Raw genomic sequence first — 144179 nt, 5'->3', positions numbered from 1 at the left:
ATTGTATCTAACCCATTTCAGAATTCTGCGATAGAGGGGTAAAAATGGGTAATTTTCACTTTTTTGACTTTTCTCGACTGAAATACATATCTGGTTGCCAGACATAGAAACAATTTTTGCGTCACATTGAGTTGGTATAGAATTTGATCCCCATACATAGTATAATCAGAATCATGAATAATATTGTATCTAACCCATTTCAGAATTTTGCGATATTGGTGAAAAATGGGTAATTTTCAACATTAAACTTACCCGATAATCATGTAGCTGTCAACTCCGTTGCCCGACAGAATTCTACGGAAGGGATACGCCAGCGATCACTATACAAGAGGGGGGTGTACTCACAAGCGCCACCTGTGGCCAGGTACTGCAGTACTTCTTGTTGACACCACCTCAATTTTTCCTCTGTCGTGCTTCCGGCAAGACGTTCATGGATACGCTTATAATTTTGGAGTCTTGTTCACGGTTTTTGGTGAAGTATTGCTCTAAGATTTCAGCTTTCGCTATTCAGGAAGTTTTATTATTAGCTTAGCTAGCTTTTGGAATTAATTTGATTAATTATGGTGACGAAGAGAGTATGAACTCTCTTTCACCTTTAAATGGCCGACCCTTCCCTTAGACGGAAGTGTTGGTGTCTAAGAGAGTATAGACTCTCTTTCTTAATTTTGCTTAACAAAAGTTATAGATTTTTTTTTTTATCTCTCCGCCTTTTATAGGCCTCTTCGATTAACTTCCTTTTATTATAAACTTATTAAAATTAATTTTTATATTTGTTTATATTCGACCTTTCCTAATAGTAGGCGGTCTTTTCTTGGTACCGAAGTTAATTAACATTGAGCCCGTCATTTCGGTTTTACCTGTTAACATATTATGCTATTTTAATGTTTTTGAAAGAATTTCTTTGATAGTCTCGTACTGTTTTCAAAGTTGAACTAACGTTTTGTTTTGTCTCTGCAGTTGTTGACGTTCAGAACGTTCAACTTGCGCTCTATCGTTACGATAGAGAGAGAATTTTCACGGTGTCACGTTGCAGTAAGAGTAACCGTTTCTAGCGTTTTGTTCATTCTTTCTTAGCTTAATGGTTTTAATTCTAATAAAGGAACTTTTTATTTGGGAAATATTTCAGTTTTTTTCCTTTAACAATAATATGTTTTAACGATATATATGATTGGGCTCTTCTCTCAGGTTCTAAGTCAAGAGAGAGAGAGAGAGAGAGATAGAGACGGAGGGAGAGAGAGCTGGATAAACGTTTCGTTCAAGCGAGTAACGTTGTTATCGTTTTTGCTCTTCTCCCTAGTCTCTTTAGGGGAAGAAGGTAAACGTTTCTAGAGTTTTATTCTTGTTCTCAAGCTTTATGCGGTGAGAGATTTTAAACGTAGTTTATTTGATCTAGTGTTTAGTCTCTTTCCAGCCACTGAATTATTTATCTTTCATTAGATTTTTCTGTTACATTGTAATTCTGTTTTCGCAATTACTAACTTTTAAGGAAGGATAGAATTGCGTGTTTCAGATACAAACCACTTAAAGTTTCGAGTTCAGTGAAATAAGTGCAAACAGAAAATCAAAAGTGATAAGTGATTAGCGCAAAGTGTGTCAGTGTTGTGCGTGAGGGTACTTCTGTGCGTGCCAGTCGTCCTCCCAGTCCGGGACCTCTTGCAAGCTCCCAAGCCCAGGGGAGAAGCAATGTCGAAGGGCAAAAGGGTTCGGCAGGCCTTGATCGGCGCACAGAAGTATCCTCGGTGGTTGCGGGCGTGTCTTACAGAGACCGTCACTCCCACCCGCAGACGATTGAGCCCTTATTTTGCTCGTCTGCAGAAGAAATTTCGGGGAGAAAACGCTGGACTCAGGTCTCAAGACCTCTTAAACGTAAAGTCCAGACCTCTAGAGTTCAACAACCCGGATGCAGTCATTGGGTTAGCTCTGACTCTCCGCAGTCATCAGGTGACTGCACACCTCCTAAGAGAGGTAAGGCGATGCCTCAACAGACCTCATCTTCTGTTAAGGCTTTGCCTCAACAGACCTTATCGTCTGTTGATCCCAAGATGACTTTGCTGCAGTCCATGCAGTCGCAGCTTGCGGTCTTAATGCGTGAGTTTCAGGCTGAGAAGGTTACACCTCCTCCTGCGAGCGCTCCGCCTCACCGCAGTCCAGTCTGCCAGGCGTACGAAGTTGAGGTTCCTCAAGCTACCTTACCGCGTTCGGAGTTGCCAGTTACCAGCGTTGTGCAGCAACCTTAACCTTCCTTAAGGCAACCTCAACAATGGGAGCAGGAGTCTTATGCCTTGAGGCAAGATTTTCTTGCAGTTAGACCATCTTTGAGGCTACAACCTTTTGAGGTACGACAACCTCTACCATCCTTGAGGCAGCCACCTCAGCTCTCGCAGCTGCTACCTCAACTTTCCTCAAGGCGAGAGCCTCAACTCTTGAGGCTACCTCCTCAGGAACCTCAACTCGTGAGACAGGAACTGCGTTCTGCGCAGCTGCTACCTCAACTCTCGCAGCTCACACCTCAAGAACCTCAACTCGTGAGTCAAGAGCCTCTCTCTGCGCAGCCACCTCAACCCTTGAGGCAAGCGCAACTCTTGAGGCAGGAACCTCATGCTATGAGTCAGCCACCTCAACGCATGCATCTGCCACTTTCTCCTCAACTTGAGCCTCTTCCCATTCAACTTTGAAATAACAAATGACAATAATAACACCTCATTACTTTCATAACTTGCATTTGTAATCATATACATGTATGCCTACACAAACATTATGATAATGGAGGTTATTCGTATTACTTAAATAAAAAAATATATATGTATTCCTTGCAATATATTTTTAACAAATCGCAAATATGGCAAAATATCTTCAAAACAAAAATGAATCATGAGTTATGAATGTAATGTAAATATTATGTTGATATTAAAACCCCATGCAAGCATGCATGAAGTAATGCAGTGTTGCCAACAGGGCGAGTTTCCCTGTCCTGAGGTGAAGTAGATTATAGATCGTATATTTAGTGCAGCTTAATTCTACGATTATCATGCCGGCTATCAAATTCATCAACAAAACAGTCTAAATCAATTCCCTCGGCACGTGCACTTTCAATGGACAGTAATGCGATATCTCTCAATCTAGCATGGAATTTCTGAGAAATGTTACACGCCATGCAACATGCTCTGCTTCTCTTACAGCATGCTCTACATACAGCATGCTCTGCATACAGCATGCTCTACATACAGCATGCTCTGCATACCTTACCGCATGCTTCTCAGTCACACATCTTTGGTTGTTGCCAACTCACTAGACTGTCAAGCAGTTTCATAACGTTGCCTTCTAGTCTGCTGCTTTTGCACCAGTGAAACCCTCACTGAGAGAACTTAGCTTTTCTCGGACATGGTCCCTGTAGATGAGAAAGTGCTTTTTTCCCTCCTTCTGATATTCCCTTGAGGACTCTGTCATTTGGAGAGGAGCCTTTAGCTGCGTAGCCTCCTATGGACTTTTATTTAAGCATAACATGCTTCCAGGGAAGGTAATGGTTCCACTTCAGTCGCTAACCCCGTCTGTTACCACACCTGCTCCCATAGACCTTGAGCTGTGTTGCAAGACATGCAGTCCAAGCTTAGTCCTTGTTAGAGGATTTTTTGTTTACGGAGTCAGTGTGTCACTGGGAAGACGTTCAACAACCAGCAGAAGTGACTTGTTGTGACGCAGTGCGGCAACCTCAGCAACCCGATAAGGAGTTGTCTATATGACCCAGCTTCCCCATGGTTGACAGTTCACAGACTGTGCAGCAGTACCATGATCTTGTGTCCGGCTCCGTCAGACGACTGGCTTTTAAGAGCTCCCACAAGTCGTCGCTGTCTGGAGATTCTCAGATGGACTATGGATCTGACCAAGGAACTGGGCCTCCTGGTCAATTTTGAGGAGTCTCAGCTCGTCCCATCCCAGACCATTGTCTACCTGGGTATGGATCTTCAGAGTCGAGCTTTTCGGGCTTTTCCGTCGGCCCCAAGGATCTTCCAAGCCCTAGAATGCATCCAGAGCATGCTGAGAAGGAACCGATGCTCAGTCAGGTAGTGGATGAGTCTAACAGGGACACTTTCATCGCTGGCCCTGTTCATCGTGTTAGGGAGACTCCACCTCCCCCCCCTTCAGTATCATCTAGCTGCTCACTGGATAAAGGACATGACGCTAGAGACGGTCTCAGTTCCTGTTTCCGAAGAGAGGAGGTCTTCTCTCGCGTGGTGTAAGAACAGCTTTCTTCTCAAGGAAGTCTACATTTGGCTGTTCAGAAACCCGACCGCCGTCTCCTCTCGGACGCATCAGACACGGGCTGGGGTGCGACTTTGGACGGACAGGAATGCTCGGGAACATGGAATCAGGAGCAAAGGACACTTCACATCAATTGCAAGGAGTTGTTGGCGGTTCTTCTGGCCTTGATAAACTTCAAGTCCCTCCAGCTTAACAAGGTGGTGGAGGTGGACTCTGACAACACCACAGCCCTGGCTTACATCTTCAAGCAGGGAGGGACTCTTTCGTGGAAGTTGTTCTAGATCGCAAGGGACCTCCTCATCTGGTCAAAAGATCGAAAGCTCACGCTGGTAACGAGGTTCATTCAGGGCGGTATGAATGTCATGGCAGATCGCCTCAGCCGGAAGGGTCAGGTCATCCCCACAGAGTGGACCCTTCACAAGAGTGTTTGCAGCAGACTTTGGGCCCTGTGGGGTCAGCCAACCATAGATCTGTTCGCTACCTCGATAACCTAGAGACTCCTGTTGTATTGTTCTCCGATTCCAGACCCAGCAGCAGTTCACGTGGATGCTTTTCTGCTGGATTGGTCCCATCTCGACCTGTATGCATTCCCGCCGTTCAAGATTGTCAACAGGGTACTTCAGAAGTTCTCCTCTCGCAAAGGGACACGGCTGACGTGGATTGGCTCCGCTCTGGCCCGCGAGAGAATGGTTCATAGAGGTACTGCAATGGCTGGTCGACATTCCCAGGACTCTTCCTCTAGGAGTGAACCTTCTACGTCAACCTCACGTAAAGAAGGTACACCCAAACCTCCACGCTCTTCGTCTGACTGCCTTCAGACTTTCGAAAGACTCTCAAGAGCTAGGGGCTTTTCGAAGGAGGCAGCCAGAGCGTTTGCCAGAGCAAGGAGAACATCCACTCTCAGAATCTATCAGTCTCAAGGGGAAGTCTTCCGTAGCTGGTACAAGACCAATGCAGTTTCCTCAACCAGTACCACTGTAACCCAGATTGCTGACTTCCTGTTACATCTAAGGAAAGTAAGATCCCTTTCAGCTCCTACGATCAAGGGTTACAGAAGTATGTTGGCAGCGGTTTTCCGCCACAGAGGCTTGGATCTTTCCACCAACAAAGATCTACAGGACCTCCCTAGGTCTTTTGAGACCTCAAAGGAACGTCGGTTGTCCACTCCAGGCTGGAATCTAGACGTGGTCCTAAGGTTCCTTATGTCATCAAGATTTGAACCTCTCCAATCAGCCTCTTTTTAGGACCTCACATTAAAAACTCTTTTCCTCGTGTGCTTGACAACAGCTAAAAGAGTAAGTGAGATCCACGCCTTCAGCAGGATCATTGTTTTCACATCTGAAACGGCTACATGTTCCTTGCAGCTCGGTTTTTGCTAAACGAGCTTCCTTCACGTCCTTGGCCTAAGTCGTTCGAGATCCCAAGCCTGTCCAACTTGGTGGGGAATGAACTGGAGAGAGTACTTTGCCCAGTTAGAGCTCTTAGGTACTATCTAAAAAGGTCTTAACCTTTACGAGGACAATCAGAAGCCTTATGGTGTGCTATCAAGAAACCTTCTTTCCCAAGTTCTAAGAACTCAGTTTCTTACTATTCAGGCTTCTGATTAGGGAAGCACATTCTCATCTGAAGGAAGAAGACCTTGCTTTGCTGAAGGTAAGGACACATGAAGTGGGAGCTGTGGCTACTTCAGTGGCCTTCAAACAGAACCATTCTCTGCAGAGTGTTATGGATGCAACCTATTGGAGAAGCAAGTCAGTGTTCGCATCATTCTATCTCAAAGATGTCCAGTCTCTTTACGAGTACTGCTACACCCTGGGACCATTCGTAGCAACGAATGCAGTAGTAGGCGAGGGCTCAGCCACTACATTCCCATAATCCCATAACCTTTTAACCTTTCTCTTGAATACTTTTTATGGGTTGTACGGTCGGCTAAGAAGCCTTCCACATCCTTGTTGATTTGGCGGGTGGTCAATTCTTTCTTAAGAAGCGCCGAGGTTAAAGGTTGTGATGAGGTCCTTTAGTATGGGTTGCAGCCCTTGATACTTCAGCACCTTAGAGTTGTTCAGCCTCCTAAGAGGAACGCTGCGCTCAGTAAGGAAGACGAACTTATTTAAGGCAGAGTAATGGCTCAAGTCGACTTCCTTACCAGGTACTTGTAATTTCATTGTTATTTTGAATAACTGATAATATGAAATACGGGATACTTAGCTTCTTGATATACATGTACACTGGTTTTCACCCACCTCCCTGGGTGTGAATCAGCTACATGATTATCGGGTAAGTTTAATGTTGAAAAATGTTATTTTCATTAGTAAAATAAATTTTTGAATATACTTACCCGATAATCATGATTTAATTGACCCACCCTTCCTCCCCATAGAACCAGTGGACCGAGGAAAAATTGAGGTGGTGTCAACAAGAAGTACTGCAGTACCTGGCCACAGGTGGCGCTTGTGAGTACACCCCCCTCTTGTATAGCGATCGCTGGCGTATCCCTTCCGTAGAATTCTGTCGGGCAACGGAGTTGACAGCTACATGATTATCGGGTAAGTATATTCAAAAATTTATTTTACTAATGAAAATAACATATTTCACTTTTTTTTACTTTTCTCGGCTGAAATACATAGCTGGTTGCCAGACATAGAAACAATTTTTGCGTCACATTGAGTTGGTATAGAATTTGATCCCCATACATAGTATAATCAGAATCATGAATAATATTGTATCTAACCCATTTCAGAATTTTGCGATATTGGTGAAAAATGGGTAAATTTCACTTTTTTTTACTTTTCTGGGCTGAAATACATAGCTGGTTGCCAGACATAGAAACAATTTTTGCGTCACATTGAGTTGGTATAGAATTTGATCCCCATACATAGTATAATAAAAATCATGAATAATATTCTATCTAACCCATTTCAGAATTCTGCGATAGAGGGGTAAAAATGGGTAATTTTCACTTTTTTGACTTTTCTCGACTGAAATACATATCTGGTTGCCAGACATAGAAACAATTTTTGCGTCACATTGAGTTGGAATAGAATTTGATCCCCATACATAGTATAATCAGAATCATGAATAATATTGTATCTAACCCATTTCAGAATTTTGCGACATTGGTGAAAAATGGGTAAATTTCACTTTTTTTTACTTTTCTCGGCTGAAATACATAGCTGGTTGCCAGACATAGAAACAATTTTTGCGTCACATTGAGTTGGTATACAATTTGATCCCCATACATAGTATAATCAAAATCATGAATAATATTCTATCTAACCCATTTCAGAATTCTGCGATAGAGGGGTAAAAATGTGTAAATTTCACTTTTTTTACTTTTCTCGACTTAAATACATATCTGGTTGCCAGACGTAGAAACATTTTTTGCGTCACATTGAGTTGGTATACAATTTGATCCCCATACATAGTATAATCAAAATCATGAATAATATTGTATCTAACCCATTTCAGAATTCTGCGATAGAGGGGTAAAAATGGGTAATTTTCACTTTTTTGACTTTTCTCGACTGAAATACATATCTGGTTGCCAGACATAGAAACAATTTTTGCGTCACATTGAGTTGGTATACAATTCGAGCCCTATACATAGTATAATCAAAATCATGAATAATATTGTATCTAACCCATTTCAGAATTCTGCGATAGAGGGGTAAAAATGGGTAATTTTGACATTTTTGACTTTTCTCGACTGAAATACATAGCTGGTTGCCAGACATAGAAACAATTTTTGCGTCACATTGAGTTGGTATAGAATTCGATCCCCATACATAGTATAATCAAAATCATGAATAATATTGTATCTAACCCATTTCAGAATTCTGCGATAGAGGGGTAAAAATGGGTAATTTTGACTTTTTTGACTTTTCTCGACTGAAATACATAGCTGGTTGCCAGACGTAGAAACAATTTTTGCGTCGCATTCAGTTGGTATAGAATTTGAGCCCCATACATAGTATAATCAGAATCATGAATAATATTGTATCTAACCCATTCCAGAATTCTGCGATAGAGGGGTAAAAATGGGTAATTTTCTCTTTTCTTACTTTTCTCGACTGAAATACATATCTGGTTGCCAGACATAGAAACAATTTTTGCGTCACATTGAGTTGGTATAGAATTTGAGCCCCATACATAGTATAATCAGAATCATGAATAATATTCTATCTAACCCATTTCAGAAATCTGCGATAGAGGGGTAAAAATGGGTAAATTTAACTTTTTTTACTTTTCTCGACTGAAATACATATCTGGTTGCCAGACATAGAAACAATTTTTGCGTCACATTGAGTTGGTATGGAATTTGATCCCCATACATAGTATAATCAAAATCATTAATAATATTGTACCTAACAAATTTCAGAATTCCTCGATAGAGGGGTAAAAATGGGTAAATTTCACTTTTTTTACTTTTCTCGACTGAAATACATATCTGGTTGCCAGACATAGAAACAATTTTTGCGTCACATTGAGTTGGTATAGAATTTGATCCCCATACATAGTATAATCAAAATCATGAATAATATTGTATCTAACCCATTTCAGAATTCTGCGATAGAGGGGTATAAATGGGTAAATTTCACTTTTTTTACTTTTCTCGACTGAAATACATATCCGGTTGCCAGACATAGAAACAATTTTTGCGTCACATTGAGTTGGTATAGAATTTGATCCCCATACATAATATAATCAGAATCATGAATAATATTGTATCTAACCCATTTCAGAAATCTGCGATAGAGGGGTAAAAATGGGTAAATTTCACTTTTTTTACTTTTCTCGACTGAAATACATATCTGGTTGCCAGACATAGAAACAATTTTTGCATCACATTGAGTTGGTATAGAATTTGATCCCCATACATAGTATAATCAAAATCATGAATAATATTGTATCTAACCCATTTCAGAATTCTGCGATAGAGGGGTAAAAATGGGTAAATTTCACTTTTTTGACTTTTCTCGACTGAAATACATATCTGGTTGCCAGACATAGAAACAATTTTTGCGTCACATTGAGTTGGTATAGAATTTGATCCCCTAACATATTATAATCAGAATCATGAATAATATTGTATCTAACCCATTTCAGAATTCTACGATATTGGTGTAAAAATGGGTAAATTTCACTTTTTTGACTTTTCTCGACTGAAATACATATCTGGTTGCCAGACATAGAAACATTTTTTGCGTCACATTGAGTTGGTATAGAATTTGATCCCCATACATAGTATAATCAAAATCATGAATAATATTGTATCTAACCCATTTCAGAATTCTGCGATAGAGCGGTAAAAAGGGTTAATTTTCACTTTTTTTTACTTTTCTCAACTGAATTACATATCTGGTTGCCAGACATAGAAACAATTTTTGCGTCACATTGAGTTGGTATAGAATTTGAGCCCCATAAATAGTATAATTAGAATCATGAATAATATTGTATCTAACCCATTTCAGAATTCTGTGATAGAGGGGTAAAAACGGGTAATTTTCACTTTTTTTACTTTTCTCGATTGAAATACATATCCGGTTGCCAGACATTGAAACAATTTTTGCGTCACATTGAGTTGGTATACAATTTGAGCCCTATACATAGTATAATCAGAATCATGAATAATATTGTATCTAACCCATTTCAGAATTCTGCGATAGAGGGGTTAAAATGGGTCTTTTTCACTTTTTTGACTTTTCTCGACTGAAATACATGTGGTTGCCAGACATAGAAACAATTTTTGCGTCACATTGAGTTGGTATAGAATTTGAGCCCCATACATAGTATAATCAGAATCATGAATAATATTGTATATACCCCATTTCAGAGTTCCTCAGATTAAGGGGTAAAAACTGGTAATTTTCATTTGTTCCGTAACTGAAATACAAACCACGCTACTTACATAGGGTAATTACTTCAGCGTAGCCGAATGACGAGCCATTAGAATTTTAACGAGGGTTTACTACCCCACCGCTAGTTAGCAGGGGGTAGGGAAGGGTAGCTTGCTACCCCCCCCCCCCCTTACACACACTAGTGAGTGCTTCACTCTGCTTTTGGCTCGGGTGAATATCAGATGTGTCTCCTCTCACCCTCTCTTGACTGCCATTAATCTGTTTTGCTTTCTCATTTTCTACAGAGTGTGTATGAAGTTTGCCTCTATCAATTAATAATGCCTACGTGTCCTGGATTACCTGGCCGCCCTTGTGGGACCTTTATGTCGGCGGTCAACACTGATCCCCACACCTTGTGTCCTCATTGTAGGGGCCAACGGTGTGATAGTGGTAATGTATGCGGTGAGTGTAGGGAGTGGTCTACCTCCCAGTGGGAGAGGTTTGCCCGGCACCGGAAGAAAAAGTCCAAAAGGGATATTTCTCCTTCATAGGCTTTTTTTAAGAGAGAAAATTCCAAGGCTTCTTTTTCCGTAGCCCATTCCTCCTCCGTAGCTCCCACTCGATCGGTCTCTTCTGAGAGGCCGGCGAGTGGTAGCGTAGACCGTAGTTCTGTTGACCGATCCCAGGGTGCGGGAGAGGTAGTTGCCTCCCATAGCGAGGTAGCTGCCCCTCCTCCCCAGGAGGAGGATATTGATTTCTCTGTGAATAACAATGATTTATTACAGCTTTGGGCTTCCTTAGGGCTTCAGGGTTCGCCCTCCAGGGAAGCCCTGTTTGACATGATCAAAATGGGAGCAGCTGTTAAGCAATCGCTGACGATAGCAGACATAGATCCTCTGTCTATCATGGACGTTGTTGTAACGGAGGCCTCCGGTGTGTCTGATCAAACTCCTGCTCCTGTTGTCACTGAGGTAGCTGAAGGCTTAGCTTCCCCCTCTGAACATCCTTCGAAGGTGGAACTTAGTCCTACGGTTTTTCCTGCTAGTGATTCTCCCCCTCGGGGGAGGTCACTTACAGAGACTCCTCTGCGGAGGTCTTACGATGGTCAGCTTGCTGATCTCACGACCCGTATAGGGCGTATAAGGCAGGAAGGCTCGTCCACCCCTTCGTCGTAGAGGCCTTCCTTCTCCTCACAAGGGAGTTAGGAAGAGGTGGAGTTTCCCCCATTGATGCGATGGGGGAACGGACCGGCTCGTCCGACTCCCCTGAGGATGAGAAATCCTCATCTGCAGGGGAGGGAGAGAAAGTCTGGGGGGGGGGGGGGAAGGAGCCTTGCGCAAGGATCTGTGAGGAAACAGTTTAGCCCTAGGAGAAGTCACCACGGAGGGGACTCCTCTCTTCCTCTTCAGGGGAGAGGAAGCCGCCACTGATTTGTGACCTAGATCAGTGAACACAGGCTTCATAGCCTGCTTAAGAGCTCTGACTATGGTCCCAAACCAGGGCTGCTGGCTGACAGTCGCTCTGTCAGACACTCCCTCTGGAGGGAAGGGGATCGTTTAATCCCTTGGAGGAGTCGACAAACGAGGGTTCGCCTGAAACGAAGCTGAAACGAAAGAGTCCTTAGACCTGTCCGGAAACCTCCCCTCCTCCGGCGAGCGCGCTGTTCTGCGCTTGCGGGGAGGGGAACGAGACAATGACCTGTCCACCTGAAGCTCAGTAAAATCTCGTGCTGTGATCGCGCTGGCGATTGGGGCGCAAATTGCGCTGGTGGTCGCGCGATGAGCCCTGGCCTGGGTCGCGCGCGGAAGGATCGTGCGCAGCAGGAATTTCGCGCTCGCGCGAGGTTGATGGAGCACTGGACGAGGGCGCGATTGCGCAGCCTCGTGGTAGCGCGAGGGTGAGTTTGCGCGTTGGGGTGCAGGTGAGCGCTGCGCAGGTTGAGCAGGCATCTTCCCCTGAAGAGATCGTGGGCGTGCATCAGGGTGAGGGCGCACAGGTGTGCTCTGCGGCGATGGGTGCGCAGGGCGCGCAACAGTTTTCGGGCACACAGGTGTGCGCTGTTGAGTTGAGCGCGCATCGCGGGCAACTTTAAACGCGCGTACAGGATTGCGCAGTCTGGATGGAGAGTCCAGGGGTACCTGTGAGCGCCCGTGCGCTAACTTAGGAACCTCCTGGACTGCGCGCTGGATTGTAGAAGTGCGCTGGCGCGTTGGTCAGCGCTTGTGCGCTGTATCAGGAACAACTGTGCAAGGGCGCGCTTCGCGCTTAACTCCAGAAGAGCGCTGAGGGTCTAGAGGTACCTGTGAGCGCCTGTGCACTAACCTAGGTGCCTCTTGGACTGCGCGTGATGAAACAGGAACCAGTGAGTGCTGGCGCGCTATATCAGGAACTGCTGGTAGGCGCTGGCGCGCAGGGGAACCCTGGCGCAGAACAGGAACAGGTGCACGCACGCGCGCAGGTGAGCACTGTGGCGCTAAGTCGGGAACAGCAGCAGCGTGATGGTGCACAGGGTACACCTGGCGCTTAAGGGATTGAGGCGCAGTTTTGCGCTCAAGTCCTTGTGACCCGAAGGGATCGGTGCCTGCGCAATGACAGGTTTCGAAGGCGCGTAATGTGCGTTAGCATCCTTGAAGGGTGACGGCAGGTCAGCAGGTCTGGAGGGAGAGAGGTCACAGGATCCTGAAGGACGACCTTGCTCCGAAGGGGGTCGCGAACGATCTCCAGAGAGGTCTACGGTGGTAGCTGGCAGGAACGGTGAACGGTGAGTCTCCTCCGCAGAGGACTGCGGGGATGACGAGCTGAAGAGGCGCCTCCTAACTCCCTTGTGAGGAGAAGGAAGGCCTCTACGGCGAAGGGGAGGATAAACCTTCCGCCTTATACGCCCTCTAGGGGTCGTGGGATCAGCAAGCTGACCATCGTAAGGCCTCCGCAGAGGAGTCTTTGTAAGTAAACTCCCCCGAGGGGGAGAATCACTAGCAGGAGAGACCGTAGGACTAAGTTCCCCCTTCGAAGGATGTTCAGAGGGGGAAGCTAAGCCTTCAGCTACCTCAACAACAACAGGAGCAGGAGTTTGATCAGACACACTGGAGGCCTCCGTTACAACAACGTCGACGATAGACAGAGGATCTATGTCTGCTATCGTCTGCGATTGCTTAACAGCTGCTCCCAGTTTGATCATGTCAAACAGGGATTCCCTGGAGGGCAAACCCTGAAGCCCTAAGGAAGCCCAAAGCTGTAACAAATCATTGTTATTCACAGAGAAATCAATATCCTCCTCCTGGGGAGGAGGGGCAGCTACCTCGCTATGGGAGGCAACTACCTCTCCCGCACCCTGGGATCGGTCAACAGAACTACGGTCTACGCTACCACTCGCCGGCCTCTCAGAAGAGACCGATCGAGTGGGAGCTTCGGAGGAGGAATGGGCTACGGAATAAGAAGCCTTGGAATTTTCTCTCTTCAAAGAAGCCTTTGAAGGAGAAATATCCCTTTTGTACTTTTTCTTCCGGTGCCGGGCAAACCTCTCCCACTGTGAGGTAGACCACTCCCTACACTCACCGCATACATTACCACTATCACACCGTTGGCCCCTACAATGAAGACACAAGGTGTAGGGATCAGTGTTGACCGCCGACATAAAGGTCCCACAGGGGCGGCCAGGTAATCCAGGACACGTAGGCATTATTAATTGATAGAGGCAAACTTCATACACACTCTGTAGAAAATGAGAAAGCAAAACAGATTAATGGCAGTCAAGAGAGGGTGAGAGGAGACACGTCTGATATTCACCCGAGCCAAAAGCAAAGTGAAGCACTCACTAGTGTGTGTAAGGGGGGGGGGGGGGGGGTAAGCAAGCTACAATTCCTTACCCCCTGCTAACTAGCGGGGGTAGTAAACCCTCGTTAAAATTCTAATGGCTCGTCATTCGGCTACACCGAAGTAATTACCCTATGTAAGTAGCGTGGTTTGTATTTCAGTTACGGAACAAGTGAAAATTACCAGATTTTACCCCTTAATCTGAAGAACTCTGAAATGGGGTACGGGTATATACAATATTATTCATGATTCTGATTATACTATGTATGGGGCTCAAATTGTATACCAACTCAATGTGACGCAAAAATTGTTTCTATGTCTGGCAACCAGATATGTATTTCAGTCGAGAAAAGTCAAAAAAGTGAAAAAGACCCGTTTTTACCCTTCTATCGCAGAATTCTGAAATGGGTTAGATACAATATTATTCATGATTCTAATTATACTATGTATAGGGCTCGAATTCTATACCAACTCAATGTGACGCAAAAATTGTTTCTATGTCTGGCAACCAGCTATGTATTTCAGTCGAGAAAAGTCAAAAAAGTGAAATTTACCCATTTTTACCCCTCTATCGCAGATTTCTGAAATGGGTTAGATATAATATTATTCATGATTTTGATTATACTATGTATGGGGATCAAATTCTATACCAACTCAATGTGACACAAAAATTGTTTCTATGTCTGGCAACCAGATATGTATTTCAGTCGAGAAAAGTAAAAAAAGTGAATTTTCAATATTAAACTTACCCGATAATCATGTAGCTGTCAACTCCGTTGCCCGACAGAATTCTACGGGAGGGATACGCCAGCTATCACAATACTAGAAGGGGGTGTACTCACCAGCGCCACCTGTGGCCAGGTACTACAGTACTTCTTGTTGACACCTCCTCAATTTTTCCTCTGTCGTGCTTCCGGCAAGACGTTCTGGGATACGCTTATGATCTTGGAGTATTTTCACGGCTTTTGGTGAAGTATTTCTCTCAGATTTCGGCTGTCGCTTCACTGGAAAACTTCTATATTAGCTTAGATAGCTATTATTTAGTTCTGATTAATGGTTAACGATCTTTTTGCTTGATTTGGAATCCCCACTTGGCTAACTCTTTGATTCAAGATGTCTGACATTTCACAAGCCCCACCCCATAGACGATGTAGGTCTTGTAATAGGCGTATTCCGAAGGCCTCGGTAGATCCTCACACCGCTTGTTCTGACTGTAGGGAAAGACCCTGTCAGTTGGAAGATCGATGTGAGGAATGCGCCGGACTTTCGGAACTTGATTTGGTCCGATTTCTTAAGTATTCAACCAAGTTAGAGAGAGAGAGAGTTAGGAGGAGTTCTTCTCGCTCTTCACTTTTTTCCTCACCTCATGATCCCCTACCTTTTCCTCCCCCTGTAGTGGCTACCCCCGAACCTACTATTTGCCCTCAACCTGATATGTCTGTTGTTTTGCGTGCCATTCAGGCTTTAGGTGACAAAGTGGAGTCGGTGGTTAGTGATCATAAGTCTCTTATGGCCGAAGTCAAGGAACTTAAGGTCAAGAGTGCAGTGGGTGGTAATAGTGCCAGTGCTGTGACGAGTGCTAGTGTCAGTGCAGTGCCAAGTGCTAGTGTCAGTGTCAGTGTGGTGCGTGAGGGTACTTCTGTGCGTGCCAGTCGTCCTCCCAGTCCGGGACCTCTTGCAAGCTCCCAAGCCCAGGGGAGAAGCAATGTCGAAGGGCAAAAGGGTTCGGCAGGCCTTGATCGGCGCACAGAAGTATCCTCGGTGGTTGCGGGCGTGTCTTCCAGAGACCGTCACTCCCACCCGCAGACGATTGAGCCCGTCTTTTACTCGTCTGCTGAAGAATTGTCAGGGAGGAAACGTTGGACTCAGGTCTCAAGACCTCTCAAACGCAGAGTCCAGACCTCAAGAGCTCTACAACCTGGCTGCAGTCATTGGATCAGCTCTGACTCGCCGCAGTCATCAGTTGAATGCACACCTCCTAAGAGGAGTAAGGTGCTGCCGCAACAGATCTCTTCTGTTAAGGCTTTGCCTCAGCAGACCTTAGTGTCTGCCGACCCCAAGTTGACTCTACTGCAGTCCATGCAGTCACAACTTGCGGTCTTGATGCGTGAGTGTCAGGCTGAGAAGGTTACACCTCCTCCTGCGATCGCTCCGCCTAACCGCAGTCCTGTCTGCCAGGCGTACGATGTTGAGGCTCCTCAGGATACCTTACCACGTACTGAGTTGCCAGTTTCCAGCGGTGTGCAGCTACCTCCGCCTTCCTTAAGGCAACCTCAGCAATGGGAACAGGAAGCTTATACCTTACTTCCTCCGCTTCCACTTGCGGTTCCACCAGTGAGGCAACACTCTCTTGAGGTACAACAACCTCTCCCATCCATGAGGCAGACTCCTCAGCTCTCGCTGCAGCGACCTCAACCCTCCTCAAGGCGAGCGCCTCAACACCTTAGCCTTGCGCCTCAGGAACCTCAACTCGCGAGACAATTACTGCGTTCTGCGCAGCCACTACCTCAACGCTCGCAGCTCACACCTCAGGAACCTCAACTCGTTCCTCAGGAACCTGCTACTGCGCATCCACCAACCTTACAGCAAGCGCAACTCTTGAGTCAAGACACTCATGCCAGGAGTCAGCCTCCTCCACCCATGCGCCTACCTTCTGCTACTCCTTTTGACCAGCCTTTGCAGCCTGAGCCTCAGGTGTTGCCTCAACAGAGACTTGAGGATGAAACCACAAGCGTTTTTGCTCCCGCTCGTGCAGATTCTGCTGTTCAGCATACCTTACCTCTCACTTCGCTACACTCTGGTGATGAGGTTTCTGATGATGAGGCTGCACACCTGGATCCCTCATCAGACGTGGATGAATCCAAGTCTTCTCCGCCTCCTATTGACTTTCGTAAGGTCTTGGCTCTTTTCAGAGAGGTATACCCAGACCATTTTGTCTCTGCTACCCCCCGCTCTCCGCCATCTGAGTTTTCGCTGGGCATGCAGCCAGCCAAGTCAACTTATACTAAGCTCGTCTTTGCAAGGTCCTCTAAGAGAGCGTTAAGAATTTTAGGGGAGTGGTTGCAGTCTAAGCAGCAACTAGGAAAGACTTCCTTTATGTTTCCTCCGACTAAGCTCACTTCTAAAGCGGGCGTTTGGTATGCCACAGGAGAGGAACCAGGCTTGGGAGTACCTGCCTCTGCCCAGGCTGACTTCTCAAGTTTGGTAGACTCTCCTCGTAGAACAGCAATGAGGCGCTCTAAGGTTTGCTGGACCTTCTCCGATCTAGATCACTTCCTAAAGGGTGTATTTCGAGCCTTTGAGATGTTCAATTTCCTAGACTGGTGCCTGGGGGCCCTTAGCAAGAAGACCTCCCCTGCGGACAAGGACTCAGCCATGCTCTTAATGTCCTGCATGGATAAAGCTATTAGGGATGGATCTGGCGAGCTTGCTTCAATGTTTGTGTCAGGAGTGCTTAAGAAAAGGGAGCAGCTTTGTACCTTCCTTTCCTCCAGCATCACACCTTGTCAAAGGTCTCAACTCCTTTTCGCTCCGCTCTCTAAGTTCCTGTTTCCCGAAGAGCTTGTTAAGGACTTGTCTGCGGCCCTGATACAAAAGGACACCCATGATCTTGTGGCCTCATCAGCTCGTAAGTCTAAGGTTGCTACCTCAGTCCCCAGGACTTATCGCACCCCAGTGGCTGATACTCCTGCTACGAGGTTTATTCCGCCCTTTCGTGGTAGAGCCCCCAGCCGAGGAAGCTCCCGTCCAGACTCTTCCAGGAGCAAGTCTAGGAAAGGTTCCAAGGCTTCTAAAGGCAAAAACTGACTCTCCTCCTCTCCAGACAGCAGTAGGAGCCAGACTCAAGATCTTCTGGCAAGCCTGGGAAAAGAGAGGTGCAGACGCCCAGTCTGTCAGTTGGCTGAGGGAGGGTTACAGGATACCATTCTGCCGCAAACCCCCTCTGACCACATCTCCCATCAACCTCTCTCCCAACTACAAGGAAAAGGACAAGAGGCTAGCGTTGCACCAGGAGGTGTCGCTCCTGTTACAGAAGAAGGCAGTGGTTATAGTCCGGGACCATCAATCCCCGGGCTTCTACAACCGTCTCTTTCTGGTGGCCAAGAAGACAGGAGGTTGGAGACCGGTGCTGGACGTCAGCGCGCTCAATGCTTATGTCACCAAGCAGACGTTCACGATGGAGACGACGAAGTCGGTCCTAGCAGCGGTCAGGCAGGAGGACTGGATGGTCTCGTTGGACCTGAAAGATGCTTACTTTCACGTTCCTATTCATCCAGACTCCCAACCTTTCCTGAGATTCGTTTTTGGAAAGGTTGTCTACCAATTCCAAGCCCTGTGTTTTGGCCTAAGCACAGCTCCTATGGTGTTTACGCATCTGATGAGGAATATAGCAAAATTCCTCCACTTATCGGACATCAGAGCCTCCCTTTATTTAGACGACTGGCTGTTGAGAGCCTCCACGAGTCGTCGCTGTCTGGAGAGTCTCAACTGGACTTTGGACTTGATCAAAGAACTGGGTCTGTTAGTCAATCTAGAAAAGTCCCAGCTCATTCCCTCCCAATCCATTGTGTACCTGGGAATGGAGATTCGGAGTCAGGATTTTCGGGCTTTTCCATCGGCCCCAAGGATAAGCCAAGCCCTAGATTGCATCCTGAGCATGCTGAAGAGGAGCAGTTGCTCGGTGAGACAGTGGATGAGTCTCACAGGGACCCTTTCATCGTTGGCCCTGTTCGTCGAGCTAGGGAGACTCCACCTCCGCCCTCTTCAATTCCATCTAGCAGCTCATTGGGACAAGGGTTTGACTCTCGAAGCAGTCTCTATCCCAGTCACCAAAGAGATGAAGACCACTCTCTTGTGGTGGAAGACCAATCTCCTTCTCAGGGAGGGCCTATCGTTGGCGATTCAGACCCCCAATCTTCATCTCTTCTCGGATGCATCGGACTCGGGCTGGGGCGCGACCTTGAACGGACAGGAGTGCTCGGGAACGTGGAACGAGGAACAGGAAACGCTCCACATCAACTGCAAGGAGCTACTAGCAGTTCATTTAGCCCTATTGAACTTCAAGTCCCTCCTGCTAGGCAAGGTGGTGGAGGTGAACTCCGACAACACCACAGCCTTGGCTTACATCTCCAAGCAAGGAGGGACCCATTCGAGGAGCCTATACGAGATAGCAAGGGACCTCCTCATTTGGTCAAGAAGTCTAAACCTCACCCTAGTTACGAGGTTCATTCAGGGCAACATGAACGTCTCAGCAGATCGCCTAAGCAGAAGGGATCAGGTCATCCCCACGGAATGGACCCTCCACAAGAGCGTGTGCAACAGACTTTGGACCTTGTGGGGTCAGCCGACAATAGATCTGTTTGCCACCTCCATGACCAAGAGACTTCCTTTGTACTGTTCCCCAGTTCCAGACCCTGCAGCAGTTCATGTGGATGCTTTTCTGCTGAACTGGTCCCATCTCGACCTTTACGCATTCCCACCGTTCAAGATCATAAACAAAGTCCTTCAGAAGTTCATCTCGCACGAAGGGACTCGGCTGACGCTGGTTGCTCCCCTTTGGCCTGCAAGAGAATGGTTCACAGAGGTACTACAATGGCTGGTCGACGTCCCCAGGACTCTCCCTCTAAGAGTGGACCTTCTACGTCAACCTCACGTAGACAGGTTGCACCCAAACCTCCACGCTCTTCGGCTGACTGCCTTCAGACTGTCGAAAGATTCGCTAGAGCTAGAGGCTTTTCGAAGGAGGCAGCCAGTGCGATTGCCAGAGCAAGGAGGGTATCCACTCGTAGAGTCTACCAATCCAAGTGGGAAGTCTTCCGGAGCTGGTGTAGAGCCAATGCAGTTTCCTCTACCAATACCTCTGTGACCCAAATAGCTGACTTCCTATTACATCTTAGGAATGAGAGATCCCTTTCAGCTCCTACGATTAAAGGGTACAGGAGTATGTTGGCTTCAGTTCTCCGCCACAGAGGTTTGGACCTTTCTTCCAACAAGGACCTTCAAGACATCCTTAAGTCTTTTGAGACTTCTAAAGAACGTCGTCTACCCACTCCAGGCTGGAATCTAGACGTAGTCTTAAGGTTCCTTATGTCACCTAGGTTCGAACCTCTCCAGTCAGCTTCCTTCAAGGACCTTACCCTCAAGACTCTTTTTCTCGTCTGCCTTGCAACAGCTAAAAGAGTCAGTGAGGTTCATGCCTTCAGCAAGAACATTGGGTTCACATCCGAATCTGCAACATGTTCTTTACAGCTCGGATTCTTAGCTAAGAATGAACTTCCTTCACGTCCTTGGCCTAGATCGTTTGAAATTCCTAGCCTCTCCAACATGGTAGGTAACGAGCTAGAAAGAGTTCTTTGCCCTGTCAGAGCTCTGAAATATTATCTTAATAGGTCAAAACCTATTCGAGGACAGTCAGAAGCCTTATGGTGTGCAATCAAGAAACCTTCGAGGCCCATGTCCAAAAACGGGGTTTCGTATTATATAAGGCTTCTGATTAGAGAAGCCCATTCTCACTTGAAGGAGGAAGACCTTGCTTTGCTGAAGGTAAGGACCCACGAAGTGAGAGCCGTAGCTACTTCGATGGCCTTTAATAAAAACCGTTCTCTGCAGAGCATAATGGATGCAACCTATTGGAGGAGCAAGTCAGTGTTTGCATCATTTTATCTTAAAGATGTCCAGTCTCTTTACGAGAACTGCTACACCCTGGGACCATTCGTAGCAGCGAGTGCAGTAGTAGGTGAGGGCTCAGCCACTACATTCCCTTAATCCCATAACCTTTTTTAACCTTTCTCTTGAATGCTTTTATTGTTGTTTTTATGGTTGTTACGGTAGGCTAAGAAGCCTTCCGCATCCTTTTGATTTGGCGGGTGGTCAATTCATTCTTGAGAAGCGCCTGGGTTAGAGGTTGTGTAGAGGTCCTTTAGTAGGGGTTGCAGCCCTATATACTTTAGCACCTTAGAGTTGATTCAGCCTCCTAAGAGGAACGCTGCGCTCAGTAAGGAAGACGAACTTAAAAAAGGCAGAGTAACGGTTCAAGTCGACTTCCTTACCAGGTACTTATTATTTCATTGTTATTTTGAGATAACTGATTATATGAAATAAGGGATACTTAGCTATCCTTTAATCTTGTACACTGGTTTTCACCCACCCCCCTGGGTGTGAATCAGCTACATGATTATCGGGTAAGTTTAATATTGAAAAATGTTATTTTTATTAGTAAAATAAATTTTTGAATATACTTACCCGGTAATCATGATTTAATTGACCCTCCCTTCCTCCCCATAGAGAACCAGTGGACCGAGGAAAAATTGAGGAGGTGTCAACAAGAAGTACTGTAGTACCTGGCCACAGGTGGCGCTGGTGAGTACACCCCCTTCTAGTATTGTGATAGCTGGCGTATCCCTCCCGTAGAATTCTGTCGGGCAACGGAGTTGACAGCTACATGATTATCGGGTAAGTATATTCAAAAATTTATTTTACTAATAAAAATAACATAATTACCCATTTTTACCCCTCTATCGCAGAATTCTGAAATGGGTTAGATACAATATTATTCATGATTTTGATTATACTATGTATGGGGATCAAATTCTATACCAACTCAATGTGACGCAAAAATTGTTTCTATGTCTGGCAACCAGATATGTATTTCAGTCGAGAAAAATCAAAAAAGTGAAAATTACCCATTTTTACCCCTCTATCGCAGAATACTGAAATGGGTTAGATACAATATTATTCATGATTTTGATTATACTATGTATAGGGCTCGAATTCTATACCAACTGAATGTGACGCAAAAATTGTTTCTATGTCTGGCAACCAGATATGTATTTCAGTCGAGAAAAGTAAAAAAAGGGAAAATTACCCATTTTTACCCCTCTATCGCAGAATTCTGAAATGGGTTAGATACAATATTATTCATGATTTTGATTATACTATGTATAGGGCTCGAATTCTATACCAACTTAATGTGACGCAAAAATTGTTTCTATGTCTGGCAACCAGATATGTATTTCAGTCGAGAAAAGTAAAAAAAGTGAAAATTACCCATTTTTACCCTTCTATCGCAGAATTCTGAAATGGGTTAGATACAATATTATTCATGATTTTGATTATACTATGTATGGGGATCAAATTGCATACCAACTCAATGTGACGCAAAAATTGTTTCTATGTCTGGCAACCAGATGTGTATTTCAGTCGAGAAAAGTAAAAAAAGTGAAAATTACCCATTTTTACCCCTCTATCGCAGAATTCTGAAATGGGTTAGATACAATATTATTCATGATTTTGATTATACTATGTATGGGGATCAAATTCTATACCAACTCAATGTGACGCAAAAATTGTTTCTATGTCTGGCAACCAGCTATGTATTTCAGTCGAGAAAAGTCAAAAAAGTGAAATTTACCCATTTTTACCCCTCTATCGCAGATTTCTGAAATGGGTTAGATATAATATTATTCATGATTTTGATTATACTATGTATGGGGATCAAATTCTATACCAACTCAATGTGACACAAAAATTGTTTCTATGTCTGGCAACCAGATATGTATTTCAGTCGAGAAAAGTCAAAAAAGGGAAAATTACCCATTTTTACCCCTCTATCGCAGAATTCTGAAATGGGTTAGATACAATATTATTCATGATTTTGATTATACTATGTATGGGGATCAAATTGTATACCAACTCAATGTGACGCAAAAATTGTTTCTATGTCTGGCAACCAGATATGTATTTCAGTCGAGAAAAGTCAAAAAAGTGAAAATTACCCATTTTTACCCCTCTATCGCAGAATTCTGAAATGGGTTAGATACAATATTATTCATGATTTTGATTATACTATGTATAGGGCTCGAATTCTATACCAACTCAATGTGACGCAAAAATTGTTTCTATGTCTGGCAACCAGATATGTATTTCAGTCGAGAAAAGTCAAAAAAGTGAAAATTACCCATTTTTACCCCTCTATCGCAGAATTCTGAAATGGGTTAGATACAATATTATTCATGATTTTGATTATACTATGTATGGGGATCAAATTGTATACCAACTCAATGTGACGCAAAAATTGTTTCTATGTCTGGCAACCAGATATGTATTTCAGTTGAGAAAAGTCAAAAAAGTAAAAATTACCCATTTTTACCCCTCTATCGCAGAATTCTGAAATGGGTTAGATACAATATCATTCATGATTTTGATTATACTATGTATAGGGCTCGAATTCTATACCAACTCAATGTGACGCAAAAATTGTTTCTATGTCTAGCAACCAGATATGTATTTCAGTCGAGAAAAGTCAAAAAAGTGAAAATTACCCATTTTTACCCTTCTATCGCAGAATTCTGAAATGGGTTAGATACAATATTATTCATGATTTTGATTATACTATGTATGGGGATCAAATTGCATACCAACTCAATGTGACGCAAAAATTGTTTCTATATCTGGCAACCAGATGTGTATTTCAGTCGAGAAAAGTAAAAAAAGTGAAAATTACCCATTTTTACCCCTCTATCGCAGAATTCTGAAATGGGTTAGATACAATATTATTCATGATTTTGATTATACTATGTATGGGGATCAAATTCCATACCAACTCAATGTGACGCAAAAATTGTTTCTATGTCTGGCAACCAGCTATGTATTTCAGTCGAGAAAAGTCAAAAAAGTGAAATTTACCCATTTTTACCCCTTTATCGCAGAATTCTGAAATGGGTTAGATACAATATTATTCATGATTTTTATTATACTATGTATGGGGATCAAATTGTATACCAACTCAATGTGACGCAAAAATTGTTTCTATGTCTGGCAACCAGATATGTATTTCAGTCGAGAAAAGTCAAAAAAGTGAAAATTACCCATTTTTACCCCTCTATCGCAGAATTCTGAAATGGGTTAGATACAATATTATTCATGATTTTGATTATACTATGTATGGGGATCAAATTGTATACCAACTCAATGTGACGCAAAAATTGTTTCTATGTCTGGCAACCAGATATGTATTTCAGTTGAGAAAAGTCAAAAAAGTGAAAATTACCCATTTTTACCCCTCTATCGCAGAATTCTGAAATGGGTTAGATACAATATTATTCATGATTTTGATTATACTATGTATAGGGCTCGAATTCTATACCAACTCAATGTGACGCAAAAATTGTTTCTATGTCTGGCAACCAGATATGTATTTCAGTTGAGAAAAGTCAAAAAAGTGAAAATTACCCATTTTTACCCCTCTATCGCAGAATTCTGAAATGGGTTAGATACAATATTATTCATGATTTTGATTATACTATGTATGGGGATCAAATTGTATACCAACTCAATGTGACGCAAAAATTGTTGCTATGTCTGGCAACCAGATATGTATTTCAGTTGAGAAAAGTCAAAAAATGTTATTTTTATTAATAAAATAAATTTTTGAATATACTTACCCGATAATCATGTAGCTGTCAACTCCGTTGCCCGACAGAATTCTATGGAGGGATACGCCAGCTATCACAATACTAGAAGGGGGTGTATTTACCAGCGCCACCTGTGGCCAGGTACTCAAGTACTTCTTGTTGACACCTCCTCAATTATTCCTCGGTCCACTGGTTCTCTATGGGGAGGAAGGGAGGGTCGATTAAATCATGATTATCGGGTAAGTATATTCAAAAATTTATTTTATTAATAAAAATAACATTTTTCAATATTAAACTTACCCGATAATCATGTAGCTGATTCACACCCAGGGGGGTGGGTGAAAAACCAGTGTACAAGACTAAAGGATAGCTAAGTATCCCGTATTTCATATAATCAGTTATCCACAATAACAATGAAATAATAAGTACCTGGTAAGGAAGTCGACTTGAACCGTTACTCTGCCTTTAATAAGATCGTCTTCCTTACTGAGCGCAGCGTTCCTCTTGGGAGGCTGAATCAACTCAAAGGTGCTAAAGTATACAGGGCTGCAACCCATACTAAAGGACCTCATCACAACCTTTAACCTTGGCGCTTCTCAAGAAAGAATTGACCACCCGCCAAATCAACAAGGATGTGGAAGGCTTCTTAGCCGACCGTACAACCCATAAAAAGTATTCAAGAGAAAGGTTAAAAAGTTATGGGATTATGGGAATGTAGTGGCTGAGCCCTCGCCTACTACTGCATTCGTTGCTACGAATGGACCCAGGGTGTAGCAGTACTCGTAAAGAGACTGGACATCTTTGAGATAGAATGATGCGAACACTGACTTGCTTCTCCAATAGGTTGCATCCATAACACTCTGCAGAGAACGGTTCTGTTTGAAGGCCACTGAAGTAGCCACAGCTCTCACTTCATGTGTCCTTACCTTCAGCAAAGCAAGGTCTTCTTCCTTCAGATGAGAATTTGCTTCTCTAATCAGAAGCCTGATGTAGTAAGAAACTGAGTTCTTAGACATTGGTAGAGAAGGCTTCTTGATAGCACACCATAAGGCTTCTGATTGTCCTCGTAATGGTTTTGACCTTCTTAGATAGTACTTAAGAGCTCTAACTGGGCAAAGTACTCTCTCCAGTTCGTTCCCCACCATGTTGGACAGGCTTGGGATCTCGAACGACTTAGGCCAAGGACGGGAAGGAAGCTCGTTTTTAGCCAAAAAACCGAGCTGCAAGGAACATGTAGCCGTTTCAGATGTGAAACCTATGTTCCTGCTGAAGGCGTGGATCTCACTTACTCTTTTACCTGTTGCTAAGCACACGAGGAAAAGAGTTTTTAATGTGAGGTCCTTAAAAGAGGCTGATTGGAGCGGTTCAAATCCTGATGACATTAGGAACCTTAGGACCACGTCTAGATTCCAGCCTGGAGTGGACAACCGACGTTCCTTTGAGGTCTCAAAAGACCTAAGGAGGTCCTGTAGATCTTTGTTGGAGGAAAGATCCAAGCCTCTGTGGCGGAAAACCGCTGCCAACATACTTCTGTAACCCTTGATCGTAGGAGCTGATAGGGATCTTACGTTCCTTAGATGTAACAGGAAGTCAGCAATCTGGGTTACAGTGGTACTGGTTGAGGAAACTGCATTGGCCTTGCACCAGCTTCGGAAGACTTCCCATTAAGACTGATAGACTCTGAGAGTGGATGTCGTCCTTGCTCTGGCAATCGCTCTGGCTGCCTCCTTCGAAAAGCCTCTAGCTCTTGAGAGTCTTTCGATAGTCTGAAGGCAGTCAGACGAAGAGCGTGGAGGTTTGGGTGTACCTTCTTTACGTGAGGTTGACGCAGAAGGTCCACTCTAGGAGGAAGAGTCCTGGGAACGTCGACCAGCCATTGCAGTACCTCGGTGAACCATTCTCTCGCGGGCCAGAGGGGAGCAACCAACGTCAGCCGTGTCCCTTTGTGAGAGGCGAACTTCTGAAGTACCCTGTTGACAATCTTGAACGGCGGGAATGCATACAGGTCGAGATGGGACCAATCCAGCAGAAAGGCATCCACGCGAACTGCTGCTGGATCTGGAATCGGAGAACAATACAAGAGGAGCCTCTTGGTCATCGAGGTAGCGAATAGATCTATGGTTGGCTGACCCCACAGGGCCCAAAGTCTGCTGCAAACATTCTTGTGAAGGGTCCACTCTGTGGGGAAGACCTGACCCTTCCGGCTGAGGCGATCTGCCATGACATTCATATCGCCCTGAATGAGCCTCGTTACCAGCGTGAGCTTTCGATCTTTTGACCAAATGAGGAAGTCCCTTGCGATCTCGAACAACTTCCTCGAATGAGTCCCTCCCTGCTTGGAGATGTAAGCCAAGGCTGTGGTGTAGTCGGAGTTCACCTCCACCACCTTGTTAAGCTGGAGGGACTTGAAGTTTATCAAGGCCAGATGAACTGCCAACAACTCCTTGCAATAGATGTGAAGTGTCCTTTGCTCCTGATTCCATGTTCCCGAGCATTCCTGTCCGTCCAGTGTCGCACCCCAGCCCGTGTCCGATGCGTCCGAGAAGAGACGGTGGTCGGGGGTCTGAACAGCCAATGGTAGACCTTCCTTGAGAAGAATGCTGTTCTTCCACCACGTTAGAGTAGACCTCATCTCTTCGGAAACAGGAACTGAGCCCGTCTCTAGCGTCATGTCCTTTATCCAGTGAGCAGCTAGATGATACTGAAGGGGGCGGAGGTGGAGTCTCCCTAACTCGATGAACAGGGCCAGCGATGAAAGTGTCCCTGTTAGACTCATCCACTGCCTGACTAAGCATCGGTTCCTTCTCAGCATGCTCTGGATGCATTCTAGGGCTTGGAAGATCCTTGGGGCCGACGGACAAGTCCGAAAAGCTCGACTCTGAAGATCCATACCCAAGGAGACAATGGTCTGGGATGGAACGAGCTGAGACTCCTCAAAATTGACCAGGAGGCCCAGTTCCTTGGTCAGATCCATAGTCCATTTGAAAATCTCCAGACAGCGACGACTTGTGGGAGCTCTTCAAAGCCAGTCGTCTGACGGAGCCGGACACAAGATCATGATACTGCTGCACAGTCTGTAAACTGTCAATCATGGGCAAGCGAGGAAGTACAGTGACAACCCGAATCTGTCTAGACTGTCTGGGTCGTACAGACAACTCCTTAACGGGTTGCTGAGGTTGCCGCACTGCGTCACAACAAGTCCCTTCTGTTGGTTGTTGAACGTCTTCCCCGTGACACATTGACTCCGTAAACAAAAAATCCTCTAACAAGGACTAAGCTTGGACTGCATGTCATGCAACACAGCTCAAGGTCTATGGGAGCAGGTGTGGTAACAGACGGGATTAGCGGCTGAAGTGGAACCATTACCTTCCCTGTAAGCATGTTATGCTTAAATAAAAGTCCATAAGAGGTTATGCAGCTAAAGGCTCCCTCCAAATGACAGAGTCCTCAAGGGAATATCAGAAGGAGGGAGAAAAGAACTTTCTCATCTACAGGGACCTTATCCTAGAAAAGCTAAGTTCTCTGAGTGAGGGTTCACTGGTGCAAAAGCAGCAGACTAGAAGGCAACGTTATGAAACTGCTTGACAGTCTAGTGAGTTGGCAACAACCCAAGATGTGTTGAGAAGCATGCGGTAAGGTATGCAGAGCATGATGTATGCAGAGTATGCTGTATGCAGAGCATGCTGTATGTAGAGCATGTTGTATGCAGAGCATGCTGAATGCAGAGCATGCTGTATGCAGAGCATGTTGTATGCAGAGCATGCTGAATGCAGAGCATGCTGAATGCTGAGCATGTAGTAAGCAGAGCCTGCTGTAAGCAGAGCCTGCTGTAAGGAAAGCAGAGCGTGTGCATGGCGTTTAACATTTCTCAGAAATTCCATGACCAGTGCTAGAGTGCTTTATGCATGCTTGCATGGGGTTTAAACCATGGTATGAAAATGGAGGTAAGGTATGCTGAACAGCAGAGTCAGAACGAGCTGGAACAACAATAGTTGTGGTTTCCTCTTCAAGACTCCGATGAGGGAACACCTGAGGCTCAGTCTGCAAAGGCTGAATAAAAGACAAGCAGAAGGAAGGCGCATGGGTGGAGGAGGCTGACTCCTAGCATGAGTGGTTGAACCCAAGGGTTGCGCTTGCTGAGCGGTTGGCGGAAGCGGAGTAGCAAGTTCCAGTTCCTGTGGTGTGAGCGGAGCGCGATGAGGAAGAGGTTGCGCAGAACAAGGTAAATGTCTCGCAAGCTGAGGCTCCTGAGGCGCAAGGCTAAGGTGTTGTGGTGCTTGCCTTGTGGAGGGTTGAGCTCGCTGCAGCAAGAGCTGAGGAGACTGACTCATGGACGGGAGAGGTTGTTGTACCTCAACCGAGTGTTGCATCACTGGTGGAGCAGCAAGTGGAGGCGGAGGAAGAGAGGTATAATCCTCCTGATCCCAATGTAAAGGTTGCCTTAAGGAAGGCGGAGGCTGAACACCACAGGGAACAGCAAACTCAGCACGTGGCTCAACATCGTACGCCTGGCAGGTGGAACTGCTGGCAGGTGGTACTGCGATCAGGCGGAGCGAGTGTAGGTGGAGGGAGTGTAGGCGGAGGCGGAGGAGCAACACTCTCAACCCGACACTCACGCATCAAGTCCGAAAGCTGTGCTTGCATGGACTGTAGTAGAGTCCACAACATCGTACGCCTGGCAGATGGTACTGTGATCAGGCGGAGCGAGTGTAGGTGGAGGGAGTGTAGGCGGAGGCGGAGGAGCAACACTCTCAGCCCGACACTCACGCATCAAGTCCGAAAGCTGTGCTTGCATGGACTGTAGTAGAGTTCACAACATCGTACGCCTGGCAGGTGGTACTGTGATCAGGCGGAGCGATCATAGGCGGGGGTGAGTGTAGGCGGAGGCGGAGGCGGAGGCGCAACACTCTCAGCCCGACACTCACGCATCAAGACCGAAAGTTGTGACTGTATGGACTGCAGTAGAGTTAACTTGGGGTCGGCAGACACTAAGTTCTGCTGAGGTAAAGCCTTAACAGCAGAGATCTGTTGTGGCAGAACCTTACTCCTCTTAGGCGGAGTGTAATCAACTGATGACTGAGGAGAGTCAGAGCTAACCCAATGACTGCATTCGGGTTGTGAACTTTAACTTCGTACGTCTGGCATAGGTCTGGACTTAACGTTTAAGAGGTCTTGAGATCTGAGACCAGCGTTACTCTGCCTTTATTTTCTCCCCTAATCTCTTCTGCAGACGAGCAAAATAAGGGCTCAATCGTCTGCGGGTGGGAGTGACGGTCTCGGTAAGACACGCCCACAACCACCGAGAATACTTCTGTGCGCCGATCAAGGCCTGCTGAACCCTTATGCCCTTCGACATTGCTTCTCCCCTGGGCTTGGGAGCTTGCAAGAGGTCCCGGACTGGGAGGACGACTGGCGCGCACAAAAGTACCCTCACGCACTAATCACTTATCACTTTGATTTCTGTTTGCACTTATTTCACTGAACTCGAAACTTTAAGTGGTTTGTACCTGAAATACGCAATTCTATCCTTTCTCAAAGTTAGTAATTGCGAAAACAGAATTACAATGTAACAGAAAAATCTAATGAAAGATAATTCAGTGGTTGGAAAGAGACTAAACACTAGATCACTCTAGAAACGTTTAGTTTCTTCCCCTAAAGAGACTAGGGAGAAGAGCAAAAAACGATAACGACGTTACTCGTACGCCTGGCAGGCTTGAATGAAACGTTTATCCTCTTTCTCCCTCCGTCTCTATCTCTCTCTCTCTCTCTCTCTCTTGCTTAGAACCTGAGAGAAGAGCCCAATCATATATATCGTTAAAACATATTATTGTTAAAGGAAAAAAACTGAAAAGTTCCTTTATTAGGATCAAAACCATTAAGTTAAGAAAGAATGAACAAAACGCTAGACACGGTTACTCTTACTGCAACGTGAAACCGTGAACATTCTTTCTCTATCGTAACGATAGAGTGCAAGTTGAACGTTCTGAACGTCAACAACTGCAGAGACAAAACAAAACGTTAGTTCAACTTTGAAAACAGTACGAGACTGTCAAAGAAAATCTTTCAAACTCTGTGGCGGAAATAGCATAATATGTTAACAGGTAAAACCGAAATGACGGGCTCAAAGTTTATTAACTTCGGTAAAAGACCGCCTACTATTAGGAAGGTCGAATATAAACAAATATAAAAATTAATTTTAATGAGTTTATAATAAAAGGAAGTTAATCGAAGAGGCCTATAAGAGGCGGAGAGATATAAAATAAATCTATAACTTTTGTTAAGCAAAATTAAGAAAGAGAGTCTATACTCTCTTAGACACCAACACTTCCGTCTAAGGGAAGGGTCGGCCATTGAAAGGTGAACGAGAGTTCATACTCTCTCGTCACCATAATTAATCAAATTAATTCCAAAAGCTAACTAAGCTAATATAGAAGTTTCCAGTAAAGCGACAGCCGAAATCAAAGAGAAATACTTCACCAAAGTCGTGAAAATACTCCAAGAACATAAGCGTATCCCAGAACGTCTTGCCGGAAGCACGACAGAGGAATAATTGAGGAGGTGTCAACAAGAAGTACTTGAGTACCTGGCCACAGGTGGCGCTGGTAAATACACCCCCTTCTAGTATTGTGATAGCTGGCGTATCCCTCCATAGAATTCTGTCGGGCAACGGAGTTGACAGCTACATGATTATCGGGTAAGTTTAATATTGAAAAAGTGAAAATTACCCATTTTTACCCCTCTATCGCAGAATTCTGAAATGGGTTAGATACAATATTATTCATGATTTTGATTATACTATGTATAGGGCTCGAATTCTATACCAACTCAATGTGACACAAAAATTTTTTCTATGTCTGGCAACCAGATATGTATTTCAGTTGAGAAAAGTCAAAAAAGTGAAAATTACCCATTTTTACCCCTCTATCGCAGAATTCTGAAATGGGTTAGATACAATATTATTCATGATTTTTATTATACTATGTATGGGGATCAAATTGTATACCAACTCAATGTGACGCAAAAATTGTTTCTATGTCTGGCAACCAGATATGTATTTCAGTCGAGAAAAGTCAAAAAAGTGAAAATTACCCATTTTTACCCCTCTATCGCAGAATTCTGAAATGGGTTAGATACAATATTATTCATGATTTTGATTATACTATGTATGGGGATCAAATTGTATACCAACTCAATGTGACGCAAAAATTGTTTCTATGTCTGGCAACCAGATATGTATTTCAGTTGAGAAAAGTCAAAAAAGTGAAAATTACCCATTTTTACCCCTCTATCGCAGAATTCTGAAATGGGTTAGATACAATATTATTCATGATTTTGATTATACTATGTATGGGGATCAAATTCTATACCAACTCAATGTGACGCAAAAATTGTTTCTATGTCTGGCAACCAGCTATGTATTTCAGTCGAGAAAAGTCAAAAAAGTGAAAATTACCCATTTTTACCCCTCTATCGCAGAATTCTGAAATGGGTTAGATACAATATTATTCATGATTTTGATTATACTATGTATGGGGATCAAATTGTATACCAACTCAGTGTGACGCAAAAATTGTTTCTATGTCTGGCAACCAGATATGTATTTCAGTCGAGAAAAGTCAAAAAAGTGAAAATTACCCATTTTTACCCCTCTATCGCAGATTTCTGAAATGGGTTAGATACAATATTATTCATGATTTTGATTATACTATGTATGGGGATCAAATTGTATACCAACTCAATGTGACGCAAAAATTGTTTCTATGTCTGGCAACCAGATATGTATTTCAGTCGAGAAAAGTAAAAAAAGGGAAAATTACCCATTTTTCAATATTAAACTTACCCGATAATCATGTAGCTGTCAACTCCGTTGCCCGACAGAATTCTATGGAGGGATACGCCAGCTATCACAATACTAGAAGGGGGTGTACTTACCAGCGCCACCTGTGGCCAGGTACTCAATCATTTGTTGTTGACACCTCCTCAATTATTCCTCTGTCGTGCTTCCGGCTAGACGTTCTGGGATACGCTTATGGTCTTCGAGTTTATTCATGGATATTTGGTGAAGTATTCTCTTAGATTAACGGCTGTCGCATTACTGGAATCCTTTTTATATTAGCTAGATAGCTTTTATATAAATACTGGTTAACGGTTAATGAATTTTTGCTTGTTTTTGGATCACCCTTTGGCTAACTCTTTGAAACAAGATGTCTGACGTTTCGCAAGCTCCCTCCCATAGACGATGTAGGTCTTGCAATAGGCGTATTCCGAAGGCCTCGGTAGATCCTCACACCGCTTGTTCTGACTGTAGGGACAGGCCCTGTCTATTAGAAAATCGATGTGAGGAGTGCGCCGGACTTTCGGAATTGGAATTTGTCCGTCTTTTAAAATATTCATCTAAGTTAGAGAGAGGTAGAGTTAGGAGAAGTTCTTCTCACTCTTCTATGTTTTCCTCACCTCATGATCCCCTACCTTTTCCTACCCCTGTAGTGGCTACCCCCGAACCTACTGTGTGCCCTCCGCCTGATATGTCAACTGTTTTGCGTGCTATTCAGGCTTTAGGAGATAAAGTAGAATCAGTGGTAAGTGACCATAAGTCTCTGATGGCCGAGGTTAAAGAACTGAAGGTCAAGAGTGCAGTGGGTGGAAATAGTGCCAGTGCTGTGACGAGTGCTAGTGTCTGTGCAGTGCCAAGTGCTAGTGGTGCCAGTGTGGTGCGTGAGGATTTTCCTGTGCGAGCCAGTCGTCCTCCCAGTCCGGGACCTCTTGCAAGCTCCCATGCCCAGGGGAGAAGCAATGTCGAAGGGCTTAAGGGTTCGACAGGCCTTGTTAGGCGCACAGAATTATCCTCGGTGGTTGCGGGCGTGTCTTCCTTAGACCGTCACTCCCACCTGCAGACGATTGAGCCCGTCTTCTCGTCCGCTGATCAACATGCAGGGAAGAAACGTTGGTCTCAGGTCTCGAGACCGCTTAAACGGAGAGTTCAGTCAGCGAGTGCTCAGCCAGGTTGTAGTCATTGGCTCAGCTCCGACTCGCCTCAGTCATCGGTCGACTGTACTCCGCCCAAGAGGAGTAAGGTTCTGCCTATACAGAGCCCGACTGTGACTTTACCTCAGTCTGTTATCGTTTCTGCCGACCCCAAGTGGACCCTGCTTCAGTCCATGCAAGCTCAGCTTTCGGACTTGATGCGTGAGTGTTGGGCTGAGAGTGTTGCACCTCCTCCTCCGCCTACACTCCCTCCACCTGTTCTCGCTCCGCCTGTGCTCGCCCAGCCTGCACCTGCTCCGCCTGGTCGCAGCACCATCTGCCAGGCGTACGATGTTGAGCCACTTTCAGAGTTTGCTGTTCCCAGTGTTGTTCAGCCTCAGCCTTCTTTAAGGCAACCCTTGCTTTGGGATCAGGAGAGTTATTCCACTCTTCCTCCTCCTCCCCTTGCTGCTCCACCAGTGGTGCAACTCTCGGTTGGGGTACAACAACCTCTCCCCTCCGTGAGTCTGTCTGCTCAACCATCGCTGCAGCGAGCTCAACCCTCCTCTAGGCAAGCTCCTCTACACCCTGGACTTGCGCCTCAGGAGCCTCAGCTTGCGAGAACTTTACCTTGTTCTGCGCAGCCTCAACCTCTTCATGCTCCACTCATCTCACAGGAACAGGAACGGACTACTCCGCCTCCGTCCTCCGCTCAGCTTGTGCAATCCTTGGGTTCAACTCTTGCTAGGAGTCAACCTCCTTCACCCATGCGCCTGCCTTCTGCTTCGTCTGTTGTTCAGCCTATGCAGTCTGAGCCTCAGGTTTTCCCTCAAGATGAGGAAACCTCTGTTATTGTTCCTACCCGTTCTGACTCTGCGGTTCAGCATTCTGGTCCTATCGCTTCGCTACCCTCTGCTGATGAAGTGTCGGATGATGAGGAGGCACACCTTGATCCCTCATCAGACGTGGAGGAGTCTAAGCTTTCTCCATTGTCTTTTGATTTTCGAAAGGTCTTGGCTCTACTCAGGGAGATTTACCCAGACCACTTCGTCTCTGCTATTCCCCGCTCTCCTCCATCTGAGTTTTCGCTGGGCGTACAACAGGCTAAGTCCAACTATACTAAGCTTGTCCTAGCTAGATCCTCCAAGAGGGCTTTAAGGATCTTAGGGGAGTGGCTTCAGTCTAAACAACACCTTGGCAAGACTTCCTTCATGTTCCCTCCAACGAAGCTCGCTTCGAAAGGTTGCGTTTGGTATGCCACAGGGGAAGCACCAGGCTTGGGAGTACCTGCCTCTGCCCAGGCTGACTTCTCAAGTCTGGTGGACTCGCCTAGGAGGACTGCGATGAGACGCTCGAAGGTTTGTTGGACCTTCTCAGACCTGGATCATCTTCTGAAAGGGTTGTTCAGAGCTTTCGAAATGTTCAACTTTCTCGACTGGTGCCTGGGAGCCCTCAGCAAGAAAACCTCTCCTGCGGACAAAGATTCTGCCATGCTAATTATGTCCTGCATGGATAAGGCCATCAGAGATGGATCGGGTGAGCTAGCGTCGTTATTTGTATCAGGGGTGTTGAAGAAAAGGGAACAACTGTGTACCTTCCTCTCCGCCAGCATCACACCGTGCCAACGGTCACAACTCCTTTTTGCTCCACTCTCAAAGTTCCTCTTTCCCGAGGAGCTAGTTAAGGACTTGTCGGCTGCCCTGATACAGAAGGACACGCACGATCTTGTAGCCTCATCGGCTCGTAAGTCTAAGATTACCACCTCTGTCCCCAAGACTTATCGCTCCCCAGTGGCTGATACCCCGGCTACGAGGTTCATACCGCCCTTTCGTGGTAGAGCCCCCAGCCGAGGAAGCTCCCGTCCAGACTCTCACAGGAGCAAGTCTAGGAAAGGACCCAGGACATCTAAGGGAAAGAACTGACTCTCAGATTCTCCAGACAACAGTAGGAGCCAGACTCAAGATCTTCTGGCGAGCCTGGGAGAAGAGAGGTGCAGACGCACAGTCTGTCAGTTGGCTGAGGTACGGTTACAGGATTCCATTCTGCCTCAAACCGCCTCTGACCACATCGCCCATCAACCTCTCTCCCAACTACAAAGAAGAGGACAAGAGGCTAGCATTGCAACAGGAGGTGTCGCTACTTGTGCAGAAGAAGGCAGTGGTTATAGTCCGGGACCATCAATCCCCGGGCTTCTACAACCGTCTCTTTCTTGTGGCCAAGAAGACAGGAGGTTGGAGACCGGTGCTGGACGTCAGCTCTCTCAACGAGTATGTCACCAAACAGACGTTTACAATGGAGACGACCAAGTCGGTCTTAGCAGCGGTCAGACAGGAGGACTGGATGGTCTCGTTGGACTTGAAAGATGCATACTTTCACGTTCCCATTCATCCAGACTCCCAACCTTTCCTGAGATTCGTTTTCGGAAAGGTTGTCTATCAGTTCCAAGCCCTGTGTTTTGGCCTAAGCACAGCTCCTATGGTCTTTACTCATCTGATGAGGAATGTAGCGAAATTCCTGCACTTATCGAACATCAGAGCCTCCCTCTACCTAGACGACTGGCTGTTGAGAGCCTCCACGAGTCGTCGTTGTCTGGAGAACCTCTCTTGGACTTTAGATCTAATCAGAGACCTAGGTCTTTTAGTCAATATAGAGAAATCTCAACTCATTCCCTCCCAATCCATTGTGTACCTGGGAATGGAGATTCAGAGTCGGGATTTTCGGGCTTTTCCATCGGCCCCCAGGATAAACCAAGCCCTAGAGTGCATCATGAGCATGCTGAAGAGGAGCAATTGCTCAGTGAGACAGTGGATGAGTCTCACAGGGACCCTCTCATCACTGGCCCTGTTTGTCGAGCTAGGGAGACTCCACCTCCGCCCTCTTCAATTCCATCTTGCGGCTCATTGGGACAAGGGCTCGACTCTAGAAGCAGTCTCTATCCCTATCAACCAAGAGATGAAGACCACTCTCCTGTGGTGGAAGCACAATCTCCTTCTCAAGGAGGGTCTATCATTGGCCATCCAGACCCCCCATCTTCATCTCTTCTCGGATGCATCGGACTCGGGCTGGGGTGCGACCTTGGACGGACGGGAATGCTCAGGAGTATGGAACAAGGAACAAGGATTACTCCACATCAACTGCAAGGAACTGTTAGCAGTTCATCTTGCCCTGTTAAACTTCAAGTCCCTCCTGCTAGGCAAAGTGGTGGAGGTGAATTCAGACAACACCACAGCCTTGGCTTACATCTCCAAGCAAGGAGGGACCCATTCGAGGAGCCTTTACGAGATCGCAAGGGACCTCCTCATTTGGTCAAGAGGTCTAAACCTCACACTGGTCACGAGGTTCATCCAGGGCGATATGAATGTTTCAGCGGATCGCCTCAGCAGAAGGAATCAGGTCATTCCCACGGAATGGACCCTCCACAAGAGTGTGTGCAACAGACTTTGGACCTTGTGGGGTCAACCTACCATAGATCTGTTTGCCACCTCCATCACCAAGAGACTTCCGCTTTATTGTTCCCCTGTTCCAGACCCTGCAGCGGTTCATGTGGATGCTTTTCTTCTGAACTGGTCCCATCTCGACCTGTACGCATTCCCTCCGTTCAAGATAATAAACAAAGTTCTGCAGAAATTCGTCTCGCACGAAGGGACACGGCTGACGCTGGTTGCTCCCCTTTGGCCTGCAAGAGAATGGTACACAGAGGTACTTCAATGGCTAGTCGACTTCCCCAGGACTCTACCTCTAAGAGTGGACCTTCTACGTCAACCACACGTAGACAGGTTGCACCCAAACCTCCACGCTCTTCGACTGACTGCCTTCAGACTGTCGAAAGATTCGCTAGAGCTAGAGGCTTTTCGAAGGAGGCAGCCAGTGCGATTGCCAGAGCTAGAAGAATTTCCACTCGTAGAGTCTACCAGTCTAAGTGGGAGGTCTTCCGAAGCTGGTGTAGAGCCAATTCAATATCCTCTACCAATACCTCTGTGATCCAAATAGCTGACTTCCTTCTTCATCTTAGGAATGAGAGATCCCTTTCAACACCTACGATTAAAGGGTATAGGAGCATGTTGGCCTCAGTTCTCCGCCACAGGGGTTTGGACCTGTCTTCCAACAAGGACCTTCAAGACATTCTCAAGTCTTTTGAGACGTCTAAAGAACGTCGTCTTTCCACTCCAGGCTGGAATCTAGACGTAGTCTTAAGGTTCCTTATGACATCTAGGTTCGAACCTCTCCAGTCAGCTTCCTTCAAGGATCTTACCCTCAAGACTGCTTTTCTCGTTTGCCTTGCAACAGCTAAGAGAGTCAGTGAGGTTCATGCCTTCAGCAAGAACATTGGTTTCACAACCGAATCTGCAACATGTTCTTTTCAGCTTGGATTCCTAGCAAAGAACGAGCTTCCTTCACGTCCTTGGCCTAGATCGTTCGAAATACCTAGCCTCTCCAACATGGTAGGTAACGAACTAGAGAGAGTTCTTTGCCCTGTCAGAGCTCTCAAATATTATCTGAAGAGGTCTAAACCTATTCGAGGACAGTCAGAAGCCTTATGGTGTGCCATCAAGAAACCCTCCAGACCCATGTCCAAGAATGGGCTTTCGTACTATATAAGGCTTCTGATCAGAGAAGCACATTCTCACTTAAAGGAGGAAGACCTTGCATTGCTGAAGGTAAGGACCCACGAAGTAAGAGCTGTAGCTACTTCGTTGGCCTTTAATAAAAACCGTTCTCTGCAGAGCATTATGGATGCAACCTATTGGAGGAGCAAGTCAGTGTTTGCATCATTTTATCTGAAAGATGTCCAGTCTCTTTACGAGAACTGCTACACCCTGGGACCATTCGTAGCAGCGAGTGCAGTAGTAGGTGAGGGCTCAGCCACTACATTCCCTTAATCCCATAACCTTTTTAACCTTTCTCTTGAATACTTTTATTGTTGTTTTTATGGTTGTTACGGTAGGCTAAGAAGCCTTCCGCATCCTTGGATTTGGCGGGTGGTCTATTCATTCTTGAGAAGCGCCTGGGTTAAAGGTTTGGTAGAGGTCCTTTAGTAGGGTTGCAACCCCTTGTACTTTGGCACCTTTGGGTTGATTCAGCCTCCAAGAGGAACGCTGCGCTCAGTAAGGAAGACGAACTTTAAATAAAAGGCAGAGTAACGGTTCTATTCGACTTCCTTACCAGGTACTTATTATTTCATTGTTATTTGAGATAACTGTTATATGAAATATGGGATACTTAGCTATCCTTTAATCATGTACACTGGTTTTCACCCACCTCCCTGGGTGTGAATCAGCTACATGATTATCGGGTAAGTTTAATATTGAAAAATGTTATTTTTATTAATAAAATAAATTTTTGAATATACTTACCCGATAATCATGATTTAATCGACCCTCCCTTTCCTCCCCAGAGAGAACCAGTGGACCGAGGAATAATTGAGGAGGTGTCAACAACAAATGACTGAGTACCTGGCCACAGGTGGCGCTGGTAAGTACACCCCCTTCTAGTATTGTGATAGCTGGCGTATCCCTCCATAGAATTCTGTCGGGCAACGGAGTTGACAGCTACATGATTATCGGGTAAGTATATTCAAAAATTTATTTTATTAATAAAAATAACATTTTTACCCCTCTATCGCAGAATTCTGAAATGGGTTAGATACAATATTATTCATGATTTTGATTATACTATGTATGGGGATCAAATTGTATACCAACTCAATGTGACGCAAAAATTGTTTCTATGTCTGGCAACCAGATATGTATTTCAGTCGAGAAAAGTCAAAAAAGTGAAAATTACCCATTTTTACCCCTTTATCGCAGAATTCTGAAATGGGTTAGATACAATATTATTCATGATTTTGATTATACTATGTATGGGGATCAAATTGTATACCAACTCAATGTGACGCAAAAATTGTTTCTATGTCTGGCAACCAGATATGTATTTCAGTCGAGAAAAGTCAAAAAAGTGAAAATTACCCATTTTTACCCCTCTATCGCAGAATTCTGAAATGGGTTAGATACAATATTATTCATGATTTTGATTATACTATGTATAGGGCTCGAATTCTATACCAACTCAATGTGACGCAAAATTGTTTCTATGTCTGGCAACCAGATATGTATTTCAGTCGAGAAAAGTCAAAAAAGTGAAAATTACCCATTTTTACCCCTCTATCGCAGAATTCTGAAATGGGTTAGATACAATATTATTCATGATTTTGATTATACTATGTATGGGGATCAAATTCTATACCAACTCAATGTGACGCAAAAATTGTTTCTATGTCTGGCAACCAGATATGTATTTCAGTCGAGAAAAGTCAAAAAAGTGAAATTTACCCATTTTTACCCCTCAATCTGCAGAATTCTGAAATGGGTTAGATACAATATTATTCATGATTCTGATTATACTATGTATGGGGCTCAAATTCTATACCAACTCAATGTGTCGCAAAAATTGTTTCTATGTCTGGCAACCAGATATATATTCAAGTCAAGAAAAGTAAAAAAAGTGAAAATTACCCATTTTTACCCCTCAATCTGCTCAAAACTACACATTGTTCTAGAAGTTTTATTTCACCTGTGACCAAGAAAATCAAACTATTGTTCTCTAGTCTTGGGTAGTGCCTTAACCTCTGTACCATGGTCTTCTACTGTCTTGGGCTAGAGTTCTCTTCATATTGTTTTGTTAAAGTTTTTATAGTTTATATAGGAAATATTTATTTTAATGTTGTTACTGTTCTTAAAATATTCTATTTATCCTTTTTCCTATCCTCACTGGGTTGCTTTCCCTGTTGGAGCCCTTGGGCTTATAACTTATCCTGCTTTTCTAACTAGGGCTGTAGCTTAGCAAATAATAATAATAATAATAATAATAATAATAATAATGATGATAATAATAATTATTATTATTATTATTATTATTATTATTATTATTAAAAAAGGCAAAAACTTGAAAATTGACAAAATTTATCGCCCAACCACCAGGCCTGCTTCCGGATGCAACATGCTGCCAAAATTTCATTCTTATTGTTTTTAATTTGCTTTCATTCTTTTTTTATTCCACATAGTAAGCAAATCTAGGAATGAGATTTATTTTTTTATTTTTCAATATCTGTGCAGTCTTTTAAGCCCACAGTTCATTTATCAACATTTGTGACTGATACAGTGATAGGTGTATTAGTATTTTGATTCGATTTTAAGATGAGTAATCTTTGTGCAAACAATATTTCCCTTAACCATTAACAAGACTGAATGAAAAGGCATAGTGACAGTGTTGCAAGATGGGCGAGACTAAATATCCCTGTTTTGGTCTTTCAAAATTGGTTCATGGCTATCTCCTGAACTTGAGGTACATTCAACAATAGGAATACAGTGGGCCTATAGCATAATAGAATTCTAGATACAAATCAAATATTTGTGAAGAAAAGGTTACGAATTTACTAAAAGAAAAACTTCCTATTTCTTTGAAAACCAATTTTTTTTTTCGTTAGTGTGAAGGAAGAAAAATAATATTTGATGATGAGCGAGGATGGATATTTTAGAAAATATATATAAAGTTATGAAAAACAGGCGTACATAATGTGTTGAATGCATGCCGATAACATAATTTTAATTATTTGTGCAGAAAATTCCAAATAAATAGTAAAATTATCCAACATGAAAACTGATTCTGTTGTTTTCAAGCTTATTTATTGTCTAATAGAAATTCTTTGGGTCGGATTAAAAGCTTCGTTAATCCTTTGTTTGCCGGGAGGGATAATAGTTAATCTGCAACAACTTAATAGTTAAACTGTCGATCTACTCCCACTACCATCTGTTCAGAATTCGTGCCCTCATTAACAGAAACAATCTTTTTGCTATTTGTTATAGATTTTGTGTCTTCCCAATTTAATTTTACATATATCCTGCTTTTCATAAATATGAAACCTTCGAATAAAATTTCCAAATTGATTTTAGTATTATTTTTCCCTTTTTACCCTCTTGGACTCAAAATTTCCCAAAAACGTTAATTTTCCTCCAACTGGCCACATTATGACTATCAGTGGTTAGGGCTTTATATACACCAGAGTATTAGTACCCTCATTAATAGAACCAACTTTTCTACTATTTGTTAGAGATTTTGTAGCTTCTCCCATTTAAGTATCGTGCTTTACATAAATGCGAAACCGAGTAAACTTTCTCTGTTGATTTCGAAGTTTTCTTCTCATTTTCCTAAAACAGGGAAAATTTCCTCTATTCTGTTTTAATGTTAATATTTTATTTTAATTGTTCATTACTTAAGTCGTGTTTTTCCTTATTTCCCTACTATGATCCTATCGAGACACTATACTAAAACATCGTCTGTTATTATGACCTGGCCTTACTAATCGAGAAAGTTATTTACTGCTAGCCGAACATAACGCTATCCTCGGGTAGCTATCTCCGGGTAGAAAGATTTCAGTTTTCGGCATTAGTGAGTGTCGATTCTCTATTTCTCTGAGAGACTATATGAAAATTTGTCAGTTTTCTTCAAAAATCTACCGCCTAAACCAAAAATCTGACATATCAATTATTTGAAGCATTCACCAAGGTATGTAAGTTATATTTGTCAGCATCTGCTAGATCACACATTTGTTGTTACTAACGTAGGAAAGACGGCCAACAAGATTTATATTAACCATAGTATAGTTTCGATCCTTTATATATATATATATATATATATATATATATATATATATATATATATATATATATATATATATATATATATATATATTCATGACACAATCTTTGCAACGACGCCTCTAAAGTTTATCCAGATATACTGTTTTGTATTTTCCTCCGGTTATTATAATTTCAAGAAGGTAATGTAAAGAGAAGAAAAGGCTTGTTTTACGTTTATATATCGATTCCCCAGTATGTTTTCCCCACCCAAAACCCCTAGTTCCCACTGGGGGTCCCCCATTATCGGAGGATATAGAGGTATATATATTTCTGAAACTATTCATTTGCGACAGGAACGAGTGTCATTTTCGAAGAGAGCGTAATTTTTTCTATAAGAAAAAGTAGTTGTTTTCCTAGGTTACATTGCCCTGTAATACACTACAATGAAACCATATAGGTATATATATATATATATATATATATATATATATATATATATATATATATATATATGTGTGTGTGTGTGTGTGTGTATATATATACATACATTTATATATTTAATAAAGTTTCCACCAATTTGGGCTATAATTATTTTTATGATTCCGTATATATTTTTGAGATGATAAATACAAAAAAAGTTAAGAAAATATTCACCGATGAGTATTGTTCCGTGGTAAAATTATAGAAGAATACGGGATAACATTTTTAGTAGCAAAAACTACTTTTCCTGCAGTAAATTGTGTGCTTTCAACGAATTATTATTATTATTATTATTATTATTATTACAGCATTATTATTATTATTATTACCTGCTAAGGTACAACCCCAGTTGAAAAAGCATGATGCTATAAGCCTAAGGGCTTCAACAGGGAAAATAGGCCAGTGGGGAAAGGAAATAAGGAAATAAACTACAGAAGATGCGCAAGAATAATAACATTAAAATAAATCTTTCATATGTAAACTATAAAAACTTAAATATAACTAGAGGAAAATAAATGATAGAATAACGTGCCTGATTGTACCCGCATGCAAGAGAACTGTAATCCAAGGTAGTTGAAGAACATGGTACAGAGGCTATGGAACTGCCAAAGACTAGAGAATTATGTTTTGATTTTGGAGTGTCCTTCTCCTAGAAGAGCTGCCTACCATAACTAAAGAGTCTCTTCTACCCTTACCAAGAGGAAACTGGCCACTGAATTGTTACAGTGCAGCAGTTAACTCTTTGAGAGAGACTAATTATTTGGTAATCTCAGTGTAGTCAGGTGTATGAGGACAAAGGAAAATATATATAAAATAGGCCAGACTATTCTGTGTATGTGTTAGCAAAGGAAAAGAATTAGCCGTAACCAGAGAGGGGGATCCAGTGTAGTACTGTGGGGCCAGTCAAAGGACCCAATAACTGTAGTGTTAGTAATCCAACTGGTAGATGGTGCCCTGGCCAACCTATTACCTTCAACCGTTATGGACGCCCACGCGTCCCAACGGACACAGGTGGGAACATGGGACTTTGGGTGTGCAAATACAGGACAAAACGTGATTATTTAACACTTTTGAGATTTTTAGAAGGCTACAGAACCTAACAAACCCGCCTAACCTAACCTAGTAGTTCCCAGGGCACAGACCTGGCTGGGGGCAAGCCCACTTGACCCCTCTTTACAGGTCACAAACCTTCCCAGGTCACAGACTTAGACGGGGGGCCAAGCCTCCCAGACCCCCTTCCCAGGTTTAAAGGAATAAAGGCCACTCATGAATGGCAGAGGCAAGGACCAGTGATGTTGCCCTATCATGCTAGACAATGCCCTAGAGAGACTGACCATACAGTATACACATATGATCAGCTCCCAAGCCCACTCTCTACCCAAGCTAGGACCAAGGAGGGCCAGGCAATGGCTGCTGATGACTCAGCAGATAGATCTATAGGCTCTCCCAAACCCCTCATTCTTAGCTCACAAGAATAGCGAGATTGTAGCGATCAAAGGAAGTCACAAAATAAAAGTGAATCATAAATAAAATCTTACATTATGGTAAAGTAAATTTCAAATAAATCCTGACATTATAATAGATTAAATCACAAATAAATCCTTACCAGGATTGCACTTTGGACACTTGAGGGATCACGCAATGAACTTTTAAGAAATTATTCACTACACCAGGAGTACTTAAGAAATTATTCACTACACCAGGAGTACTTAAGAAATTATTCACTACACCAGGAGTACTTAAGAAATTATTCACTACACCAGGAGTACTTAAGAAATTATTCACTACACCAGGAGTATTTAAGAAATTATTCACTACACCAGGAGTACCACGATACTCAGCGTGAAACTTTACTATAGCATCCATATAGCCATAATGATAGCCATTACGCTTTGTTATGTTGGGCTCCATAACGCACACCCAACACGTAACACAGCTACAAAGTAACTGAAGAGTTGTCCTAAGAAAACAGGGTGTGTCATAGAACTGTCTACATCACACTGAAGCATACGTACATTCCAAAATAGGGTGAACTTCGTCTCATGGTAGGGGAAGGAATGAGGAGGAGTTATTTACAAATGGACGAACAATAGTAATTCCATTGGAAGAGAAAGGAGGATTTGTGAGCAGGAAATATCAAGTCGTTATCGTGCAACAAGGTATGCACAAACGTACGAATGGTGGCAGATACATCCGACTTGTAAAATGTAAACAGAGTGAAATAAATATTTCAAGGTAAGAGGATCCCCATATTTTGTGCATTTTTTTTTATGGATTTATTATACGTCCCAGAGAATAATGTTTTAGAGAAGAAAAGGTTAGTTGTTCTGTAACTGAAATACAAACCACGCTATTTACATGGGGTAATTACTTCGGCGTAGCTGAACGACGAGCCATAAAAGTTTTAACGAGGGTTTCCTACCCCTCCGCTAGTTAGCGGGGGTTAGGGAGGGGTAGCTAGCTACCCCTCCCCCCTCACACACACCGGAGAATACTCCACTTTACTTTTGGCTCGAATAGCGATCGGAAGTCACCGCTCCTATCCTCACTTGACGGCCATTATTGTTTTGTCTGTTAACTTACCTTTGTACCGTAACCGAAACACAAACCACGTTATTTACATTGGGTTTACTTTCGGCGTAGCTGAAATTGACGATCCATTAGATTTTAACGAGGGTTTACTACTAGCAGGGGTAGGGGGAGGGGTAGCTTGCTACCCCTCCCCCCCCCCCCCCTCACACACCGGTGAAATGGCTCACTTCATTTTTGCCTCAGGCAATGGACAGACGTGCCTGTCTTCGTCCTCGCCTGGCAGCCATTATTTGTTTTGTCTTTACTTAATCACTTACTTTTCTTATACTCAATATATATGTAAAAAAAATTTCGTGTTATGTATATATTTGAGTATAGAAATCAGTAAGTTTCCTTTTCAGAGTTCGTGCTTGTGTGTGTAGTGTACGATATCTCCATGGAGCCCTCGGCAGTTAGGCCACCATGGTGTAATTTCATGGGTCGCGATCGAGTTTGACTACGGTCTCTCTCTCTCTTGAGGTCGTTCACCCTTTACTACGTTTTACCTTTACTACGTCTGAGTACCTTCCTTCCCGTGTGTGTGGGGTTGCTACGCCGTACATTTTGTTTCAATTAGTTTATGAATCTAATTGTATTTGTTGACTTTTCAGTTTTATGAATAGTACTTACCTGGCAGTTATATATATATAGCTTATACAGTATCTCTAAATCGGCAGAATTTTTCAAAACGAGGCAACCGCCTTGTGGTAGTTGGGAGGTAGGTGGTCACACCCGTCACAGGGTGGTACAAGGAACCATTCCCTTATCCAAGACTTCAGTTCATCTCTGCCGGCTGGATCGAAAACATCGTCGGTCCACCATTGAGAGTTTTTCGAATCATTTTCCCTTCTTCGTTTTTTTGGACTTCGTTTGGTGAAGTACACTGATTTAAGGATTTGGCAATCGTGTTTTGTTATTATTATTTACTTTGTTTATCATGAGTGAAAACTTAATTTTCGTGTTTGTGCTAGTGATGTATGCAAGGTGAGGTTACCGAAAGTGTCGGTTGATCCTCACAATTTGTATGCAGAGGTTTTGTTTGTGCACTATACTTTAGGTGCAAAGTTTTTAATCCTGATGACGGAAATACGTTCCGGCAACTCTATGACGTCACAGTCGTGTGACGTAATCTTCATTGTATGTCTTGCAAATTCTCTTTATTTGTTTTTTTATGTAAAGAATGGGAGGAATTCCACTTATATAAGTTTTTTAACTTTTAAGGTAAAATTTTAAAGAAATATTTGTCCATTTAGTATTCGTTCTTTAAATCATCGATCTAATTTCATAAATTAAATAGAATTAGCGTATGGTTAATTTACGCTGTTAGTTCTCGATACTATCGATGCAGTCCCTCCATGCCTTGGTAGCGTTCTTTTCAATATGGAAATTAAAGTGTTGGCTATAATACTCCAACAACAACGATATGGGAATTCTAGTTTTAGTAGTATTTTCATTTATATGTTCTTATTGTTTACATTTATATATATAGATACGTTATTGCTATATCTGTTCTTTTTATCATTACAACTCGCTTGTTTTTGAAAACCCTATGAATTAATTGTGGATTACATTTGTTTTCCCATTTTCTGTTCATTTTAATCTTTAACGTATAACTTTCCCGGCGTTTGTTTGTAACTACCGGGTGGGTATTTATGACATTTAATTTTACTGGTGGTTATATATATGTAACTACCGGGTGAGTGAGTTCAACATTTATTTTCAATCTCAACTCTTGCCCGGTGGTTTTTCTTTTTGTGACCGTCGGGTAAGTATGTTTGAAAGTTTATTTTATTATGGAAATGTCAGTTTAATATTTTATAAAATATTTTGTACTAGAGACGATATTGCTTTCTCATTCAAGCCCGTGGCAGCAGAACTAGTTCTCTCACAACGGGCAGGACTAATTATGGTCTTTTGTGTAAGAGTTTAATAGTGCAAGTTTCAGTGCTAAATTAGGCATTGGATTCATTCAGCACAGTGGACGTCGTTTTCCTAGCCTTAGACCTCTTCCAAGCTCCCCAGCCCATGGGAGAAGGAACGTCGATCGGCGAAAGAAAACGAGAGGCATTAGCTCGCGAGCAAACGCCCTTGCGAGCGTTCCTGTTAACGTTCCCAAGAATGCTCGCCCTTGCCATGGGAAAGCAAAGAGCTTTGGACGTTAAGATTCTTTCACTGCTTTTAGAGTTTCGTATTGCATCACTTTTGATTTTAATGGCAATACTATAAGTCATAGATATTCGCTGATAATATCAATGCTTACAAACCATCATTGACTCGGTTTTTGTCCCAGAGCGCCAGTCGGCCTTATGAACCCTCTGGTCGGAACCGAACGCGCCGAGCGGCATAATGAATATCATTTTGCCTTACGCTCGACGCTAAGTCTTTCAAGACAGGACGATCGGCGCCTCGTCTTTCAGGACGATCGTCTCCTCGTCTTTCAGGGCGAATGCAGCCTCGTCTTTCAGGGCGAATGCAGCCTCGTCTTTCAGGGCGAATGCAGCCTCGTCTTTCAGGGCGAATGCAGCCTCGTCTTTCAGGGCGAATGCAGCCTCGTCTTTCAGGGCGAATGCAGCCTCGTCTTTCAGGGCAAATGCAGCCTAGTCTTTCAGGACTAATGCAGCCTCGTCTTTCAGGGCGAATGCAGCCTCATTCTTTCAGGGGCGAATGCAGCCTCGTCTTTCAGGGCGAATGCTGCCTCGTCTTTCAGGGCGAATGCTGCCTCGTCTTTCGGGGCGAATGCAGCCTCGTCTTTCGGGGAGAATGCGGCCTCGTCTTTCGGGGCGAAAGCAGCCTTGTCTTTCGGGGCGAGTGCAGCCTCGTCTTTCAGGGCGAGTGCAGCCTCGTCTTTCAGGGCGAGTGCAGCCTCGTCTTTCAGGGCGAGTGCAGCCTCGTCTTTCAGGGCGAGTGCAGCCTCGTCTTTCAGGACGAGGGCAGCCTCGTCTTTCAGGACGAGGGCAGCCTCATCTTTCAGGGCGAATGCAGCCTCGTCTTTCAGGACGATAGGACAATAGCCGCCTCGTTCTCTCAGGGCGACGACACGTCTTATAAGATCTTTGTCAAAGGATGACTTTAGTGATCACTTTTCTCCTGTTGAATTATTTGAGGTTAACAGAAGGAGAGGATCCTAAGTTCTGTTGCTCCATGTTCCCCACCCTCTGAGTTTTCACGTGGTCATTAATGGAGCTTTAAGAATATATTAATTTTTATTTCTTAAAACAGAAACCTATAATGCCGGCTTCCTTATCAGATAGGCCAGGATAGCAAGGGTGGAGGTCTAGCTGCGTTTAGGTCGAAGACCTTGTGGCAGCCCCACAGAGATTTTTTATGGCCCCCATGGTGGATTGCTGAGTCTCTTAAGGAATACAGGCAATGAGGCTGGATAATTTTGAAATCAGAGGTCATAATTAAGGTACGTACTTCTCCTTTTTTCTTTCTCTCCTCTCCCTCAAGAGTTGGTCAAAGACAGGTTTTGGTGTCTTAATCAGCAAGAAATTTTCTGCATGCTTTTTTTCTCTAACCGAACTAACAACAGTAGGAGCCAGACTTAGCTTCTTCTGGCGAGCCTGGGAGAGGAGAGGAGCAGACCTTTGGTCCGTGTTTTTACTAAGGATGGATGCGAAATCTTTTTCCTAGTGAATCCTCCTTTGTTAGTTACTCCGAAAAGACTTTTCTGCCTAACTGACTTTGCAACTTCAATGTCTCTCTTTTGGGAGAGGGAGTCTTTTGTCCGGTCCTGGACGTAAATGCTCTTTACGCCTTCGTTCAGAAGTCAAAGTTCTCCATGGAGACATCAAAATCTTTGGAGAAGGGGGGAGCAGACCTTTGGTCAGTACTTCTTCTGAAGGAGGATTACTTTTTCCTTTTATAGGGAAACCTCCTTTAGTTTTTGGCTACAACGATTCTCTCTCCCAGTACTAGAGAGGAGTCTAAGTGGCAGGCTATGCAATCAAACTTTATCTGAGGTTTGTTTACGAGAAAGAACGGGTGTAGAATGGGTCAGCTTCGGGCCGTGTGTTTTGGTCTCAGCTCCGCCCCTCTAATGTTCATGTAACTTTTGCTTAATGTAGCAGAATACTGCACTCAAGAGAAATCAGAGCATCCCTGTATCTGGATTTTTAGATAACGTTGAGCCTATCAAATAATTAGGTCTTCCCGTCAACAAGAAGTCTCTCTTCTGACACCAGGACGCTCAGCACCACGTCTTTTAGAATGTTCAGCGTCTCGCTCTGTTTACCTCTCGGCTCCACGTCTTACAGGCTCTACGTCTTACAGGACTTTCGGCACCACGTCTTACAGGTCTGTCGGCGCCACGTCTTACAGGACGATCGGTGCCTCGTCTTTCAGGACGCTCGACGTTGAAGTTCTAGCATGAGGCATGACTTTGAACATGAGAATCTAGGACTTCGTGATGACACTAGTCGAATCGTATGTCGAGATCAAGGACGCCTTCGTTCTCATCTCTTGGACCTAGAAAGGAGGTTTGTTCGAGGGCAAGAAACATCGGGGCAAACATGCTCAGCAGGAAGAGACTTGTTTTTCCCTCAAAATGGTCTCTCAACCCGCAAGTATGTCAGTCTCTGGATGTTGTGGGGCAGACCTGTAACAGACCTTTTTGCCTCCAACTGGAAGAGGAGGATCCCCTACTGCTGCTCCCTAGTCCCGGACGAGGAGGCTGTAGCAGTGGACTCCTTCTTGATGCATTGGACAGGGGTGGACATGTTTGCGTTGCCCCCATTCGAGATCATCAATCCGGTCTTCAGGAAATTCGCTTTCCTCGATTCGGGGCGAATGATCCTAGCGGCTCCATTCTGGCCTGCAAGGGAATGGTTTTCGGAAGTGATGGGCATGTTGATGGACTTCCCAAGAAGACTTCGGCAAGTCCAGATCTTCTTCAACAGCCCCACTTCGAGAGGTATCATAAAACCCCCCTTGCTCTCAAACTGACTTCCTTCAGACTAACTAGAAGCTTGTCAGATCTCGAGGCTTTTCGGCACAAGCGACGAAAGCTATCGCCAGAGCAAGGAGGATCTCTTCACAAAGAGCCTACCAATCTAAGTGGGAGACCTTTAGAGCTTGGTGCAGGCAGCACAAGTTTTCCTCAACCACTACCTCTCTGAGCCAGTTTGCAGACCTCTTCTTGTACCTCAGACAGGATGCTTAAGCTGGCTGTATCTACCATCAATGGATACAGCAGTATGCTCTCGGCCGTCTTTAGGCATAGAGGCCTAGAGTTGTCCCTAAATAAAGATTTGCAGGACCTCATTGGGTCTTTTCAGACGACGTGATAGGTACTCTTAAACCTGGATGTGGTGTTTAAGTTTCTGTGCTCCAAGAAATTTGAACCTATCTCGCTAGCCTCTCTTCGAGTTGTAACGAAGAAAACGATCTTCCTTATGACTCTAGCGAATGCCAAAAGGTCAGCGAAGTCCAGGCGATTGAGAAGAGGGTGAGCTTCAATTAGGATAGGGCAGTTTGTGCCTTAAGGTTCATCTTTCTCGTAAAGAGCGAGAACCCTTCGTAACCCTGTCTTACGACGTTTGATGTCATTAACCTTACGAACCTGGTGGGTCAAGAGAAGGAAAGACTCCTCTGCCCAGTTAGGTCCCTCAAAGCTTTTTTGGCTCACATTATGAACGTGAGCTGTGCATCCAACTTGTTATGGTGTTCAGTGAAAGATCCACCAAAAACCCCTGTCTAAGAATGCTTTGTCCTTTTTCCTGAGGGAAAAAATTAGGGAAGCCCACCTCTTGTGTGAGGAGGAACACTTCGCCCTGTTGAAATTACGGGCTCACGAAGTGAGGGCCATTGCTACCTCTCTGGCATATCAGGAATATATGTTAGTTAGGCTATTCATGGATGCAATTTTCTGGAGGAGCAACTCTGTCTTCGCTTCTCATTAACTTGGAGAGGTGAGAGTAGACTTTGGCAAGTGCCATGCCTTGGGCCCATACATAGCTGCAGTTTCTGTATTAGGCAAAAGAGTTAATAAACCCACTCAACCTTAGTTTATATGCGTGTATGAGGGTTTGTGTTTTTATGATAGTCTGAGGACTTCGTCTTGTGGTACGGTTCCCTCAGTCTAGATTGATAGTTTATGTCTATGTTGCAGGGTTAGGTGGTTAGTTTTAGTAAGGTTGCAGTTTTTATTATATGTTGCGAAGGTAGTTTCTGAAGTCTAGTCAAGTTGTTGGTCTTATCCCTTTGACAGACTCGATTGAGTTTTTTCCAGCATTGCAGGCTTACTCCTGGATAAACACTCCTAAGGGAAAGCCACTCTAGAGGCTGTACCTTTGAAATCAGCTACCTTAGCAGGCAAGGAATCAAGGTGTTTTTATCTCCTACAACTCTTTTGTTGTTTCCCCAACGATGTTTACTGTCTGTTTCCCTCCTCCAAATGTGTGAATCAGCTATATATATATATATAACTGCCAGGTAAGTACTATTCATAAAAATGGAGTTTTTATGGTAAAACAAAGTTTTATGAATACTTACCTGGCAGTTATATATATATTCGAAGGCCCACCCACCTCCCCTCAGGAGACAGGTCGGGCATAGATGAACTGAAGTCTTGGACAAGGGAATGGTTCCTTGTACCACCCTGTGACGGGTGTGACCACCTACCTCCCAACCAACACAAGGCGGTTGCCTCGTTTTGAAAAATTCTGCCGATTTAGAGATATCAGCTATATACAGTATATATAACTGCCAGGTAAGTATTCATAAAACTTTGTTTTATCATAAAACCTCCATTTTTTGTAGAACGATTCCTTTCGGGGTTTTCGTTCTTCATTAGTGAACATTCATATTTAAATTACATAATTACATAATTATAATTGTTATAATTCTGTTTTTGTTACAATTCTCCTTCCATGAGTGTAAGTGGTTTTGAGGGCACATGCCTGTTGTGTAATTCTCGTGTTCTTTTCCCTCGGGATTCCTCTTCGGAGTCTTCCCGGGGGAATGAATGTTAACTATTGATTTTTGTTTTTTTATTTTTCACAGTTAACGATCTAGTTTCGTTTCTGTAATGTGGCAATGAAGCGAGCTGTCTTGTTGGGGCCTGGGGAATCTGCTGTTGCTGCCTCCCCTATAGATCCTCGTCAGGGGCGTGTCTCCTCCTGGAAGTGCTCCCGTGACGACTGACAGCTCTCTAGTTCATTTTAGAACACTCAGGAGGCTCGCCTCCTTGGGTGGGTAACTTCCCTTCCGAGGGAAGTTTTCCCGTCCAGGCTTGAGTTTTTTTTTCCCTTCGGGGGGAACTCCTCTTGCCTTTTTTCGTGCGACTATACTCTTGGTGCTGGGCGGTTGCACCTGCAGTTACGCTCAAGGGGCTGAGCAACTGCAGGAGCCCCTCTTCGGAGGATTGCTCTTTGACCCGTCTCTTCTACGAAGTGTTCCTCTTTCGTTCGCGAGGGAGGACACTCATAGAGACTCCTCTTCGGAGGATTCTTCTGCTGTTGTTGCTGATGTTGCTGAAGGCTCAGTCCCCTTCGGGGGGCTTCCGAGCCCTACGGTCTCTCCTGCGAGTGCTTCTCCCCCAGGGGAGGGAGTTCACCACAGAGACTCCTCTTTGGAGGACTCCGTCTGCTGTTGTTGCTGAAGGCTCAATCCCCTTCGGGGGACAGCTGAGCCCTACGATCTCTCCCGCGAGTGCTTCTCCCCCGAGGGGGAGTGCACCACAGAGACACCTCTTCGAAGGCCTCCGTCTGCTGTTGTTGCTGAAGCCTCTGTCCCCTTCGGGGGGCAGTTGAGCCCACGGTCTCTCCTGCGAGTGCTTCTCCCCTGGGGGGGAGTTCACCACAGAGACTCCTCATCGGAGGACTCCTCCTGCTGTTGTTGCTGAGGGCTCAGTTTTCCTTTGGGGATAGCTGTTGCCTACGGTCTCTCCTGCAAGTGACTCTTCCCCTCGGGGGAGGTCACGTTCATAGACTCCTCTTCGGAGGTCGGAGGGTGTTGCACCTGTCCGAGGTCGTCTTCATCGTTGTTCGACGTTCTACGCAGAGGACCCTCCTCAACGAGTACCGACCGTTGCTGCTACTTCTCCTGCCAGATCTTCTAGTCTTCCTCTCCGTTCCTGGACGCAGTTGCGCAGTGGGCGCCAACACTTCCCGTTTACGACGGGCACCGGTACCTTCGGGTCTAAGGGGCTTATTCCACAGTGTGGGTAAGTCCCTCAAGTGCTAGGTTTTTTTTCCTGCGCGCCCACGATCTCCTGTGCGCAGTAGCGCTAGCCTGCTGTGGAACATGATCTCAGGTAGCTGAGTCTCGCCGTAGATCTTCTTCCTGCTCGCCAGCGCTCATCTGTCCTTCTGGGTGCCAGCTCTCTTCAGTGCTCACCTGTCCTTCTGTGCGCCAGCTCTCTTCATTTCGCCAGCACACATCTGCAAGCCTTTTCCTGCTACGCGCCAGTGGGCGCCAACAGTTTTCCTGAACGCCCAGGATCGCCTGCTTGGCAGCTCGCATCAGCGCTCTCCTTCCTGATGCACCTGCGCGCCTTCTGATTAGCGCGATGCGCGCTAACGTTCGCCCTCTCGCCCACGATCTATCAGACCTGGGCACGGGCAAGAAGTCTTCCTGTCGCCTTCTCGCCGTCAAGTTTCTCTAGTCTATAACGCGTCAGCAATCTCCTACGCGCCCGCGCGATTCTTCGCCTGCGCGCTAGCGTTTTCAACGCACCACCGCTCGCCAACACGCCATCGCTTGCCAACGCGCCATCGCTTGCCAACGTGCCTTCACTCGCGTTCGGGCCATCGCTCGCCAAGACGCGCCATCACTCGTCAACGCGCCATTGCCCGCCTACGCGCCATCGATCTCCCGGCCACCTGTGCTTGCCCTCGCGACCGCGCGCCCACGTGCCATTGGTCTCCCGGCCGCCTGTGCTCGCCCTCGCGACCGCTCGCCCACGTGCCTGCACGCCTGCGCGACCACACGCCCACGTGCCCGCGCACATGAGCGCCCATGTTCGCCCGCCCGCGAACCAACGGTGTTCCATCGCGCGAGCGCCATCGCGATTCCTGCCAGTAAGCCATCGCTCGCCAACGCACCGTCGCCCGCCTACGCGTCATCGCTCGCCTGCGCACTATCGGATTCCGACCGCCAGCTCTCGCCCTTCCAACCACGCTAGCCCTCCTTTTGCGCTCCCTCGCGCACTTTCGTCTGCGCGCTTGCGTGCCCGCGCACAGGCGCTTCCACGTTCGCCCACTCGTGAACCATTGATTTACCATCGCGCAAGTTCCAGGGCGATTGCGACCGCAATTTCCGTCAGGGTTTCGCAACACGGGCAACCTGGCGAGTCTTCTGGAGCGCGTATTTCCAGAACACGGTCTTCACCACGTAAACGCAGAACATGGCACGTGCAAGAGCAGGAAGAATCTTCAGGGAGGTCCGAGCAACATTCTTCTTTCCAGAACCTGGTTTAGCCCTTCCTCCTCACCATTCCCTGGAAGGGTCTCGCCAGGGAGTTTTTCTTTTGAGATTTCTCTGTCGGGCAGGGGGTGACTGGTTTAGCCCTTCCTCTTCACCATTTCGTGGAAGGGGCTTACCAGGCCTTTCCCTTCCCGGTTGCACCCCGAGGTTTTTGTACAAGGAAGCTCCAGGATGATCTTGGGTACTTTCCTTCTCTCGGGCTCAAGCACCTTTGCGTTCCGTCGCCAAGTTTCGAACTTGCGGGCAAACTCGATGTTGGAGCATCTAGACGCAGTGACCGAGGGCTTCCTCTCGGGAGTCCCACCCGTGGATGTCAACAAACTCAGACACTCTTCCATCCTTGGGAAGAGCTTCTTTGAGCCCAAGGACAGAGAAATGGACAGCTATTGTGCGGAGGAAGTCGAATTCCGTTTTCACTCCTCCAAGGCGCTTATTTCCAGACCCTGCGAGCCTCCGACGCCTCTTCATTCAGCCTCGTCAGCCTAGGCTATCGTAACCGGCTACGGCAGCTAAGACAAGGTGTACAATAGCAATCCCTTCCTGTCAGGGACAGGCAGGACGGGAAGTTATTCCGGGGAGGCATAATCCTAGAGGGAGCGGCAGAGTTCACAAACTCTAGGATTGGCAACCCCCCCTTGCAGGTCTCACGCTGGGGGGATGCCTAAGGTTACTCGTCCGGATAACAGCTTCCCGATGCCGATTCCTGCACGATCTCCGCGTTCAGCCAAGGATATCGCGCCTCGCTCTTAACATCTCTCCTCCACTGTCAGTGAATCTAGTATCACTGAGCCTCTATGCCATGGGTCGGCAAGAGGTTTGCCCGTTGGGCAGGAGCCATGCTTTAGGAGAAGGTCCTCCATAGGGTCGTCGACGGCTTCCCCTCCCCGGCTTCTTCAGTTGATCCTTTCTTGTAGGAAAGCATCTGAGACGGGAGTTCCGTCGTCGACCTCTCAGCTCTAATCAAGTTTGTCGAACAAACTTCGTCCAGCGTGGAACAGCAGAGTCGATCAGACTGGTAACGAGACCGCAAGACTCCTTATGCCCCGGATCGGAAGGGCGGGTACTTCCAGGTCCCATTCCATCCATCTTCCAGGAAGCACTTGGAATTCAGCCTAGACTACAGGTGTTCCTGCTTAAGATGCTGTGTGGCGATCCCGCCGCAGCATCGCAGGTTTTCACCAGAGAACTCTCCCTGCTTTCCTCATAGCCGCTCAGGAGCAGGCTTCCGCCTCCTTCGCTTTTTGGAGGTCTGGCCAACACCGGTAGTCTCGGGTTCGACCTTCTTCAACACCGAGACAAGCTTCCGGGACTTTACCAAGAGTGAGGGATCATGGTAATTTGCTAGGAGCCTTCTCTACTTCTGCCTCAACATCTGGAATATCTAACCATGATATTGACTCCTTCTCCGAGCCTTCCCTTCAGTTGACTGTGGCGAGGCTGAGGAGAGTCGCAGAACCTTTTCCCAGTCAAGGAGAGCTTTCAGCCCTATCTTGGAACATTTCCTGGGTTTCCTTTCCTCATTGACCCGTCTACGTCCCGAACGGGCGCCTCAGGGTAAGTTCCCTGTTAGGCAGCCCAAGTTCCGGTGGAATCAAAGCAACGATTAACCGGACTTTCTGGCCCCTATGGGGCCAGCGGAACGATTATACCTGCAATGGGTGTTGACCTGTGGAACCTCTTGCTTGGGAGTGGATATTCTCGTCCTTTCCCTGCATTTGATGCTGTTCTCTGACTCGTCAAAGAAAAGGGGGGGGGGCATGTTCCAGTTCAGGCCTATGGTCAGGACCTGAGGGGTACCTCCTCATCATTCAGGTAGGTTTAGAGGCCGTAGTCTGGCCCTTCTACAGATCCTGCCGAGTCGCTCTGTGCGCGACAACTCCTTGGTACTGGCGTTTTCCAACCAGCTGGGAGGTACATTTTCATAATTTCGCATCTTGCGGTAGGGATACCGAGATGATCCGAAGTCCACTCGATACCGCTGTTGGCTCGCTCATTCCGGCCAGAGGAATGTTCTCTCCGACAATCTGAGCAGAGCCTCACAGATAGAGAGCACCTGGGGGTCTTTGGCCTCTAGTAACCAGCAAGTCCTGGCCTGGGGGACCTGATCACGACAGCCTGGAACTTCAAGCTTCCGCTGTACTTCCCCCCAGTCTCAGACCCCAAGACTCTTTGGCAAGATGCTTTCCGGTGACGGTGGGACAGCATCGACGCCTACGTCTTCCCACCATTGTTGTCTGTTGAGGAGGGGTCTCAACGAGACCAGGTTGTCTGTCAACCTTTCGATGTCCCTGAGAGCTCCTCTGCAACTATACGATGTACGGTTTCCGGACCTTCTGCATTCCCTGACAGAACTCCCAGGAGAGCTTCTTCCACGACACAGGCTACTCAAACAACCACACTACAACATCCCTCACAAGCAGTAGCATCGCTTCGGTTTCACGCCTGGAGACACTACGCCGCCTCCTCACGAAGAGACAACCTGCAACAGGCGCGGAGTGGAGGTCGCGTCACCTGCGATAGTCATCCGCAGGGGTCTACCAGGTGAAGTGGAGAATCTTCTGTGGTTGGTGTCGTGGGAGAAGGACCTCTTCCCTTGAGGCCTCTACTCCAGCAATAACGGAGTTATTGCTTATCGGCGGGAGGAAACTCGTTTCCACTCTCGGCAGTGAAGCCTATCGCTCAGCCTTTCCCTGGTCTTCAGGCTGAGAGGAATAGGTTTTTTCCTTCCCGCTGGATCTTTCTTCGCTCATGCGAAGCTACGAATGTACCTGCCCCCAGTCGGAGTGAGACCTCCTCCATGGAGCATGGTTCGGACTCTTAAGTCCCTTAAGAGATCTTCATACGAACCGTTACATCAGGCCTCTGATCGTCGTCCGTCTTGGAGGACGGTGCTCCTGCTCGCTCTGGCCTCGGCCAGTGTGTAGGCAATCTTCATGGTCTCGTACGACTCCGCCCTTTCAAGAGAATAGGGGGAGGTAACATTCAGGTTCGCTCCTGAGTTGTTTTCTAGACTCAGAATCTTGGAGTCCCGGACCTTTGGTTCGAGTCCTTCAAGATTTCGAGTCTCCGTTCTGTATCAGATGACCCAGACCTTCTCCTTCTTGCCAGTAAAGGAACCGAGGGGTTATCTTTGAGAACAGCTGCAGTTTGTCCTCACGTGCAAGCCGGTTTGGGAGCACAGGAAGGACACAGGGGAGAGTCACCAGTATACCTTTTCAGCTCGGACTCAAGGGCATTCATCTCGACCTGAATCCAGACCCTCCCCCGTCACGTCGCCCTACAGCACGATGTCGGATACATCGCAACGTCCCTTGCATTCAAGAAGAACTACTCTGTGACGCAGGTGCTACAAGCTGGAGTCTGGAAGCGTCTAATGACCTTTGCAGCCCACTTCCTGCAGGACGTGACCCACAGGGGTACGATACGTTTCTATCGCTCTGTGATGGCTACACAACAGCTGGTCTAACCTCAGGCTCCTTTTTGGACAGGTAGAAGAAGGTTGAGGGCATTGTTACCAGGTTTTAGACTGCATGAACGGAAGAAGTATGTCTGGCCCTTACTTCTTTCTTCATCGTCCCCTCTACTGGGGAAGCAGCATCCTGGTCTCTGCATAGCTGACCTCAAACCTCTGCAGGTAAACCATGCTTCCTTGTGTTCCAAGTATTGAGACAATACTGTCGCGTCCCCCATACCCTGACGAGGTGGTATTGGGAACGTCCTAACCCAGAGTTCCTTCTGGAACTCCAGGTCAACTGCCTAGGACGGGTCACACTTTCTTCCTTCACACACAAGCTTATGTAGGCCACACGTTTCCTTGCGGAGCAAGAAACTTGTGAGGTGCAGGGACTCTTTTTCTCGAGTGCGACTCACTCGGATTCTGAGTCCCCGGGTAAGCCAAAGCCAGTATGGCTGGGGACTTTCCACCCTTCCTAAGGGGTAAGTCACCCAATGTAAATAGCGTGGTTTGTATTTCGGTTACGGAACAAATGACAAATTCGGAGATAATTTGTATTTTTCCTAACCATACAAACCTTAGCTATTTACAAATATTTGCCTGCCAGCCCTGTCCCCCAAGTCAAGTCCTACCTCTAAGTGAAGTGAGACATTTCACCGGTGTGTGAGGGGGGGAGGGGTAGCAAGCTACCCCTCCCCCTACCCCTGCTAACTAAAGCGGGGTAGTAAACCTTCGTTAAAATCTAATGGCTCGTCAATTTCAGCTATGCCGAAAGTAAACCCAATGTAAATAGCTAAGGTTTGTATGGTTAGGAAAAATACAAATTATCTCCGAATTTGTCATTTTCTTATACTTAATATATTTAAACATTATTGATGTTTATGTATATTTTTGTGTATAGAAAATAGTAAGTTTCCTTTGCTTTCGGTGTTGTGCGGTGTGTGTTGTGTATGTCTACAAGAGTGATCGCCAGCTTTGCAGGCCACTACGATCTTTTCTTGATCACGGCCTTTCACTTCTAGGCCACCATGGTTGCCTTCGTGGAGGCCGGCCCTTCTCTTGAGGTCGTTCACCTCGTACTCCGCACTACGCCTACGATAGCCTCTCAGTACCGAGTCACTATTTCGTTTTATTTGTCTCAATTATTTTTTATGAATATAATTGTGTTTTAACTTTTTTGCTCAGGGCTCATGTCCCTTCGGGGGTCGGTGATCCTTGGAACATTCAAAGTCAGTTGCTTAATTATAATGTTATAATTCTGTTTTGTTAACCTTCATCCCCCCCCCTCACCTGGGCATGCCGGGTGGGGGAGGGGGGGGGCGCATACCTTCTTTCGTTCTTATGTTCTTTCCCTTGGGGTTTCTTTTCGGAGTTTCACCCGGGGGAATTTCTGTTAAATAATTATTCTGTTTTATTTTACAGTTTACGATGCTTTTTTTTCGTGCCTGTTGTGTGCCTTCGAAGCAGAGCTGTCCTGTTTATCCTGGGGAGTCGGCTTCGCCGCAGTCTCTCAAGGCGTTCGTCAGGGGCGTTCCCTTCTCTTAGAAGTTCCCCCGTGACTACTGCCAGCTCTTCATTGCATCCTAGAACGATGAGGAGGTTCGCCTCCAGGATAGTTAGTGAACTTCCCTTTTTACTTTTCCTTGGTCCTTAGGCGGTTATGCTCTTGGGGCTGAGCGGCCGCCCTTGTGACTTGCTCAAGGAGCTGAGCTGTTGCAAGGCTAGACCATGGTACTAGCAACTATGCTCTCGGGGCTGAGCGGTCGCTTCTGTGGCTACGCTAAAGGGGCTGAGCAGCTGCAGGTTCAGTCTGGCCCTCTCTCGTTCGTGAGGGAGGCCTCACTAAGGGCTCCTCCTCGGAGGATTGCTCCTTTTGTCTCTTCTACGAAGTGTCCCCTCTCGTTCGCGAGAGAGGCCACTCATAGAGACTCCTCTTCGGAGGTTTGTTCCTGTTGTCAACAGCTTGCTGTTCAGTCACTAACACTTCGGTATTTAGTGACAGGGAAACTTCGGTTTCTCTTTTTTCCCTGAACCTTCGGGGTCTCGGAGCTTAGTTACGCAGTTCCCTCGGGCTCTCGTAACTTTAGTCACCTCTACACTTTGGTGATTAGTGACGGAGAAGCTTCGGTTTCTCGTTGCGTTGACCCTTCGGGGTCTTGCAACTAATTCCCTTGGGGCCTCGCTACTCAGGCTACGTTAGACCCTTGGTCTCTCGTCCCTCAGTGTACCTGTTGCCTGCTATATCCGTTCCTGACTGCAGACGCGCCTTGTGCGCCCTCGCTCCCGTTATTTAACGGGCTCCTCCCTTCGGGGCAGGAGAGACTTTCTCACACCTTGAGTAAGTCCCTTAGTGCCAGGTATCGCCTGCGCGCCAACGTTCCTTTATGCGCTAGCGCTCGACTGCTGTTCCTGAGTCTGCCTTCAGAGACACCCTGTTCCAGTATTCAGTTAGGCTGCTACCAACGTTCCCTGCGCATTTGCGCATATCGTTGGGGTTCCTGAGATAGCCCACTGGCGCTCACCAGCGTTTCAGCCTACGGTGTCTCTAAGTCTCTTCTACGAAGGACACCTCTCCCGTTCGCGGGAAAGGTACCTCACAGAGACCACTCCTCGGAGTATTTAGCAGTTTCTCAGTTGATCGTCGGCACTGAAGTAGACCTCCTGGTCCTCTTCAGGGGATCCCCTCCCTGTTAGGGACATCCCAGTTCCTGATCTACGAGTTAGCCGATCTTTCAACCATTTCTGACGATGTTCTGTTACACAGGGGACTACGATCTTCACTCACGCATAAGCGCTGAAGACCGCCCGCGTGCGGGATTATTTCCTGCGATCGTCGAGGATCGTTAGCCGACGATGTTCCGATACGTGCTAACGCGTAAGCGTTGATGATCACCCGCGTGCGGGATGGTTTCCCGCGCGCGATCTCGCGATCATCTAGGATTGTTAGCCGACGATCTTCTGTTACGCGCCAACGCGTAAATGCTGTAGATCGCCCGCGCACGGGATGGTTTCCCGCGCGCGAGCTTCAAGGCCCTTCCGCTCGTGGTTTTTCCGCGCGCAATCGTCGAAGATCGTTAACCCGGCAACGAGCGTTAGCCGCCGATCTTCGGATCCAGCGCTAGGCGCGCAAGCGCTGACGATCTTCTTAGTGCCCGTAAGCGTCGAGGATCGGTCTGTGCGCGGGATGGTTTCCCGTGCGCAATAACGAGGCCGTCCGCGCACTGTTCTCCGCACGCGATCATCGACGGCCGTTAGCCGGTGATCTTCGGATCCGGCGCTAAGCGCGCAAGCACCGACAATCTTCTTAGTATGCATAAGCTCTGATGATCGTTCTGTGCGCGGGATGGTTTCCCACGCACGGCAACGAGGCTATCCGCGCGCGGTTCTCCACACGCGATTGCCGACGGCCGTTAGCCGCCGATCTTCGGATTCGACGCTAGGCGCGCGAGCGCCGACAATCTTCACAGTTCGCGTAAGCGCCGAAGATCGTTCCGTTCGCGGGATGGTTTCCCGTGCGCGACCATTGAGGCTCACGCATCCATCGCACGGATCGTCCGCGCACGGTTTCCCGCTCGCGATCGTCGTAGATCGTCCGCGCACGGGCACAGAGGTTTTTTCCCGCTCGTGATCGCCGACTATCTTCTCTCGCGCGAGCGCCGACAATCTTCGCTCGCGCGTAGCGTTGAAGTTCGTCCGTGCTCGCGCGAATCGCTGATGATCGTCTTTCATAGTTGGAGATCTTACGCACGCGGGCACCATGGTTTCCCGCTCACTGTCCTACGGTCTTCTCTCGCGCTAGCGCCGACGATCTTCTAACTCGCGTAAGCGCCGAAGATCGTCAGCGTTATTCTTCCGCGCGTGGAACGGTTTTCCCACACGCAATCGCCGACGGCGCTAGCACTGGCGATCTTTTTTCGCCGAGATCGTTCGCGCGTGGGATGGTTTCCTTCGCTATCGCCCACGATCTTTCACACGCAAGCGCCAGCGATCTGCATACGCGCGGAAGTGCAGGGATCGTTCACGCGGACACCGATACGCCCACGCTCACGCGGGCATGCGGGCGCGGTTATACTGCTACGCATGCTTTATTCAAGCGCTACCCAGATCTGTGCTTTTCGCGCGGTCAGCGTGATCGGCGCACCGTTCTCCGACCCGACCGCGCCCTGTTTACATCAGGGCTTATGGCGGTCAGGCAACCTCCGCGTTTCCCTCCCCCACAGCGCAGAGCAGCGCCCTCTCCGGAGGGGGTGAGGTTTCCGGTTAGGTCAAAGGTCTCTTCTCCCTTCTTTGCAGTTTCTCTACGGACAAACCCTCATGTGTCATCTCCCCCAGAGGATCGAACGATCCTCTTCCCTCCAGAGGGACTCCCTGTCAGCGCGAGGGTTGGTCGGCATCCCTGGTGGGATGCCGTCGTCAGAACGTTCAAGCAGGCGATGAGCCTGTGCCTTCTGACTGGGGTCACTAATCAGTAGCAGCTTCCTCTCCCCCTGAAGGGGGGAGAGGAATCTCTGGCATGGTATCTCCCCCAAGGACTATCCTGTCCCTTCGCGAGTCCTTACGCAGGCGATGAGCCCTCCTCGGACTTAATCTCCCCTCCCCTGCGGATGAACACTACCCATCCCCAGGAGGGTCGGAAAACTCGGTCCTCTCCCCTTCACTCCATTGGGAGAATCCCCGCCTCTTCCTGAGGGTCCTATCGTGCGGAGGGTCGAAGCCTTACGTCCTTCATCGCTGGGGCCCTGTTTCCCTCCTAGGAGGGATCCTAAGGCCCTGTTTTCCGCAAAGATCCGACAGGATCCAGCTGGACCCTTGGGGCATGTCTCGGAGTCTCCCCAGGAAGGGCCTCCGGGGATGGGAGACCTTGCTGCCAGTCCATCAGGAGGAGGAGCTCCGGGGGTCGGAACTTGCGTTCTGGCAGGTTCTGGCCCTCAGGAGAAACCTCAAGGGGATCCCAGATTCAGAGATTCCTCTTCGGTAAGGGAAGGATACGGTCCTGGACCGAGTTCTACTCACCCAAGGACTCCCTTACGCCAGTGCTTGCCCTGGTCTCAGGGAATGGAGAGCGCCAGAGACTAGGCCGAGGGCCGGCTCTCCGAGCTTGTCTCCTTCAACGGTCCCGGTTGGTTTCAAGCCCCTCCCTCCTCCCTGGGTAGGGATCGGTGAGGGGACGGGCCCTCCGGGCGGAAGTCCAGTCCATGTCGGAGAGACGCTCCCTCCAAGAGGTGGCCAACGGGTTCCGAGGCCTCCTTAATCGTCTCCTTCCCTTCTCGACTCTGTACAGGGTTGTCAAATAGTCTCCGTTCAGCAGTTCAGCATAGCGACAGCAGACGCGGTCAGCTTTGCGTGAGACCACAAGACTTCATGTGTACACTGGTCCGGTAGGATTCGTGCTTCCGGTCCCAGTTCACCCATCTTCAAGGAAGTACTTTGGAGTCCGCCTGGAAGGCGGATATACCAGTTCAAGGGCTTTGCTTCGGCCTCTCCACGGCACCTCAACAGTTCTCCGATACTTCCTCTTAGATCTCTTCACGGGCTCTCAGCATCGGCAAATGGCCACTCCGTTTCCTGGGTGACTGGCCGTTCCTGGCAGACTCGAAGGCATCCCTTCGTCATCGGGACAAGCTTCTCGGACTTTACCAAATCCTAAAGATCATGGTGGTCCTCGAGGAGTCCTCCCCGCAGCCCTCTCAGAGTCTGGTATACCGAGCCTGGTCTTAGGCTCCTATCTTCCGTAGCCTTCCCTTCAGACAACAGGGTGCCAAGGCAGAGGAAAGTCGCGAGACCTTTCCTCACACGAGAAGACCCGCCAACCCAAGGTTGTTACGTCTCTCCTCCCTGGCCCGTCTGGTTTCCACAGTCGCCCCAGGATGAGTTCTCACCAGTGGCGACTCGGGGCGCGGGGGAGTCGGGGGCACGTCTCCCCAGACGCCGAGACCCCTAGGGGACAACCGGTACAGACGAATCCATAGGGGTGGGAAGCAGACGAGGGTCTACAATAGGGAGTGGTACTTCTCGTCCTTCCCCCAAACTTGAGGCTGTCTTCGGACGCGTCAAAGAAAAGGGGGGCCCACGTTCTGATCCACGGGTCCTCAGGCCGGTGGTCAGAACCAGGAAGAACCTTCTCTAGTCCTACTAGAGACGGAAACCGTGTTTCTGGCACTTCAGTAGCTCCACCTAGCCTGGCAGACTACTCTGTGGTTATGAGGATCAACAACACCACAGTGATGGTTTTCTGGCCCAGACAAGGAGGTACTTCTCAGTACAACCATCCCATCCTGCGGTAGAGATACCGGGATGGTCCGAGTCCACCTCGGTCTCCTTAGCAGCTCGCTTGATTCCAGGCAAAGGAATGGGCTCGCCGACAGTCTGAGCAGTATGTCACGGACACCACATTCCGAGTGGTCTTTGGATCCTCAAGTAGCCTACAAGTCCTGACTCGGTGGGTCTCCCTCTGTGGACCGGTTCGCTACAGCACTGAGCTGCAAGCTCCCGCTGTACTGCTCCCCGGTCACGGATCCCAAGGCCCTCTGGTAGGATGCCTTCCAGCAACGGTGGGACACCATCGGTGTGTTGCCTCCGTAGCTTGCTCCTCTTCCCGCCGGGAGTCTATCCAGCATCCCCTCAAAGAGAGAGGATTTTCGCAACAAGTGGCGGAAAGGAGGCCTGGACACCTGCGCAAGTCTTCCGCAGTAGTCTCCCAGGCGAAAGAGCGAGTTTCTGTGGCCGGTGTCGGGGAGAGGGCATCCCTCCACACGATGCCGCTTCCAGCAATAGCGGAGCCCCTAGTGGGATTGCGGGATAAATGTGCCTTTCAGTTTCGACTGTGAAAGGTTATCCCTCAGCTTTAAGTCTTGCCTCCTGGCTCTAGGGACAAACATTTCTCCCCCGCTGGAACTCTTCCTGCGCATGGGAAGCCTTGTCCTCTCCTGCCCTCAGTCGAAGGTGAGACCTCCTCCTTGGGACGTGGTTCGAGTCCTCGAGTCTCTAAAGAGACCCCCTGACGAACCACTACGTAAGTCCCCAGACCACCACCTTTCTGGGTAGACAGTGCTCCTGCTAGCCTATCTTCAGCCAAGTGAGTCACATGGTCTCTCTTACGACTTCGCCCATTCAGGGGGTTAGGGGGAGGCAACATTCAGGTTCGTCCCTGAGGTTTGTTGCCAAGACTCAGAATCCAGGTGCCGGACCCGCTATTCGACTCCTTCCAGGGTTCGAGTCTCCGTCCTGTAGCAGATGACTCAGACCATCTCCTACCTTGCCGGTAGGGAGTCCGAGCTGGCATCTTCAGAGAATAGCTGCAGTTCGTCTCCAGGCTCACGTCTCCTGGGTAACGAGGAGAGGGTTCTCCAGAATTACCATCTCAGCCCGGATTCGCAGGGTGCTACACCCTGCCTTGAATCCTGACCCTTCTTCGTCGCATCGCCCTAGAGCCCATGATGTTAGGGGCCTAGATACGTCCCTGCCCTTCATGGAGCATCTTTCAGTGACGCAGGTCCTACAAGCGGGGATGTTGAAGCATCAGACCTTCTTCTCAGCCCCTTACCTGCAAGACATGACCCACAGGAGGCTCGATACGTTTCTATCAGTCCTGTGGGGGCTTCACAACAGCTGGTCTTAACCTTAGGCTCCTTGATGGACAAGTAGCAGAAGGTTGAGGGCATTGTTACCTGGTGTTAGTCTGCATGAATGAAAAGATCTGTCTGGCCCTTATTCTTTTCTTCATCCTCTCCTCCCACGGAGAAGGCAGCATCCTGGGTTCTCTGCACAGCTGACCTCAAACCACTGCAGGTAGACCATGCTTCCTTGTGTTCCTAGTATTAGGTGTAATACTGTCATGTCCCCATACCCTGACGAGGTGGTATTGGGAGAGTCCTAGCCTGGATTTCCTTCTGAGGGACTCCAGGGCAATTGCCTGGGACAAGTCACTTTTCACCTTTGCACACACCTTACGTAGGCCGCGGCAGTTTCACAACCGCCAGCGAGGAACAGGGATTCCCTATTGTCCGAGTACTTGATCGCTCGAATATGGAATCCCCGGGCAAGCTAAAGCCAGTATGGCCGGGACTTACCACCCTTCCTAAGGGTTAAGTCACCCCCATGTAAATAGCGTGGTTTGTATTTCAGTTACGGAACAAATGACATTCGTAGATAATTTGTATTTTTCCTAACTATACAAACCTTAGCTATTTACAGTTATGTGCCCGCCAGCCCTGTCCCCCAAGATAAGTCCTACCTCTAAGTAAAGTGGAGTATTCTCCGGTGTGTGTGAGGGGGAGGGGTAGCTAGCTACCCCTCCCTACCCCCGCTAACTAGCGGAGGGGTAGGAAACCCTCGTTAAAACTTTTATGGCTTGTCGTTTAGCTACGCCGAACTAATTACCCCATGTAAATACTGTAGCTAAGGTTTGTATAGTTAGAAAAAATACAAATTATCTACGAATTTGTCATTTTTATCATTATTTATCGATTTGCCAAAAACTTCATTTCCCCACCCAAATTCCCCGGTTCCCACTAGGTGGCCCCCATTACCATACGATGTATTAGGGTATATCTAATTAGCTATTTATTTGCAACGGAAATATATTTTTTTTATGTATAACCCCATTTCTTTATTAGTAAAGTTTTACCTGTTTTGTTCTGTAATACCTGTTCCATATTGTTATCACAATGATGTGTTTACTCTGCCATGTTAGTTTTTCTCCCGATGGTATTTTATTTTTTGTCAATGCATTTTTGGTAAAAAGGACTGATCGTCCTTTGTTTTGTTTGTGTGTCAAGATTATCCAATTTAGTGGAATTTTTTTATTCATAATTAGGGTTCTGGTGGCCTGTTGGTAACGTCCATGCCTGGTGATTGCCAGACTGGGGGCCCAAGTTCCGCACAAACTCGTTAGTTCCTTTGGTCACTGCAACCTCACTATCCTTGTGAGCTAAGGATGCCGAGTTTGGGGGAGCTGAGTCAACCGAGTCATCAGCAGCCATTACCCAGCCCTCCTTGGTCCTAACTTGGGTGGAGACGAGGCTTGGACGTTGATCATATGTAAATTAAATCACAAATAAATCCTAACCTAATCTAGTAGTTCCCAGGTCACAGACGTAGCCTAGGGGGCAAGCCCCCTTGACCCCTCTACCCAGGTCACAAACCTTCCCAGGTCCTATATTGTCGGTCTCTAGGGCATTGCCTTGTTTGATAGGGCAATGTCACTGTCTCCTCTTTCGCCATTCATGAGCGGCCTTTAAAAAACCTTTAAAACATACAGTACTTCCTTCCACGGAAGTTTGTGTCAGTAGACTGCCATGAATTCTGTTGTTCAGACGTGCACTACGTAATGTTTCTCATATTTTACCTTTATTGGACAGATTTTCGATTTAAATTATATTTTTTCTAGCTTGAATGATGTTGTTATAAACGAATTTAACTTGTATTTGTAATGTAAATAATCAGATTTAGATACAGGCCCCCTTAACTACAATAATGGGGTTCCACAGTGGAAATCGGCGGTTTTGGGTGGGAGAATACAGAGTACGGATAAAAAGAAATTCACCGTATAACCCAAATGCACTCAGCTAACCTAACCTAGAAGAAAATGTACAAAATAAATGAAGCTTTCTAACCTAAACTCACCCACCTAACCTAAATTAACCTAAGAGAAAGTGTATAAATTAAACACATCCACTTAACCTAGCCTAACCTAGGAGAAAACTCATAAAAAAAGATTAGCTGTCTAACCTTAACTTATCCACCTAACATAACCTAGGAGAAAACACGTAAAATAAGAGAAGCCTTCTAACCTCAACACGCCCATCTAACCTAACATAAGAAAACAAATAAATTTAGATTACCTGTCTAACTAAACACACCCTCCTAATCTAACCTAGGAGAAAATGTGTAATATAAGATTAGCTGTCTAACCTAAATATATCCACTTAACCTAACATAGAAGAAAACGTGTAAAATAAAAGCATCTGTCTAACCTAAACACACCCATCTAACCTAACATAGAAAAAAAACATATCAAATAAGATTAGCCATCTAACGTAAACATGCCCAACTATCCTAAAAACGCCCACCTCACCTAAACACACCCACCAAACTTAAACAGACCTATCTAACCTACCCTAGGAGAATACATGTAAAATATAAAAAGCTGTCTAACCTAAACACACCCCAGTAACCTAACCTATGAGAAAATGTATAAAAAAGATTAGCTGTCTAACTTAAGCGCATCCACCTAACCTAACCTAAGAGAAACTGTCTAACCTAAACACACCCTCCTAACCTAACCTAGTGTTCGGGCCTACTTACTTCGCGCCCCCCCCCCCCCCCCCATCCCTTTACCTCTCTTAGGAGGTTAGAAAACTCCTCTACAAAGCTACTGCATGTCTGAACAAGAGAATCCATGGCAGTCGTGAATTTTTCTCCGACTTATTAAAATTAATGATTCTAGGCCCAATGGAATGGGCCGATGACAAGATCTTGAAGAGGTTTGCTTTCCAAAACTATTCAGGATTCAATAAAATAAGATCACACTTTTAAGTTTATTACAAATATAAAGAAAAAACACACACGATAACAATTCAGGCAGATTGAAAGTTAGATCTGTCACCCTTAGGGGCTTTGCAACATGTGCTCATGAAACACAGAGTCCACGTTGGACTAAATAAGACTAAGTTTCGAAAATATAATAACAAATCTATTTAAATGGCGGGGATTTCGAATGATCAGTTCGAAACTCCCGACATCCTCCACACCCGAAATAAAGGGGCGGTGAAACGTCGGACAATTGGGCAAGACTGGACTCGGGGGAGGAGTAACCACTCCAAGACTCTGTTAGGCTCGTTGCGTAGCGCTCCACAACGACTCTAACGGAGTACACACACAATATACATCAATAGAAATACTGTATTACCCCGGGGCAATCAACTCTTACAAGTGTACACACAGAATGGCAATGGGGGTAAAAATGTACCCAGACATATACAGTAATACATACATGAATCAATCAATAGAAAGGCAATAGGCAATGGGCCTGCAATAATATCTCAAATAAGTAATAAGCAATGTATACATGCACAATCCTAAATTGAATAATCGTATATATACATCCAATCATAAGGCAATCTGCCCTTAATCTTCCCGCACGGCCACACCTTGGCAATTACTCTAGGGGAAAGGGGGGGGGGGGGCTGGTTCTGTTAAACGCTAGACCTGTATATACGAGAGAGGCCCTCCCATTCCAATTCTCCATACCCGACGCACTTCCAACCTCTGTGGATTCAAACTCACCGACACTTACTTCTTTCCACCCTCCCTACCTACCACATGGAGGTTCTGTCTGCAGCCATGACTTAAATATCTTCGCTTTGTAGGAGTTGTTTCATTAAATTTCGTTGCTTTGCAGCTTCCTTTCTCAATGGGCGTGCGGAACGTCCTTGTCCGCCCGACGTCTCTGATTCTACGACACTTTCACTACTCTCACTTACTGTATTGGTATCACTAATTTCGTCGTCACCTAAGACCTCTGTTGCTGGTTGTCGAGATGTCGTAGCCTGAACCGTCTCCTGGTTTTCCCCAGACGTCCCAACGGTTCCTGGCAGTCCTGCTGGCAAACTGTGCGCACCCTCGTCTTCGCCGTCGCCATCGTCTTCTCCAACACCATCATCGTCATCAGAGGGGGCAATCTCCAGGGGAACCAGGTGGCTAATAGCTCGCAGGGACTCGACATCCTCGAACAACACCTTGGCAGAACGCACGACTCCACTGCCGTCAGGATATGTCTCCACGACACGTCCAAGGGACCACATAGCCCTTTTTTGATTGTCTTGCTTGACCAGCACGACGTCTCCGGGGTGCAGCTTGGAAGGTTCCCCAGATCGACAGTCGTGTCTGGCCCTCAGGGCACTCAAATACTCTTTTCTCCACTTTTCTCGGAAGGCTTTCAAAGAGTCTGTCAGCTTCAGATAACGATCACGGAGCCTCCGGGAGGTGAGGGTCGCATTGAGGTGGTCGTCTGGCAAGACTGGTGCCATGAGGTTGATCATGCTTCCCCTCACTAAATGGGAGGGGGTGAGGACCTCACCCTCGCACTTGTCGCCGCTATACATTAGAGGCCTGTTATTAACCACCGCCTCAGCCTCCTTCACTAATGTTAGTACGTGGGCGTCCGGCAGGTACTTCTTCCCGAGGGCTATCTGGAGGGTACGTTTTGTCACTCCGATTAGGCGCTCGAAAAACCCACCTTTCCAAGGTGCACGGGGCGTCTGAAAACGCCATTCGATTCCGGTTTTCCTCAGGAACTGCTGGACTTCATCCTCTTCATAAAGTCCCTGAAGGAGGTTGCTGGCAGTCTTGAACGTTTGATGGATGATTATCGGATGTGATGAAAGACGGGACACCGTGGGTAGCACAAAAACGACGCAAGGCTAAGACAAATTCCTCCGCTTCCAGGGAGGGACAGAAATCGAGGTACACGGCCCTGCTGGCCATGCAAGTCACGATCAGTATGTAGCCTGGCCGCGTTTCAGTCTGTATGGCTGCTGTGTGGTCCACTCCACTGCGGTAAAAGGCTTTCTTAGGTTGATCCTTTCCTTCGGTAGGGGGGGGGGGGGGTGGTGGCTGTCTCAACAGGGGCTGGAAGGCTAGTACGCATTCTGGACACTGCCGCACAATCTGCCTCGCAATGGAACGTAGGCCCGGCGACCAGCATTTCTGTCGAAAGATACCCATTAGTGTATTCACACCACAATGTAAATGCAAACAATGCAAATATCTTAGATAAGCCCTAACTAAGTGTCCCTTGGCTGGCAAAAGAATCAAATGTTTCATTTCCTCTACTTGGGACACTCGTCCCCTAGTGCAAATCAACTTATTATCTAACACTAGATTTAATTGTCTGACAAAATTAGTAACTTCATGAGGGGGTCTGACTCCACCCTCCAAGTAAGCATAGACTGTAGGCAAATAATATTTTTGCTCTAATTGGACAACAATACTGAATGGGTGCCGTTTTAATTTAGCAAATGTTATGATTAACTTAGTAACTCTCAATAAGAATTGGAACTAAGATCTTGTTGACAGATTCATGCTCCTGCCTCATGCTCTCTACATCCTCGAAAGTACCGAGATGATTATCTACGTAAAAGGACCTTGCTAAATCTGGCCTACCTTCCCTTTCGAAATGACAATTCAAAACTTGTTGCAACAAAAATGGATTCGCCGTGATGCCGAACACCACGACTCTAAAGGCGAAGGTGAGCGCTCGACCTGCTGCCTCGCGCCACAGAAGTTGTGTGTATTTGGCATCACGGGGATCTAACAAGACACGGTGGAAGGCCTTATTGACGTTGGCTAGCATGGCATATTTGTTCAATCTGAACCTTATAAGCAAATGATATGCTAATTCTACTAGATTGGGGCCAGGTAAGAGGCACTCATTCAACGATTTATGACCTTTAGATTTTGCTGCGGCATTAAACACAATTCTGAGGGGGGTCGTGCGGCTATCTTTCTTAATTCCAAAATGTGGCATATAATACCCTTCAATCTTGGGTTCCTTTACTTCTGATATAAAGATACCCATTAGTGTATTCACACCACAATGTAAATGCAAACAATGCAAATATCTTAGATAAGCCCTAACTAAGTGTCCCTTGGCTGGCAAAAGAATCAAATGTTTCATTTCCTCTACTTGGGACACTCGTCCCCTAGTGCAAATCAACTTATTATCTAACACTAGATTTAATTGTCTGACAAAATTAGTAACTTCACGAGGGGGTCTGACTCCACCCTCCAAGTAAGCATAGACTGTAGGCAAATAATATTTTTGCTCTAATTGGACAACAATACTGAATGGGTGCCGTTTTAATTTAGCAAATGTTATGATTAACTTAGTAACTCTCAAAAAGAATTGGAACTCTACTTCCCTCTGTAGAATTTCCCTTATCTCTCCTGGTGGAACAGGTCTTATTTCTTCCCTCATTTCTTGCACCACCGCCACTACGGTTCTTTCATTGGTTGGAACATCCTCTTTGTAAGGAACAGGCTCTCCCGTGGTCCTCAGAAACTCGGGACCATTCCGCCAAAGAGGGTTTTGTAGCAGTTGTTGTGTCGTTGCTCCTCTGGACAGGACATCAGCAGGATTCTGTTTGCTTGGGACATAGCCGAGACTGAAATCGCAAACCTGATGAAGAAAAATAATCTCCGCCGCTCTGTTAGATATGAAGACCTTTTTACTGTCCTTGGCGCTGGGAGATGCTACCCATGCCAACGTGACCTTACTGTCGGTCCACATGACTATCTCTCGTGGCTCTATCAGCCCTTTAAGTGTCTTGGCTAATCTGCAGCCTAACAACAATGCTAATAGTTCTAGCTTGGGGATTGTCAACTTGTTCATCCCCTTTGGAGTGATTCTCATTTTACTAGTGAGTAGGCTTACTTGATTGCAACTGTCCCTAGTATATGCTACTGCACCGTATGCCTTGCTGCTGGCATCGGTGAATACATGGAGCTCTAAATTTTTCTTGCCTACCGCTCTTGGAAATGCGATGTTGCTTACCGCTTTCAATTCACACAACAACTCACTCGCTTCTCTAGCTTTCTCCCTCCTTAACACGTCATCCCAACCTACGTTATCCTCCCATAGTTGTTGGAGAAAAAACTTCCCTCGAACAAATAATGGGCTTATCAAGCCTAGAGGATCATAAATGGAGACCAACATGGAAAGTACCCTACGCTTCGTAGGTACCCATCCCTCCCCCAATTCACTGATTCTCTTAATCTTCTTTCACACATAATTGGTCGACGTCTCGGGCCCACCGCAGCCCAAGTATGTTCACATTCACCGGCTCACTCCACTGCTTCTCGCTATCGAAGACTAAGTTATTGGACGCCCACCCTTCTAAAGGCATACCAGCCCTTTCTAAGATCTTGTTGACAGATTCATGCTCCTGCCTCATGCTCTTTACATCCTCGAAAGTACTGAGATGATTATCTACGTAAAAGGACCTTGCTAAATCTGGCCTACCTTCCCTTTCGAAATGACAATTCAAAACTTGTTGCAACAAAAATGGACTCGCCGTGATGCCGAACACCACAACTCTAAAGGCGAAGGTGAGCGCTCGACCTGCTGCCTCGCGCCACAGAAATTGTGTGTATTTGGCATCACGGGGATCTAACAAGACACGGTGGAAGGCCTTATTGACGTTGGCTAGCATGGCATATTTGTTCAATCTGAACCTTATAAGCAAATGATATGCTAATTCTACTAGATTGGGGCCAGGTAAGAGGCACTCATTCAACGATTTATGACCTTTAGATTTTGCTGAGGCATTAAACACGATTCTGAGGGGGGTCGTGCGGCTATCTTTCTTAATTCCAAAATGTGGCATATAATACCCTTCAATCTTGGGTTCCTTTACTTCTGATATAAAGCCTGCTTCTAGATACTTATCTATCACTCCCTGATACTGATCAAAATATTCCCTGTCCTTCCTGAATTTAGTTTGTAATGATTCTAACTGTGCTACAGCGTTTCGATAGTTCGTATTTGGCCTAGCATCCGACCCGAATGGTAGGCTAACCTGATATCCCTCATGCTTCTTTACTACACTTTGTGACACCTTTCGCATGGCTTCCACTTCGCGAACAGTATATTGCTCTGATGGGGCGATGCCAACGCAGTCCAAACGCCACTACGCATCTACGTCAAACTGGTTTGGTTCACTCGCAATTCTACAGACTCTGAGCGTTTTCCCATGTTCGATCTTTTTGCCTTCTAACAGCCACTGCGGCACTTTCCCATATGGCGACATACCATTATGGGTCAGGAAGAGACTTATCCCATCAACTTTCTCGATGACTATGATGAAGTAGCTAAAATAATCGGCCCCTACTAAAATGTGGACATTTTTCAACTCATCGGAGTTATTCTCTGGATCGGCCAAAGTGACTCCCTTACTTAACAGATGCTGTCTAACTTGTACATAACCAGCGTTATGTATTGGGACGTCAACGTTGTCGTGTGCCACCAGCTTCTTTCGTACTACTCTTCTTCCTATCTCTACCCTACAGCTTATGACATCATATTGTCCGCTTATTTCTGCGGAGCCGAACGGAGCTATGTTCAACGCTACCCTTCCTACCACCGGTAAGCCTAATTGCCTCGCAGTTTTCGCAGAGATGAAGCTTTTTTGGCTTCCCGTATCGAGAAATAAGCGGACTCGCTTACTACCTTGCTTATGATTAATTTCGGCCATAGCCGTTGGCAAGATTGTACATGGGAGGTCCACGTCGGACATCTGTGCGATCTTTGCACTTTTGCACTGTTTTGGTTCCACTTTATCTTTAGATGGATGGGGGGCCGTTTCGTGCGGTCGAGGTGTCGCATTTACTAAAGGGCGGGATGTTGTAGACTGACTACTACTATTACTTGCGGCTGAAGTGGAGGGAACTGATTGCGATCGTCTTCCCGGATTATAATTATCACAAATGGCTGTGTTGTGGTTACCACTACAATTCTTACAAGAGTTAGGGACGGGACACTTATCACTTCAATTCTCCATGTTACAAATGATACACAGAGTTACCAGCGGTACGGTGACATTACTAGCGATAGTACTGTAATGCTAGATATTTCCATACGTATTTTAAATAATTTTTCCATATAAGTTTTACAAAATATATAAAAAGTACAAAAAGGGCACAGAACCTAACAAACCCACCTAACCTAACCTAGGAGTTCCCCGGTCACAAAACACATATAATGACTATTGAGGAATGACTTACCTTTATGAAAAATACGTCGAAACTTGCGGGTCACAGGAGGGTGAGACTGACGGCTTAACTCCTGTGACTAGGATGAGGATGGTTGTGGGGCCAACGTTTATGTAAAAAGTGGTTTGCAAATAATATTATCTACCATGGGGGTAGACGACTTTCCCAAAAATGTACCTTTATAAGAAGTAACGGTATAACCACAACGACGTTTCTTTTTGGTTTTAGGTATGTTGGAATCGGCATTACAATAAAACACGTGAATGACTTTCTTGTAAGATAGGAGGGAAAGGCACTTGGGGCACTGTAAAAGTTGAGGAATTACGTTGTGTGCTTTCAGGAAATTATCAACATTGGTTGAAGAATCATAAAAATCACCATGGAATTTAGCAAATGCTGTTAGGTACGGAATACTGCAGCCGTTACAAGTTTCTATAACTTCCTCCATCGCAAAATACGAATAAATAAATCTCACTCGAAATGACGGACACCTTACTAGGACAAAGGTTTCAAGGGAAAAGGATTTGGTGGAAGGGGTATGAACAGACCACTCATAGAGATAAAGGAAGGGGGGTAGGGAAATACCAGTTGACAATCCCCTTGTGTAAACTTTGAATACGTATAGGTTTGTGATTGGTTAAAGGAAAAACAACGGAGTCTAGAGGGTAAACATGAATGAACTGGATAGGGAAACTAGTCCAGAGCAAGTATTTATGTGAAACCGGGGTGTGAAATGGAAATAAAAGAAATAAACCCAATGCAGGAAGATAAAATGGAATGTATGATAAATAATATTGAATGGGAATATAAAATGAGATTATTTTAAAAGGTATACGATATTAAAACGAGTAATTGGAGGGGGAGAAGCTTCTGCGCAGGGTGAGGGATTTTTGCGCAGGTCGAAAACTGGTATGCACGAACGTACCCCCACACCCTTGAATCTTACTTCTGACAATTGTCTCCGCAACACAAACTTTCCCCTTACTTTACTTTAAACTGGACGATTGCACGAAGGGAAAACAAACAAAACATAACCTTAAAACTATATTCACCGCAACCAAAACAAAAAATCATACATCATTAAACAAACTTAACACTAAAACAGACAAAAATAACACTTTTATATTTATATTATAGCGGTGTGTGTGGGTACACAGAACTCACCAATCACAAAACCTTTATGAATCCAACACCAACAGTCCCCACACAGTAACGAAAAACACTTAAACACTAAAATAAATCACTTAAGACTAAACCCAATCATATACCACAACCCAGAAATAAATCACATCCAACACCAACATAAGCGAGAACGCTAAAATATTAAATATATAAGTTGTGTGGTAACCGTAGTCCACAGACTCCACACACTGGCAACAGTCCTTGTAGCCAATTGCCACAACTTCCAGGCAAACAATAACTGGAGTCAATTCGACTGTCCATTCACATTATCGGTGTTCATCATCATCATCGTAAAGAACAAATCTATTTCCAGCCAGGTCGTCAACGCTCAAATTCTCTACGTAAATATATATATCTGCAGTCTATTCCTATGTTCATATTATACGGTCTGGGTCGTCATCCTCATGCTATTCATATTTACAAAGCAGGTAGGCAAGCAACACCTTCCAGGCCAACCTAAAACTCCAAGGAGTCTAAAGGAGCCTAAAGGAGGAATTACGGCCTGCAATAAAAAGAAAAAACGCTTACGAAAACTCCTAACTAACTAAACTGTCGCACTATAATCAAAGATAAACAATAAACTTTCTATCATTCACGAACGCGCCTAACAAAAATGAATAAAAACAGTACTTACTCCTATACAAGAACAATCACTGTAAAGCCGGCTGCCAATGAACAAAAAAAAATCACAACCGACTCCTGCTACAGTCAAATATCCAATGCTTTCGCCCAAGCCCAAGACATTCATCACCGCCCTATCCTAGCTAAAAAAGGTAAACAAACAACCTCAAATATACCGACAGTCTTTCCCACTACAAACAATCATTCACTAATTACCCTTGTTCTTCGGCGCGCACCGCGGACACACAAACACGCACACACAAACGCACATACACACACGCTCTCTCACGCGGGCGATCTAGCAAAACTAAAGCAAATGAAATTCTCTCTCTCTCTCTATTTGACAAAACTAAAACAAATAACCACACTTTCTCTTGCGATTTGACAAGACTTAAGTAAATAAACACACACTCTCTCTCTCTCTCTCTCTCTCTCTCTCTCTCTCTCTCTCTCTCTCTCTCTCTCTCTCTCTCTCTCTCTCGATTTGGCAAAATAAAAGAAATAAATTAACATAAAATTAATCCTCCACATTCCTTCCCCCTTACTTTGCCAAATCCTTACACAACACTTACCTATTATCTCATTACCCAGTCGCAATCAGGAACAGGGCCTCGGCTTCGATTAACTGAGCCTTCATATACCTGCACTCTCTCATTCACTTCTTCCATGTCGTTTTCATTCAACGTATTATTACGATTCCCGTCTATGTTCTGCTCGTCTAAGATATCATGCACTATTTCATCTACCTCAATTTCATCTGGCCCGAAAATCCCACTAATTTCTGTCAACAATTCATCCATTACATCTAAACCATTTTCTACTTTAACAAAAGAATCATTCATACTGCTTATCATTCTCCTATCTTTCATTCTCGTGTTCGTCATACGTTCTCTTGCCTCATCTAACGAAAAACCACACACATTATAAGTATCATTCATATTCATCCAAGTTTCATCTGTGTTAATACATTTATCTTCCATACTCACCTGTACATTTACACCCTTGTCCTGCTTATTCTGATTCCCGCCAACAACTACAAAATTTTCCTGTCTTTTATCCCCAGTAAAATTCTCAGACTTCTTTTTCCTTCCATACTCTACTAACACCAATTGCTTATCTTCTAAACCTAATGCCTCACACATACTCGGTTCATACTTGTTCGTTTTCAGCCATTTATTCATACCATTCTCCTGAATATATCTTGGTACCTCCTTCCATTTTCGCAACTGATTGTGGTGTGCCCTAACCTTTTCCACACTACCATCCACACTTACTTTACCTAAAACATAACTCAGCCCACTAGAACCAACATCTAACACCTCATATGGACCTTCAAACTTATCACGTACCTTATTGATATTCATTCTTCCTTTTTCAATTACTTCTTTTAACACTTTCTCTCCCACTTTGTAGCTTTCAAATCTCTCATTTGCTTTCTTCCAAACATCTCTATCATTCTCGGACACACTCAATCTCGGTCTTACTATCTTTTCAAAATTCAACTCAAACTTACACGGAGACATACCAGTACTCTTGTGCACCGTCGCATTATACGCCCACAACGCACGCCCAACATATAAATCCCAATCATTATCACATGTACTCATCATCCGCAAAATTTCTGTTAAGGTTCTTACAGTCCTTTCAGCCAAACCATTCGCACTTGGCATATACGGAGTCGAATATACATGTTCAATGCCCCATTCTCTTAACATCTGCTCAAACTCCCATCCAACAAACTCCGGACCATTATCACTTAACATTTTTGCAGGCTTACACACACTCATCGGCAACATCACTTGACTTACCATTCTCGCTACAGTCTCACTTCTTTTATTCTTGATGGGTACTGCATACGCAAACTTGCTCATATGATCGACCATAATAATCATTCTCACATGTCTCCTCGCAGTCACAGGCAACGAAACACAATCAATCACAAACATCTCAAATGGCTCTTTCATACGTAACCTCAGAACAGGCGGACTTGCATGCATGCTCTGATACTTTCCCTTCTGACAATCCTCACAAGTAGTCGCTACATCCCTACAAATTTGACTCAACCCAGGCGTAAACAACCTCTCTCGCATGCATTCCCACAATTTATTCTTCCCCATATGCCCATACCTGTCATGCACTACCATACACATACTTACAGCTGCATGCATTGGAAATACAGGAACATATATATCTTCATCCATTCCCCTATGCAAAAAATACACAATATTCTTACAAACAATAAATCTTTTAACAACTTTCTTATACGCTTCCAAATCACACGGCCATTCTTCCACCCTAATACCATTTAAAATACATTTACGTAACCTATTTATTTAGAAACATTCACCTTGCATTTCTTCCACCTCTTCTTTGCTTAACAAATCTTCTTCACTCTTTGCAATATCAATCATGCCAACAAAATTTGCCATGAATACACTATTATCCTCAATTACTATTACCTTACAGCCATTCTTTGAAAGCAAACCCTTACCAACATCAACTGACACATGGTGCAACCTCAAAAAATCTATTCCCATCAAAAAACAACTAGGCATTTCATTCTCTCCCATAACAATAAAATTATGTTCAACTTCCATACTCCCTAGTTTCACCGTCAACCTCACTTCTTCCCAAACAAGTAAACTTCCCTGACCTATTCCATGAATTCTCACACTCGTACACTGTCTTTTCACTTCCCAATTGTACCTCTCAATTTCCCTGATAACCGACTCATTTACTAATGACACTTGAGCACCCGTATCAATTAAACTACAATATTCATTCTCATTTATATTCACATATGTCATCATCCTTCCTTTTACACCATGCATGCATACATTTACTCTCCTTTCAATTCTGTCGCTCACTTCACTAATATGTTCATCATCATATTCACTGTCCTCTATACCGTCATATCTTAGATTAAGGTCACTTGCACCATTATCCTTCTCACTCAACAATTTGCAACATTCCTCATTACATTGCATCCTCAAGATACATTCCCTATCATTCGCCTTACATGCCCTATATTCCATCGGTCGATTCCATCCAAAATACAAATACACAGTTACACCATACAACATACTTACCACCATTAATATCTTTGATAATACTTCCCCTTCCAGTACACTACTCTCCTCCTCATATACCATTTCTTTTGACACTTCATTCATCACCCTTCTTTTAAGCTCGCTTACGCTACCCGGTATTTCCGTATTTAACCCCTCTTGTATTAACTTACTTAAACCCATTAGGATACACTTATATACCATATCTTCCCCTTCACAACTCTGCTCCACAACTAAACCTTCAGGCAACCTTTCAGAATTCTGATTACTCTCTTTATCTTCCATCCTCCCATGCATCCTTGACATCGCATCTGCTATCACATTCTTATTTCCCTGTACATATTCTAACCTAAAATTAAATTCATTCAAATCCTCTATGGTCCTAGCAACCATTGCATTCACACACTCTTTCCTTATCATGTACACTAGGGGCTGATGGTCAGTACGCACAATGAATTTTACACCATACAAAAATACTTTCAATGCTTTCACACAAAATCGTATTGCAGCCAATTCCCTGTCAGTCGTCGAATACTTCCGCTCAGCTTTATTAAATGCTTTACTAACATACGCTATTACTCTCAATTGCTCTTCTCCATTTACTCTCTGCATTTGAACCAAACAACCACCCATACTAACCCCACTCGCATCCGTATACAACTCTAGCATATTCGCATTTTCACTGTAGTCTGGAAATGCCAAAGTGACGTCTTTCGCGGCCTATTCCTTCAACCTTTCAAATGCTTCTATCATCCGATCATCCCATTTTAACTTCGTACTATTCCTTTTACCCGTCCATTCATTCAAAGTCTTCCCTATACCTGAACAATCTCTAACAAACTTGCGACCAAACTCAACCAAACCAAGAAAACCTCGCAACTCACGCACAGTCCGGGGACGTGGAAATTCTCGCACCTTATTCACAAACTTGTCACTCTTCCTTACACCAGATTCACCCACTACATGCCCAAGAAATTCCACCTCCCTGGACAACCACGTACACTTCTCAAGCTTAATTTTCACACCAACTTCAATTAACCGCCTCAACACTGCCTCAAGCAACCGCATATGTTCCTCAACAGTCTCGCTCGCAATCAGAATATCATCTATAAAAACAGTCACCTTCTGTCGATCGAACCCAGCCAAAACAACATTCATCGCTCTTTGGAAGGCAGCAGGCGCATTAGCAAGACCAAAACTCAACCTTTTAAATTGGAAGTGACAATTTGTTCTTGAAAATGCGGTAATGGGCCTGCTCCCCTCTGCCAGAGGCATCTGGTAATAGCCCCGCACCAAATCTAATTTAGTAAAAACTTTCATTCCATGCATCTTATAAACACAATCAGACACCACATTCATTGGAAAACGTTCTTTAACAGTCACTTCATTCACCTTCCTATAATCAATACACATGCGTAAACTTCCATCAGGCTTTCGTACAGGGACAATAGTGCTATTCCAGGCACTTTCACTCCTTTTTATTACCCCTATACGCTCTAATTCCTGACACTGATCCTCTATCTCCTTGGCAATAGGTGGAGAAAAATGCCTGGGACGCTGATATATGGGGGTATCATCACTGAGAACTATTTTAAATTCTGGCAGGTCTGACCCCCCACAATCATCGTCACCGAGACTCATAACTCTCCGCTTATCCCATACCATCTTAAGCAATCGTTCCCTTTCGACTTCACTTATACTCTCATCTAACTTAATTCTTCCTTTCAACGTATCGTAATCCCAATCGTCATCGTTCTTTACCTTACCAGCCATTACCTGTCTCGCCTTAACATATCTTCCATCCTCTACATTGATCAGTGTATACATACATTCCATGCAATCGCCCTCACGTATTCCACGTACTCTCTTCCTCCTAACACTCGGCAACAACCTTACATACACCTGGGGTTCCTGCATATTCATAACACCATCATAAATATACGCACTTGTTTTCACCAAATTACCTGCTTCCATACCTTCCACTACATATTCATCCTTGTCACTATTTGAAATTCCCAGACTGCTCGGCCATGCAACTTTTACACTAATCACCTCACCTTTCTTACCCGTTAACTTTACACTTTCCTTTGCTACCAACGGCACTCCCTTCCACACCTTCGTACTCACTCTGCCGTCGTCCTTTAAATAAAATTCCCCACAAATATTACCTTTAACCTTTATTTCTATCATATTCACACTTGGATGTACAATCATACCACATTTTTTCAGAAATTTATACCCAAGCAGTACGTCATATTTCTCATTCGCTCCCTCAACCACGTAAAAATCATTATCCTCCATCATCAGCCCCCAATCATAAAATTTTCCCGCAACTTTCCTTGCACAGGCATACACAAATTACCAATACCTTTTACTTCACCCTTACATCCCTTAAATTCACAAACCTCTTTTACCTTATCATATGCATTCCTAAACATTAAATTGACACCACAACCAGTATCAATCAAACCAACCAACTCTACACTATTAAAAATCATTTTCACACTCATGCAATCATGTGCTCTTTCTCCCATCACATCATGCAATAAACCCTCACGAACATGCATCACATTCACTCCCCACACACACGAGGACTCACCCAGCTGAACCCTCTGATTAATTAGTTTCCCGAACATCCTGGCTGACTTGATCCCTTCTTCCTACAAACCCTAGCTACATGCCCATCTGCACCACATTCAGTACACTTACCCCGTGGCTCCTTGCACATTCTAGCATAATGACCATCCTTACCACAATTACCACAAATTACATTCATACGATTACTACGGCATCCACTCGCTATGTGCCCAGTCATACCACACCGATAACACTTAACCACTTTCTCTTTCTTACAGTCCCTAATACGATGCCCTGTCTCTCCACACCCGAAACATGCTCCTAATGCCCATCTACACTCGTTCTTTTTATGTCCTACCTTCCCACACCTATAACACCTCTCTTCACGGATACCACTACCTAACCTAACTTGCTGCGTACTAGCACTTCTATCTCTCCAAACTTGATTTCCCTGTCTAAACCCGTCATTTCTCGGCATGGGTATTCCTACATTACTCACCCTAACACTTCTATCTACTACACTATCAGCTGCCCTCATTGGCCCTCTCATAACAGCATCTCTAAAACTACCAAATTCTGGCACACATTCCTCCATTCCAGTTCTTACACTCACAGATTTACTTTCTTTCATACACCTATCCAACTCGTAATCCTCAACTATCTCTAAAATATCATCCCAAGTCAATCTCTCTCTAGTCCACCTCATTTTCTCCTTCCGTTTCAAATGAATAAACTCACACACACTCTCTGGTACTGTACCCAAAAACTTCATTAGTTCCTTATTTTCATTTATTCCTTCGTCCCCATACTTCTTTCTAGCCAATGTTTCTAACCGACATACATACATCGAGATTGCTTCACCCACCTTCATTCGTGCTTCATCAAAATAATTTTATCGCTTATACCTAACACTACCTTTCATACGTTTTACCTGTTCAATTATCCTCTTCTTTACACTTTCATACTCAACCTCTCCTACACTCATTATCACCCCATACATCGTCAACAAATATCCTGACAAAAATTCTCCCAACTCCCTAGCCCAAACTCTCTTACTATCCCCATACTTAGCCTGACAAAACTTTTCATATTCCCTAAAGAAGTCATATACATCCCTACTGCTATGTTCATTAAAACTTTCACACCTAGGTACCTCTCTCATAAACACTGTCTTACAAACTTCCTCTACTTCATTCTCACTACTATCTTCACTGTCTACTCCCTTCTTGTTGCCTTCTTCATTTGAATACAATGAATCTAGTTCTACACTCAAAGTCCTATCTTTAACTATTCCCTTCTTACCCTTTTTCTTACTTACCACCTTCACCCATTCATGATCATCCTCACTCACACCCTGACCTTTCTTCTTTTCTTTCTTCACATTATCTTTACCTTTCTTCTCATTCTTCCTATCACCCTTCGTTCCAATCTTACTATGTCTAGTCCCTTTATTTTCAATATCACTATCACTACCTTCCCCATTATCACTTACCCTATCCTCTTCCACCATCAACCCGTTACCAGAAGCAGAAGCCACTCCTCCGACTGCACCTTCACCCATGACAGTTTTCATCATCCCCATTACTTGCCCTAACATAGCTTCCATTCGTTTCTCATTTTCTCGCATCCTCATCTCAACACCCTCTTCCACTCTCTCTACAGTTCCCTGAAGTTCCCTAAGTTTCCTTTGCATCTCCTCATTCTCACTACTTAACCTCGCATTCTCCAACAACAACCTCTCCTCTCGCTCATTAGACAACCGCAATTCCTCATTTAACATATACAACTGTTCCTCCATTAACTCCATTTCAATACCATTAATATTTTAAGTAATTCCTAAACCTATTTACCCTTGTCCTACAGTCCAGTTTCAATCCCACCTTCAACAGTCCCTGTTCGGGCGCCAAATTTATGTGGCGGGATGTAAACAAAACCCCCACACCCTTGAATCTTACTTCTGACAATTGTCTCCGCAACACAAACTTTCCCCTTACTTTACTTTAAACTGGACGATTGCACGAAGGGAAAACAAACAAAACATAACCTTAAAACTATATTCACCGCAACCAAAACAAAAAATCATACATCATTAAACAAACTTAACACTAAACCAGACAAAAATAACACTTTTATATTTATATTATAGCGGTGTGTGTGGGTACACAGAACTCACCAATCACAAAACCTTTACGAATCCAACACCAACATTCCCCACACAGTAACGAAAAACACTTAAACACTAAAATAAATCACTTAAGACTAAACCCAATCATATACCACAACCCAGAAATAAATCACATCCAACACCAACATAAGCGAGAATGCTAAAATATTAAATATATAAGTTATGTGGTAACCGTAGTCCACAGACTCCACACACTGGCAACAGTCCTTGTAGCCAATTGCCACAACTTCCAGGCAAACAATAACTGGAGTCAATTCGACTGTCCATTCACATTATCGGTGTTCATCATCATCATCATCATCATCGTAAAGAACAAATCTATTTCCAGCCGGGTCGCCAACGCTCAAATTCTCTACGTAAATATATATATCTGCAGTCTATTCCTATGTTCATATTATACGGTCCGGGTCGTCATCATCATGCTATTCATATTTACAAAGCAGGTAGGCAAGCAACACCTTCCAGGCCAACCTAAAACTCCAAGGAGTCTAAAGGAGCCTAAAGGAGGAATTACGGCCTGCAATAAAAAGAAAAAACGCTTACGAAAACTCCTAACTAACTAAACTATCGCACTATAATCAAAGATAAACAATAAACTTTCTATCATTCACGAACGCGCCTAACAAAAATGAATAAAAACAGTACTTACTCCTATACAAGAAAAATCACTTTAAAGCCGGCTGCCAATGAACAAAAAAAAATCACAACCGACTCCTGCTACAGTCAAATATCCAATGCTTTCGCCCAAGCCCAAGACATTCATCACCGCCCTATCCTTGCTAAAAAAGGTAAACAAACAACCTCAAATATACCGACAGTCTTTCCCACTACAAACAATCATTCACTAATTACCCTTGTTCTTCGGCGCGCACCGCGGACACACAAACACGCACACACAAACGCACATACACACACGCTCTCTCACGCGGGCGATCTAGCAAAACTAAAGCAAATGAAATTCTCTCTCTCTCTCTATTTGACAAAACTAAAACAAATAACCACACTTTTTCTTGCGATTTGACAAGACTTAAGTAAATAAACACACTCCCTCTCTCTCTCTCTCTCTCTCTCTCTCTCTCTCTCTCTCTCTCTCTCTCTCTCTCTCTCTCTCTCTCTAATGACAAAGCTAAAGCAAATAAAATATCTCGATGTAACAATACTAAAACAACTCTCTCTCTCTCTCTCTCTCTCTCTCTCTCTCTCTCTCTCTCTCTCTCTCTCTCTCTCTCTCTCTCTCTCGATTTGGCAAAATAAAAAAAATAAATTAACAAAATTAATCCTCCACAATGTTAGCATGGTATGCTAACATTTGATCTACATCAGACGTTGGCAGCACTGGTTACTGTATTTTTTCATGAAATAATCTTTGCAACGGCACCTCCAAAGTTTATCCAGATATACTGTTTTGTATTTTCCTCTGATTATAATACATTCAAGAAGGTAATGTATAGAGAAGAAAAGGCTTGTTTTACGTTTATATATCGATTCCCCAGTATGTTTTCCCCACCCAAAACCCCGAGTTCCCACTGGGGGTCCCCCATTATCGTAGGATATAGATGTATATATATTTCTGAAACTATTCATTTGCGACGGGAACGAGTGTCATTTTTGAAGAGAGCGTATTTTTTTCTATAAGAAAAAGTAGTTGTTTACCTAGGTTACATTGCCCTGTAATACATTAGAATAAAACCATAAAATCACCTCATTTTATATTCCCATTAAATATTATTTATCTTACACTCCATTTTATCTTCCTATATTACTTTTATATATTTTGTTATTAACTTGTCATGCCCCGATTTCACATAAATACTTGCTCTGGACAAGTTTTCCATTCTAGTTCATACATGTTTACTCTCTAGACTCCGTTGTTTTTCCATTAACCAATCACGAACCCATACACATGGAAAGTTTGCACCAGGGGGGGGGGTTAATATTTCCCATCCCCCTTCCCTTATCTCTTCAAATGGTCTCTTCATACCCCTTCCAACAAATCCTTTTCCGTGGAAACCTTTGTCCTTAGTCAGGTCTTTGTTACTTTTCGTGAGGTTTTTTTTCGTATTTTACGATGAAAGTTATAGGAACTTGTGAGTATTTGCTAAATTTCATTGCAATTTTTTTGATACGTCATCCAATGTTGTTAATTTCCTTCAATCACATAATGTAATACCCCAACATTTACAGTGTCCCAAGTGCTGTTCCTTGCTATCGTACAGCAAAGATATTCATGTATATTACTGCAATACTCAAACTAAGGTATCTAAAACAAAGATACGCCGATGTGGTTATACAGTTACCGGCGACCCACAAGTTTCGTCGTCCGGGTCTTAAAAGTAAGTCATTCATTTTTTCAATTTTGATTTGGTCCGTAACTGGAATACAAGCCACACTATTTAATAGGGGTATTACTTTCGGTGTAGCTGAAATGACGAGCCATTAATTTCTAACGAGGGTTTACTGTACTACCCACACCGCTAGTTAGATGGGGGTAGGGGAGGGTAGCTTGCTACCCCCCCCCCCCCCCTTCACACACACCTGTGCTTGAGCTCACCTTGCTCTCGGCTCGGATGGTGGTCAGACGTGTCCGCTCTCATCCTCGTCGTCATATTGGTAGCCATTTAATTGCTTTTGTTCTTTTCTTGTTCTAGTTTCTGTATATGTGAAGTTGGCCCCTGCAATCATGCGCACCTGCCCTGGGTTTCCCGACCGCCCCAGTGGAACATTCATGTCGGCGGTTGAGACTGATCCTCACGCCCTTTGTCCCTCTTGTAGGGGCCAACGGTGTGATAGTAACAACAAGTGTAGGGAGTGGTCTGCCTCCCAGTGGGAGAGGTTTTCGCGACGACGGAACAAGTCCATACATGATATTTCTCCTTCGAAGGTTGCTTCGAAAGGAGAAAAACCCAAGGCCTCTTCTTCCGTTGCCCAAACCTCCTCCGAAGCTCCCACTCGGTCGATCTCTTTCCAGAGACCGTCGAGTGGTAGCATAGACCAATATATTGTTAACTAACCTTGGGTCTCGAGAGATGATGTTGCTACCCCTAGCGAAGCAGCTCCACCTCTCCCCCTGGGGGAGGATATGTCACTAACCTCTGTATTTCAGCTTTGGTCCTACTTGGGGCTTATGGGTTCACCCTCCAAGGAGGTTTTGCTTAACTAGATCAGATTGGGTGCTGCTGTCAAGCAATCGTCGTCACCATTAGAGGTTGAACCTCTGTCTCTAGTCGACGTTGTGGTGTCAGAGGTATCCAATGCGGTCTCACCCATCTCCTCTTCCACTCCAAACTCTACGGTAGCTGACGGCTTAGTTTCTCTCATTCCTGTTCAACCTACAAGGGGGTAACTAAGTTCATCGTCAGTCTCTCCTGCTAGTGTTTCTCCCCCTTTGGGGAGTTCACTTACAGAGACTCCTCTTCGGAGGACTGCAGAAGGTCAGCTTGCTGATCCAACGGCCCCCAGAGGCCGCATTCGTCGGAAGGCTTGCCTTTCTCTTCGCCATAGAGGCCTTCCTTCGCCTGCGGTGAGGAGGCGCCTCTTAGGTTCAACATCCTAGTGCATGCTTTCGGTATCTTATTGAAGATTTCACCTGAAAGGTCCACCTGAAAGGCATAAAGAAGAGGTCTAATCAAAGCTGACTTACATGCAGTTATTGTGGTGGAAGCCAGGCCTTGTTCATGTAGGTGGATGAAGATGGAGAGACAGAAATCTATTGATATTTCTGTAGGTTTCCTCTTTTTCACGAAGGAAACCCACTTCTTCCAAGACGATTCATATTGTCTCCTAGTTGAATTTGACTTGTATTCTTCTATAAAGTCGACCTTGTCTTTTGAGGTCCCAGACCTTTTCTTGGCTGCTAGGGCGAGAAAATCATGAGATGTAGGTTGTTGGTTCTCGAGGATGAAGCGTAGACAGTCGACTTCTGAACCCGTTGGGATAGAACTGGGTTCGGTAGAGGAAACAGCTTCAGTTTCAATTCTAGAACTAGAGGGAACCAATTGCTTCTGGGTCATTTGGGGGCCACTACTGCTGCTGTTCCGCTGAAGGAGCTTAGCTTGTTGAGGACCTTCAGCAGGAGATTGGTTGGTGGGAACAGATAGATTTGATTCCATCTGTTCCAATCGAGAGACATGGCATCTGTTGCTTCTGCTTGAGGGTCCTCGTAAGGGCCTACATATCGAGGTAGTTTCTTGTTGTCGCTCATTGCGAAGAGGTCGATCTGCAGTTCTGGGAATTTTTTCAAGGTGAAGGAGAATGAGTCTGCGTCTAGGGACCATTCTGTCTCCATCGGCTTTCGCATGGATAGAGCATCCGCCGTCACATTGCGGAACCCTTGCAGGTGAACTGCTGATAAGTGCCATCTCCTCTTCCTTGCCAGGCAGATGGCTAGCATCACGTGATTGATGTGAGGTGATCTCGAGCCTTGTCGGTTTAGACATTTTACTATCACCTCGTTGTCCAAGACCAGTCTGATGTGGACTGATCTGCGAGGTGATAGTTTCTTCAACGTTAGGAAGACTGCCATAGCCTCCAAAATGTTGATGTGAAAGGTTTTGAACTGGTGTGACCAATTCCCCTGCACTTTCCTTTGTTAGGAATGGCCTCCCCATCCTTCCAGGGAGGCATCTGTGTGTATTACCACTGATGGTTGAGGTGGTTGTAAGGGAATTGTTCGTGTTAGGCTCTTGGCTGTTGACCACGGCCTTAGTAGTGTGCGCAATCGGGTCGGTGTCAACCTTTGTTGATGTCTTCGAGCGTTTGATGCGTATCTTCTCCAGACTCCTGACGCATCCTTTAACTGTGCTTTTAGCACTGGGTCTGTCACTGCTGCGAACTGGAGAGAACCCAGTACTCTTTCCTGTTGGCGTCTTGAAATCATCTTGAGTTTCAGTTGTCTCTTGACAGATCCCGCTATCTCTCTCCTCTTCTTCGGTGGAATGAAGAGACGGTGTGACTGTAAGTTCCAATGGAATCCTCACCATTGAAATTCCTGAGCTGGAGAAAGGCGAGACTTCTTGTGGTTGAGCTTGAAGTCTAGGTGTTCCAGGAGCTGGATCACCTTTGTGGCTGCTTGTAGACAAGCCGTCTTGGATGCTGCCCACACCAGCCAATCGTCCAGGTATGCCACTACCTGAATTCCTTCTAAGCGTAGTTGTTGGACCATTGTATCCGCAAGTTTCTTGAATATCCTTGGGGCTATGTTTAGCCCAAAGGGCATGGCTGTGAAGACATACTTCGTCTTCTGTAGCCTGAATACTAGGTAGGAGGAGAGGGGGCGCCTGACTGGTAGGTGCCAGTAAGCATCTGCCAGGTCTATTGAGACTGTGTACGCCCCTTTTGGTAGAAGGGTCCTTATGTGTTGTAAGGTAAGCATCCGGAACTTGCTGTTCTTGATGAACTTGTTGAGTGGAGACAAGTCTAGAATGACTGAGTTTGTCCGAGTCCTTCTTGGGAACACAAAACAGCCTACCCTGGAATTTGATGGACTTCGTTTTCCTTATTACCTTTTTGTTCAAGAGTTCTGAGGTATATTCTTCCAATAAGGGGATGGAGTGTTGGAAGAATTGAGGAAAAGGGGGTGGAATTTTGTTTCATTTCCAACCGAGTCCATTCTTGATTAGGCTGTGGGGCCAGGGATTGGAGGTCCAACGTTCCCGAAAGTGTAAGAGTCTCCCTCCTACCTGGACCTCTCATTGCCGAGATGTTCCTGAGGATCTATTTCCGTGACCGCGTCCTCCTCTACCCCTTAAGGGGGTTTCCTGAGGAACCTCTTTTTGAGCCCCCTCTTAATGAGAGAATGCCTTGAAGAAGTCATTGAGCTTCAGCACGGCATTTCATTCCCGTGCTGAAGCTTGGTGACGGGCAAGAGGGCTCTCGAACTTGGGGAAATTTCTCCCCCAGTTCGAATCTAAATTTCTCTCTTTCACCTTTTTCTTTTTCTCAATATTACTTCGACCTTATCCTAATTTCATAAAATTTCTTTCGTCTTGCTTTCCAAACTCTGAGAAAAATTTCCCTCATTATATATGTGTATACATTATGTACATATGATTTTTGGGCTCAAGCCATGGCGTCCTGATGGAAGGTTCCTTTTGGTAGCTTCCTTGGGTATATCACTACTAAATATTCCCAGAGAATTTAACCACAGGTTATCACAGAATTCTAACTTCTGGAGCGAGTATCCTAAAGGTTTCCCTTTTAAGACATCGTATATCAACAGGGGACGTATGTATTAACGCGCCACATAGCTATCTACACCCCAAACAGAGTTAACACTTCGGTGTGTAGGGGCGGAGAATAGCTGGGGAGCCGTTCCACAGCTAATCTCGTTTGTGGCTACTTTTGGTACTCGAGACGTAAACAAACGGGCGCCATTGCTAAATGACGTCACGTCCGTCCTCATCCTTCTTCTAGTAGCTTGCCTTGCTAATACGGATTTTCCCTTGTGCATTTTCATCAACTTGCATCTTCGTCATGTCGCTACCTTCGGCCTCGCCTTCTTCTGGAAAGTTGAGTACAAGGTTCCAGTATTGTTTAAATAAGCCCTGACCGTAAAGTAAATTTTACTTTTTGAGATATTTGATGTTTTGTGGCAGAGCTGTGCCTCCACCGGACCGGCCATTTTATGGCGTCGCTGTTGATTTTGCATGCCTTATTTAGATAGCCTCAACAGCTTTTTCCGGTCTCATTAACTAATCGATACTATTAGTTATTTAGTCTTCATAGCTAGGAACTTTTATATCGTGTTTTGACGCTCGTTTATCGGTCATCACCTGACCCCTTACCAGTTGGCTAGTATAGCCCCTAGGCCAGAGTGCCTATATCAGTGTTCATGCATGATTTTATCAGTGATCCTAGGTTATTTATGAAGATAGTGGCATTATTTTACAATACTATTGACTGTGATGCAAGTGTTTTTTGCCTTCAGGGACCATATAAGGGATAGGTTAGATAGTGTATCTTTCTAACCTAACCTACCAGTAGGACCCCTATATGCTTCCTTCATCCCCTGCCTTAGGGCACCCCTTCTGTGTAGTCTTGCTCCCCCTACCATGTAAGGGAGTCAAGCTCTTCTCAAAGTACTATATCGCTTCTCTGTCCTCCCTAAGGGAATGATCCCCCTTAGGGTTGCGTCCGAGGATGAGGAACGGCTAGTCCTTCCTCTATTGCTGGGGCTAGGTCTCCGACCTTTCCTGCAATAGCGATACGTCTTCCGTCCTTCCTAGTTCAGGGTGTGACATCCCTGCTCTAGGTTAGGTTTCGGAGAGGTTAGTTCTGTTCCTTGCTGAAACGATACCCATGCACCGTTTTCAGTCAGGCTGCCTTACCTTAGGCTAGGGAGTGTCCTCCCTTCCTTGGTGGCCGCTCTGGTACAGACCCCCACCTCAGAAGACTCTTCTCTTCTCCCCTCCCCACCTATCTCTTGTATGGCCTAGCCTATGCTTAGGTTAGTCTTTACCCATTTGTCCCCTGTCCTACAACTCCTCCCTAGGGTGGAGTGGTAGGGCTACCTTGAGCTCCTGTATGCAGTCCGCTCTGGTACATATACCCTTCATAGTGTCCTATGAGGTTAGCCACTAGATGCGTTCTGTCTATAGGGGTTCTCCCCCCCTCTTGAGTGTTCCCTGCCCTCCCTTGGGCTCCCTTAGCTCCCGGCCCTCTGCGGCCCCCGCTTCTGGGTGATAGGGCTAGCCTCTATCATGGGTACACTCACTCAGGTGGGATGTCTTGGGGTCCGTGGCTGTACCCCTACATCCCCCCTTCTGTCTCTTTCTCTATCCGGGTGCCGGTCCCTTGCCGCCTCTACTGTCGGTGATACCCACCTCCTACCTTGGTGACTTACCCCTACCCTCTGCGCCGCCAGTCCCCCGCGTGTCGGGGGATTGCCGCCTGCCGCCGGCGCCTAGCCGATGGCCTTCCCTCCTTCCTCATAGCCTCAGTCGTCCGTCCACCGGCCGGCCCTCGGAGTGCCGGCATCCACTGCCGGCACTCCAGTTCTGCTATAACCATCCTTGCCCCTGTCACCAAGCCGGCTACCTCCGGCTGCCGGAGCCGCCGCTCCCTGCCGGCGTGCCGCCGCTGTGCCGGCACTGTGCCGGCGGCCGCCACCCTGGTATTACTCTTGACTTCTATATTGTCTTCCTTAATGCCAGAAACTCTGCTGGAGCGGCCTCCGGCATGCCGGCGGTCTGCCGGAGCCTTCCGGAGGCGTCAAGACAACTTGCACCCCCTCTACTAGCTATCATCTGATGTTGATAGCCCTACATCGCAACCAGATGACTTGATTACGTAAATGGATTGGTATTATCTTACCGTTCTATTAGTAACCATGCTGTCTTCTTGCATATCACAGATTTCCAGCATGCTGTGTGTATCTTAGCACGGCTGGTTGCCGGAAACCGTTACCCTATGGGATCTTCTAGTTCCCAATTCTAGTGTCTGAGTGGTCTCAGTCCTAGCCTTATACCCTTGACCATTTCCAATAGAATTCACACTGCCCTACGGGCATTCCATGCTAAATTCTATCCTGTGCCTTCGATCACAGCAGATTGTCTATGGGTGAAGGTCATGGTAACCAGCCGGGCGAATTACACGGAGTATGTATCTTTCTCCTTCTTTCAGCCCATTCTCTGTGCATCACACCTAATGTCAAGTTAAAATTAATTAATTAATATTTAACTTTAGTTTAAGAGTCATCCTTATGACTCCCCCATACTCATGTTCTCTTTCTCTTACAGGAGGAGCAACTGAAGTGTGACCACAGCTTCTGTGCAGTGAAGCGCCCGCACTTCTATGGACACACGGCGTGTAGGACCCACGCCCCTTGTGCCAACAAGAAAGGGGATCTAAAGTTCTGGGACCCGCAGAACTGTACGGTCTGCCAGGATCGCCTGGTCGATGCGTTTAACAACCCTCCCTCAGCGGAGATTAGGGACGCTTCTCGAGATAAGCTACGCAAGTGGGTGCGTGGCTTCCAGAAGAACGCCACTGGACCATACCTGGCCACTGAAGACATGAGGGCCTTATTGTTCCCAAAGGCTTCCCCAGATTCTGTGGTCCCCAAGGATCAGATCCCCACCGTCCAGATCACGGTGGAACCCGATATCGTCATGGCCCAGTCCATGCACGAGTGTCACCTGGATGCCGAAAACGAAGAACGTATGTCGGATATTTCGGAGGACACGGAGAGGACCCTCATGGCCCAAGGCGCGGACGATGAAGAGGACCAGGTGGATTACACCGAGTCGGAGCAGGAGGTCGCTCCGCCTTCCATCCCCGCCCCTACTCCTACACCAACGGAAGTGTCTCTCCCGGCTACCTCCGCTACCCCGGATCCCATCCCATCCGCCCAGGAGATGTTCCGTATGATAGAAGCCTTTATGGAACAGAAGCTTCAAGTGACACACGAGTTCATCAGGTCCATGGGAGGTTCCAAAGAATCGAAGAGGATTTCGGTTAAGGACCTCCCGATATGCTCACATGCCAACCCCTGGAGGTATGCTGAGCATATGGTCATCGCAACAGGCAGGATCTTCATCAGCGATTAGATCGGCTTGGTTGCCCTGGAAGAAGTGGAGTTCTTCCCGAGCTTTGAGGTTTACCCGGACTGTTACGTCCGGCTTCGATCCGAACCTGCCTCTAAAGAAGAGACCGAACCCAAGGAGGTGATAGTGTTCGATCTCCCGAAGGCTCAGGCTATGCTAGCCAACGCTTTCAAAAGTAGGGGTTTTACCTGCTCAAAGCTTCCGGCACTGAGCAAGAAGCATCCTACTTACGTCGCACCCGACGACGCAGTCCTTCCCTTTACGGAAAAGGCCTTCGCTGAGTGTCACAAGTCAGTGGAAGAAGGGAAACCCTGTCCTGCACTGGAGGAGTGCAGACCCTTCTCCATGGTGACTCCCCCCGACGCTCGACACTGGAAGGATATCCAGCATACCTTCGTGGTGGGAAAGTTAGATCCTGACGTAGCTGGACGTCAGTTTAATGAAGACCTCCCGAAACTTAATGACCATCTCCTTCGTCGGGAACAAGACACGAAGGAAAGGCTCGCAGCATCCATGTCCCTCCAAGTACAGCTTGACGTCATGGCTGGTGACACCAGAGTCCCCGACCACTACATGGTACTCGCCAAATCGCACATGGCGACTCTGGTAAAGGACCTGTACAACTTCATGAAGGCTCGGAGAGCCTGTCGAGAATTCGTGTTCTCAAGTGCCACAGTGAGACACGAACCCCGGAGGCTGATTTCCTCCAACATCTGGGGTAAGCACCTCTTTCCCTCCGACCTTGTGAAAGAGATCACCGACAAGGCTGCCACTGAGAATAGGAACCTTCTCAACAAGTGGGGCATGTCAAAAAAGAGGAAATCCTCTCAGGACGATGGCCCTCAACCTAAGAGGAAATCCTCCAAGAAAAAACCCCAGCAACGTCAACAGAGAAGGCAGTTTCCGGGACCCACTACTCCCCAAGTGGCTGCTCAGCCACAACAGACCTTTCAGTTGGTCACCCAACCGGTTTTGTCCCAGTCACCGGTTTTCACCCCTGCCTTTGAACAACAGACAACTACCTTTCGTCCCAAAGGTAGAGGCTCAAACAGGGGTGCAGGCAGAGACGCATCTTGCCGTCCCTCCAGAGGCAGAGGAGGAAGGGGAGCTAGCGGCCGAGGCAGTAAGCCCTCGGGACACCAGAAGCAATGAAGTGCTTCCGGTGGGAGGAAGACTCCGCCAATTCCAGGATCGTTGGACCTTCAATCCCTGGGCACACAGCATCGTCAAGAAGGGTCTAGGCTGGAGTTGGACTCAACCACCCCCAACCTTCCAGCAATTCTTCCAACAATCAACCCCCCTTATGGAAGAATATGTCCTAGATCTCTTGAACAAGAAGGTGATAAGGAGGGTAAAGTCCACCAGGTTCCAAGGGAGACTGTTTTGCGTCCCCAAGAAAGACTCTGACAAGCTCAGAGTCATTCTGGACTTATCCCCCCTCAACAAGTTCATAGCGAACGACAAGTTCAAGATGCTGACTCTTCAACAGATAAGGACCCTTCTGCCTTGAGGTTCTTACACGGTCTCCATAGACCTGGCGGATGCCTACTGGCACGTTCCCATGAACCATCACGCTTCCTCCTACCTAGGATTTCGACTCCAAAGGAAAAGCTACGCCTTCAGGGCCATGCCCTTCGGCCTCAACGTGGCCCCTCGGATCTTCACAAAGCTGGCGAACGCCATAGTACAACAGCTCCGCCTCCGAGACGTCCAGGTGATGGCCTACCTCGACGATTGGCTAGTCTGGGCTCCATCGCCCGAGGATTGTTTAAAATCCTGCAGCAAAGTCACCCAGTTCCTAGAACACCTGGGATTCAAGATAAACGCGAAGAAATCTCGCCTCTCTCCAGCTCAGAAGTTCCAATGGTTAGGAATCCAGTGGAACCTTCAGTCACACCGCCTTTCCATCCCCCAGAAGAAAAGGAAGGAAATAGCAGGGTCTGTCAAGCGACTACTGAAATCCAAACGGATCTCAAGACGCCAGCAGGAACGAGTTCTAGGCTCTCTACAGTTCGCCTCAGTGATAAACCCAGTGCTTCGTGCATAGCTAAAGGATGCCGCGGGAGTCTGGAGACGTTCTGCATCCATCGCTCGAAGAGACCTCAAGAGACGGCTCCCAAACAGACTTCGACTTCTCCTCAAGCCGTGGTCGGAAGCGACGGCCCTGAAAAGGTCCATCCCTCTACAACACCCACCTCCATCACTCAACATCCACACGGACGCTTCGCTGGAGGGTTGGGGAGGTCACTCCCACCAAAAACAGGCTCAAGGCACATGGTCTTCACTATTCAAGACGTTTCACATCAACATCTTGGAGGCCATGGCGGTCCTTCTAACACTGCAAAAACTCTCCCCGCCTCCCTCGATCCATATTCGTCTAACCCTAGACAACTCGGTGGTAGTTCGATGTCTCAATCGCCAAGGCTCAAGATCGCCCCAGATAAATCAGGTGCTTCTAACAATCTTCCGTCTGGCAGAGAGGAAGAAGTGGCACCTGTCTGCAGTTCACCTACAAGGGTTCCGCAATGTGACGGCGGACGCTCTATCCCGGACAAGCCCGATAGAGTCGGAATGGTCTCTAGACGCAAGATCATTCTCCTTCATCTCTCACCAAGTCCCAGAACTTCAGATCGATCTCTTCGCAACGAGCGACAACAATCAACTTCCTCGATATGTGGCCCCGTACGAGGACCCCAAGGCAGAGGCAGTGGACGCCATGTCTCTGGACTGGAACAGATGGTCCAAGATCTACCTGTTCCCTCCCACCAACCTTCTGCTGAAAGTCCTCTCCAAGCTGAGAACCTTCAAAGGGACAGCGGCCCTAGTGGTTCTCAAGTGGCCCCGGAGCAATTGGTACCCCCTGGTTCTAGAGCTGCAGCCCACGCTGATCCCTCTCCCGGGCCCAGTTCTCTCCCAGCAAGTACAGAAGTCGACTGTCTTCGCTTCATCATCGAAAATCAAGGACCATCTCATGATTTTCTCTCCCTAGCCGCGAAGAAGAGGTTTGGGATCTCGAAGAAAAGTCTAGACTTCCTCGAGGAATACAAGACCGAATCCACAAGACGGCAATACGAATCATCTTGGAGAAAATGGGTCTCATTCGTCAAGGCAAAAAATCCTAAGGAAATCACCATTGATTTTTGCATGTCCTTCTTTATTCACCTTCATGGACAGGGCTTGGCAGCCAATACGATTTCTACTTGCAAATCGGCCTTGACTAGACCACTGTTGTATGCCTTCCAGATTGATCTGTCCAGCGACATCTTCAATAAACTACCGAAAGCATGCGCTCGTCTACGCCCAGCACCCCCACCGAAACCGATCTCCTGGTCTTTGGACAAGGTGCTCCATTTCGCCTCCAACTTGGATAATGATTCATGCCCTCTCAAGGATCTGACTCAGAAAGTTATATTTCTTTTTGCTCTTGCTTCAGGAGCCCGAGTCAGCGAAATAGTGGCATTATCAAGAGAAGAGGGTCATATCTTGTTTACTGACTCAGGAGACCTTACCCTCTTCCCGGATCCGACGTTTCTCGCCAAAACGAATTACCCACCAAAAGATGGGGCCCTTGGAGAATATGCCCCCTGAAAGAAGATGCCTCTCTATGCCCAGTAGAGAGCCTCAAGGTCTATCTTCGCAGAACTTCGGACTTTGGTGGAGGCCAACTCTTCAAAGGAGAAACATCGGGCAGCGACCTGTCACTGAAACAACTAAGAGCGAAAATCACCTACTTCATTCGCAGAGCGGATCCTGACAGTACACCCGCCGGTCACGATCCTAGAAAAGTTGCATCGTCTCTGAATTTCTTTCAGAGTATGGATTTCGAAAGCCTTAAGAGTTTCACAGGCTGGAAGTCCTCGCGTGTTTTCTTCAAACATTATGCGAAACAAGTGCACGAAGTCAAACATTTTGTGGTAGCCGCAGGTAGTGTTATGAAACCTGCACCTAACTCTGCATAGAACAGGGAGTTACTTGGGACTCTAACTCTTCGGGTGCCTATGTTGACCCTCGAGTGATACGTAGGGATGTCGAAAACACTTAGTGCTTTTCATATAACTGTTCTTATCCCAGGTGAAATGTCATAGTCGTCACACGAGTGCCGCATGCCTAGAGCATGATGTGTTTTATTTTAAAGACTGACGTTCCTCGAGAACGAGTGCCTACTAATAAATTTGAAATTCTCTTTCAGATTCAATAGCAAGTCTTTCATTACTATGTACATTATAATTTGTTGTAAATTAACTTTACATAATATTGCAATTCATTTATTTTCTCTGCAATTGTGAAATAAAATTCTTATTTTATTACTTGTACGTCTCAATCCGCTCCTACTTATCCTATGAAATACATGTCTGTCATAGTTTTATTATCCCCTTCCTCTTATGGTTGATGAAGATACTAAGGTCTCAACCCTTATTATATATTCACCTATGCAATGTAATATTCCAATACGAATACTTACTCTCTTCATACCTTAGAGACGAGACAATTCTCCACTACATACAGTGCCTAACCACCACTTGTCTGCCCTTGAGAATGTTCCTATATGAATGCCAACCATTCAGTCTTGTCTCCAAGTTCTTCAGGTTCTTCTAGCAAGGTGAATAGCCCTTCGATAACCACTTTGATCTCGGCATGGCCCGTGGGAACTTCACTGCCAGGGGGGCAGGAAGGTCTCTTCCCTACGGTTCTTCTATTAAGATTACTATGCTACCCTGTTCAAAGCCCTTGGCACTTACTCAAACAGGGGAAAATCTACCACGATACATTGATTCTCTGGTATTCTTCCATCAGGACGCCATGGCTTGAGCCCAAAAAACGGATTTTGAGCGAAGCGAAAAATCTATTTTTGGGTGAGATAGCCATGGCGTCCTGATGGACCCTCCCTGCTACTTCGTCCAGTTTTTTCAGGTCCCACCCTGCTCTGCTGTATCATGGCGATCGGCAAGCAACTGGCTTCAGGATGAGGACGGACGTGACGTCATTTAGCAATGGCGCCCGTTTGTTTACGTCTCGAGTACCAAAAGTAGCCACGAACGAGATTAGCTGTGGAACGGCTCCCCAGCTATTCTCCGCCCCTACACACCGAAGTGTTAACTCTGTTTGGGGTGTAGATAGCTATGTGGCGCGTTAATACATGCGTCCCCTGTTGATATACGATGTCTTAAAAGGGAACCCTTTAGGATACTCGCTCCAGAAGTTAGAATTCTGTGATAACCTGTGGTTAAATTCTCTGGGAATATTTAGTAGTGATATACCCAAGAAAGCTACCAAAAGGAACCTTCCATCAGGATGCCATGGCTATCTCACCCAAAAATAGATTTTTCGCTTCGCTCAAAATCCTTTTTTTTTTTTTTTTTCTCCTATGGCCTGGATGTTTCTACATCCAATGTAGCCCCGGCGGGGATGTTCATACATCCTTTATTGCTGCCTGCTTTGATGAGGGGGTGGAGGTATCATGGTTGGGAGGTGTTTGCATTCAAAGCTAGCCTATATGTGAGAGTATTGGATGATTTCAGCCATCCCGAAGATGGTTTGGACCTTTTTGGCAGAACTATTCTCTAGTGTTGGGTCTTCGGAATCCAGGGGGATTCAATGCTTGGGGTAGGACTCTCGGCTTTTGGCCGGAAGCCCGTCATTACAGATATGGGGAGGATGATTCCATAGTCTCTTGGTCTCAGGCCTAACAGGCGGGTTCAGCTTACACCTGTGCCTCTATATCTGTTTTGATGCTATCCTTCGGGTAGGGTATGGAGTGGACCATCTGGGAAGTATACTCTCATTGTGCCGATAGTGGAGAGTGCAAATTTCCTTTCTGACGTGTGATGGCCTAACATTCTCGAGCAGGTACATCAAACTATCTCTCTTCTCTCTCTCTCGTCTAATGGATTCTTTAAGTAACGAACCCCCATCCCCTGGATACGCTGACTCTCCCCCGGCACTGTTGACGACCTCTGCTAATTCAATTAAGGAAAATTCTGTTGACGAACTAGGAACAAAAAAGGACTCCTCTACTAATGTTTTAAAACCAATTAAGTCGGGTAACAAAGGGAAACTAAGAATCCTTCATGTTACCCAAATTCCAATAAATACTGATTATGATATATATAAAGCATTTAGATGCTATGGAGTGATAAAAGAAATTAGAATGAAACTTGAAAATGAAAAATGGCATTCATGGATAACTTATAATAATCATGAAGAAGCATTCAATGCAATATGTAACATCAATGATATCAAAATTAATAACTTAAATGTCATGGGTGCCCTATGTGATAAGATACCAAACAGTTTGGATGTATATAGACCTGCTGACTGGTTTGAGAAAGATATCGATTTAACTATGCTCCCCCAAAGAAAGCCAAAACCACCAATGTGGCTTGTTGCTGAACCTAAATGGAGTAATGGGAATTATTTTAAAATTAGCAAATAATTCAGAAAAAAGTAGGAACCATTGCACTAGGTGATATATCTCGCTTTGGGAAAAATAGCTTCTTAAGCCATGCAAAATCATACACGCAATCAGTTATACAGTGAGCCCTCGTTTATCGCGGTAGATAGGTTCCAGACCCGACCGCAATAGGTGAAAATCCGCGAAGTAGTGACACCATATTTACGTATTTATTTAACATGTATATTCAGACTTTTAAAACCTTCCCTTGTACGTAGTACTGTTAACAAACTACCCTTTAATGTACAGAACACTTAATGCATGTACTACAGTACCCTAAACTAAAACAGGCACAAATATTAAAGGCGATTTTATATCATGCGTTTCCTAAACACGCCAAAAAGCATGATAAAAAATGGCAACCAATGTTTTGTTTACGTTTATCTCTGATCATAATGAAGAAACAAACGCATTTACACATCTGTGTATAGGTTAGTTTTTGCATCGATTATATTGATTACAATATTCAGTACAGTATGTTGATTTTGTTATTACCAATGTTTTACTTAATTTTTCTTAGGACTTCCAAATGAAATGTTTTTCTTTATGACGCCGCCTGAAACGACGGCGTCATAAAGTACGCTCAGTAAACAAAAGAAGGCATTTAACGCGCATGATGAAAGTGATAAATAATATTACAGTAAAAGCTTTTAGAAAATGTTATTACAAATATTATTTACTGTATCTATATAAAATCATACATACGTAGCAAAGCAGGAAAACAATTTACGAGAGAGAGAGAGAGAGAGAGAGAGAGAGAGAGAGAGAGAGAGAGAGAGAGAGAGAGAGAGAGAGAGAGAGAGAGAGAGAGTTGTTTTACGTACGTAAATGTAAATTTAGAAAAAAAAAAAATAAGCCCCATTTCATATAAAATAGGTTATTACAAATATTTTACTTTATCATATTACAGTAGTCTGTATTTTTAAATATTAAACTTAACCGGTGAATATATATATAGCTTACGTCTCCGACGGTCGACAGATTCCAAAAACTCGCGAGCAATCACCATGAAGGCTGCCGGGTGTGCCCACCAGCGCCGACTATCGGCCAGATACCGCATATACTTCTCCATAAGTTCAGTTCCTCTCTGTCGGTGGTAGTGGCAGCATTGGTTCCGCTCGCGCTTAACCTCAAGTTTTTACTGATTGGTGAAGTACTTGTTCATGGTTTTATGGCTTTCGCCGTGTTGGATTATTCTCAAGCAATATGATCTTCAAAAGAAATGCTTTTGAAAGGAGAGAAAAATATTTTTTTTACCCTTGCTTTTTTTTTTTAATCTCTCTCTGGATTTTCCATAGAGAAAAGATGGCCGACCCTTCCCTCAGTGTACGAAAGTGTGTTAAAGGCTTTTAGTTTTTATTTTATCACTTTATAAATTATTGTTGATATTTATAGATTTACCTCTATATATTTTATATCTCACCCGCCTTTATTAGGCCTCTTCGATTCCCTTTCCATTTATACTAAACACCGAGATAAATTTTCTTGGAAAGCGAAGTTAAACAACGTTGAGCCCATTCAATTTTTATATTTGTTTAGATTGATGAGATGAATATTTTTAGAAAATATTTTAAGAAATTTATTCTTTGAATAGTCTTCGTGCTGTTTTCAAAGATGAACTAACGTTTGGTTTATTTATGCTATGCAGTTGGCACTCTATCGTTACGATAGAAAAAGAGAGAATCACGGTTTCACTTTGCAGAAAGAGTAAATCGATTTTGACGTTTTGTTCATTCTTCTTACAAACTGAAGTTTTTTTTTTAAATACTAATATAAAGGAACATGTTAATTTTCAATTTCTTAGTCCTTTTAGTTTTTTCCTTTAGTCAAATAACCTTTTTATTGACGAAGAGTGAGTCAGCCTGTCTCTTGTGAGTGGCAAGAGAGCGAGAGAGAGAGAGAGAGGGAACGATCCAAATCTTTATTCTCGCAGATATTTACTCTCGTCCCGAGTCTCTGTACGGGGAGAGAGAGAGAGAGAGAGAGGATAAAACGTTCTAGTTTTTATTCTCATCCCAAAGCACTGTACGGTGAGAGATTGAAAACGTAGTCCTTAGTGATTTAGTTTTAGTCTCCTCCCAAGTCACTGATCTTTTTAACTTTATATATTTCCGTTTTATTCGATATATATGTATATGTTTATTAATTTTTGCATGTGTGTTTCATTTTGTACTAATGAGCTTACATTATACGACATATTTCGCAATTCTAACCTTTTGATTTAAGGGAGAATTGCGTGCTTCAGGTATAAATCAGCTTTTTTCAATATTAAACTTAGCCGGTGATTATATAAGCTACAACTCTGTTGCTCGACAGAAAACTCTACGTTCAAAATACGCCAGCGATCGCTATGCAGGTAGGGGGTGTACATCAACAGCGCCATCTGTCTAGCAGGTACTCAGTACTCAATGTAAACACAGAACCAATTTTCTCTCTGTCGGGCTACCGGCAAGACCTACTAATACGCTGTTACTAACTGGATTTGTTTTCACAACTATTTGGTGAAGTACACTATTCTAGTTTTGAGCTTTCGCTATGCAGGTGTTTTATCTTCATCTCAAAACTTGAACTCGTTTTGGATAGATTTAATTAGGGTGACAAAGAGAGTATGGACTCTCTTTCACTTTTAAATGGCCGACCCTTCCCTTAGACGGAAGTGTGTTTAGGTTTTTAGTAATTTTGCTTAACACGTTATAGATCTATATATTTTATATCTCTCCGCCTTTATTAGGCCTCTTCGATTAACTTTCCATTTATTATAAACATATAAAGATAATTTTTATGTTTTGTTTATATGCGACCTTTCCTGATAGTAGGCGGTCCTAACTTGGAACCGAAGTTAGTCAACGTTGAGCCCGTTATATCGTATTTAGCCTTTAAAGAATTTAAAACTTTTTAAATTTAATGTTTTATGAAAGAATTTCTTTGATAGTCTTCATACTGTTTTCAAAGATGAACTAACGTTTAGTTTTTTAGACTACGCAGTTGTTGACGTTCAGGACGTTCAACATGCGCTCTATCGTTACGATAGAGAGAGAGTGTATCACGGTTTCACTTTGCAGTAAGAGTAAATCGATTCTGACTTTTGTTCATTCTTTCTTAGCTTTAATGTTTTAAATTCTAAATTAAAGGAACTTTTTATTGGAAAACCTTTCAGTTTTTTTCCTTTAGTCAAATAACATGTTTTTTTGATGATATATAATTGGGCTCTTCTCTTAGGTGCGAAATCAAGAGAGAAAGAGAGAGAGAGATAGAGACGGAGGGAGAGAGAGAGGAGAGAAAACGTTCCGTTCAAGCGGGTAACGTTGTTCTCGTGTTACTTGCGTCCCTAGTCGCTGTACGGGGAAGAAGGTAAAACGTTTCTAGGGTTTTATTCTTGTCCCCAGGTTATGTGCGGTGAGAGATTGTAAACGTAGTTTATTTGAACTAGTGTTTAGTCTTTCCCAGCCACTGAATTTTTTATCTTTATATATGTTTTCTGTTTTTTGCTAGTATTAATGAGCTTGCATTATACGACTGATTTCGCAATTACTACCTTTTAATGAGGGTAGAATTGCGTGTTTCAGGTAGAAATCAGTAAAAGTTTCGATTTCAGTGAAATAAGTGCAAAACAGAAAATCATAGTGATAAAGTGATATGCGCAAAGTGTTACAGTGTTGCGTCCGAGGGTTCGTCTGTTCGTGCCTGTCGTTCACCTAGTCCGGGACCTCTTGCAAGCTCCCAAGCCCAGGGGAGAAGTAATGTCGAACAACTTATGGGTTCGTCAGGCCTTGATCAACGAACAGACGTTTCCCTCCGTGGTTTCGGGCGTATCTACCCAAGATCGCCCCACCCACACAAAGACGAGAGAGCCCATTTATTTCTCGTCTGCGGAAGAGGTTTCTCGTAAGAAACCATGGACCAAGGTCTCGCAGCTTATTAAGCGCAAGTCGGTCCCTTCCGCGCAAGTCCAACGGCCCAGTTGTAGCCACTGGGTCAGTTCGGACTCGCTGCAGTCTTCCGACGACTGCTCACCTCCTAAGAGAGGCAAAGCGGTACCGCATCAGGCAGTCACACCGTCTGTTGCCGCACCTGCTCCTGTAGACCCTAAGTGGTCTTTGCTGCAGACCATGCAGTCTCAGTTAACGTCATTGATGCGGGACTTTCGTGCGGAGAAGGTTGACACTGCACCAACCACGGTTGTGCGTCCTGTGGACGCTGAGGCGACCTTCTGCCGCACTCCAGCTGAGAGAGTCCCGCCACCCATGCGTTCCAGTGTACCCTGCCAGCCGTATGTTGACGTTCAGTAACGCACGGAACCTTCCGTTGACGTTCGCGAGGTACAACAACAGTCTAAGTTGTTTTGTTTTGACGCGGTGCGTCAACCTCCGCATTCTAGAGTTGTTTTGACTGCTCAGTATAGACAGTCAAAGCAGTCTCGAGTGAACACTGTATGTCCTCACGCACCTGTTGTGGTTGACAGTTCAGTTGTTGACAGTTCACAGACTGTCAAGCAGTTACATGACGTTGCCTTCTGGTCTGCTACTAATGCACCAGTGAGAGACTCACTGAGGTAACCTAGCTTTTATCGGACAAGGTTCCTGTAGATGAGAAAGTGCTGTTCTCCCTCCTACTGATATTCCCTTGAGGACTGTCATTTGGAGAGGAGCCTTAAGCTGCTTAGCCTCCTATGGACTTTAATTAAATCATGATGATTTTTTAAGGATCTTCGTCCGGATCTTGTAACTGCTGCTCCTCGTTCGCCTAAACGTCAGAACTTACACTAGGCCTAGCTACTTCGAAGCCGTTGTTTTTAAGCTAGTGCTCTCTCGCTCTCCTAGAGAGCGTTACGTTGGCTAGGCGACTGGTTTTTGCACCAGGAGGAGTTTTAGGGATACAGCCTTTGATTTCCCTTCTTTTAAACTGGCTTATAGAGCGAGAGTCTGATAGGACACGAGAGAAGTTCTCGGCTTGGGAGTTCATGCCTCTGCCCAGATAGACTTCTCAATTCTGGTAGACTCGCCCTGGCGCCTAGCCAGGAGACGCTCCAAGTTGTTTACAGGTCAACTTCTCAACTTTTGTCGAGCCTTTGGAGTTTTGCTGTACTATTATGTCACACATAACAAGGCTTTCAGGGATGGTAAATGGTTCCGCCTCAGTCGCTAACCCCGTCTGTTGCCACACCTGCTCCCGTAGACCCTAAATGGGCTTTGCTGCAAGACATGCAGTCCGAGCTTGCGTCCTTGATAGAGGACTTAAATGCGGAGAAGAACCTTCTGGCCAACAACCTTCCAACCGGTTGGTTGTGCGCCCTGTTGACGCTGAGGTAACCTACTCGCATCTGCCAGTTGAGGTGGTTCCTCCTTCTGGCCAACAACCTTCCAACCAGTCGGTTGTGCGCCCTGTTGACGCTGAGGTAACCTACTCGCGTCTGCCAGTTGAGGTGGTTCCTCCACCGATGCGACCCAGTGTGGGTTGCCAGTCGCACGTTGACGTTAAGCAACGCTCGGAGGTGGTTGTTGACGTTCAGGACGTTCAACAACCAGCAGAGGTGACTTGTTGTGACGCAGTGCGTCAACCTCAGCAACCCGGTAGGGTGTTGACTGCACAACCCAGACAGTCTAGACAGTTTCGGGTTGACGCTGTACTTCCTCGCGCACCCATGGTTGTTGACAGTTCACAGACTGTGCAGCAGTTCCATGATATTGCGTCCGGCTCCGTCACGCATCCACCAGTGCGACCGGATTCAGCGAGTCAGACGTTGCCCACTCCGTTGCCGTTTCCTCATCAGTTTCGGATGAGGAACCCTCTGATGAGGACGTTGCTGAACAAGACGATCAGCCCCCAGCCCTGCTATCCATCCAGAAGATGCTGAAGAAGGAACGCTGCCCAGTCAGGCTGTGGATGAGTCTGGTAGGGACACTGTCATCCGTGGATCAATTTGTGTCACTAGGAAGACTACACCTCCGTCCTCTTCTATACCATCTAGCTTTTCACTGGAAAAAGGACAAGACGCTAGAAGCGGTCTCGGTCCCGGTTTCCGAAAAGATAAAGTCTTGTCTGACTTGGTGAAAGGACTATATCAACCTTAGAGAGGGTCTTCCCCTGACTGTTCAGACTCCCAACCAAGTTCTCTTCTCGGACGCATCGGACGTAGGCTGGGGTGCGACATTAGACGGTCGGGAATGCTCGGGATTATGGAACTCGAGTCAAAGGACAATGCATTTCAACTGCAAGGAGCTACTGGCAGTAAGTCTGACCTGGAAAAGCTTCAGGTCTCTCCTTCAAGGCAAAGTGGTGGAGGTGAACTCGGACAACACCACGGCTTTGGCGTACATCTCCAAGCAAGGAGGGACCTACTCTCTGACATTGTACGAGATCGCAAGGGACCTCCTCACCTGGTCAAAAGGTCTAGACATATCACTAGTAACGAGGTTCATCCAAGGCAACTTGAATGTCATGGCAGATTGTCTCAGTCGGAAGGGACAAATAATTCCAACAGAATGGACCCTCCACAAGGATGTATGCAAGAGACTTTGGGCCACCTGGGGCCAGCCAACCATAGATCTCTTCGCAACCTCGATGACCAAGAGGCTCCCAATATTTTGCTCACCAATCCCGGACCCAGCAGCAGTTCATATAGATGCCTTTCTACTAGATTGGTCACATCTAGATCTATATGCATTCCCTCCGTTCAAGATTGTCAACAAGGTACTGCAGAAGTTCGCCTCTCACGAAGGGACAAGGTTGACGCTAGTTGCTTCCCTCTGGCCCGCGAGAGAATGGTTCACCGAGGCTAGTAGACGTTCCCAGAACACTTCCCCTAAGGGTGGACCTTCTACGTCAGCCACGCGTAAAGAAGGTACACCAAGGCCTCCACGCTCTTCGTCTGACTGCCTTCAGACTATCGAAAGACTCTCGAGAGCTAGAGGCTTTTCGAAGGAGGCAACCAGAGCGATTGCTAGAGCAAGGAGAACATCCACCCTTAGAGTCTACCAATCGAAGTGGGAAATCTTCCGAAACTGGTGCAAGTCAGTATCCGTATCCTCGACCAGTACCTCTGTAACTCAAATAGCTGACTTCCTCTTATATCTGAGGAAAGAACGATCTCTTTCAGCTCCCACTATCAAGGGTTACAGAAGCATGTTGGCATCAGTCTTCCGTCACAGAGGCTTAGATCTTTCCAACAATAAAGATCTACAGGACCTCCTTAAGTCTTTTGAGACCACGAAGGAGCGTCGTTTGGTTACACCTGGTTGGAATTTAGACGTGGTACTAAGATTCCTTATGTCAGACAGGTTCGAACCGCTACAATCAGCCTCCCTGAAAGATCTCACCTTAAAGACTCTTTTCCTGGTATGCTTAGCCACAGCTAAAAGAGTCAGTGAGATTCATGCCTTCAGCAAGAACATCGGATTCTCATCCGAAACGGCTACATGTTCTACAACTTGGTTTTCTAGCCAAACACGAGCTGCCTTCTCGGCCTTGGCCAATATCGTTCGATATTCCAAACTTATCGTATGGTTGGAAATGAACTAGAAAGAGTCTTATGTCCTGTAAGAGCTCTTAAGTTCTATTTAAAAACCTTTACGAGGCCCGTCTGAAGCTTTATGGTGTTCAGTTAAGAAACCATCTTTGCCTATGTCAAAGAATGCTTTATTCTTTTTTATCAGACTGTTAATACGAGAAGCTCATTCCCATCTGAATGAGGAAGACCAAGCTTTGCTGAAGGTAAGGACACACGAAGTTAGAGCTGTCGCAACTTCCGTGGCCTTTAAACAAAATAGATCTCTGCAAAGTATAATCGACGCAACCTATTGGAAAAGCAAGTCAGTGTTCGCGTCTTTTTATCTTAAGAATGTCCAGTCTCTTTACGAGAACTGCTACACTCTGGGACCATTCGTAGCAACGAGTGCAGTAGTGGGTGAGGGCTCAACCACTACAATTCCCTAATTCCATAACCTTTTTAATCTTTCTCTTGAAATGTTTTATTATTGTTTTTGGGTTGTCCGGAAGGCTAAGAAGCCTTTCGCATCCTACTTGATTTGGCGGGTGGTCAAAGTCATTTCTCGAGAAGCGCCTAGATTAGAGGTTTTGATGAGGTCCTGTTGTATGGGTTGCAACCCTTGATACTTCAGATCCTAGGGGTCGCTCAGCATCCTAAGAGGATCGCGAGGCTCCGTAAGGAAGACGTACTTAAAAAGGCAGAGTAATTGTTCAAGTCGACTTCCTTACCAGGTACTTATTTATTTTATGTTTGTTATTTTGAATAACTGCTAAAATGAAATACAAAATACTTAGCTCATAATAATGTAAACAAGTAATGCTGGTCTCTACCCACCCCCCTGGGTGTGAATCAGCTTATATAATCACCGGCTAAGTTTAATATTGAAAAATGTTATTTTTATTAATAAAATAAATTTTTGAATATACTTACCCGGTGATTATATATTAAAGGACCCTCCCTTCCTCCCCAATAGAGACCCAGTGGACCGAGGAGAAAATTGGTTCTGTGTTTACATTGAGTACTGAGTACCTGCTAGACAGATGGCGCTGTTGATGTACACCCCCTACCTGCATAGCGATCGCTGGCGTATTTTGAACGTAGAGTTTTCTGTCGAGCAACAGAGTTGCAGCTTATATAATCACCGGGTAAGTATATTCAAAAATTTATTTTATTAATAAAAATAACATTATTCATGTCTAATGTGAAATTATTAAAAAATGCGATATCAGTGAAGAAAGTGCGAAAAACCTGTTCAGTGTTGCGGAGGGTTTGTTTGTTTGTGCTTGTCACTTGCCTAGTCCGAGACCTCTTTCAGGCTCCCCTACCCCAGGGAGAAGGAATGTTGTAGGACATAAGGGAGTGAGAGGTGTAAACCAACGAACAGACGTTCCCTCAAAGGTATCAGACGTTGCTCTTCAAGCACGTCCTTACCATAAGACAGGAGAGACGAAGTTCTCCTCGTCTTCCGATGATTCGTCTCTTTAAAAACCTTGGCGTAAGGTTTCGAGACGGTTGAAACGTTAATTAGTTCCTTCAGAACAAGTTCAACATCCTAGCTGTAGTAATCATGAGAGTCCCGTTCATAGCGATGACGTTCATGTACAGACGTTTCCGACGTCACAATCTATTCAGAGTGCGCAGCGTGACGTTGAGCTGCAGTCACCGCAGACTCGACGTGACGTTGAGCGGTAGACACCGTAGACACGATATAGCATCGAACAGCAGTTATCGCTGTTACTACGTGACGTTTGAACGTCAGCCATCGCAGTCACAGGTTGATCCGAAGTTAAGTGTTTTGCAAGATATGCTGTTAAAGCTTTCTTCTTTAATAGAAGCTTACGATCCTGTTCCTGTGCGAAAGGATCCTTTGCTTTTTGTACGTCACGGTTCTGGGATACGTGATTCAGGTCTTCAACCTTCTAAACGAGCTTTGTTACGTCACGCTGACATTATCCCTAGTGTCAGCTTTGCTGTTAAAAGAGATGCGGAGCATAAATCTCGATGTAACTTTGATCGACAGTCAGCCGCAGTCACAGCGTGACGTTGAGCTGCAGACACCCCAGACACGATGTGACGTTGAGCGGTAGACACCGTAGACACGACGTGACGTCGAGGGTCAGTCACCGTAGTCACGATATTGCATCGAACAACAGTCACCGCTGTTACTACGTGACGTTTGAACGTCAGTCACTTCTGTCACGACGTGTAGTAGAATAATATTCTCTGCAGTCACAACGTGACATCGACCCTCCAACTTTAACTTCTGTTCATATACAAGTTGATGTAGCCTGTCAGGCTTTTCCTTCACGTCATTCTGAATATAAATCTCCTTCTCGCAAGACTTTAGATTTATCAGAAGATGTGCCTTCTGAAGAAGTTGATGACCCCCTTTCAACTAATGTACCTTTGGGGATTCATTCAGAAGAGGAGTAACCTAGGGTTGTCCAACAATCCCTTGTTTTTAAAATTATGAATTTCTTTAGGGAAATTTTGTCCTACTCGTTTTGTAACGGCTGCTCCGCCGTCTGAGTTTACTCTTGGCATGACTTTCTTCGACTCCTACATTTACGAAGTCAGTTCTCTCTTGTTCTTCCAAGAGAGCCATGCCCTTACTGGGAGACTGGTTGGAATCCAGGAGAAGTTTAGGAAAGTCTGCTTTTGCTTTTCCTCCTTCTTAATTAGCTTCTCGCTCGAGCGTCTGGTGTGACACAGGAGAAGTTCTCGGCTTGGGAGTACCTGCCTCTGCCCAGGGAGACTTCTTAAGCCTAGTGGACTCCCCTCGTCGTCTAGCCATGAGACGCTCCAAGATTTTATGGTCTGCTTCAGAGCTAGACCATCTCCTGAAAGGAGTTTTTCGAGCGTTTGAAGTATTTAATTTTTTGGATTGGTCCCTGGGAGCCTTAAGTAAGAAGGTCTCTCCAGCTGACAATGTATTGCTGTACAAATTATGTCATGCATGAACAAGGCTATAAGGGATGGCTCCAATGAACTGGCAGCCACGTTCACTGCAGGAGTACTTAAGATGTAAGTGCACTCAATGTGTTCATTGTCAAGACAAAGTTCACGATGAAGACTACCAAATCTGTCTTGGCAGCAGTAAGAGAAGGCGACTGGATGGTCTCTCTCGACCTTCAAGATGCATACTTCCACATCCCGATTCATCCAAACTTTCAACAATATCTGAGGTTTGTGGACGGGAAAGTAGTGTACCAATTTCGAGCACTGTGCTTCAGCCTCAGTCCTGCTCCTCTTGTTTTTACAAGGCTCATGCAAAATGTAGCAAGCTTTCTACATTTTTCAGGGATCAGAGCCTCCCTTTATTTTGACGACTGGCTAATCAGGGCGTCGTCATTAAATCACTGTCTGGAGAACCTCAAATGGACATTAGACCTAACCAAGGAGCTAGGTCTCATAGTGAACGTAGAGAAGTCGTAACTTACAGTACTCCATCCCAGACTATTCTTTTTTTGGGGATGGAGATACAGTGTCGGTTTTTTCGGGCCTTTTCGTCTCCCACAAGAATGGAACAAGCTCTGTTAAAAGTCCGTCACTTGCAAGAGAAAAACAGTTGCTCTGTAAGAGTTTGAACGAGCCTCGTGGGAACTCTTTCATCGCTGGAGCAGTTTATCTCTCTGGGGAGACTCAACCTTTGCCCTCTCCAATTTCACCTAAACCATTGGAACAAGGAGAAGAGCTTAGAGAGTATCTCTTTCCCAATCTCCAACTCAGTCTAGACATGTCTGACTTGGTGGGACAGCAACATCAGACTTCGAGAAGGTCTTTCTCTTGCGATCAAGAACCCAAACCATGTGTTGTATTCAGATGCATCGGATTTGGGTTAGGGAGCGCCACTGGACAGTCTGGAATGCTCGGGTCTTTGGTCCACGGATCAGAAGGAACTCCATTTAAGGCAAGTAACATCTCTCTTTTGACAAGATTTGTGCAAGGAGAAATGAATGTCTTAGCGGACTGCCTCAGCAGAAGAGGACAAGTCATCTCCATGGAGTGGACGTGGCACAAGACTGTGTGCAAGAAGCTATGGATGACATGGGGTCAACCCACCATAGATCTTTTTGCGACTTCACTGACAAAGAGGCTCTCGACTTACTGCTCTCCAGTTCCAGATCCAGAGGCAGCCCACATAGACGCTTTCCTGCTGGACTGGTCTCGCCTAGACATCTATGCCTTCCCACCATTCAAGATCCTAGACAAGGTTCTTCAGAAGTTCGCCTCTCACGAAGGGACCAGGTTGACGTTGGTTGCTCCCCTCTGGCCCGCGACTGAGTGGTTCACAGAGGTACTTCTATGGCTAGTAGACATTCCAAGAAGTCTACCGTTGCGGATGGATCTCTTGCGTCAGCCTCACGTAAAGAGATTTCATCAAAGCCTCCCCGCGCTTCGTCTACCTGCCTTCAGCCTATCGAAAGACTCTCTAGAGCTCGAGGGTTTTCGAAGGAGGCAGCTAGAGCGATCGCGAGGGCTAGAAGATCCTCTACCATCAGGATTTATCTATCTAAATGGGAGGTATTTAGAGACTGGTGCAAGTCCTCTTCTATTTCCTCTTCCAGTACCTCTGTAGCGCAGATTGCAGATTTTCTGCTTTATCTGAGAAATGGTCGCTCCCTTTCTGCATCTACCATTAAAGGCTACAGAAGCATGTTAGCTTCTGTTTTCAGGCATAGAAATTTGGATCTATCTAATAACAAAGATCTTCAAGACCTTCTTAAGTCTTTCGAGACTTCCAAGGAGCGTCATATTTCTACTCCTACTTGGAACTTGGACGTGGTCCTGCAGTTCCTTATGTCAGACAGGTTTGAACCGTTAAGTTCGGCCTCCCTGAAGGATCTTACCCTCAAGACACTTTTCTTGGTGAGCTTGGCTTCTGCGAAAAGGGTTAGTGAGATACATGCTTTTAGCAAGAATATCGGCTTCTCCGCTAATAAAGCAGTATGCTCTCTTCAGCTTGGTTTTTTGGCCAAAAATGAACTTCCGTCTCGTCCATGGCCTAAATCGTTTGAACTTCCCAGTCTATCTGAGATTGTTGGGAATGAAGTTGAAAGAGTGCTGTGCCCCGTTAGAGCTCTTAGTTTTATTTATCTAGAACTAAACTGCTGTGAGTTTTTTTCAGAGGCCTTATGGGTCTCCGTTAAAAAGCCCTCTTTGCCTATGTCGAAGAATGCGTTGTCTTATTTTATTAGACTATTGATTAGAGAGGCACACTCTCATTTAAGTGAGAAGGATCGTAATTTGCTTAAAGTTAAGGCTCATGAAGTTAGAGCGGTGGCAACTTTAGTAGCATTTAAACAAAATAGATCCCTTAGAAGTATTATGGACGCGACCTTTTGGAGAAGCAAGTAGGTGTTCGCTTCATATTACTTGAAAGATGTCCAGACTCTTTATGAGGACTGCTACACGTTGGGACCATTCGTAGCAGCGAGTGCAGTAGTGGGTGAAGGTTCTACCACTACATTCCCTTAATCCCAATATCCTTTTAATCTTCTCTTGAAATTTTTAATCTTGTTTTGGGTTGTACGGGAAACTAAGAAGTCTTTCGCAATCTTTTGATTTGGCGGGTGGTCAAAATATTGTTTCTTGAGAGCGCCCAGATTAAGGGTATTGATGAGGTCCTGTTGTAGGGGTGTTCACCCTGATTATAACAGCTTCTAGAAGTCTTTCAGCATCCTGAGAGGATCGCTGGGCTTCATAAGGATAGCGGACTAATGAGTCAGAGTATTCATCAGAGTCAGCTTCCTTATCATGTACCTATACTTAAGTTTGTTTTTTTAATATTTGTCAAAAACTCTTGAGCATATACGCCTTTATTGTTTTAATACTGGTCTCTACCCACCACCATGGGTGTGAATCAGCTATATATATATTCACCGGCTAAGTTTAATATTTAGAAATGATATTTTCAATTTAAAATAAATTTTTGAATATACTTACCCGGTGAATATATATAATTAAAGGCCCTCCCTTCCTCCCCGATAGAGACCCTACGGACTGAGAGGAACTGAACTTATGGAGGAGTATATGCGGTATCTGGCCGATAGTCGGCGCTGGTGGGCACACCCGGCAGCCTTCATGGCGATCGCTCGCGAGTTTTTGGAATCTGTCGACCGTCGGAGACGTAAGCTATATATATATTCACCGGGTAAGTACTGTATATTCAAAAATTTATTTTAAATTGAAAATATCATAATACTGTACTGTAAAGTTCAGTACAGTATGTTGTTGTTATAGTCGTGGCGATGAAATTCTCACGAAAGAAAAACACGGCATTCATTACAACAGCTGATTCATTCTCTCTCTCTCTCTCTCTCTCTTCGTGTTATACAATACTTACATATAGATGAAGAAACTAAAATTAGTTTTCTTAGTGTCAATTAAATACAAAACGAAAAAATTATGCCGAGTTTACATCCATTTCAATCGTTGCTAAAAATACGGCATCCGATTTCATCAGCAAACCACTATTTTTTGGGAAACATCATTTTATTCTAGAAAATTGCTACTCTTTAAATAGTTAATTGCACATTAAGAAAGCGTGTACTTTTGTTTTTAAATTTCGGGTGTGTTTTAAAAATCGAGTATTGTTGACTTCTTTTTGTTTTACTTTTGGCTGTGATTAGATCAGCTGACGTCTAGCTGCCGCTCTTGAGAGTGTACGAATACACTAACAAAGTATCGTTTATACCATTTCTTAACTTATTCAAACCGTCTACAGTATAAAATTGATGTTACATAAGCACCAATGTGTTATAACCTATAAAAATTTTTTGTTTATTACATTTAAAACAACACACACACACACACACACACACTCTCTCTCTCTCTCTCTCTCTCTCTCTCTCTCTCTCTCTCTCTCTCTCTCTCTGTGGGCTACTTTTCACTACCTCCCATTCCTTACCTCTCTCTATCTCTCTAACAAATGATATCTTTGTTGCTCCTCAAAGTTTCATTTATATTGAAAATCAATCATGATTCAATTTTCCTTACTTTCTCCAATCTCGCACCATCGGTCACATCGCGGTATTTTCGAAATTTCCGGAAAATCCGCGATATATGTATATACATGCGTTATGAAAAAAATCCGCGAAGTGGTGAATCCGCGATGGTCGAACCGCGAAGTAGCGAGGGCTCACTGTACTGTCTAACCTTAAGACAAGCAGTGATGAGGATATGTTAGATGTCAAACCCCACCTAAACTTTAGTTACGGAAGGGGAGTAGTCTTCAATAAAGATCTGTATGAATTTACAGAAGAGGAAATACTAGCCATGTGCCCATTAACAGTGTGGAAAGTGCACAAGATTCCTGGGACGTCAATGATTATCCTTACTTTCCAGGATGCTGATGTGCCTTTCCACATCGATATTGAAAATGAAAGAATAAAAGTTCGACCTTTCAAACAAAAACCCTTACAATGTTTCAAGTGTATCAAATTTGGACATCCTTCTAAAGTTTGTAAGAATGGAAAAATGTGTAGCATCTGTTCCAAACCTTATCATGGAGAGTGTACACTTGAGCCCAGCTGTTTGAACTGCAATTCAAACCATAAATCCACTGACAGGAGCTGCGAGATTTATAAGTTTGAAGAAGCAGCCCTCAACAAATCCAGTGTAGAACACATAAGTGTAGGACATGCCAAAAGACTACTGAAAAAACCAAACAGCTATGCAAAGGTACTGAAATCAAGAGAAAATATACCACAGGAGACATCGAACCCACATAGTGCTGCCAGTAACTCCAAGAAAAGAAATACATCATCTAATGATAGTAAAGTTTTGGGTGACAAGGTAAGCATATTGCCTTCCAAGGCTTTGCCACTGTGTATTAAAACTCCGGCACTTCCCACTTCTATACAAACTTCATCCCCCATTACCAGCAATAGTACTAACCTCTCTCAGGCCCTGTCCTTTCCTGATTTGATGGAAGTTCCACCCAAAACAAAGTTACCAGGTGCACCTGTGGTAGGGAAGGTGCAAAAACCTGGCAGATCCTCACCACCGATAAATAGGAAAAAAGAGAGACCTCCATCTCTCTCTCCACCCTCCATTAGAAATGTTAAGGTTATGACATCAAATAAATTTGATGTTTTGTCTGTTGATGTTTCTAATGAACCAGAAGATAAACTGAATAAATCAGAAATTTAAGTTGAGGTCCACCATCCACCTCAACAAATAGATCAAAAGGATACAAAGAAAAACGCAAACGTAAAACCCAACATAAGACCACCTCTGAAGAAACTTACAGGTAATAATGTTAGATTAAAAACTGCTAATGGGAAGACCTCATCCAAGATGTCTTCCAGAAATAATCCATAGTTTTCTCCTCCATTTTGCAATGGAACTGTCAAGGTTTGAGGGCAAAATATGAAGAACTTAAGCTCCTAATTCATGAGCATTCCCCCATAATTGTATGTCTACAGGAAAGTATGCTTGATTCTAACACTCCTAGTCCTCGAGAGTATGTTAGCTATAGAACACCATATAATCAACAAGCAGGGAGCCATGGCGGAAGTCTCATGTACATTCGTCGAGATGTTCCCCAAATACCTATGTCTATACATACAACCCTGCCGGCAGTTGTTGTACAAATTGATATAGGGAGAAAATATACAATATGCTCTCTGTACTGTACTTACCTCCAAATGATATTTTATATGATGATTTAGCAGAGGTCATTCAACAACTCCCTCAACTATTTCTCTTACTGGGAGATATGAATGGTAGACATCCTTTATGGGGTGATGTTTTGGCCAACACAAGGAGCAATATTATCTCATCAATTGTGGAGAATGAGGATGTGGGACTCCTTAATACAGGAGAGCCCACGCACTTCCATGTTCAGACAGGTACTTTGTCATGCATTGACCTTTCAATTGCAAGCTCTAACTGCCTTCTTGATTTTGATTGGAGGACATTAGATGATTGGCATACTAGTGATCATGCACCAATCATTATAAACACCAACAAGTGTCCGCCTTTGCAAAGATCGCCACGTTGGAATCTAGACAAGGCAGACTGGGTTAAATTTTCTGAGCTAAGTGAAATCGAAGGGAGAGCAGAACAGTTTGAAAGTATTGATGATGCCATAGACCTACTGAATGGAACTCTTCATACAGCAGGAATCAATTCGATTCCCAAAACCACAGGACTATTCAAAAGACGACCAGTCCCGTGGTGGTCCTCAGATTTAACAGCCTTGCACAGAGCCACCAGAAAATCTCTTGACTAGATTGCGTAGATGCCGTACGGATGAAAATATGATATCTTACAAAAAATGTAGAGCTCAGTTCCGTCGTGCCATGAAAGAAGCTAGACGCCAATCTTGGGTGGCTTTTGTTTCCTCCATTAACAGTAGAACACCACCATCTTCTGTATGGAGGAAAATAAAAAAAATTGCAGGCAAATTTACCCCGAACCCACCACCAGTGTTGAAAGTGAATGGTCAGTTTGTGACTGAAGGAAATGAAGTTAGCAATGCCCTGCCCGACCATTTTTCAAATGTATCGTGCAAGAGTGTAGCAGCTCCTGGTCACCAGTACAGGAGCATTGAAGAAAAGAAAATTTTAAATTTTGCAACAGGAAGGGAAGAATCGTATAATTCTCCTTTTACTGAAAGAGAACTTGATTCCGCACTCTCTACTTGCAACGATACAGCTCCTGGACCCGATGAAATTCCATATGCAATGGTTAAACATGTACATTTTAATACAAAGTTATTTATTTTAAGTATTATTAATAGAATATGGCATGATCATAGTTACACAAGTGTTTGGGAACTAGCCATTATTTTAGCCTTATTAAAACCCGGTAAGGACATGTTTTTAGCAGCAAGCTATCGACCTATTGCATTGACTTCGTGTTTATGTAAAATCATGGAGAAGATGGTCAATGTAAGGTTGATGTGGTACCTTGAAAAGAAGGGTATTTTATCACCGATTCAATGTGGATTCAGAAAAATGCACTCAACAACTGATGTGTTAATAAGACTTGAGTCCTCTATTTGTGAAGCCTTTGCTTCCAAACAGCACCATGTGACAGTTTTTTTCGACCTTGAAAAGGCATATGATACCACATGGAGATATGGTATACTTAAAACAATTCATGAACTAGGATTAAAAGGAGACCTACCACTATTTATTCAGTCATTTCTTTCGCATAGAGTTTTTCAAGTGAGATTGGGGGAAACTCTATCAGAGAGTAAGTGTCAGGAAGAAGGAGTTCCTCAGGGGAGTGTGCCGAGTGTAACCCTGTTTGCACTAACAATTAATGGGATATCCTCAGTCATTCCCTGGGATGTTCTCTCAACATTATTTGTGGATGATCTCTCAATATCATTTGCTGGCACTAGAATGGCAATGGTTGAGAGAAAAATCCAACTCTCTATTGATAAAATTATCCAGTGGGCCTACATGAATGGATTTAAGTTCTCGACAAGTAAAACTACCATTGTCCATTTTTGTCGTATCCGGGGAGTACATCCAAACCCGGATATATACATTAAAGGTCAACGGATACCATGTGCAAGTGAAGCTAAATTTTTAGGTTTGATATTTGATTGTAGGCTTATATGGGTCTCTCACTTAAAAGCGTTAAAAGCTAAATGTGTTGAAGCTCTGAATATCTTAAAAGTATTGTCCCATACATCATGGGGGGCAGACCGCAATACTATTTTAAAATTATACAAGGCCTTGATTTTTTCCAAAATTAGTTATGGATGTGAAATATATTCTTCAGCCACCCCAAGCCGGTTAAAAATATTAGACTCGATACATCATGCAGGTATTAGATTGTCTACAGGAGCTTTTAACCCTGGATAGGTACGGTGAGTCGTTTGCGACCCCGAGCGTCAAAAAAAAACAGGTTTTTCTCACGTGACTCACCCCTGTGACTGAATTTGTGGGTGATCGACCTGCAGGAGGTGTCTCCCCTACACGCTCTAGTAGTGTCCAGATGTGCATTGCTGTAGCTGTACTCCTTCCCCGATTTCTGAGACGCGTCGGGGTCGTTCGCGTCCGAGTTTACCCTTCTGAGGTAGTTTGCATAATTATCAAAGTTATTACGTATTATGAAATTGTCGTAGAATGGTGCAACTTGTATAGGTTATCAGTTGTGGAAAGTCTTGGTGGATTGTTTGGCTACCATGTGCATGTTTTTTTTTTCAGTTAAAATGTCGTTCATCACCACGAGGACCATTTTACCGCGAGTGCCCCTTTTTCATTTTTTTTCATTTTTTTGCCAAGTCATTTTTCCGTAAGATATTGCCAAATAGTGTCGTAAAACTTTTGCTTGTTTAGTGTTGGAAAGTGTGTCTAGATGATCTGGCTACCCATGCATGACTTTGTTTTTGTCAGATACGACGTAGTTATTGGTATATTGGGTATTTACTGCGGTTACCAATTTCTGTTTTTTTTTCAATATTTGTAAAAATTACTACGTAGTAAGGAATTGCCGTATATTATTCATTTTTTTTTCATGTTTATGTGTTAGAAAGTGTGCCTTGATGGTTGGGCTAACACGTGCATGTTTTTTTTTTTATCTGAGATGTCGTATATTAGAATGTCGGGCATTTTACCGCGAGTGTCCCTTTTTAATTTATTTTAATTTTTTTGCCAAGTCATTTTTCCTTAAGATATTGCGAAATAGTGTCGTAAAACTTTTGCTTTTTTAATGTTGGAAAGTGTGTCTAGATGATCTGGCTACCCATGCGTGATTTTGTTTTTGTCAGATACGACGTAGTTATTGGTATATTGGGTATTTAACTGCGGTTGCCAATTTCTGTTTTTTTTTCAATATTTGTAAAAATTTACTACGTAGTAAGGAATTGCCGTATATTATTGATTTTTTTTTTCATGTTTATGTGTTAGAAAGGGTGCCTTGATGGTTGGGCTAACACGTGCATGTCTTTTTTTTTTATCTGAGCTGCCGTATATTAGAATGTTGGGCATTTTTCCGCGAGTGCCCCTTTTTATTTGTTTTGCATTTTTTTGCTTAGTCATGTTACCGTAAGGAATTGGCAAGTAGTGTCGCAAAACTTATATTTTTATAGTGTTGGAAAGTGTTTCTAGATGATCTGGCTACCCATGCCTATTTTTTTTTTAGCCAGATATGGCGTATATATAAGTATGTGTTCGATTTTCCTGTGATTGCCATTTTTTCGTTTTTTCCCATTTCTTTCAAAATTACTACGTACTAAGGAACTATCACAGAGTAATATTTCATTTATATGTTTATTTGTCGGAAAATATGCCTTGATGGTTTGCCTAGCACGTGGCTGAAATTTTTTTTTTCTGAAATGCCGTATATTAGAATGCCCATTTTTCCACGAGTGCCCCTTTTTATTTGTTTTGCATTTTTTTGCTTAGTCTTGTTACCGTAAGGAATTGGCAAGTAGTGTCGCAAAACTTATATTTTTATAGTGTTGGAAAGTGTTTCTAGATGATCTGGCTACCCATGCCTATCTTTTTTTTAGCCAGATATGGCGTATATATAGGTATGTGTTCGATTTTCCGGTGATTGCCATTTTTTCGTTTTTTCCCAATTCTTTCAAAATTACTACGTACTAAGGAACTATCACAGAGTAATGATTCCTCTAGATGTTTATTTGTCGGAAAATTTTGTTTACTTTTTTTTTGATTGAATATCATCAAATTTTTTTAGCTAAAATATTGTTTTACATTTTTTTTTTCGATTTTATATCTCTTCAAAAAAAATTTTTTGGGTCAGAATTTTAATTTTATAGTCGTAAAATAATCGACAATTATTCAGCAACCCACCATACAATTTTTATGCATATCCAATAATAATTAGATTAGTAAATAACACCTTGAAATTGACATACCCTTCCTACATTTCAAGTGGCAGATTAGGGAGTCTGAGTCAGTGTGGTTGGCGGCCATTTTGTGGACATATCCGAAGCGTAAGCTGCCCTATCTATATATATTCTTGTTCCCTATAGAATTTGTGATATTTTGGTATATTTTTACCTGCATAAATATCATATTATATATTAAATATATGTATTGTTTTACGAAATTTCCAAGTACTCAAAAAATTACCTTTAGATATGGCCCCTGATATAAATGTAATTTACAAAATAATGAAGATTTTTTTACATATTTCTATTTTAGGATAACATATGTTTATTCCCTAAAAAAATTAGCCACTTCCTATTTCATTTGGGTACCCAAAAAAATTCATGAAATTTGGACAATTTTTTTTGGCCAAAAAAAGTTACTCTTTTTTTCTCATTTCAGATCTTCGCCTCCATGGGTCTGACTTCATCCAAAATACATCAAGATGTGTCCTAAACATTCAAGAATCAATTCCTAAAAGGATTTGTGTATATATGTATAAACTTTTTTTTTATGAATTTTTATGTCAGGTCTTTTTTTTTTTCTACTTAATTTTTTAAAATATTTATAATAAATAGTTTTTCTGCAGATGAGTAGTATTTATCTTTACAGTTGTTTTAAGCATTCATTGAAGTTTTTTTTGGCAAAAGAAAAAAGGAGGTTACTGCAAAAACTGATTTTTCAAGAATTTTTTTTGGCGTCGGGGTCGTTCGCGTCCGAGTATACCCTTAAAGGGGTGTCCGAGGACCGTACCTATCCAGGGTTAAAACCTCGCCTATCCCAAGTCTCCTTGTTGATGCTGGAGAGTTACCTCTAGAGTCTAGACCTTTACCGAATGTCTTCCATTATTCGGTATTGGTTTAGATTGCAAAGACTCCCTAACTCTCTAGCCTTTCAGACTGCAAGCCTTGTAAGACACGCATCATACGTTGAGTTGCACCCAAAATCTCCTCAACCTTATGGCTTTCGGGTTAAACGATTATTAAATAGTCTGGATGTAATTAGAAGTAAGGAACTTCCATTCAAGGTATCATCAACGCCTCCATGGAAATTACCAGAGATATCTTTTTGTAAATGTTTTATTGGAGATAAGAAGAATATGTCAGACCTAGAAGCCAGGTCTCTTTTAAATGAACATGTTAACCCTGGATAGGTACGGTGGGTCGTACGCGACCCCGAGCGTCAAAAAAAAAGAGGTTTTTCTCACGTGACTCACCCCCGTGACTGAATTTGTGGGTGATCGACCTGCAGGAGGGGTCTCCCCTACACGCTCTAGTAGTGTCCAGATGTGCATTGCTGTAGCTGTACTCCTTCCCCGATTTCTGAGACGCGTCGGGGTCGAGCGCGACCGAGTTTACCCTTCTTAGGTAATTTGCATAATTATCAAAGTTATTACGTATTATGAAATTGTCGTAGAATGGTGCAACTTGTATAGGTTATCAGTTGTGGAAAGTCTTGGTGGATTGTTTGGCTACCATGTGCATGATTTTTTTTTTTAGTTAAAATGTCGTTCATCACCACGAGGACCATTTTACCGCGAGTGCCCCTTTTTCATTTTTTTTCATTTTTTTGCCAAGTAATTTTTCCGTAAGATATTGCCGAATAGTGTCGTAAAACTTTTGCTTGTTTAGTGTTGGAAAGTGTGTCTAGATGATCTGGCTACCCATGCGTGACTTTGTTTTTGTCAGATACGACGTAGTTATTGGTATATTGGGTATTTAACTGCGGTTGCCAATTTCTGTTTTTTTTTCAATATTTGTAAAAAAATTTACGTAGTAAGGAATTGCCGTATATTATTCATTTTTTTTTTCATGTTTATGTGTTAGAAAGTGTGCCTTGATGGTTGGGCTAACACGTGCATGTCTTTTTTTTTATCTGAGATGCCGTATATTAGAATGTTGGGCATTTTACCGCGAGTGCCCCTTTTTCATTTTTTTTCATTTTTTTGCCAAGTCATTTTTCCGTAAGATATTGCCAAATAGTGTCGTAAAACTTTTGCTTTTTTAGTGTTGGAAAGTGTGTCTAGATGATCTGGCTACCCATGCGTGACTTTGTTTTTGTCAGATACGACGTAGTTATTGGTATATTGGGTATTTAAGTGCGGTTGCCAATTTCTGTTTTTTTTCAATATTTGTAAAAATTTACTACGTAGTAAGGAATTGCCGTATATTATTGATTTTTTTTTCATGTTTATGTGTTAGAAAGTGTGCCTTGATGGTTGGGCTAACACGTGCATGTCTTTTTTTTATCTGAGATGCCGTATATTAGAATGTTGGGCATTTTTCCGCGAGTGCCCCTTTTTATTTGTTTTGCATTTTTTTGCTTAGTCATGTTACCGTAAGGAATTGGCAAGTAGTGTCGCAAAACTTATATTTTTATAGTGTTGGAAAGTGTTTCTAGATGATCTGGCTACCCATGCCTATTTTTTTTTAGCCAGATATGGCGTATATATAAGTATGTGTTCGATTTTCCTGTGATTGCCATTTTTTTGTTTTTTCCCATTTCTTTCAAAATTACTACGTACTAAGGAACTATCACAGAGTAATGATTCATTTATATGTTTATTTGTCGGAAAATGTGCCTTGATGGTTTGCCTAGCACGTGGCTGAAATTTTTTTTTTCTGAAATGCCGTATATTAGAATGGCCATTTTTCCGGGAGTGTCCCTTTTTATTTGTTTTGCATTTTTTTGCTTAGTCATGTTACCGTAAGGAATTAGCAAGTAGTGTCGCAAAACTTATAATTCTATAGTGTTGGAAAGTGTTTTTAGATGATCTGGCTACCCATGCCTATCTTTTTTTTTAGCCAGGTATGGCGTATATATAGGTATGTGTTCGATTTTCCTGTGATTGCCATTTTTTCATTTTTTCCCATTTCTTTCAAAATTACTACGTACTAAGGAACTATCACAGAGTAATGATTCATTTAGATGTTTATTTGTCGGAAAATGTGCCTTGATGGTTTGCCTAGCACGTGGCTGAATTTTTTTTTTTCTGAAATGCCGTATATTAGAATGTTAGCCATTTTTCCGCGAGTGCCCCTTTTTATTTGTTTTGCATTTTTTTGCTTAGTCATGTTACCATAAGGAATTGGCAAGTAGTGTCGCAAAACTTATATTTTTCAATATTTAACTTAGCCGGTGATTATAATAGCTGCAACTCTGTTGCTCGACAGAAAAACTCTACGGAAAAATTCGCCAGCGATCGCTACACAGGTAGGGGGTGTACTCAACAGCGCCATCTGTCGTTCAGATACCCAGTACTCATTGTAAACAAAGAACTCAATTTTCTCTCTGTCAAGCTATCGACAAGACGCTCTTATTCGCTGTTGCTAAACTGGAGTTTTTTCACAACTAATTGGTGAAGTACTTTATTCTAGTTTTGAGCTTTCGCTATGCAGGTGTTTTATCTTCATCTTAAATCTTGAACTCGTTTTGGATAGATTTAATTATGGTGACAAAGAGAGTATGGACTTTCTTTCACTTTTAAATGGCCGACCCTTCCCTTAGACGGAAGTGTGTTTAGGCTTTTAGTAATTCTTATCACGTTATAGATTTTCCTCTATATATTTTATATCTCTCCGCCTTTATTAGGCCTCTTCGATTAACTTTCCATTTATTATAAACATATAAAAATAAATTTTAATGTTTTGTTTATATAGACCTTTCCTGAGAGTAGGCGGTCCTAACTTGGAAACCGAAGTTAATCAACGTTGAGCCCTTTATATCGTAATTAGCTTTTAAAGAGCTAAGGATTTAAAACTTTTTAAATGTAATATTTTATGAAAGAATTTCTTTGATAGTCTTCGTACTGTTTTCAAAGATGAACTAACGTTTAGTTTTTTTATGCTACGCAGTTGTTGACGTTCAGGACGTTCAACATGCGCTCTATCGTTACGATAGAGAGAGAGTGTATCACGGTTTCACTTTGCAGTAAGAGTAAATCGATTCTGACGTTTTGTTCATTCTTTCTTAGCTTAAATGTTTTAAATTCTAATTTAAAGGAACTTTTTATTGAAAAACCTTTCAGTTTTTTCCTTTAGTCAAATAACATGTTTTTTTGACGAAATATAATTGGGCTCTTCTCTTAGGTGCGAAATCAAGAGAAAATTGAGAGAGAGAGATAGAGACGGAGGGAGAGAGAGGAGAGAAAACGTTCCGTTCAAGCGGGTAACGTTGTTCTCGTGTTACTTGCGTCCCTAGTCGCTGTACGGGGAGGAAGGATAAAACGTTTTTAGGTTTTTATTCTCGTCCCCAGGCTATGTGCGGTGAGAGATTGAAAACGTAGTTATATGAACTAGTGTTTAGTCTCTTTCCCAGCCACTGATTTTTTTATCTTAAAATATGTTTTCTGTTTTTTGCTGGTATTAATGAGCTTGCATTATACGACTAATTTCGCAATTACTACCTTTTAATGAAGGGTAGAATTGCGTGTTTCAGGTAGAAATAAGTGCAAAACAGAAAATCGAAGTGATAAAGTGATATGCGCAAAGTGTTACAGTGTTGCGTCCGAGGCGCAAAGTGTTACAGTGTTGCGTCCGAGGGTTCGTCTGTTCGTGCCTGTCGTTCACCTAGTCCGGGACCTCTTACATGCTCCCAAGCCCAGGGGAGAAGTAATGTCAAACGACTTATGGGTTCGAGAGGCCTTGACCAACGAACAGACATTTTTCCCTCTATGGTATCGGGTGTATCTTACCAAGATCTCCCCTACCATAAGACGAGAGAGACGTTGTTTCTCCTCGTCATCCGAAGGCTTTTCGCATAAGAAACCTGTCACAAGGTTTCGAAGCCCTTAAGCGAAAGTCAGTCCTTTCAGGACAGGTCCAGCATCCTGGTTACAACCATTAGGACAGCTCTGACCCTTTGCAGTCATCGGATAACTGCTCGCCGCCTAACAAAAGCGTAACACAGACTCCGAGAGTCTTTTTTTGTAGGCAAAGTGTTGCGGTCACAGACGTTACCCTCGTCTCTTACCACAACCATTTCCGTTGATCCTTAATGGGTTGTATGGCAAGACATGCAGTATATGCTTGCCTCCCTTATGGAAGACTATTCTACCGATTAGTCCGTTGAGTCTAGCCGTTTATCTCATCGATATCCTGGCTTTCAGCCAACCTAACGTTCCTTTGTGCTTACTGTTGACGTTGGCGTAGCTTAGTCACGTCAGTCAGGTTGTTTAGAACCACACTCGATGCGGTCTCGTGTGGTTTTTCAGCCGCATTTGGACGTTAGGCCACTTGCTGATGCTCCTGTTGACGTTCAAGACGTTCACTAACAATCGGAGTTGACTTGTTTTGACGCTGTGCGTCAATCTCCGCATTCTAGAGTCGTTTTGACTGCTCAGTCTAGGCAGTCAAAGCAGTCTCGAGTGGACGCTGTGCGTTCTCACGCACCTGTTGTGGTTGACAGTTCAGTTGTTGACAGTTCACAGACTGTCAAGCAGTTACATGACGTTGCGTTCTGGTCCGCTACTAATGCACCAGTGAGTGTGGACTCTGCTTGTAAAGCATTGCCACCACGGTAGGTCTCTCCCTTGCTTGAGACTCAGCTTTTATCGGACAAGGTTCCTGTAGATGAGGAAGTTGCTGTTCTCCCTCCTACTGATATTCCCTTGAGGACTCTGTCAGATGGAGAGGAGCCTAAAGCTGCTTAGCCTCCTATGGACTTTAATTAAATCATGATGATTTTTTTTAAGGATCTTCGTCCGGATCTTTTTGTAACTGCTGCTCCTCGTTCGCCTAAACGTCAGAGCTTACACTAGGCCTAGCTACTTCGAAGCCGTTTTTTTTTAAGCTAGTGCTCTCTCGCTCTCCTAGAGAGCGTTACGTTGGCTAGGCGACTGGTTTTTCACCAGGAGGAGTTTGGGGGATACAGCCTTTGCTTTCCCTTCTTTTAAACTGGTTTATAGAGCGAGAGTCTGATATGACACGAGAGAAGTTCTCGGCTTGGGAGTTCATGCCTCTGCCCAGATAGACTTCTCAATTCTGGTAGACTCTCCCTGGCGCCTAGCCAGGAGACGCTCCAAGTTGTTTACAGGTCAACTTCACAGCTGTTTTCGAGCCTTTGAAGTTTTGCTGTACAATTATGTCACGCATAACAAGGCTTTCAGGGATGGTAAACGGTTCCGCCTCAGTCGCTAACCCCGTCTGTTGCCACACCTGCTCCCGTAGACCCTAAATGGGCTTTGCTGCAAGACATGCAGTCCAAGCTTGCGTCCTTGATAGAGGACTTAAATGCGGAGAAGGTTGCTACCGAACCTTCTGGCCAACAACCTTCCAACCGGTCGGTTGTGCGCCCTGTTGACGCTGAGGTAACCTACTCGCGTCTGCCAGTTGAGGTGGTTCCTCCACCGATGCGACCCAGTGTGGGTTGCCAGCCGCACGTTGACGTTAAGCGACGCTCGGAGGTGGTTGTTGACGTTCAGGACGTTCAACAACCAGCAGAGGTGACTTGTTTTGACGCAGTGCGTCAACCTCAGCAACCCGGTAGGGTGTTGACTGCACAACCCAGACGGTCTAGACAGTCTCGGGTTGACGCTGTGCTTCCTCGCGCACCCATGGTTGTTGACAGTTCACAGACTGTGCAGCAGTTCCATGATATTGCGTCCGGCTCCGTCACACATCCACCAGTGCGACCGGACTCAGCGAGCCAGACGTTGCCCACTCCGTTGCCGTTTCCTCATCAGTTTTTGGATGAGGAACCCTCTGATGAGGACGTTGCTGAACAACAAGACGATCAGCCCCCAGAATAGATCAAGCCCTGCTATCCATCCAGAAGATGCTGAAGAAGGAACGCTGCTCAGTCAGGCTGTGGATGAGTCTGGTAGGGACGCTGTCATCCGTGGAACAATTTGTGTCACTAGGAAGACTACACCTCCGTCCTCTTCAATACCATCTAGCTTTTCACTGGAAAAAGGACAAGACGCTAGAAGCGGTCTCGATCCCGGTTTCCGAAAAGATAAAGTCTTGTCTGACTTGGTGAAAGGACAATATCAACCTAAGAGAGGGTCTTTCCCTGGCTGTTCAGACTCCCAACCACGTTCTCTTCTCGGACGCATCGGACGTAGGCTGGGGTGCGACATTAGACGGTCGGGAATGCTCGGGAATATGGAACTCGAGTCAAAGGACAATGCATATCAACTGCAAGGAGCTACTGGCAGTACGTCTGGCCTGGAAAAGCTTCAGGTCTCTCCTTCAAGGCAAAGTGGTGGAGGTGAACTCGGACAACACCACGGCTTTGGCGTACATCTCCAAGCAAGGAGGGACCTACTCTCTGACGTTGTACGAGATCGCAAGGGACCTCCTCACCTGGTCAAAAGGTCTAAACATATCACTAGTAACGAGGTTCATCCAAGGCAACTTGAATGTCATGGCAGATTGTCTCAGTCGGAAGGGACAAATAATTCCAACAGAATGGACCCTCCACAAGGATGTATGCAAGAGACTTTGGGCCACCTGGGGCCAGCCAACCATAGATCTCTTCGCAACCTCGATGACCAAGAGGCTCCCAATATTTTGCTCACCAATCCCGGACCCAGCAGCAGTTCATATAGATGCCTTTCTCCTAGATTGGTCACATCTAGATCTATATGCATTCCCTCCGTTCAAGATTGTCAACAAGGTACTGCAGAAGTTCGCCTCTCACGAAGGGACAAGGTTGACGCTAGTTGCTCCCCTCTGGCCCGCGAGAGAATGGTTCACCGAGGTACTTCGATGGCTAGTAGACGTTCCCAGAACACTTCCCCTAAGGGTGGACCTTCTACGTCAGCCACACGTAAAGAAGGTACACCAAGGCCTCCACGCTCTTCGTCTGACTGCCTTCAGACTATCGAAAGACTCTCGAGAGCTAGAGGCTTTTCGAAGGAGGCAGCCAGAGCGATTGCTAGAGCAAGGAGAACATCCACCCTTAGAGTCTACCAATCGAAGTGGGAAATCTTCCGAAACTGGTGCAAGTCAGTATCCGTATCCTCGACCAGTACCTCTGTAACTCATATAGCTCACTTCCTCTTATATCTGAGGAAAGAACGATCTCTTTCAGCTCCCACTATCAAGGGTTACAGAAGCATGTTGGCATCAGTCTTCCGTCACAGAGGCTTAGATCTTTCCAACAATAAAGATCTACAGGACCTCCTTAAGTCTTTTGAGACCACGAAGGAGCGTCGTTTGGTTACACCTGGTTGGAATTTAGACGTGGTACTAAGATTCCTTATGTCAGACAGGTTCGAGCCGCTACAATCAGCCTCCCTGAAAGATCTCACCTTAAAGACTCTTTTCCTGGTATGCTTAGCCACAGCTAAAAGAGTCAGTGAGATTCATGCCTTCAGCAAGAACATCGGATTCTCATCTGAAACGGCTACATGTTCTCTACAACTTGGTTTTCTAGCCAAAAACGAGCTGCCTTCTCGACCTTGTCCAAAATCGTTCGATATTCCAAGCTTATCGTATATGGTTGGAAATGAACTAGAAAGAGTCTTATGCCCTGTAAGAGCTCTTAAGTTCTATTTAAAACGAACTAAACCTTTACGAGGCCCGTCTGAAGCTTTATGGTGTTCAGTTAAGAAACCATCTTTGCCTATGTCAAAGAATGCTTTATCCTATTTTATCAGACTGTTAATACGAGAAGCTCATTCCCATCTGAATGAGGAAGACCAAGCTTTGCTGAAGGTAAGGACACACGAAGTTAGAGCTGTCGCAACTTCCGTGGCCTTTAAACAAAATAGATCTCTGCAAAGTATAATCGACGCAACCTATTGGAAAAGCAAGTCAGTGTTCGCGTCTTTTTATCTTAAGAATGTCCAGTCTCTTTACGAGAACTGCTACACTCTGGGACCATTCGTAGCAACGAGTGCAGTAGTGGGTGAGGGCTCAACCACTACAATTCCCTAATTCCATAACCTTTTTAATCTTTCTCTTGAAATGTTTTATTATTGTTTTTGGGTTGTCCGGAAGGCTAAGAAGCCTTTCGCATCCTACTTGATTTGGCGGGTGGTCAAAGTCATTTCTTGAGAAGCGCCTAGATTAGAGGTTTTGATGAGGTCCTGTTGTATGGGTTGCAACCCTTGATACTTCAGATCCTAGGGGTCGCTCAGCATCCTAAGAGGATCGCGAGGCTCCGTAAGGAAGACGTACTTAAAAAGGCAGAGTAATTGTTCAAGTCGACTTCCTTACCAGGTACTTATTTATTTTATGTTTGTTATTTTGAATAACTGCTAAAATGAAATACAAAATACTTAGCTCATAATAATGTAAACAAGTAATGCTGGTCTCTACCCACCCCCCTGGGTGTGAATCAGCTTATATAATCACCGGCTAAGTTTAATATTGAAAAATGTTATTTTTATTAATAAAATAAATTTTTGAATATACTTACCCGGTGATTATATATTAAAGGACCCTCCCTTCCTCCCCAATAGAGACCCAGTGGACCGAGGAGAAAATTGGTTCTGTGTTTACATTGAGTACTGAGTACCTGCTAGACAGATGGCGCTGTTGATGTACACCCCCTACCTGCATAGCGATCGCTGGCGTATTTTGAACGTAGAGTTTTCTGTCGAGCAACAGAGTTGCAGCTTATATAATCACCGGGTAAGTATATTCAAAAATTTATTTTATTAATAAAAATAACATTATTCATGTCTAATGTGAAATTATTAAAAAATGTGATATCAGTGAAGAAAGTGCGAAAAACCTGTTCAGTGTTGCGGAGGGTTTGTTTGTTTGTGCTTGTCACTTGCCTAGTCCGAGACCTCTTTCAGGCTCCCCTACCCCAGGGAGAAGGAATGTTGTAGGACCTAAGGGAGTGAGAGGTGTAAACCAACGAACAGACGTTCCCTCAAAGGTATCAGACGTTGCTCTTCAAGCACGTCCTTACCATAAGACAGGAGAGACGAAGTTCTCCTCGTCTTCCGATGATTCGTCTCTTTAAAAACCTTGGCGTAAGGTTTCGAGACGGTTGAAACGTTAATTAGTTCCTTCAGAACAAGTTCAACATCCTAGCTGTAGTAATCATGAGAGTCCCGTTCATAGCGATGACGTTCATGTACAGACGTTTCCGACGTCACAATCTATTCAGAGTGCGCAGCGTGACGTTGAGCTGCAGTCACCGCAGACTCGACGTGACGTTGAGCGGTAGACACCGTAGACACGATATAGCATCGAACAGCAGTTATCGCTGTTACTACGTGACGTGTGAACGTCAGCCATCGCAGTCACAGGTTGATCCGAAGTTAAGTGTTTTGCAAGATATGCTGTTAAAGCTTTCTTCTTTAATAGAAGCTTACGATCTTGTTCCTGTGCGAAAGGATCCTTTGCTTTTTGTACGTCACGGTTCTGGGATACGTGATTCAGGTCTTCAACCTTCTAAACGAGCTTTGTTACGTCACGCTGACATTATCCCTAGTGTCAGCTTTGCTGTTAAAAGAGATGCGGAGCATAAATCTCGATGTAACTTTGATCGACAGTCAGCCGCAGTCACAGCGTGACGTTGAGCTGCAGACACCGCAGACACGATGTGACGTTGAGCGGTAGACACCGTAGACACGACGTGACGTCGAGGGTCAGTCACCGTAGTCACGATATTGCATCGAACAACAGTCACCGCTGTTACTACGTGACGTTTGAACGTCAGTCACTTCTGTCACGACGTGTAGTAGAATAATATTCTCTGCAGTCACAACGTTACATCGACCCTCCAACTTTAACTTCTGTTCATATACAAGTTGATGTAGCCTGTCAGGCTTTTCCTTCACGTCATTCTGAATATAAATCTCCTTCTCGCAAGACTTTAGATTTATCAGATGATGTGCCTTCTGAAGAAGTTGATGACCCCCTTTCAACTAATGTACCTTTGGGGATTCATTCAGAAGAGGAGTAACCTAGGGTTGTCCAACAATCCCTTGTTTTAAAATTATGAATTTCTTTAGGGAAATTTTGTCCTACTCGTTTTGTAACGGCTGCTCCGCCGTCTGAGTTTACTCTTGGCATGACTTTCTTCGACTCCTACATTTACGAAGTCAGTTCTCTCTTGTTCTTCCAAGAGAGCCATGCCCTTACTGGGAGACTGGTTGGAATCCAGGAGAAGTTTAGGAAAGTCTGCTTTTGCTTTTCCTCCTTCTTAATTAGCTTCTCGCTCGAGCGTCTGGTGTGACACAGGAGAAGTTCTCGGCTTGGGAGTACCTGCCTCTGCCCAGGGAGACTTCTTAAGCCTAGTGGACTCCCCTCGTCGTCTAGCCATGAGACGCTCCAAGATTTTATGGTCTGCTTCAGAGCTAGACCATCTCCTGAAAGGAGTTTTTCGAGCGTTTGAAGTATTTAATTTTTTGGATTGGTCCCTGGGAGCCTTAAGTAAGAAGGTCTCTCCAGCTGACAATGTATTGCTGTACAAATTATGTCATGCATGAACAAGGCTATAAGGGATGGCTCCAATGAACTGGCAGCCACGTTCACTGCAGGAGGAGTACTTAAGATGTAAGTGCACTCAATGTGTTCATTGTCAAGACAAAGTTCACGATGAAGACTACCAAATCTGTTTTGGCAGCAGTAAGAGAAGGCGACTGGATGGTCTCTCTCGACCTTCAAGATGCATACTTCCACATCCCGATTCATCCAAACTTTCAACAATATCTGAGGTTTGTGGACGGGAAAGTAGTGTACCAATTTCGAGCACTGTGCTTCAGCCTCAGTCCTGCTCCTCTTGTTTTTACAAGGCTCATGCAAAATGTAGCAAGCTTTCTACATTTTTCAGGGATCAGAGCCTCCCTTTATTTTGACGACTGGCTAATCAGGGCGTCGTCATTAAATCACTGTCTGGAGAACCTCAAATGGACATTAGACCTAACCAAGGAGCTAGGTCTCATAGTGAACGTAGAGAAGTCGTAACTTACAGTACTCCATCCCAGACTATTCTTTTTTTGGGGATGGAGATACAGTGTCGAATTTTTCGGGCCTTTTCGTCTCCCACAAGAATGGAACAAGCTCTGTTAAAAGTCCGTCACTTGCAAGAGAAAAACAGTTGCTCTGTAAGAGTTTGAACGAGCCTCGTGGGAACTCTTTCATCGCTGGAGCAGTTTATCTCTCTGGGGAGACTCAACCTTTGCCCTCTCCAATTTCACCTAAACCATTGGAACAAGGAGAAGAGCTTAGAGAGTATCTCTTTCCCAATCTCCAACTCAGTCTAGACATGTCTGACTTGGTGGGACAGCAACATCAGACTTCGAGAAGGTCTTTCTCTTGCGATCAAGAACCCAAACCATGTGTTGTATTCAGATGCATCGGATTTGGGTTAGGGAGCGCCACTGGACAGTCTGGAATGCTCGGGTCTTTGGTCCACGGATCAGAAGGAACTCCATTTAAGGCAAGTAACATCTCTCTTTTGACAAGATTTGTGCAAGGAGAAATGAATGTCTTAGCGGACTGCCTCAGCAGAAGAGGACAAGTCATCTCCATGGAGTGGACGTGGCACAAGACTGTGTGCAAGAAGCTATGGATGACATGGGGTCAACCCACCATAGATCTTTTTGCGACTTCACTGACAAAGAGGCTCTCGACTTACTGCTCTCCAGTTCCAGATCCAGAGGCAGCCCACATAGACGCTTTCCTGCTGGACTGGGTCTCGCCTAGACATCTATGCCTTCCCACCATTCAAGATCCTAGACAAGGTTCTTCAGAAGTTCGCCTCTCACGAAGGGACCAGGTTGACGTTGGTTGCTCCCCTCTGGCCCGCGACTGAGTGGTTCACAGAGGTACTTCTATGGCTAGTAGACATTCCAAGAAGTCTACCGTTGCGGATGGATCTCTTGCGTCAGCCTCACGTAAAGAGATTTCATCAAAGCCTCCCCGCGCTTCGTCTACCTGCCTTCAGCCTATCGAAAGACTCTCTAGAGCTCAAGGGTTTTCGAAGGAGGCAGCTAGAGCGATCGCGAGGGCTAGAAGATCCTCTACCATCAGGATTTATCTATCTAAATGGGAGGTATTTAGAGACTGGTGCAAGTCCTCTTCTATTTCCTCTTCCAGTACCTCTGTAGCGCAGATTGCAGATTTTCTGCTTTATCTGAGAAATGGTCGCTCCCTTTCTGCATCTACCATTAAAGGCTACAGAAGCATGTTAGCTTCTGTTTTCAGGCATAGAAATTTGGATCTATCTAATAACAAAGATCTTCAAGACCTTCTTAAGTCTTTCGAGACTTCCAAGGAGCGTCATATTTCTACTCCTACTTGGAACTTGGACGTGGTCCTGCAGTTCCTTATGTCAGACAGGTTTGAACCGTTTAAGTTCGGCCTCCCTGAAGGATCTTACCCTCAAGACACTTTTCTTGGTGAGCTTGGCTTCTGCGAAAAGGGTTAGTGAGATACATGCTTTTAGCAAGAATATCGGCTTCTCCGCTAATAAAGCAGTATGCTCTCTTCAGCTTGGTTTTTTGGCCAAAAATGAACTTCCGTCTCGTCCATGGCCTAAATCGTTTGAACTTCCCAGTCTATCTGAGATTGTTGGGAATGAAGTTGAAAGAGTGCTGTGCCCCGTTAGAGCTCTTAGTTTTATTTATCTAGAACTAAACTGCTGTGAGTTTTTTTCAGAGGCCTTATGGGTCTCCGTTAAAAAGCCCTCTTTGCCTATGTCGAAGAATGCGTTGTCTTATTTTATTAGACTATTGATTAGAGAGGCACACTCTCATTTAAGTGAGAAGGATCGTAATTTGCTTAAAGTTAAGGCTCATGAAGTTAGAGCGGTGGCAACTTTAGTAGCATTTAAACAAAATAGATCCCTTAGAAGTATTATGGACGCGACCTTTTGGAGAAGCAAGTAGGTGTTCGCTTCATATTACTTGAAAGATGTCCAGACTCTTTATGAGGACTGCTACACGTTGGGACCATTCGTAGCAGCGAGTGCAGTAGTGGGTGAAGGTTCTACCACTACATTCCCTTAATCCCAATATCCTTTTAATCTTCTCTTGAAATTTTTAATCTTGTTTTGGGTTGTACGGGAAACTAAGAAGTCTTTCGCAATCTTTTGATTTGGCGGGTGGTCAAAATATTGTTTCTTGAGAGCGCCCAGATTAAGGGTATTGATGAGGTCCTGTTGTAGGGGTGTTCACCCTGATTATAACAGCTTCTAGAAGTCTTTCAGCATCCTGAGAGGATCGCTGGGCTTCATAAGGATAGCGGACTAATGAGTCAGAGTATTCATCAGAGTCAGCTTCCTTATCATGTACCTATACTTAAGTTTGTTTTTTTAATATTTGTCAAAAACTCTTGAGCATATACGCCTTTATTGTTTTAATACTGGTCTCTACCCACCACCATGGGTGTGAATCAGCTATATATATATTCACCGGCTAAGTTTAATATTTAGAAATGATATTTTCAATTTAAAATAAATTTTTGAATATACTTACCCGGTGAATATATATAATTAAAGGCCCTCCCTTCCTCCCCGATAGAGACCCTACGGACTGAGAGGAACTGAACTTATGGAGGAGTATATGCGGTATCTGGCCGATAGTCGGCGCTGGTGGGCACACCCGGCAGCCTTCATGGCGATCGCTCGCGAGTTTTTGGAATCTGTCGACCGTCGGAGACGTAAGCTATATATATATTCACCGGGTAAGTACTGTATATTCAAAAATTTATTTTAAATTGAAAATATCATAATACTGTACTGTAAAGTTCAGTACAGTATGTTGTTGTTATAGTCGTGGCGATGAAATTCTCACGAAAGAAAAACACGGCATTCATTACAACAGCTGATTCATTCTCTCTCTCTCTCTCTCTCTCTTCGTGTTATACAATACTTACATATAGATGAAGAAACTAAAATTAGTTTTCTTAGTGTCAATTAAATACAAAACGAAAAAATTATGCCGAGTTTACATCCATTTCAATCGTTGCTAAAAATACGGCATCCGATTTCATCAGCAAACCACTATTTTTTGGGAAACATCATTTTATTCTAGAAAATTGCTACTCTTTAAATAGTTAATTGCACATTAAGAAAGCGTGTACTTTTGTTTTTAAATTTCGGGTGTGTTTTAAAAATCGAGTATTGTTGACTTCTTTTTGTTTTACTTTTGGCTGTGATTAGATCAGCTGACGTCTAGCTGCCGCTCTTGAGAGTGTACGAATACACTAACAAAGTATCGTTTATACCATTTCTTAACTTATTCAAACCGTCTACAGTATAAAATTGATGTTACATAAGCACCAATGTGTTATAACCTATAAAAATTTTTTGTTTATTACATTTAAAACAACACACACACACACACACACACACACTCTCTCTCTCTCTCTCTCTCTCTCTCTCTCTCTCTCTCTCTCTCTCTCTCTCTCTCTCTCTCTGTGGGCTACTTTTCACTACCTCCCATTCCTTACCTCTCTCTATCTCTCTAACAAATGATATCTTTGTTGCTCCTCAAAGTTTCATTTATATTGAAAATCAATCATGATTCAATTTTCCTTACTTTCTCCAATCTCGCACCATCGGTCACATCGCGGTATTTTCGAAATATCCGGAAAATCCGCGATATATGTATATACATGCGTTATGAAAAAAATCCGCGAAGTGGTGAATCCGCGATGGTCGAACCGCGAAGTAGCGAGGGCTCACTGTACTGTCTAACCTTAAGACAAGCAGTGATGAGGATATGTTAGATGTCAAACCCCACCTAAACTTTAGTTACGGAAGGGGAGTAGTCTTCAATAAAGATCTGTATGAATTTACAGAAGAGGAAATACTAGCCATGTGCCCATTAACAGTGTGGAAAGTGCACAAGATTCCTGGGACGTCAATGATTATCCTTACTTTCCAGGATGCTGATGTGCCTTTCCACATCGATATTGAAAATGAAAGAATAAAAGTTCGACCTTTCAAACAAAAACCCTTACAATGTTTCAAGTGTATCAAATTTGGACATCCTTCTAAAGTTTGTAAGAATGGAAAAATGTGTAGCATCTGTTCCAAACCTTATCATGGAGAGTGTACACTTGAGCCCAGCTGTTTGAACTGCAATTCAAACCATAAATCCACTGACAGGAGCTGCGAGATTTATAAGTTTGAAGAAGCAGCCCTCAACAAATCCAGTGTAGAACACATAAGTGTAGGACATGCCAAAAGACTACTGAAAAAACCAAACAGCTATGCAAAGGTACTGAAATCAAGAGAAAATATACCACAGGAGACATCGAACCCACATAGTGCTGCCAGTAACTCCAAGAAAAGAAATACATCATCTAATGATAGTAAAGTTTTGGGTGACAAGGTAAGCATATTGCCTTCCAAGGCTTTGCCACTGTGTATTAAAACTCCGGCACTTCCCACTTCTATACAAACTTCATCCCCCATTACCAGCAATAGTACTAACCTCTCTCAGGCCCTGTCCTTTCCTGATTTGATGGAAGTTCCACCCAAAACAAAGTTACCAGGTGCACCTGTGGTAGGGAAGGTGCAAAAACCTGGCAGATCCTCACCACCGATAAATAGGAAAAAAGAGAGACCTCCATCTCTCTCTCCACCCTCCATTAGAAATGTTAAGGTTATGACATCAAATAAATTTGATGTTTTGTCTGTTGATGTTTCTAATGAACCAGAAGATAAACTGAATAAATCAGAAATTTAAGTTGAGGTCCACCATCCACCTCAACAAATAGATCAAAAGGATACAAAGAAAAATGCAAACGTAAAACCCAACATAAGACCACCTCTGAAGAAACTTACAGGTAATAATGTTAGATTAAAAACTGCTAATGGGAAGACCTCATCCAAGATGTCTTCCAGAAATAATCCATAGTTTTCTCCTCCATTTTGCAATGGAACTGTCAAGGTTTGAGGGCAAAATATGAAGAACTTAAGCTCCTAATTCATGAGCATTCCCCCATAATTGTATGTCTACAGGAAAGTATGCTTGATTCTAACACTCCTAGTCCTCGAGAGTATGTTAGCTATAGAACACCATATAATCAACAAGCAGGGAGCCATGGCGGAAGTCTCATGTACATTCGTCGAGATGTTCCCCAAATACCTATGTCTATACATACAACCCTGCCGGCAGTTGTTGTACAAATTGATATAGGGAGAAAATATACAATATGCTCTCTGTACTGTACTTACCTCCAAATGATATTTTATATGATGATTTAGCAGAGGTCATTCAACAACTCCCTCAACTATTTCTCTTACTGGGAGATATGAATGGTAGACATCCTTTATGGGGTGATGTTTTGGCCAACACAAGGAGCAATATTATCTCATCAATTGTGGAGAATGAGGATGTGGGACTCCTTAATACAGGAGAGCCCACGCACTTCCATGTTCAGACAGGTACTTTGTCATGCATTGACCTTTCAATTGCAAGCTCTAACTGCCTTCTTGATTTTGATTGGAGGACATTAGATGATTGGCATACTAGTGATCATGCACCAATCATTATAAACACCAACAAGTGTCCGCCTTTGCAAAGATCGCCACGTTGGAATCTAGACAAGGCAGACTGGGTTAAATTTTCTGAGCTAAGTGAAATCGAAGGGAGAGCAGAACAGTTTGAAAGTATTGATGATGCCATAGACCTACTGAATGGAACTCTTCATACAGCAGGAATCAATTCGATTCCCAAAACCACAGGACTATTCAAAAGACGACCAGTCCCGTGGTGGTCCTCAGATTTAACAGCCTTGCACAGAGCCACCAGAAAATCTCTTGACTAGATTGCGTAGATGCCGTACGGATGAAAATATGATATCTTACAAAAAATGTAGAGCTCAGTTCCGTCGTGCCATGAAAGAAGCTAGACGCCAATCTTGGGTGGCTTTTGTTTCCTCCATTAACAGTAGAACACCACCATCTTCTGTATGGAGGAAAATAAAAAAAATTGCAGGCAAATTTACCCCGAACCCACCACCAGTGTTGAAAGTGAATGGTCAGTTTGTGACTGAAGGAAATGAAGTTAGCAATGCCCTGCCCGACCATTTTTCAAATGTATCGTGCAAGAGTGTAGCAGCTCCTGGTCACCAGTACAGGAGCATTGAAGAAAAGAAAATTTTAAATTTTGCAACAGGAAGGGAAGAATCGTATAATTCTCCTTTTACTGAAAGAGAACTTGATTCCGCACTCTCTACTTGCAACGATACAGCTCCTGGACCCGATGAAATTCCATATGCAATGGTTAAACATGTACATTTTAATACAAAGTTATTTATTTTAAGTATTATTAATAGAATATGGCATGATCATAGTTACACAAGTGTTTGGGAACTAGCCATTATTTTAGCCTTATTAAAACCCGGTAAGGACATGTTTTTAGCAGCAAGCTATCGACCTATTGCATTGACTTCGTGTTTATGTAAAATCATGGAGAAGATGGTCAATGTAAGGTTGATGTGGTACCTTGAAAAGAAGGGTATTTTATCACCGATTCAATGTGGATTCAGAAAAATGCACTCAACAACTGATGTGTTAATAAGACTTGAGTCCTCTATTTGTGAAGCCTTTGCTTCCAAACAGCACCATGTGACAGTTTTTTTCGACCTTGAAAAGGCATATGATACCACATGGAGATATGGTATACTTAAAACAATTCATGAACTAGGATTAAAAGGAGACCTACCACTATTTATTCAGTCATTTCTTTCGCATAGAGTTTTTCAAGTGAGATTGGGGGAAACTCTATCAGAGAGTAAGTGTCAGGAAGAAGGAGTTCCTCAGGGGAGTGTGCCGAGTGTAACCCTGTTTGCACTAACAATTAATGGGATATCCTCAGTCATTCCCTGGGATGTTCTCTCAACATTATTTGTGGATGATCTCTCAATATCATTTGCTGGCACTAGAATGGCAATGGTTGAGAGAAAAATCCAACTCTCTATTGATAAAATTATCCAGTGGGCCTACATGAATGGATTTAAGTTCTCGACAAGTAAAACTACCATTGTCCATTTTTGTCGTATCCGGGGAGTACATCCAAACCCGGATATATACATTAAAGGTCAACGGATACCATGTGCAAGTGAAGCTAAATTTTTAGGTTTGATATTTGATTGTAGGCTTATATGGGTCTCTCACTTAAAAGCGTTAAAAGCTAAATGTGTTGAAGCTCTGAATATCTTAAAAGTATTGTCCCATACTTCATGGGGGGCAGACCGCAATACTATTTTAAAATTATACAAGGCCTTGATTTTTTCCAAAATTAGTTATGGATGTGAAATATATTCTTCAGCCACCCCAAGCCGGTTAAAAATATTAGACTCGATACATCATGCAGGTATTAGATTGTCTACAGGAGCTTTTAAAACCTCGCCTATCCCAAGTCTCCTTGTTGATGCTGGAGAGTTACCTCTAGAGTCTAGACCTTTACCGAATGTCTTCCATTATTCGGTATTGGTTTAGATTGCAAAGACTCCCTAACTCTCTAGCCTTTCAGACTGCAAGCCTTGTAAGACACGCATCATACTTTGAGTTGCACCCAAAATCTCCTCAACCTTATGGCTTTCGGGTTAAACGATTATTAAATAGTCTGGATGTAATTAGAAGTAAGGAACTTCCATTCAAGGTATCATCAACGCCTCCATGGAAATTACCAGAGATATCTTTTTGTAAATGTTTTATTGGAGATAAGAAGAATATGTCAGACCTAGAAGCCAGGTCTCTTTTAAATGAACATGTTAACCCTGGATAGGTACGGTGGGTCGTACGTGACCCCGAGCGTCAAAAAAAAAGAGGTTTTTCTCACGTGACTCACCCCCGTGACTGAATTTGTGGGTGATCGACCTGCAGGAGGGGTCTCCCCTACACGCTCTAGTAGTGTCCAGATGTGCATTGCTGTAGCTGTACTCCTTCCCCGATTTCTGAGACGCGTCGGGGTCGAGCGCGACCGAGTTTACCCTTCTTAGGTAATTTGCATAATTATCAAAGTTATTACGTATTATGAAATTGTCGTAGAATGGTGCAACTTGTATAGGTTATCAGTTGTGGAAAGTCTTGGTGGATTGTTTGGCTACCATGTGCATGATTTTTTTTTTTAGTTAAAATGTCGTTCATCACCACGAGGACCATTTTACCGCGAGTGCCCCTTTTTCATTTTTTTTCATTTTTTTGCCAAGTAATTTTTCCGTAAGATATTGCCGAATAGTGTCGTAAAACTTTTGCTTGTTTAGTGTTGGAAAGTGTGTCTAGATGATCTGGCTACCCATGCGTGACTTTGTTTTTGTCAGATACGACGTAGTTATTGGTATATTGGGTATTTAACTGCGGTTGCCAATTTCTGTTTTTTTTTCAATATTTGTAAAAAAATTTACGTAGTAAGGAATAGCCGTATATTATTCATTTTTTTTTTCATGTTTATGTGTTAGAAAGTGTGCCTTGATGGTTGGGCTAACACGTGCATGTCTTTTTTTTTATCTGAGATGCCGTATATTAGAATGTTGGGCATTTTACCGCGAGTGCCCCTTTTTCATTTTTTTTCATTTTTTTGCCAAGTCATTTTTCCGTAAGATATTGCCAAATAGTGTCGTAAAACTTTTGCTTTTTTAGTGTTGGAAAGTGTGTCTAGATGATCTGGCTACCCATGCGTGACTTTGTTTTTGTCAGATACGACGTAGTTATTGGTATATTGGGTATTTAAGTGCGGTTGCCAATTTCTGTTTTTTTTCAATATTTGTAAAAATTTACTACGTAGTAAGGAATTGCCGTATATTATTGATTTTTTTTTCATGTTTATGTGTTAGAAAGTGTGCCTTGATGGTTGGGCTAACACGTGCATGTCTTTTTTTTATCTGAGATGCCGTATATTAGAATGTTGGGCATTTTTCCGCGAGTGCCCCTTTTTATTTGTTTTGCATTTTTTTGCTTAGTCATGTTACCGTAAGGAATTGGCAAGTAGTGTCGCAAAACTTATATTTTTATAGTGTTGGAAAGTGTTTCTAGATGATCTGGCTACCCATGCCTATTTTTTTTTAGCCAGATATGGCGTATATATAAGTATGTGTTCGATTTTCCTGTGATTGCCATTTTTTTGTTTTTTCCCATTTCTTTCAAAATTACTACGTACTAAGGAACTATCACAGAGTAATGATTCATTTATATGTTTATTTGTCGGAAAATGTGCCTTGATGGTTTGCCTAGCACGTGGCTGAAATTTTTTTTTTCTGAAATGCCGTATATTAGAATGGCCATTTTTCCGGGAGTGTCCCTTTTTATTTGTTTTGCATTTTTTTGCTTAGTCATGTTACCGTAAGGAATTAGCAAGTAGTGTCGCAAAACTTATAATTCTATAGTGTTGGAAAGTGTTTTTAGATGATCTGGCTACCCATGCCTATCTTTTTTTTTAGCCAGGTATGGCGTATATATAGGTATGTGTTCGATTTTCCTGTGATTGCCATTTTTTCATTTTTTCCCATTTCTTTCAAAATTACTACGTACTAAGGAACTATCACAGAGTAATGATTCATTTAGATGTTTATTTGTCGGAAAATGTGCCTTGATGGTTTGCCTAGCACGTGGCTGAATTTTTTTTTTTTCTGAAATGCCGTATATTAGAATGTTAGCCATTTTTCCGCGAGTGCCCCTTTTTATTTGTTTTGCATTTTTTTGCTTAGTCATGTTACCATAAGGAATTGGCAAGTAGTGTCGCAAAACTTATATTTTTCAATATTTAACTTAGCCGGTGATTATAATAGCTGCAACTCTGTTGCTCGACAGAAAAACTCTACGGAAAAATTCGCCAGCGATCGCTACACAGGTAGGGGGTGTACTCAACAGCGCCATCTGTCGTTCAGATACCCAGTACTCATTGTAAACAAAGAACTCAATTTTCTCTCTGTCAAGCTATCGACAAGACGCTCTTATTCGCTGTTGCTAAACTGGAGTTTTTTCACAACTAATTGGTGAAGTACTTTATTCTAGTTTTGAGCTTTCGCTATGCAGGTGTTTTATCTTCATCTTAAATCTTGAACTCGTTTTGGATAGATTTAATTATGGTGACAAAGAGAGTATGGACTTTCTTTCACTTTTAAATGGCCGACCCTTCCCTTAGACGGAAGTGTGTTTAGGCTTTTAGTAATTCTTATCACGTTATAGATTTTCCTCTATATATTTTATATCTCTCCGCCTTTATTAGGCCTCTTCGATTAACTTTCCATTTATTATAAACATATAAAAATAAATTTTAATGTTTTGTTTATATAGACCTTTCCTGAGAGTAGGCGGTCCTAACTTGGAAACCGAAGTTAATCAACGTTGAGCCCTTTATATCGTAATTAGCTTTTAAAGAGCTAAGGATTTAAAACTTTTTAAATGTAATATTTTATGAAAGAATTTCTTTGATAGTCTTCGTACTGTTTTCAAAGATGAACTAACGTTTAGTTTTTTTATGCTACGCAGTTGTTGACGTTCAGGACGTTCAACATGCGCTCTATCGTTACGATAGAGAGAGAGTGTATCACGGTTTCACTTTGCAGTAAGAGTAAATCGATTCTGACGTTTTGTTCATTCTTTCTTAGCTTAAATGTTTTAAATTCTAATTTAAAGGAACTTTTTATTGAAAAACCTTTCAGTTTTTTCCTTTAGTCAAATAACATGTTTTTTTGACGAAATATAATTGGGCTCTTCTCTTAGGTGCGAAATCAAGAGAGAAAGAGAGAGAGAGATAGAGACGGAGGGAGAGAGAGGAGAGAAAACGTTCCGTTCAAGCGGGTAACGTTGTTCTCGTGTTACTTGCGTCCCTAGTCGCTGTACGGGGAGGAAGGATAAAACGTTTTTAGGTTTTTATTCTCGTCCCCAGGCTATGTGCGGTGAGAGATTGAAAACGTAGTTATATGAACTAGTGTTTAGTCTCTTTCCCAGCCACTGATTTTTTTATCTTAAAATATGTTTTCTGTTTTTTGCTGGTATTAGTGAGCTTGCATTATACGACTAATTTCGCAATTACTACCTTTTAATGAAGGGTAGAATTGCGTGTTTCAGGTAGAAATAAGTGCAAAACAGAAAATCGAAGTGATAAAGTGATATGCGCAAAGTGTTACAGTGTTGCGTCCGAGGCGCAAAGTGTTACAGTGTTGCGTCCGAGGGTTCGTCTGTTCGTGCCTGTCGTTCACCTAGTCCGGGACCTCTTACATGCTCCCAAGCCCAGGGGAGAAGTAATGTCAAACGACTTATGGGTTCGAGAGGCCTTGACCAACGAACAGACATTTTTCCCTCTATGGTATCGGGTGTATCTTACCAAGATCTCCCCTACCATAAGACGAGAGAGACGTTGTTTCTCCTCGTCATCCGAAGGCTTTTCGCATAAGAAACCTGTCACAAGGTTTCGAAGCCCTTAAGCGAAAGTCAGTCCTTTCAGGACAGGTCCAGCGTCCTGGTTACAACCATTAGGACAGCTCTGACCCTTTGCAGTCATCGGATAACTGCTCGCCGCCTAACAAAAGCGTAACACAGACTCCGAGAGTCTTTTTTTGTAGGCAAAGTGTTGCGGTCACAGACGTTACCCTCGTCTCTTACCACAACCATTTCCGTTGATCCTTAATGGGTTGTATGGCAAGACATGCAGTATATGCTTGCCTCCCTTATGGAAGACTATTCTACCGATTAGTCCGTTGAGTCTAGCCGTTTA

This window comes from Palaemon carinicauda, unplaced genomic scaffold (assembly GCF_036898095.1).
Source record: "Palaemon carinicauda isolate YSFRI2023 unplaced genomic scaffold, ASM3689809v2 scaffold278, whole genome shotgun sequence".
NCBI classification, from domain to species: domain Eukaryota; kingdom Metazoa; phylum Arthropoda; class Malacostraca; order Decapoda; family Palaemonidae; genus Palaemon; species Palaemon carinicauda.
Note: the sequence above shows the minus strand (reverse complement) of the source record.